We start from the raw sequence: 144,179 nt of genomic DNA on the forward strand, positions 1-144,179 counted from the left end.
GTGCCAGCTAGGGTGGATACCTGGGCAGAGAGAGAGAGAAAGGTCGGGCCAAGGGACCATTGGGCAAGGGTGAGGTAGGGGTGGGGATACAGGGTTTGGAAGACACAGTGGACAGAGGTAGCTCAGATAGTCTTTTGGGGGTACTCTGGAGAAACAGCCAGTGGCTAAGAGGGACCCACCCAGAAGTCAGGCTGGGGATTGCTGGCTTCTGAGCAGGATCGAGGCTCACTCCTTGGGTAGGCTGCCGTAGGGTCACTCGTGCTGGGTGAGGCATGAGAGGGCAGTGACCTGGGAGTGTCATTGTTCATCATGTGTAAGGTGGGGTGCCGCTGGAGCTGGAGCCTTGAGGTTTGACCCTTCACCCTTCTGCCTTTCGCCCACTGTAGACGCATTCACATCACCAAGGCCACACTCAACTACCTGAATGGGGATTATGAGGTGGAGCCAGGCTGTGGTGGCGAACGCAATGCCTACCTCAAGGAGCACAGCATCGAGACCTTCCTCATCCTGCGCTGTACCCAGAAGCGGGTTGGTGGGCAGGGCCTGTGGGGCAGGGTGTTGGGGGGCAGGGATGGAGGCGAGCATCTGAGGGATCTCTCCTCTGCCTTTCCCCAGGTTTGCCTTTTTTTGTCTCCCCTCCTCCCTTCCCCACTCCTTCTTTTATTCCCACTGGCTTCCTTGTTTTCCTCACTCCCTCTGATGGATGTATTTGTTGATACCTGCCGCGGCCTGCATCTATGTGTGTTTCATTTAAAAAAATATACACACACACACATTTATTTTCTGTGCATTGTATGTGCATATAGGTAGGCGGGAGAGTGTGCATGACGCAGCATGCATGTGGAGATCAGAGGACAACTTGCAAGAACCAGTTTCCCCCTTTCGCTCTGTAGCTCCCGGGGACTGAACTCCTGTTGGCACGCTTCGCAGCAAGCTCCTTTGCCAGCTGAGCCATCTTGCCGGCCCTTCCATCTTTGTTTCTTGAAGCTCTCTATCTACCTTTTCACGTTCTGGTTTCTTTATTCTTTCCTCTTTGCCTCAGCCCATATCTGCCAAAGCATAAAACCAAATTATTAGCAGGCCTCGGTGTTCTATTTTTAATAGTGTCATGTTCTGTTCTTCAGAGTTTTTTTTTAAAGCAAATGGGGCGTTTTCTGTTTCTCCCCGAATTAGAACACCTTGCTGTGTCCCCCCACTGATCTTATCTAGTGACCAGTGCCCTTTGGTAGAGAAAAGCTCCCTGTTGCTTAAGGAGTTAGTCTGAAAACAGAACAGGTGTATGCAAGCACAGTCCAGAGAGGCCTGGATGGAGGCAGGGCCAGAAAGGACAATGCCCATCCATCCAAAGACGGAGAGCAGGGCCACACCTTGTCCTTTGGGGCCGTCTCCTAACCATTTGCTTGTTCATGGCGAGAGCGTGAGTGAACTGAGAGCTTGTCAGGCCCGTCCATGTCCCCCCGCCAGTCCCTGCTGTGTAGGTGACTAGCCTCCATCCCAACTTCCTGCCTTGGGCCCTCTGGGTCTTGGTCCCTCCAGTTGACAGCTAGTACAGAAGGCATGACCTAGAGGCAGAACTAAGGGCGTGACAGCCCCATCCCTGGCAGTGTGAGCCGAAGAAGGCTAAGTGTCCCCCTAAACCCTACCTCTGGTGCCCCTTTGGGATGGCAGGCAGACAGAAGCTTAATGAGTGTTTTCCCATGGGTGGCTGGCTGAGTCTGTGTACCTAGAGCGTTGCTGTCCCTGACTTTCCTAACCTGGTGGCAAAGGTCTGAGAGCTGCTGTTAGAGCACCAGAGGTCTATTCTGCTGATAGGCCGTAGGAGAAGTAGAGTATAGAGTCCAAGGGTCCTTCTCCCTCTGTCAGTCTCTGGACACCTTCAGCTCAGGCTCTACCCCCCTGTGAAGCTCTAAGTAGAGCCCTAATAGGTGCTGAACCCCAGATTCCAGTGAGCATAACCTACCAGGGATGGAAGCCACCACTGTGCAAGGTGACCTGGATACCTGGGAGACTAGAAAGAAAGTTCAATCCTCCCATGGAGTTATCCATCGCGCCACCCACCCCATCACCCCCATCCCACCCCACCCCTGTTAGAGAGAGAGTAGGCTACATGATGGAGCCTGCAGTGTATCTGCTAAGATGACTTTGGGAGCTTAGTGTTCAAGGGCGCAGAAGACCGGGATATTGGGCTTGGGAAGTCCCAGGATAGACTCTTGTGCTCAGACTTGTAGGGAGCACTTCTTGCAAGCAACAGGTGTCCCCTATACCCCTTCCTCTCTCATGAGACCAGCTCTCATAATTATCTGTGCCAAGTGCCCCAGACTTTAGGGGATTAGGTTCCACTGCTGTGCAAAGGCTGCTGTTTCTCCTCCTGCCTGGCCGGGCTCCCATCCCTGTGCCCTCCCGTACCTCTGCCCACACACTGAGGCATCTCTGTTGCTCTTCAGAAAGAAGAGAAAGCCATGATCGCCAAGATGAACCGCCCGAGAACCAACTCCATCGGACACAATCCGCCCCCCTGGGGAGCCGAGCGCCCCTTCTACAACCACTTGGGTGGCAACCAGGTGTCGAAGGAGATGAAGAGGATGGTGAGATTTGGTAGCAGGGTGCTCCTGGGGGCTGGGGATGAAGGCTGGCACTGGGCCCTCGGCCAGAGGGGATCTAGAAGGGAGGCAAGCAGGGGTCACCCTGACTTTAGACCAGAATATGAAACACTCGGCCCTAGCCTGGTTCTGCTCCACAAGTCCAACTGTTTCATGGCTTGGGGACATAGCAGTGATGCCCTTCCCTTCATCCTGGCAGAGCTTGCTGATGCAGGATGGCCAGACTCAACACACCACTAGGGCCTCTAGCAGCCTCAGTACTGACTGGTGAGACCCCATGGAACTGGGTGACACTGGCCTGCCTGGCCCCATCCAGCCTTTAGTGCATTTCCCAGGCCATTGAAAACATTTTCCTTATTTCAGCCGCTCAGAAACCATCCCAAGTGCCTGGTGATGGCCCCCTTTGCTTCTGTGCCGAGAAATACCCTGACTCCGCTAACACCAGCCTTCTGGCAGGGGTGTCAGCCCATAGGTCGTATAGCCACTCAAGGCACCTTGTCCCCTTGGAGGACACACACCCTCAGCCAACCCCAAATATAATTTAGGATGCACTGCTGGTTCACAGATAAAGAAGAGGGATTACTGGAAGTGAGGTGGCAATGGTAGCACTTTTGCTTTCAGGCCAGACCTCAGCTCCCACCCCTGGGGACACTGCCTCAGGTCAAGGCCACCTGGTTGTCTACACGGGGGGGGGGGGGGGCCCACAGGGGCAGGGAGGTTAATGAAGCTCAAAGCTAAGGGCAGGGTTGTGGTCACTCTGCCGCGGGCAGTGTGACCCAGGTGTACAGATCAGAGTAGGTGTAGACAGACCCCATGGGACTAAAGCAGACAAGAGCCAGTGGCCTGAAGGAAGGGACAGCTTGGGGACCTAGTCACTCTACTCCTTGACAGCTAACAGGTAGCAGATGACACACGTGATGTACAGCTGGAAAAAATGAGAGTCCAGACCTCCATTTAAAACCCTCAGAGTAGAAAAACTACTGCTCTTACACTGTTATTACAAGAGAGGAGACAGGAGATGCCTGGCCTTACCTGAGGCTTTGAACCTGGATGTCCGCAGGCCTGATCCATGCTAGCATGACCCGCAGCACTCTGTCCTCCAAGGGCTCTCCACAAAGCAAAGACCAAGTGTTGGGTGTTTGGTTTGGTTTGGTTTGGTAGTTGGGGCGGGGGTGGGGGGTAGAGGGGGAGGCATGGGAGGGGAAGGGACAGGAGGCTAGAGGAGGGGTGGAGTGGAATCTGGAGTAGGAAGAGCTAACAAGACAAGAGACTCAGGGAGACACAGAGGAAGTAGCCTGGTGGGGAACCGCAGTCTGTGATGTCCAGGAGGTTATTTTTTTTTTTTTTCAGTGACATTTGTAATAACCTGCGCCCTCAGTTATGTCCTAGGCAGTCTGGGCTGCGAGCGCTGCCTTGGCGGGGCGGGGCGCGTTCATCACTGCCGGGACAAGGCGCTCTGCAGGAATTAGCTGTAGTGGCTGTGGCTGTGGAAGGGATGTCTCCAGGGGAGGCTGCGCTGCAGGGGAGGCTCCTGGGTGTTAATTGCTCCACACAGCAGGGGAGGAAGACTGTGCTGAACAAGGAGCCCACCCACGCAGACTGGGCACAGTGTTCCCTGAGGACAGTGGCATCAAAGCCTCCTTTCCCCAGCCCCACCTGTCCTGTGGGGAGTCTGGGCTGGTAGGTGGAGACAATTTCAGCAGCTGTCCTGCCAGCTGTCAGCTTTGGCCTTAAGCTTCCCAGAAGTCTTTGAGAAAGATGCAAAAAGAGCACTTTTGCCTGACTTCTGGTGCATGCATGAGTTTAAAAAAAAAAAAAAGCATCAAAAAATACACAGAACCCAAACTAGCCCACTGAACTGAAGATGGATGGTCTGGATTCCCTGAAGCAGTAACAGCAGGTGGAAAGGCACTAATCCGTGGTCAGCAGTTTTGCTCTTTGGAATCTTTTACTCAGCTTTCCAGGCTCTGTGCTGAGCTGGGCTCCTGTCCTTGAATGCACACCTTGTCAAGGCTCTAAGGTTGTGTGTTAATAAATGGCTGGCAGGGAGAAGTGTGTAGACTTCTCTGCAGTGTATAGAGCTTGTATGATTAAGCCGAGGGTGCTCCGCATGTCCTGCTGGGAGCAGTAGGCCGAGGAGGCTGAAGTGGTACTGTCTTAGCACTAGTGAGCACCCAGTTCCCTAGACTAAGGTTTAGGTGCGTGGATGGGTGGGCAGATGGGTGCATGTGCACAGTTGGGCGGATTGCACAGTTAGAGATGGGACCCATACGGGTCTGTGCTCCACCACTGAGCCACAGTCCAGCCCTGGCGTGTTCTTAATAGCTGTGTGAGTGGTTTATGGATAACAGTGTCTTCTACCCCCATCAACTTCCACCCCACCCCCCATCTCCCATCCTCCTCCACCCCACCCCTGTTGTCAAAGCACCAGCTCTAGTGGATCCTGTGCTGCCTGCACCAACATGGCTTTCCTCAGGTACTGAGATTCACTCCAGCTCTCTGCTCAGCACAGGAAAGAAAAGGTGTTCTCAACAGAGGCCAGGAGGAAGGCTCTTTAGGGCTATTTTTGATCTGTAGAGATGGGTTGGTCTATGGTTCCAGTTGTATCGTCGGCTTGTCGCTGGCTCATGGGATGAAACTCTGCAGTGTGGAGCCTCACGGTGGTACTTTGTAGAGAGCTTGTCTGTCCATCTCTGCTCTGTCTGTGCTGAACTCGTTGAGGAGTCGTGAGAGCACAGGCATGGGCCTGTCCCCAGACAGAACACTCTCCTGCGTGACACCCTCTTCTACAGCTAGGAGGATGACATGAGACAGGGTCCTGTAGTCTGATGAAAGGGCTAGGTGATTCTCAGAGGATGAGAAGGGTCTGTCTGCTCTGGGCATGCAGGATGATTGGCAGCCATCCTAGACACCTGGGCACAGCTCAGAGTGACAGCATGGGGCACCCCTAGAGACTGCTGAGGTCCTAGGAGCCTTCCATGGCACACGGATGCCATGTCTGTTCATCACCTCCCAGCCCTGGCTCATGAGGAAGTCCCTTTTGGGACATGCCAGGTCGGGTTTTCAGTAGGAATGAAGGGGGCAAGGGTCTGTCTGGACTTCTGGGTCACTCGGTAGTTGCCGAATGCCTGTTTGCTAAGGCTCCACACGAAGTATACCCCTGTGTCTGCCCTGACAGGCTGCTTTATCTACAGTTCTAGAGCTGCTTGTCACCTTCATCACATCCCACCACAGGGACACCCCCCCCCAAGTCCTACCATGGTGGTGATAGCATGTCTCTGTAGTGACTTTTGCAGGTCCCCTCTAACGAGGACTGTGTGGTTGACATATGTCTGTAAGGGTCTAACCTTCTCCCTGGGCTTGCTGACTTAAGCCACAGAAAGGTACTCAGACCCTACAGGTGACATATGGGCCCCTTTTCTCCTAAATCCAGTCCACACTAGCCTTGCAAGAACACATCAGTTCCCAGATACCACATACTTGGTGGTAGGTAACCGGAACTGAGCTGTATTGGGTGGGACGCTTCTGGTTTCCTGTAGGTTTTATGTGATAAGTGTGCACACGCATGGATGGTAAGTGCAGACACGTGTAATGTTTTGAGCAGATGAGCAATTTCTCTTCAAGCCAAGGCCCAAGAGGAAGGAAGGAGGGCCGTGAAATATAAGGAGTCACGGTGGGGAGTTGAAGGGTGCCAGTGGGTAACATAGGATCTCAGTGCACCTGGAGCCTAGCACAGAGCCTGTGCCATAGGAAGGACCCCGCTGTGGCCACCAAGTGAAGGAAGGAGGGAGCTGTAGTCCTCTGACTGTCAAAGGAGTCAACGGCAGAGAGTTGGTGGAATGTAGCCGCCTTGCTGGACTCCACGTGCTCCTTGCTTGCTGGCCTCACGTTCCTCTTTCCTTCTCTTTCAGGGCTTTGAAGACCCCAAAGACAAGTGAGTAATATACCGTTTCGCCGTTTTTCTCTTCTTTCTCCCTTGACTCATTCATGTGACAGCTGTTTAGCAGAGGCCAGAGCAGCCCAGGAGGCTGCTCCCCCCCTACCCTACCCCAAAAGCCCCTTCTGGGAGACACAGACCTTGCACACTGGAAACGTGCTCTGAGTGTGTCCAGTGTCCCAGTTCTTAAGACTGCCAGAAAATGTACTCAAAGATCAGGTTCCACCTTGAGAAATTCGGCTTTTGAACTCAGCACCATAAGCATGCTTCCCAAGAGGGTTCGGTTGGCGGGTGGAGCATAGTCTCTGTGGTAGGAGTCCCGCCCACCAGCCTTAGCCTTGGTTTGCTTGGTTAGCTAGAGTAAAGGAAGAGACTTAACCTGTTGGGATGTCAACAAGGACTCTTCAATAGTAACCCACATTGCCTGCAAGGTCCTCTGGGATTTGGACACTTCCCTCCCCAATACCCCCAACCCCCCACCCCCGTCATGTGCGGTTACTAAGAACGGCCTGGTCTCAAGTCCCTGCCCGCCGCCTCCTGGGTCAGAGTTCTCTGGGGATCTGTCAGGTGTCTCTGGCCAGTCCAGATGGCCATGCAGAGCTATCCCTGTGACAGTGTCCCCGGGGTGTCAGCCTGCATATGCCTGCCCTTTGCTTTCCAGGAACGCCCAGGAAAGTGCGAACCCTGAGGATGAAGTGGACGAGTTTCTGGGCCGGGCCATCGATGCCAGGAGCATTGACAGACTGCGGTCTGAGCACGTCCGCAAGTTCCTCTTGACGTTCAGGGAGCCCGACTTAGAGAAGAAGGTAAGGCACTGGGAGAGGGGGCTCTGGCAGAACCAAGACAGGACGCAGGGCGTGGCGGCGCACAGGGCAGCTTCCGCTGTCCTTCAGCACCAGTGCCCTTATCTGTGATGCCACACTAGGGCCTGAGGAGATGTGGGGCTCTAGGGAGATGTCATTGCTTGGAAGGAATACATCTCATCATTGCTGTGCCTCAGCTTCCTTATCTGGGGATATTTAGCATACCCACATCAGGACCAGAGTGAGGAGCAACTGAGTTCTGTGTGGTGTGTCTGCCACACAGAGGGTGTGTTGTAAATGTTGTGCTCACAGTAACTGCTATGACCATTGAGCCACCCGGTTTCCTGGAGCCCATCAGAACCCCCAGGTGCTGCTTTGGAAGAGCCACAGAAGCTCCTTGCCCCACCTTAAATTGTGATGGAAAAGCCCAATGGGCCACCCCGTGAAGTGGTGACAGAGCTACCAGGCACTTCCCTTTGTCCTGCGTGTCACTATGCCCCAGCACCTAATCAAAATGGCCTTGTCGGAGCCACTGCCAGCATTAAGCAAGGCAAGCTGGATTAGCAAAGCAAAACTTTGAAAATGGAAAGTGGATTCTTCTGGGGTGACCATGCCAGCATTTGTGTGGCTGGTTGGTGTCATGGAGGGGGTGAGACTGGGAGTTGGGACCTTGAATGAGTCATGGGAGCTCCCCAAATGAGAGTGATTGCTGCCCAGAAGTCTGGGGCCCATACGGGTGCCCTGTGAGGATGGGAGATGATTCACAGCTGTTATCATTATGAGTTACGCTGACCACGGCAGCCGGCAGCCGGGCGTAAATGTCTGGTTAGCAATCCCAAAGCTCTCGGTCAAACTCACAAAGGCTCGACCATATGGGCATTTACACTGGCTGCCCTCCATCGAAGCCCAGCTTGGGTCTCCGTGTGTCCTCCATCCTGGAGTAGGGTATCTTGGGCGCTGGGTGGCTGGAATTGTCTGGACTGTACAGACAGCGGGTGGGACCCCTGGAGCTCACTCACCAGGCACATATTTTCTCAGTACTCCAAGCAGGTAGACGACCGATTTGGTGCCTATGTGGCGTGTGCCTCGCTTGTTTTCCTCTTCATCTGCTTTGTCCAGATCACCATCATGCCCCAGTAAGTATTCCGGCCCACTCCGCTTCTAGAAGCAGGATCCCCAGAGTCGGGAGAACACAGGGCAGGAAGTCTGCTAACCTGCTCAAGCCGGGGAAGGGGGGAGGGAGGCGGTTTCCTAGTTTTTTCTGTGGATCTAGGAAGTCAGCAGTCCTACCTCTGGCCTGGGGAGGTGACTGTTCACACCTGGGTGAGAATTCACTGGGCCCTGGAGGTGTCGTCTCCTCCTCCTCCTCCTCCTCCTTTCTGTCACCTCTTCCTCTCACACAAAGCACCTGCCACTCTGGCTTCCATTGACTCCTGGGGGAAAAAAAAATATATATATATATATATATTCTTACACTTGGGAGAGAAGTGTGTTGCCCTATGTATGTGTGCACATATGTGTGTTGATGATGGATGTTTATATGTATACATTTTAATTCTTTACTATGAAATCACTCAAGCACATGGAAGTCATACAGTCCCCTTACCCAGAACAATTGCTAATATTTTCCAGTATCTGTTTCATTTATTTTTTTTAATGATTTTTAAATATAAATTTTCAGATATTTCTCCCCCATAAACAATAGACATCTATTTTAAGGACATTTCCTTACATATCAAATAACACTACTGGCATTTCCTCCCATCACCTGGTACCCAATCCATAGCAAATGTCCAGAGCTATTCCCAAATGCCTTCCTAGTTTGTACGTCAGGGCTTGTTTGGGATCCATGGTTTCATATGGTTCAGCCTTCTAACCTGATCTAAGATGTCTCCTACCCAAGCTTTATTTTTCTTTCTGAAATAGTTGTAGGTCCGCTGAGAAACTGTAGAAGTTGCTTGGTGAGCTTGCCCGTACCGTTGATGCATTTTCCCCTAGTGTTGACAGCCTCCTCCAGGGAGTCACAGCGGTCACAGCCAAAAGCTCACATGGTAACCATGCTCAGCCTGCTGACCCTTAGGCACAATTCTCATTGCCTCAGTTTCCCTCTTTTTCCAACCCTTTTCTGTTCCAGAAGCCACACTGCCCAGAATCCCACAATGCAGTTGGCTGTACCCGTCTCTTTCCTCTCCAGGAGTTGGAGATAATAATTCTGTAGTCTTGCTTGTCTTTAGTGACCTTACTGGCACTAATGAGACCCCTGCCAGGAGATCTGTAGAATGTTTCAATTCTGGTGTGTCTACGGGTCTCCTGGCTGGATTGAGGTTGCTTGTCCTTCCCAGCACATCTTACCCAGTAGAGGTACATGTTGTCCATTTGCCGCCTTTTAAAAGTTTAATGTGTGTATGTATGTGTGTGTGCATGTGTGTGATTGCGTGCATGTGGAGGTCAGAGGACAACTTTCAGGTGTTGTTTCTTTTCCTTCTACTATGTGGGTCCCAAGGATAGAACTCTGGTGGCCAGGCTTGGTGGACAGGCACCTTTGTTCCCTGAGCCATCTTGCTCGCCCTACCCCTGCCTTCTTAACACCTTTATATTTTCATGGCATTCATTGTGTAGAGATACCCCTTACACATGTGTCTGTTGATGTCAGAACACCTTAGAGGAAGACCAGACGCTGGCAGCTGGGCACACCTAGCTGGACAGCTCAGCCCATTCCCCTACATGGAGGCTGTTCGGAGCTCGTGGGACTGTGGGCCCTCGCTGTCACTCAGCCCCCCGCTCCCCGCCCCCGCTTTCTATGTTGACATGGTGTGGGTAATACCCTGTGTAGCAGCCAGTATCCTAGGCCTTTTTCCCATTGTAGTTGACAGTCCTTTAGCTCAGGTGCACAGTCCTGCCCCTTTGTCACTTTACTCTCAGGACAGCAAGGCTTAGGGGTGAGGCCGTGCCAGCTTCATTCCTGCCTGTGGCCACAGCTCCGATTGGCCAAGGTATTGACTCAGGTCATTCCGACTATGCCCTCTAGAGAAGCCTCACAGCCACTTTTAGGGTCTCTCTTACCCCCTGAAGAGTTCTCCCCCTTGTTCCCCTTGTTCACAGCCATTGACCACTGCTTCTGTGGAAGCCAGGAGCAGAGGCAGCGTCTGAGCCCTCCTGGGGAGGGGGCGGTATCTGCTCCCACTAGCCTACAACCAGTCAGCAATGCCTGGCATCTCCAGGCCACTCCCCCTTGCAGCCCTGTGGATGTGCTGCACTGGACAAGCTCTTGTCCCGGGAGGGCAGTAGCAGGTTCTGGAAGGAAGAACACTATCCGCTCCTTTGTCTGAGGCTTCCCTCCCTTGTGGCCTGCTCTCTTCTCTCAAGGAGACTGGGCCATTTTCCTTTGTTGAACTGCCTAAGAATCAGGGAGCAAAGGCTGAGCAGCAAAGGGAGGGGAGCCTGACAATGGACAGAGAGATGGGCTAAGTGTACACACCACACTGTCTCAAAGAAGAACAGTCTGGCTACTGGCATGGCAGCCATTCACCAGGTCCACTTTTGGCCCTGTTGTCAACCCGTGAGTGATGACAAGGATGGAGCTTATTTCAGAGCTGCCTGCCCTAAGAGCTATGAGGACATCCCTGGGACCTGGGCTCTGAATGCCAGGCAGGATCCTGGGACGTAGTGGAGCTCAGGCTTTCTACCAGGATGTGGTTCCTTCTCACTCTTTCATCTTCCCCCAGCTCCCTGTTCATGCTGAGTTTCTACCTGTCGTGTTTCCTGCTGCTGGCCTTGGTGGTGTTTGTGTCTGTGATCTACGCCTGCGTGAAGGTGAGTCTCCCTCGCATGCCACCCAGAGGGCTTCCTACTAGTGGCAGAGGCCATTGCTGAGACATGAGCATCACACCTGGCCCCGGGTGGTGGGCGTGTGGGTACACGGTATTGGTCCACAACTGGCACTGACAGCAAGTCCACCCAGAGACTAGGCTGTTCCTCTTGGCTGCCTCGTTAAGCCCTCATTAATCTTTGCGACAAGATTGTCATTGCTGCTTTAGTGTCAGGTGGGACCAGAGTGCCTCTAGGCAGAGCCTGACACAGAGAATTGGTCAGTGAGCACTCACTAGAGAATGTGTGTGGAATGCTCTAGACTCAGCCCTGGGTGGCCTCAGGAGCCCTAGAAGGGACATTCTCTGAGATCAGGGATGAGCCTCGCATGCTGGTGAAGAGTACAGCTCCAGAGAGGCACAGAGGTGTAGATGGGCCACACCACGAACACCAAGGAGCCCGGCTTCCTGTTCAGTGCTTTATATTAGATTTCTCTTGGGCATATCGAGTCCCCTGCCCAAGTTGTATCTCTAGGCAGTGCTGGCCACAGGCTTCTGTTTCCCTGGCCCGGCAAGTCTTTGTCTCATCTTATTTTCATCAGCAGGCAGACAAGGACTCTCCACCCTCCAAACAGGGCCCTGCACCAACCTGTTTGCTTAGTTGTGTCATAGTCGAAAGTCTTGACAGAGTGGCTGTCAGGTCCAGCAAGGACCTTAGGAATCATGTGTGGGTTAAAGGTGGATCTGTCTTTGTGAGAAGATGGTAGGTGCCTCACTATATTAAAGAGTGAGGGCTAGCTCTCCTTCCTTGAGGCTGCGACCCTCCTGCTCTGTGTTCAGTCACTTCCTGCTTTGGCCGTGTAGCTGTCAGGGTCTCTCTGCCTGTTCGGCCCAAGTAGACAGTTCACTCTCTCCATCCATGGATATAACACTAAGGCACCAGACTGTCACAATAACCAAAGGTGGAAGCGACTGTGTCCATCATCAGATGACAAGAGATGAAATATGGCGTGTAACTGTGATAGACTAGTGTTCGAGCCCATGGCAGCCTGATGTCCTGTCGCAGGCTGCAGGCTGGATGAGCCTTGGAGACACCGCTGAGTGAAAGAAGCCAAGTGGCCCCATTCACATACTGTATTAACTCAAATATGTCGTTATCTATGATAGACAGATTCGTAAGACAGAAGGTAAATTAGAGGTGACCCACAGTGACAGAATGGGGGGGGTTGTTGTTTAATGGGTAGTGTTTCCACATGGAGTGATGAAAAAAGTTTGGAAGTGGGTGGCAGTTACACAATGCTGTGACTATAATGAACGCCACATTATAATGGCTGACATGGCAGAATTTGTTGCATTTTTGCTACAATAAGAACATTACAATAGACTAAGGATTCTGGCATAAGTCTGTAATGGCCACTTGGAAGACTGAGGCAGGAGGATAGAATTCAAGGTTAATCTGAGCTGTATAGAGATAACTTGTCTTTTTTTTTTTTTAAGGCCACAATAATTCTTTAAAGTGCACCACAACTAAAATACTCTTAAAGTTATTTTTCTCTAAATCCCAAAGAGAATATATCCCTTAATGGGATGGGACTTGCCTTTTAAATTGGCATGCATATGCTCGTCATCACCCCCCCCCCCACACACACACACACAATGCATGTGACTGTAAATGCCTTCAGAGGCCAGAAGGGGGCAGTAGACTCCCCAGAACTGGAGTTACAAATAGTTGTGAGTTGCCTGATGTGAGCATTCGGGAGTCGAATTTAGTTCCTCGGCATCTGTGTTGAAAAAAACTCCACCTCTTGTCAAGTCCGTGATCACATGTTCGGTAGACAGGAGTCCTCACCCTTGGTCCTGCTGCCTGCTTCCCTCTCTTCCTCTGCTCGGCCATCTTGTCCCCTTATCCCTCCATCCTCCCCATCTTATGTTGCGCACTAAACACTGCTTGCACATTAAGATGTGTGTGTAAGAGGTAGCCAGGTGCGGTGGTGCGTTCCCGTAATCTCCGAATCAGAAGCGAGCCAGAAGTTCGAAGCCATTCTTGGTTACATAGTGAGTCTGAGGCTGTGTGAACTGTGTGAGGGGAGAGTGGGGACTATCAGCCGCCCTTCCCCCGAATGCAGACCATCTTATCACCGAGTCCATGCAAGGGTGGGTGGGGTTGGAGGGACTAGAACAGACACCATATCCCCCATAGTCTGGTACTGGCCGGAAGCTGACGGCATTGTAGCTCTCACTGTCATTCTGTTTCCCCTTGAGGAGTATTCTCCCCCATTCCTATCTCTCCACAGTTTTTGAGAGGTCCCCGTATTCACTTACGGCAATTCCTTGGTTACTCTGGGCGCAGGCTCCAGCGAGGGAAAGCCAGGCAGCTGTCTGCTCAGCTTCTTTATTTCATTTGCTTTTCCATCTCCCACAAACAGCTCAGGCTTCCTGGCTTCCTTCCTTCCTTCCTTTCCTTCTTTAAAGATTTAGTTATTATGTTTTGTTTGTTTTTGTTTTGTTTTGCCTGCATGTACTCCTGCAGGCCAGAAGAGCGCACCAGATCTCATTATAGGTGGTTATGAGCCACCATGTGCTTGCTGGGATTTGAACTCAGGACTCCTGGAAGAGCAGCCAGTGCTCTTAACCTCTGAGCCACCTCTCCAGCCCCCCTAGGCTTCCTTCTTTAAGTTGTTCATCCTTTGTCCTTTTCGTCTAAGGATGCACAAGGACTGGATGGAGTGATTGACCTGTGTGCAAGGATTTCCCCTCTCACTATGAAGGGCTCTGGCTGACCTTCTACCGCAGGCCGGTTTCTTCCTATCATCTCCCTGGCGCCATATACACACATCCAGATTTCCTGGGAAGGCTGATTGAGTTCTAGGCTCTTCATCCTGCCCCTAGTTCTGGTTTCACTTCTCAGTGCGTCAGCTGCTTTAATCACCCCACGGCCCTCAGTATACCTCAAGTCTGCCTTCTGCTGCCGCCATTGCAGGGGGCGAATCACCATGCCGCCCTCCTGCCCACCCTTGGGATTCCTGCTGTTCTTGAAGAACCGCACTAGGCCCCTGCTCCACTATCACACTCTATCCCAGACTCAGAGAATCTCAGTGGGGAGGGCCCCAAGTGGCGGCATCCCAGGCACCTTCCTGAGGTCCAAAATCTCTTCTCTGAACCCTACATGAGGTAAGGCAGCCAGATCTTGGTCACCTCCAGGGACAGCTCACTTAACTCGTGCATCTTGGGAGCAGCACTTTCCCTTCTGTGCTGGCCCTAGTCACTTCATCGGACTCTTTGCGGTAGCCATACTGTCTTAGGACTCAGCCTCCCAGTGCCTCCCAGCGCCTCCCAGTGAGAAAGGATGGCAGCTCCCTTCTCCCCACTCCAGCTGATCTCCTTTTATGTGGCGCTTCAGCACAGTTTCATGTAGAAGGTGGCATCGTCCAGCAGGATGCTGAGGCCAGGGGAACACTCAGTGTGCAGCTGAGGCCAGGGGAACACTCAGTGTGCAGCTGAGTCCTGTTTAGTAAATTTTTGTCAACATGTTACAAGTTAAGTATCTGGGGAAAGGAACAATCAAGAAGATACTTCCATCAGAATGGCCTCTAGGCCAGCTGGTGGAACATTTTTCTTAATGATCAAAGTGGGCAGTAGCCAGCCCACTATGGGCAGTACCAGCCCTGGGCAGCTTAGTCCTGGATGGTATGAGAAAGCAGGCTGAGGAAGTCACGAAGAGCGAGCCTGGAAGCAGTACCCCTAGGTGGCTTCTGCTTCCCTTTCTGCTTTCAGTGAGTCCCCACCCTCACTTCCCTTAGCGATGGGTAGGGTATCTACCTAGGGAGGATAGAAGCGAGGAACTGGGTAGGCCAAAGGGCAGCTCCTTAGAACCTTCATGGTGAAAATGCTCGCCCAATGCCTTCTTCAGCCCACCTGCCCTCCTTCCCTCCCTCCCTCCCTCCTGTTTCCATGCCCCTCTGCTCCTCTGGAGGGCCTCTCTGAACCCCCATCCCTTCCAAGAAGCGTCCCAGGAGGGTCTCGCCCCACAGTGGCTCCTCAACCCCCTACTGCTCCTCCCTGGTTGAACCCTAAGGTCCAGACTCCCACCACAGGTGACAGGCTTTTCTGCCGTTTCATACCCGTCAGGATAGCATCATTTCCTTCATCCTGCCTGTCACCTGTGGGCTGGGGTCCACGGACAAGGCGCGCGCGCACACGCGCACGCACACACACACACACACACCCACCCCTGAACTATATCCTGTGGCAGCCCCCAGGCCAACTGCAACTTCCCAGGAGTTCGAGAGATGGGGACAGAGGTGGGGGTGAGGATGGGAGCAGACGCAGACATTCCTGCCCTTCCCCACTCTGCCTCACAGCTCTGAAGCAACATTGTAGCCATAGCGGCACCTTCTCCCAGCCCCTCCCACCCCCATCTGCTGTTTGTAGTCTGAAGCAGCAAGCAGTGGTATGAGGCTGGAGCTATGCACCCTGGGGGGAGGGGCGGTTGGGGATGGTCTAGGGAGCCATGCCAGGGATGGGGTGTGCCTATCTGGAAGGGCCCCCTGACTGAATTCTGCTTTGTCTCTTTTCCCTTGCTGCCCCAGCTCTTCCCCACGCCCCTGCAGACACTCTCCAGGAAGATCGTTCGGTCCAAGATGAACAGCACCCTGGTCGGGGTGTTCACCATCACCCTGGTGTTCCTCTCAGCTTTTGTCAACATGGTGGGTATCTCCGTAGCCTCCCCGTGCCTCCCTAGCTCTGTGGGTTCAACCCAGTGGGGCCCACCTGGCTGATGAACATAGCTGGGGGAGCATTTCCCTGAAAGTTCATGTCCTACCTCAGGCTGGGGACTAATTCGACTTTCATTAGCATCCCACACAGGCCTTCAATTCCTTGTTTTCAAGCCAGAAGGAGCACGGGGCGGGGGTGCGGGGATGCGGGGGGGGGGGGGGGTAGGGATGTCTCCAACACAAATTAAAAGGGCCCCGCCTTTGGAAGGCACATGGGTGTATGGGTGTGCCATCTCTGTAGCCAGAGCAGTTTTCCCGTTAGGAACCATTTTTGTATGTACAGCACTGAGGCAAGGTGGTCTGGCACCACCCACCATCCTGTGGGATGTGACTCCCTAACCTGGACTGCAGCGGCTGACCAGCCTCTATACCCTCTTCTCACCCTAGTTTATGTGCAACTCTAAGAACCTGGTGGGCTGCCTGGCAGAGGAGCGCAACATCACAGCCAGCCAGGTCAACGCGTGTCATGTGGTGGAGTCGGCCTTCAACTACAGCCTGGGCGACGAGCAAGGCTTCTGTGGCAGCCCCGAGCCCAACTGCAACTTCCCAGAGGTTCGAGAGATGGGGGCGGGAGGGCAGCTGTTCTGACCTCCCCCCCCACCCCCCATCCCCACCTCCGCACTGCCCCACCGTTCTCCGCAGTCTAGAGCCATAAAAGCACCTTCTCCCAGCCCCTCCCACACCCAAGCAGCCTCCTTTATTACAAAGACCGTGTTCATAACATAGCTAAGGTTTTAATGCAGTGCTTAAACCAGGTACTGGCTGGATGCAAAGGGCCTTCCCTCTACAGGGCGGGTTAGCTGGGACTCTGATACCGTCTGGGCATGCTCTCCTGCCTGCTCCTCTCTCAGATACAATCGGTGACTTTAGGCTGCTCTGGAATCCATCTAGTCACCAGGGACCTCCCTTTACAGTACCTCATTGACTCTTCAAAACCAGGGGCTGCCTGCTGCTAGTCACTAATGTCTGGCCGCAGCCCACAGGCAGAGACATTGTAGAAACAGTAAGAGTGGAGAAAACTCAGAAGTAATGGGGGCCGGCTGTAAAGAACCAAAGAATAAATGCTAATGTCTGGAATTGTAGAGATGAAAGACAGAAGAGGGCCCCTGAGGTTAGCTGGTCAGGTCCCTCAGTAGACAAAGAACAGAGGCTCGGAGAGTCCAAGGTCATAGGACAGGGCCCGGGGTAGGCGGGGCGGGGGGGGGGGCCTGTAAAGGCAAGGGCAGAGCTGGGATCTGACCGGCAGCCGCCCTCCCCCCTCTCTGCAGTACTTCACCTACAGCGTGCTGCTCAGCCTGCTGGCCTGCTCCGTGTTCCTGCAGATCAGCTGCATCAGGAAGCTGGTGCTCATGTTGGCCATCGAGCTCATATACGTGTTCATCATCGAGGTGCCCGGCGTCACGCTCTTTGACAACGCTGACCTTCTGGTTACTGCCAATGCCATGTACGTAGAACCTCCTTCGCCCCTCCACTGGGTCTGGGGAGAGTCCACCGGTGGCAGAGATGGCAGGGGCCTGGGGCCTGGCAGCCCAGGGAACCTGCGAGGAAAGTGTCTCCCCATGTTGGCGATGTCTGGGGCCCACTGCCTTTCTGTCTCTACTTGGTTAGTCAGTGCTCACCTCAGGCTTGGGGGCTGAGGAAGGCGGGGGACTGGTCAAGTCATCTACTCAGCTGTTCATTTATTGGTAGCCTGGGATAAGTCGGTCCTGAGCCAGGCAGGGACAATCAGGGTAGAGCAGGTAAGCCAGCAGAAATGTCCTTGTCTTGTGGCAAGAGCAACACGTGAGAAAATTAAGGCTGGAAGTCAGACTCGTGTAAGAACTCCACAGTGGTGGTGTGGGCGGATGACAGGAAGGCACTGCCATCAAGAATAGGCACTTGAAGCTGGCTTTGAACTCCTAATCCTCCTGCCTCCACCTGCCTGGGAGCTACATCTTAGCTTCTTTTCCTCTCCCTCCGCCTCTGCTCTTCTCTCTACTGTTGATGGTGGAAGTAGACAGTGGAAGCCTTTGGTGTCAAGAGGTGTTGGTTTGACTCTAGCAGTGTGACACAGCCGTGTTTGTAATTTAGGGTTTTTTCCAGTAGCAAAAAAGGCAGCATGGTAGCTTTCTATTATGGTGCTGGAGATAGAACCGTGTTTGTACTAGACAGACTCCTACACATAGCAACAGCCCAGACCAAAGGTGCACTTAATTTGAATAACCATCGTGTATAGCTGCTATATCCAAAATATGATCTCCTTTTTGGTTTTTGGGTTTTTTGTTTGTTTGTTTGTCTGTTTGAGACAGGGTTTCTCTGTGTAGCCTTGGCTGTTCTAGACTTACTTTGTAGACCAGGCTGGCTTCGAACTCACAGCAATCTACCTGCGTCTGCCTTCTGAGTGCTAGGATTAAAGGCGTGCACCACCACCGCCCAGCCTCATACACTCGATTGTTAATTATTATTAAACTGTTTTACCTTTCCCCTAATATATTTGTGGTATATTTACATGCACAGCCTCCTTTAACTTGCTCTCCATTTATTTCAAGGCCTAGAGGCCACATGTGGCCAGCGGTTGCCATCCTCAATGGTGTAGATGCAGGGTTCCTCTCCACTCACTCTGATGGCAGCACAGGGCTGAGAGGGACAGGCAGACAGGTGGCTGTGGGAGGGGGCTGAGGTAAGAACTGAGCAGCCTTGGTCAGGGGGACCAGATGCTGGCTAAGGGGTGCTTTCTGCGAGCCTTACTGCTCAGAGTTGCCCATGGACAAGGTAAGCTGAGCAGGGCTGTGGCTAAGCAGTAGCTTTAGGGACATAACAGAGGCTGGGGGTCAGCCTGGAAGCTAAGCGGTCTCCCCAACTTTTCTTCACAGAGACTTCAGCAACAACGGGACCTCCCAGTGGTGAGTGGACCCCTCTGTGATGGGGCCCCATCCTCCCCTTGGCAAAGAAAATACATGAGTAGCCACCCTTCCCAGGTAGGATGGGCCCTGTGACAAGGTGAGCAGCGCAGGAGATGGCAGGAGCAGTCAAGGAGGCCCTCCCTCCAGGGGCAGCAAGGGCCACAGTAGGACAGTCCCTGGATTGTTTGGACTTCCATACTTTGGGGGTGATCCAAAGGCTCCAGGGCAGTGTCATCTGGCCTAAGATTATCCCCCCAAGGATTGCTTTAAAGCAGTCAGCCTCCACTTTTTTCCAAGCCCTGTGTTCAGTACTCTAGTCACGGAGCTAGAGATGGAGCCTGCTTCCCTCCAGGTAAAGACCAAGTGCAGGCGCTGAGGCTGGCCCTGCAGGAGGGTGGGGCAAGAGACCGTCCCAGCATTCAGAGTGCGGGCTTTATCTGTACGTGGAGCAGGTTTGGAATGAGAGTTTTCTATGAGCACAAGTCAGATCCACAGGGACACCATGGCCGTACAGTGACAGCCTCCCCTCGGGGAGGCCTGCTCTATGCCAGGTGCCTCATGAAGCATACTCTGCAGCATCTTTCTCCTTCCCAAAGTCTGGAAATGGGGGCATCATCCCATTTTTAGCGGTGCCCAGAGACATAGTCATCAGGCTGGCCTGGTTACCTTGACCCTGAGCTACAGCTGCTGCCACATAAGAGAGCCAAGTCCACTACTTAAGGTGACCAGAGGGGCTCATCCAATGCACCAGGGCAGGGAAAACTGTCGCCCCCGCTGCTAGAAGGCTTCCTGCAGGGAGTGACTCAAGCAGCCTGCACAAGAGGAGGATGGAGAGGGGAGATGTAGTGGGAGGAAGGAGCTGGTGGCAAGGGCGGTCCTCAGAGCCCACTGAAGTACCAGGGTGAGTTCAGGCCGCCTTATTACCTCCCACTGACAGCCCTGAGCATGCGACCAAGGTGGCGCTGAAGGTGGTGACACCGATCATCATCTCCGTCTTCGTACTGGCTCTGTATCTGCATGCCCAGCAGGTGGAGTCCACTGCTCGCCTTGACTTCCTCTGGAAACTGCAGGTGGGTGGCCCTGAGCTTCGTGGGGGAAAGCAGCAGGCCTCACAGCACTTACTGGGCCTCGAGTGTCCTGTCTGTTTTGGTCTTATCTCATCCAACCGCCGCCCAGTGCCAGGAGGTGGTGCCCAAAAAAACCCACTAGAGGAAGCTGGCCTCCAGGTGGCTGCTTAGACCTTTGATTTCAGCCCCTCCCCTGGGTGGGCTTAGCCCAAGTCCAGCCTCCTTGTCTCTCCTGGCTCCTCGCCTTTTTCCAGACCCGTGGCAGGCCACTTCTGCCTCAGCCGTTGTGATATCAAGATTCAAGGTTGCTGGCCAGGGCAGCAAGCCCTGCGTTTGGTTGGTGGATGCATGCAGGTGGCCATCTGGTTGTTCCTTCTGTAGGGTGTATTCCATGGGACCTGGCAGACGGGCCTAGGGTCCTTGGTGGAGGTGCCCGGAGGCTAGGAGACCCAGGAGCATCGCTCTCTGTTTTCCCTGGGGGAATGCCCCTCCTAAAGTCCTGGCTATCGGTGAGCTGAGGTGCCACCTGTCATCCTTCTGTGAGGAAGTCCCTGGAGTAGACCAGGCTCTGTGGGGCCTAGAGCCCACATCCTTTCCTCTCTGCTCACACTTCTGCCTCTGTCTTCCTCTGTGGGTCCCTGGCGCCTCTCCCAAGATGTACCTTGGCTGTGTCTAGAAGGGCTCCAAGAAGGGTTAGCCTGCTGCTAGCCTCTGCTGGGTGGCCTCAGCTCCAGCCAGCATGGAAGCCCTAGGGCCCAGAAAGGCTGAGAAGTAGTGTTCCTCTGAGAGCTGAGTCCACCCAGCTCCAGCAGGTTTGGCCTTCTCAGACTGAGTGGCAGTCCCTGTCCCTTCACTGTAGCAGGAAGAAGTGTTGGGGACAGGGTCGAGATTCTTGTCCCTTTGGCAGGAGACCCTGCATAAGCTCAAGCCATTTCAAGTTCCTCCTCCTCCCTTGTCACCACAGTGCCCTTCCACTAGCCACAAGAGCACCAGCTTATCCTTCCATTTGAAATCCTCATTGCCACACCCATAGTGCCCTTTCCATGTTTTTTGTTTTTGAGAAATATTAATTTAATTAAAAAAAAAAAGGGTGATTCTGGCTTGTAGTGATCCAGTATGCTTCTGAATTTTTGTTTTTTGTTTTCAAATACAAGGTCTCTCTGTGTGGCCTTGGCTGTCCTGGACTCACTTTGTAGACCAGGCTGGCCTCAAACTCACAGAGATCCACCTGCCTCAGCCTCCCGAGTACTGGGATTAAAGGCATGCGCCACCACGCCCGACCCGGATTTTTTTTTTAATTATATTTTAAAATAACTTTAGACTCAATAGAAAGTAACAAAAACAGTTCAGAGAATTCCTATAAAGCCACCTGATTTCCTCTGTTAGCATATTGCATAGAAATAATCATAGAAAAACATTTCATAGAATACAGTTGACTGACAGGCAGACTTTGGAAACTTTGCAGTATTCCACTTGTGCAGTTCTCTCTTCCAGAACCTGGCATCCCTTCGCTCTGAGCCGTCATGGCTCCTCCGCTCCGACGCCCATCTTCATCTTTCGCAGCCTTGCTACTGCTGCAGAGTCAGTGGTTCTTAAAATACCACCCAACTTTTGTTTGTTTGTTTGCTGTTTCTTCATAGTTATGTTGAGTTAAATAATTTCAGCTAGAGCATCACAGAAATGATACAGTTTCAGTGTATATCCTAGTACGATAAAGTGAACCTCAGCCAGTTGGTTTCAGCTGCTGTTTGTTTATTCAATTATTCATTAAAAAGTAACTCTTTTTTCTTGCTAACTAGTAAATATCTTGGGGGAAGATGCTTTGCTACTGACCGTTCTTTTGTTCCTTTTCAAATTATTACATATTAATTTTAACATTGTTTGGTGTTACCTGTCATAATTATTACCTTCCTGTCCTTTTTTTTTTCTTTGAATTTTCTTTTTTATTATTCTATCTCTTCCATGTTTTTAATCTCAGTTTTGCTTGTTTGCTTCCTTGGTGTGTGTGTTTGTTTTCATACATGTGGACAGCTGTGCGTGTGTGTAAGTGCATGACTGTCTGAGAGCATGAGGGCCAGCCAGCCCCACTTAGCTCCACCTCTTGAGTGCTAGGACTAACAGCTAATCCCACCATGCCTGGTTTTTAAAAACAACCAACCAGTCAACCAACAACAAAAACATGGGCTCTGAGGATCGAACTCAAGTCATTGTGGTTAGGAGGCACGCCCTTTAGAACTGAGCTCTCTCCCCAGCCCTGGGGCAGTTATAAAAATAATCTTCAGTTTGCAGGAGAGCTGCAAGAACTGTATGATGAGGTCCAGCGGTGCCATCCTTGAACTTTGGTTTTTGTGTCCCACCCCATGTTTACTTTCTGACACGCATCTATCAGCTTTGGATACCCCAGTATGTCTTTCCAGACAAGACCCTACATGGCTACTGACCCCCGCCCTATCAGAGCTCACCGCGGCATTCTGGCTACTTCAGGTTTTTCCAGCTGTCCTGATTCTGGCTCAGACCCTCTCTAGGAGAACTCTGAATACACCCATCAGGTCTGCCTTCGGTGAGACGTTACAACAGTCTTCTGATCTCCAGCAAATCCTCACAACAGCCTTTGCAGCCATTGATTCCTGCTTGTGTCTGCTTATATAGAGATGCCATTCAGTAGCTTGGCATGATGCCACATGCCTGTAATCCCAGTACTTAGGAGGCAGGGACAGCAGGTTTCTGCAGGTATGATGCCCGCATAGTCTATATAGCAAGTACCAAACCAGCCAGTCAGAGCTACAGAACAGGATGCCCCCACCTGCAAAAGCAAGATGTTCATTGTGATGCTCCATGTCTGTCCTTCCTCCTTTTTAGGTAGCATTACCTAAATGGTAGTGTAAGGAGGACTTCTTGGCCACTAATCTGTTTCATTTACTTGTCTTATGATCCACCCCTTGGTATTTATTTTCATGCTGGTGGCTGTCGTTGGACACATCTCCACCATTCTTTGAGAGCTCCAAGCTCAGCAGAATGTCTCAGCCTTGCAGGTACTTTCCTGGCTTTAGGCCAGGACTCTTGACTCCTTCAAGGATCTCTGGCTCTTCCTAGTGGGGAGTCGTGTTTAGAAGCCCAGCTCTGAGTACCTGGTGGCTCATCCGGTCCTCTGTGGACACAGCTGGGAAGTGGTCTCAGTGGAGATGCACATAGAGAACCTGGACATGCAAACATCCTGATGTGTCTGCACCACTTCAGTTGTTTAAAAAAATTTAAATTAGGAGTTCCTTCCAGAAACTTCTTCTTTGATCTAGTGCCTCTGGTCTGTGCTTGGCAGTATTACCCTGGCAGCAAGAAACCCACCTCCTCTTATCTTGCGTAGTGACCGATGAGTTTCGTAGCAACAGTCCCCCCTCCTCTCAAGCTCCCCTTCATCCTTCCCTCAGTCCCTCTGCTCCCTCGTAACCCGCCTCTCCCCTGCCCTCCATAGAGCGGTCACTTTGCTTCCTCAGCTTGTGAGGGCTATGCACTGGGTCGGAGGGCATTGACTCCAGTGTACCCTGCTTGTGTGAGTGGTTTGTTTCTGCCACAGGCCTATATTGACCAGCAGGCTTATGATGCCAGCAGGTCTTTCCATCTCCTGTTCTTCTGGGCTTTGGGGGAGCTGGTAGGACCACAGCCAGCAAAGACAATGGAAGCATGCAAGCAGGCCTTGCAAGGAAGAAGTGACTATCACTTCCCCAGCCTTGCACTACCCTTCGCCTTTGCATCCGTCTGCAGCTGAGAACTGACTCAGAGGGGAGAGATATGGCCACCAAAGTGCCCGTCTCACAGGAACATTAAGTCACCAGGCTAAAGGCGAGGCAGGAAATGGGTGCACACCATTGGACTTACCTGGCAGCTTAGGGTGGCAGGGGTGGAGGTAGGGGCACACACAGGTCCCCAGGTCTCAGTGTAACTTGAGTTCTCCCAGCCACAATTCCAGTGGTTCTAAACGTGCCCTAGCTATGGAGATCCTCTTCCCTGAAGTTGCCAGGCCTTCTGCCTTGGGACCCTCCGTCCCCTCTGGGTTCAGATCCTACAGCCTTGGGAAGGTGTGCTAGCTCCTTCCCATGGGAAGCTGTTGTTCACAGGAAAGACCGCACCCTGAGATACAGCTGTGGCCCTGCTGGAGAATCTAGTTGCACTGAAACATGTTTGTTTGTTTGTTTGTTTGTTTTGGAAAGCTCAGGGACAGTGGCTGGGTCTTTTAAATATCCCTGCTAGGCATACTTTCTCCCAGGAAGGGGACCATTTTGTCTGCCATCAAGGGTGGAAGATCCAGCTGACTCCACTCTAAAATCTATATATGGCACTCTGGTCAGAGGGCTCCTGGCCACAACTCCGCGCATAACTGCCTCTCTGCTTCAGCTTCGTGTGGGCCACCTTTACCTTCATGCAAGAACTCTGCTCTGGAGATGGGTGGCCACAAACTCCATCTGTGTAGACCCAGGACCCAAACTGGGGAGACCAAAGTCAGTGAGGTGATGTCCCCTCCTGACCCTGGCTAACATTATTCCCGCTGGCCTGCTGGCCTGCTGGCCTTGGCTGGCTCCGAAACAAGCCACCTCTAATGAGAAGCAGAGTCGGCAGGACCTGGGGCCTCACACCTAACTGAGGGGCCAGTCTGGTGGAGTTGTTCTTGCAAGCTGCTTTTCTGGTTGCATTTCCTAATCTTGAGAACATGCAGGCTTAGGGTATGGTGGAGGGCTGTTTGGGGGTGTGGATGTGCATCACAGGTCTTCCCAGCTACCAGTTCCAGTCTTGGGGAGAGAGACCTGTGCTCCCTCTTTGCTCCCATCCTCCATGCATGCTGCTTGCCCAGAGACAGTAGGATTATCAGCTCCTGTTTCAACCCATGGTCAGGCACACTGTTTGAAGAACATGCGGAAACAGAGACTGCTGCGAGGGGAGGCAGCGGGCACTCGCTGGCACCGAGTGTTGCAGGGCCATTTCAGTCTCCTCTCACTGGGTCTTCTGTCCCCAGGCCACAGAGGAGAAGGAGGAGATGGAGGAGCTGCAGGCCTACAACCGGCGCCTGCTGCACAACATTCTGCCCAAGGACGTGGCTGCCCACTTCCTGGCCCGAGAACGCCGTAATGATGAGCTGTACTACCAGTCCTGCGAGTGTGTGGCTGTCATGTTCGCCTCCATCGCCAACTTCTCCGAATTCTATGTGGAGCTGGAGGCCAACAACGAAGGCGTTGAGTGCCTACGGCTGCTCAATGAGATCATCGCAGACTTTGATGAGGTGCTCCTGGGGAGCCCCTACATGTCCCTGCTTTCCCCTTTCTCCATCTGGCAGAGGCTCTGATGGCAGGAGCCTGGCTAGGTCACAGGTGCCATCATGGCTTCCAGCACAAATTACAGTGAGACAACGGAGGACTCAACACCTTAAGTGTCCCACCTAAGGTCACTGGGCTGACGTGTGGTAGCTAGGGTTTCTGCCCAGCTTTTTGAACTTGAGCCATCATAGCCCCAAGGCAGAGATGGCCCAGTATTTGTCAAGGGCTTTGAGAGCAGGAGGAGCCTGGGCAAAGGAAGAAGGCAGGCAGGAAACAAGCCACTGTTTCATGTGTTCCTCAAACCCTTGCTGAGCAGCCAGTGTATGCAGGCCAACAGGGAGGGCTCATCACATCAGGAGTGGGGTATGATCCAGAGGGGTGACTGCAGTACTTGAAGGTCTGCTGTCCTTGGGCATCTAAATGATTAGAGTTGGGTGAAGGTGTCTGTGAGGCTTCCAGAAGCCCAAGGATATAGTGTGTCTGTGTGTGTGTTGGGGGGGGGTGACTTCCTAGATAAAACTGGGGAGATTTTCACGGGTGGGGGACTGAGACTCCCTTGTCAAGGGCATGAGGCCTGGTAGTGATCAGAGCTCTTGGTGTGGGGGATAGGTAGGTAGGCCATAGGTCCTGTCAAGCAGAGCAGTGTAGAGGAGAGCCCAGCTCTGCCACAGAGCCTTGAGCTCCTCACTCTGAATTGATAACCAGGCTGTGTGAAGAGGGGACTCACAACACCAGGGTTCCTGTGCCCCCTTCTGCCTTCCCACCCTTCCTGTGAACTTCAGTGCCCCAGCTTGGAAGGTGACCCAGGTCTGGACCCCCTTCTGTCTAGATCATCAGTGAGGATCGGTTCAGGCAGCTGGAAAAGATCAAGACCATAGGGAGCACCTACATGGCCGCCTCTGGCCTCAACGACTCCACCTACGACAAGGCAGGCAAGACCCACATCAAGGCTCTGGCAGACTTCGCCATGAAGCTGATGGACCAGATGAAGTACATCAACGAGCACTCCTTCAACAACTTCCAGATGAAGATCGGTGAGGGGGGTTGCGGGGAGAGGGCTTTGTGGGCCCCACACACCCAGTCCTATCTGCTGCCTCATGGCAGAAGGCATCCCAGGCTCACTCAGTGGAAATGGAAAGCAGTCAAACTAAACACTTGCTGCATTTTCGATACAAAATGTACATATTAGCATATTATTTGACAATGTATAAGCACACTGAGCAGATAGCACAATGAGTAAAGTGGAATACTTTATGACAATAACCAGGTAATACTGACAAACAGAAACTCTTGACAGTCCTCCTGCCTCAGTCTCCCAAGTGCTGGGATTATAGACCCGAGCCACCATCTCTGGCATGTTTCAGCTTTTTAAAGCAGAGTAATCTTTTGAAATGTTCCTTTTGTGTATGGTTTTGTCACATGTTTGTACATCGAGTGTATCCCTGGTGCCTGCCTGCAGACCTAAAAGGTGATGTTAGATCCCCGAGACTGGAGTTACAAATGGTGGTGAACCGCCAAGTGGCTGCTGGGAAGTGAACTCTGGTCCTCCGGAAGAGCAGCCAGTGCTATTTATGTCTCTATCCCCTAGAGCAGGGCACTCTTAGAGTAAGTTATTACTGAATTCTCGGTGTAAGCTCAAAGCAGCTACTCTGAAAGGTGGGTGGTCCACACACACTGGGGTAGGCGGTGGAGAGAGTGTGATGTGTCAAGCTTGCATATCTTCACTTGACTGCATCTCTGTTTCCACTGACAATTGAATCTAGGGCCTCACCTTTTTCAGACAAAGGCTCTACCACCTGAGTTATACCTCTGGGCCCTCCCTTGGCAAAGGGAGCTTATTTGCTTATTTGTGGATGTCAGAGGACAACTTTCAGCAGTCTGTTCTCCCCCCTCCCCCATGTAGGTCCTGGAGATGGGAGGACAGGTTGCCAGGCTTAGTGGCTAGCCCCCTTAACTGGCTAAGCCCCATCACCGATCTCAACCATTTTATTCGACAAAAGAGTAGAAGGAACCGTGCAGAGGATGCCCACATCCATCTTTACACTCTCACATCACCCCACCCCACCCTGGCACTACCCCATCCACAAAACTCATCTAGAACTGCAGCTCTGAGTGTGCTGATCCGGAGGGCACAGGGCTACCCTGCAGCGCATTTGCCTGCACCTCACAGCTGCCCAGTCACAGCAGCAGCGGTTCGTTCTGCAAAGGGAACTTAGTCGAGGGCAGTCCTCCCTTCTCTTGAGTCTTGTAGTGGTGGAAAATGTTTTCTAAAAGAGCAGACCTTTGGTCTGGTCGAAAGTTTCATGCATTATCAGCTCCCCGAGTATGTCTCAAGTCATAAATGATTCAGATGTCATTTTTTTAAAGTAACAGTAATTCACAAAAATACTGGCATTTCAATTCTCAAGATTAGCACATTAAATTGAAATATTACATCACTGAAAACCAATATTGTGATCATTAATGTCCCCAGGAGATGTTTTGTTCTGGCCCCAGTGTCGGGAACTAGGCCGTCCCTGAACAGGATGCTTATTTTGCGTCTCTGGGCACAGTGCTTTGTAGATCGGACCTAGCTGCCGGTGGCCAGGCATCTGCTGTAGCCAACATACAGCTTGCACCTGTGTCACCTCTGCCCTTAGTTTCAGGTGATGTTGCTCCACTCATCCTGCTATCATCCTTTAGAGCAAGTTTGCTGTGTCCTCTGAGTTGGTGCTGAAATACGTCATCAAGAGGGAAGATTAGGAACAGGCAGTTGAAGATGACTGAGATTGTCAGAGATAGCATTTCCAAAGAACCTGGGTTTGGTTCCCAGCACCCAAGTCCAATGAGTCATCCTTAACTCCAGCTCCAGGGTATCGCGGTGCCCTCGTCTAGCCTCTGCAGGCACCCTCACATGCATGTGCCACACACTCACACAGACACATGAAAAGGAAAGGAAGGTATTGGGCTATGCTGGACATCCCTGGTGACTTTGAAGGGGGCAGACATGGCGGTTGAGGTAAGGACCACAATACCAGTGAGTGTGTGCATAGATTCCCTGCTTTCTTGAACCAATGGGAATTGATAGTGCAGAGAAGTGCAAGACTCGGGGTTCAAGCTTGGCCTCAGGCCAGCAGGAACACCTGCTCTGTGCCAAGAGATGGATGCTAGCAAGCAAGCAAGGTATGTGTTGGTCCTAAGCTGATGAGTATGGTTGGTTTCTGTCCACACAGGGCTCAACATCGGACCCGTAGTAGCTGGGGTGATTGGGGCTCGCAAGCCTCAGTATGACATCTGGGGCAATACAGTAAATGTGGCCAGCCGTATGGACAGCACTGGGGTGCCTGACCGCATCCAGGTGAGTACAAACATAGCTACCACTGACAGCATCACACGAAGGGACCCAGCTACCCTGGTGCAGGCCACATACAGTTAAAGTTTCTATTCAGATTCAAGGGTGATTTGGCAGTCGGGGCAGACATCCCAGAGGTTTGGCAGACAGGGCTGGGTCAGACTGTCAGTACCTTGGACAGAGCTGCAGGCCTGTGCACAGCAGGAGTTGGTGGGGCAGGCTCACTAAGAGTGCTAATAAGAAGCCTGGGCCTCCGGACCCAGACAGCTGCAGGGGGCAGGTCTTACCCAGTGGGGCCTGCAGTTCTCTAGGCCTGGTGAGGCTGCTGGTGTCGACAGAGCATCAATATCCAAGGGGAATAGGGATTACTTTCCGCTTCTCCATCCTTTGCAAGCTAGTGCCCAGGATCCCTGGGCCTGCAGCTTCTCAGTCCCTTCCTTCACGTTGCTCAGACTTCCGATTCTTACTGTTCCAATCTGATACAAGATGTACTGCCACACCCCTGAAGGTCCTGGTGTGGCTATGGGAAGTCAATTCCGCTGGCCTGCCTTTACAAGTGCTAACTGTACCATTTCATAGGTATTCTCTGCTTGAATGTCCCCTCCTTTGTCTGCCCTGACCAGATAGACGCAGCCTACTGAACTGCGGGCGCTGTCCAAGGTACCAAGCCGTTCCCTGCCAAGGGACTAGGGGCTTGAGGAGAAAGGCTGAGTACTAGAGAGTATCTAACCTCCCCGCTGGGGCCCAGTGTGAGACTGTCAGCAGCCCACCTTAGTCTTGCTATGTGGGTTCACTCAGCAGTGCCCAGCAGCTGCATGGCTACACGGCCAGCTGCATGGCTACATGGCAACACTCAGGGGTAAAGGATGGTACAGTTTCCACCCCCCTCAGGGGAGTTGCCTGAGCTCTGGAGTGACATCCAGCTGTACATTTCCTGAGCCTTAGGCATGGGAATAATAGTTTCCTATAGAGATATAAAATGAGAACAGAGCCCTCTGGCCTGTCATGGAGCCATACTCTGGGCAAGACCCAGGTCCTACCCTCAGCTATTGGGCCTGGGTACTTGTCACAGTGTGCAGCACAGGAAGGTGCTGACCACCACAGCTGCCAGCATTCTTTTTTCTAAGTAGTTGTTTCATGGATGAGCCCCTCACTGTCCCCAAGACTCAGAGGAACATGTGCCCACGGCAGCTCATGGATAAGGTCACTGATAGCCTGTCTTCTTCCTTCTCATGCTGCCTCAGGTCACTACAGACATGTACCAGGTGCTGGCCGCCAACACATACCAGCTGGAGTGCCGAGGTGTGGTCAAGGTCAAGGGCAAGGGTGAGATGATGACCTACTTCCTCAATGGAGGGCCTCCCCTCAGTTAGCAGATGCCAGCCAGAGGTGCCAGCATCTTGGCCTCCAGAGGAATGGAACAGCTTCTTCGTGCACTGTGGGCAGATGGGGCCTGTGCTCCAGTCTCACAGCTGTGCTGGTAAAATTTCCACTTTGACTCAGAAGCAACTTCTGCCTTTGCTGGTGGGCCTGGGCCCAGGGTGCCAGCGTCCTGCAGGCACCAAGCTGACCAAAGATGTTTCCCTTGGCAGAAGATTCCGCTAGACTCGAGTTGAGCCTTGAGTTTTCTGACAGGTGCTGCTGCTGCGTGGTGGTGGTGCCACCAGAGCCTTCATTGGTGGTGCAGCATGGCACACAGTGGCTGAGGACAGGCCTTGGCCATGTTGGCTAGGTAGGCAGGCTCGAAGCTGGCCTAGAGGTGTCCAGGGACCTCAAGGGCCTGCCTTCCCATGGTGGTTGGGCCATGTCCCTTAGCAGTGCTTTGGGGACAGGAATGCAGGAATTGGAGAGGTGTGTCCTGTGTCATCCTCTCCCCTCACCTCCATGCACACAGACAATGCCCTGTAAGGGAAACAGAACTATTGACAAGGGGGAAGCAAGAGGACACCAAGCAAGGAGCGGTGGCTCTGAGCAAAAGAAAATATTTATTAAATAAAACAAAACAAGTTTTCTGTGCCCTTCTTTAGACTATGCTAGTTGTATGCGTGTTAAGAGACACACAAGCAAACGAGGATGCCACTGGGGTAGGGAGGTGGGAACTCCAACTTGTCTTTTTGTATTTTTTATTTTGTATTATTGAAACGTTGGAGATCTAACAAATATACCAAATTCTATATTTTGTAAATTCTCTATATTAGGAAACAGCTGTGCCCAGCAGGGGCATTTCTGCTCCTCTGTACTGTGCGTATGTCAGTGTGTGTGCTGGTGTAAGTGTGTTCATACTGTGGAGCTGATCCCTGAAGGGGTGTGTTCCCTTCATTTCAGACTTGGCAGTTTTTGGTTTTCCTAGGCACAGTCAGAGCAGGAGTGTGTGTTCTTTTGGAGTTACCACACATTCCAATTAAGTAGAAGACACAGGGACCACACTAGTCCCTCAATTTCTAACCCCCACCCACATACATCCTACTTCCTCACAAGTAAATAAATGCAAACAGAATAGGAAGCCACAGGCACTGCTTGCATCCCAGGTGGTGTCAAAAGCCTTCTCCACTTACTTGTGCTGCCTCTTCTGCTCCCAGAGATGTTGCATAGGGTGCCCCTCCCCTCACAGAGGCAGCTCCTACAGGTTCCTGGGCACTCAGCAATGGCTAACGCTGGAGGAAGACCAGGCTTTATAGCCTTTTCAGCTGGTCCAGGTACAGGGAGCTGTGGCCTGTTTTAGAAAGGGTCCCTGTGACCTGGAGGTGCAATGTGTAGGCCCCAGGTTTAGGGAAAAGCGTAGCCTTGCATTCCACTTGCAGACACAGAAATGGGTAAAGCCACAGGGAAAAATTAGCAGAAGTTTGTCTAGTTTTGGTGGGAGGGGACAGTTAAATGTACTGAGGCGAAACACTATTTTTATAATTTCTAAGAACACATTTGGAATATGACATTCTATCAGAGATAAGCTTGAACAGCATCCTTACTGTCTGTCCCCAAATCTTCTCAGGGCGCAATTATTCTCCCCTCTCACAGGAGAGTAATGGTGAGGCGGCAGCCCGATGTTACTTTGATGCCCACCTTCACCACCCCCTCTCCTGTTGGAACACAGCCCCAAGAAACAAAAGTGTGGACCCAGAACTACCGCCCCTGCATCTGTTCTGTGCTCTGCCCTCACCTCTGGCACAGGGGGCTGCTTCTCTCGCATTGTCCTCAAGTTCCCAGCCCTCCACATGTCCTGCCAATGCCAGTGGGTTTTTGTTTTGCTTCCAACCAGAGTACAGTGTGCGTGGTGAGTTTATACTGTGTTCTCCCTGTGGGTCAAGGCCTCATGGAGGCTCCTCCCCATTCCAGCAGTGACTGGTGACAGCGTGCAGTGCTAGCTCTTCGCTCCCTCTAAGGGGTGTGTGCACTCTTTTTATTCCTGCTCTTGCAAAAATGATACAATTATGATTTCCCATGGAAATTGAAAAGTTCTATTTAAATAATTTAACTATTAAAAACACTTTCACTGGTACCGCGTCCTGGTCTGATTTTCATCCTGGGTCAGGGTCCAGGAAAGGATGTGCTAGAAGGAGAACAAAGAATAGACAGGCCATGGAAGGACAGGGACGCAAACACATCTGGCCAGCACAGCTGGTGGCAGCTGTGTACCATACTGGGTTAGGCACCATACAAATGCCATCTCGCTAACTCCTCCTGGCCATCACATTTCACTGAGGGAGGAGCTGTGGCACAGAAAGCTTGTACTGTCTGCTTAAGGCCACACGGCTGTAGGAGGAGGTTCAGAGCACGTCTACCTGCTGTCAGAGACCACACAGGGGACCCTTCTCAGCAGATTCTATTTGCTGTACCCATCAAATCCAGGGTTAATGGGGTACAGGCAGGCAAACTAAATTGGACACAGGTAGCACAAAGGAACCTGTGCAAAATAGTTTATTGGCTTCATGGTGGCAGTGGCCACACAGTTCTAGGCATGGCAGACCTAGGCCTCATGAGGGTTTCAGATATGCATAAGATAGATGTATATTATAGAGCAGGGGCTTACCTCAGAAATTCCTAAGCTGGGGCATACCAATCCAAAAGAAAATGCAAGGATAAGGAAATTCAAACCAGCAGAGGCAGCCAGATCTCGGAGTTCAGTGCAAGCCAAACTACATAGACACCCTGTCTCCAAAAATAAAAAAAATAAAATAAAATAAAAATTCACTGCTAATATTGGTCAAAATGGGACCCTCAGCCCCCAAATAAATCCGACCTGTTGTGGCTGGGCCTTCAGGTAACCCCTTGAAACAACATGCACACACACACATGGGAGCAGCTCAAAAGCCCTCCCATGCCCATCATGATCACTGTGCAAATTGCAAATACCAGATGTTAGCTAACATAGTGAGTAATAGAGTGGAGCAGGAAATTAACAAGGAATTGGTGGTGGAAAGCCACAGGACTTCCTGTGTTGGAGAAGATGAAGCCAAGTCTGTCACGAAGCCATGCTACTCTAATACTTTCAAAGTTTCAGGTACACTTAGGGGCTTCCAAAAGCAAATGTCACCCAAGAGGCACAGAACGCTGAGGTTTTCCACAGTGAATTATGGGTATTGGGCACGAGATTTCAACAGTCATACAATAGTAACCAATGGACCCTGGGCTTCCCAGAACTGACAGCAGTGCCGAACCCACTCACCTGCGCAGGAAGCACTGAAGACACTTGGAGGTGGAATGCTGGGAAGCAGTGCCAAGGAGCCTAACTGCTCCTGAGCTAGAGAATGGTAACAGCAGCGACAACTCCAGAAAACCACAGCTTCTTGTGTCACTGCTAAGAATGACTGCATACCTCGGAGGGCGTGTGCTTTCTCTCCTGGGGCTGGCAGCAGGCCAGGAGAGCACTGATGCCCCTGAGGCTGCTGGGATGCTCACAAGCAGCTTGCCACTTGCCCAGGATGCCCGTCCACAGCTAAGGTCTGCAGGAAGAGGCCTGTCACTCAACGCCAATGGTTAGTGGGTGGGGTCCTGAGATGGCTCAGCAGGTGAAGGCTCTTGCCACCAAGCTTAGTGACCTGAGTTCAATCACTGGGACTAACATGGGCATCTAGAACCTATTCCCACAAGTTGTTCTCCGACCTCCATATGCACATATGGCAGGAGGATGCACAAATATGTATGCATAATTTTTTTTAAAGTTGGTAATGTGTGATCCTTCTATATTTTCTAAGAACCCTCAGGGTTCTGCTTCTACTTCAGGGTTGGGTGGCAGGACAAACATACACAACCTTTTTGCTATCCCACCTATTCTTACTTCCTACCTGCAGGGTTTCTATCTCACACAAGAACACAGCAGCCTGGCAGGCCCACAAGGTCCCCCCGCCCCCGGCATTCTATCTGTGCAGCTTTTTACCCGCTTTCTATGTGCCAGACCACACATATAACACCAACAACTAAATTACGATTACAACTTTAGAGCTACAGGCAGGGACCCGTGAGGTAAAAAGCATCGTGCCACAGGAATTGTAGTATGACTACAGCAAACCAAAGTCAGAAAAGCCCCATGCCTTGTCCTTGACAGCAGGCGTACCCTGAACCATGGGAACTCTGAACCATGGGCTGGAGACGTCACAGAGCAGGTGGGTCTTGAGAAAAGGGAAAAAGGACAGCAGAGGTTACAAAGGAAGCCTCCCAGCCTTCCACCTCAGCTGGTCCCTGGGACCTCTTTCCTGCTTTTCAAGACAGAGATCTCACTGGAATCCATTAGTGGACCTTATTACTTACTGTTTCCATATGGGCCACCTTCTAATTTGGGCCTGGATGGCTGTACATCTTGTCAGCATCTCTGCTTAGCCTTATTTTCCCTAGTTTTCCAGTTTTGCAAAATTTGCTTTCCCACTTTGTCACTTAGCCACAATGGCACTCCCTATCGGCTCTCAGTTTTCAGACAAGTATGTCTTAATCTTTTTATAGCCATGCTATATTTGTGCTTTTCAAGAATGCTTTTCAGCTGACAGAACTGTAGGTTGCAGGCTGCTGGCTGCCCACCCCCTACCTCTCACCTTCCTGTCAATGCAGATTCACATGGGGCACTAGGATGGTACCATCCAAGACTGTCAGGTAGACAGGTATATTCAAAGCAAAGCCTGTTGAGGCCCAGATTCTAGTGCCACACTGGATAGGACAAGCCCCCCCCCCCCCCCCGCCAGCACCCTCGTGCCTGGGGACTAGGAGGGAGGGGACTGAGCTTACCTCTTTCAGGGTGACACTGCATCCCTTCTCCAGGACATTGAGGTGTGTAACAAATACTTCCTGCACAAAGAGAGCACTTGACACACACAGCAGGTTATTAGGCAAGTGTGGGTCCCTCGATTCCCTTCCCTTCTTGAATGTGTGCTCTGCCCAGGGCACCACTGCATGCTAAACATTTCAACAAGATCCTCCCCAAAGGGATGGCTTCTACAGAGCCTTGTGCAAGGATTTAGCACATTTTTGAGCATGTGGCCACAGCTTTCTGCCTGCTGCTGGTCCCAGGGTTTCACCTACATCCATTTACTTGACAATTACAACAGCCCTGCTGCCTGTAGATAGTCAGAAACTGGGACAGAGAGGTTTCAGAGATATTCAAGGCCACAGTATGAATAGGAGAGAACCAGGGAATCTAGACCCAAACGGTCTAAACATCAGAAAGCTGCTCTCTCTCTGTTTCCTGTTTCCAGACCTAGGGACTCATAGCACAATTCCCATGAGATCATGCCACACCAAAGAGTGGCAGCATCCTAGGAAAGTAAAAGTTTATAACACATGACTCACCAGTAACACTTATAAATACTAAAGTCTGGGTGCTTTAATCCATGCTCTTGTACCACCTGGCCTGTTACCATTCGAACTGCAGGGATTGGGCTGGAGAGATGGTTCAAAGGTTAAGAGCACTGGCTGTTATTCCAAAGGTTCTGAGTTCAATTCCCAGCCACAAAGTGGCTTACAACCATCTATAATGAGATCTGGTGTCCTTTTCTTGTGTGCAGGTGTACAGACAGACAGACAGAACACTGTATACATAATAAATCTTGAAAAAAAAATGCAGGGATCTTAGCCCACTATTTTATTTCCCTTAGGATGTATGTACTACAGGAGTTGGCATTGACTTTGTCTAGTACTTAAAAAGTACATTTCCTGCATACATATGTAGTTACACAGGCATTCATATACTATGGTTTGAAATTACATGGGAGCTAAGAGAATGAGTTCCTAGTAAGATCAATTTGGGTTAAAATCCTGGTGCCACTACAAGAATTACACTGACTGTGGTCAACCTGTGTGACATGTTCAGGGCTTGGGGAGCTCATCTGTAGGTGAGAACGCCTTCAGGGTTGACTGTGCCCATGTTGCAGAGCACAAAATTCTATTTTCCCTCTGTCTGCTTCATCTGTTTTCATTACGGCTATAATGCTGTTATAAACGCACAAGAATTTGCTTTCTGAGACACAATGTAGCATAGACAGATGTTTGCCAAGTTCTAAATAAAAATCCAAATCCCAGTGGCAACTGTATACCACCAGTGATTGGCATGATACCATCCAAAGACATTCTTGACCCAAGTCTTACTTCTCTCAAGTGGAAATGAGGTAGTGTCTCCTGTTCCCAGGCTGCCTTAAGGTACACCATACAGAAGTACAAAAGGCACCAGTAAGCGTTATTGGGGCTCCAAGTACAAAGGCAACATATTGTTTGTTCACCTTTAGGCAAGGTTGTTTGTAACCCAGCCTTGACACAAAACACTGGCACAAAAGTTGAGTGGCTAAGACAGAGCTAGGGATGGACACCTGGGCCCTCTTGGGGATGGAAGGCACAGTCCTGACTCCTGATCCCAGATGGAGCCTAACTGAGCTCTGTGGACTTGGGGGATGCCTGCATTGCTGTGCTGTGGAATGCAGGGGGAAAAAGACAAATGTGAAGCAGGGGTGATGCTGGGCTGAAAATACTATTTGTTGCCAAGGAAACACTGGGAAGATTTGTGGTGCTATGGTGCTGATTTTAGTAGCTCCTTTCTCTGAGTTTCCCACTGTCCTCGGGTGTGCAGAGGTAACTGTTTACACATCAGCACTTGTGAGGCACAGGGCACTGGGTACCCATGTGTCAATGACAGTCACCATTAACTGGCAGGATGCAAACAAACCACATGGCTTCCAGGCACACAGAGTGTCAACATTTACTGAATGTCATCTGCCTATGATCTATTTGAAAGCTTGGCCATTCAAGAAAGATGCCTCAAGAATCAGCCACAGGGCTACTTTTCTTTGGAACAGTGCTTAAGCAGGAGGCTGCTATCTGCTAGCAGTCCCAGAGCATGAGTGAGCATGCCCAGATGCCTCTCACCACGTGGCAGATAGAGACATTTGCTACACTCCTGCCTATTTGGTCCTCATCAACCTATTTAGAACCCTTAGGGTTGTAGGAGATTCTCTTGCTGATCTTTAGTGAGGATATTATTAAATTCAACTTAAACAGTTCTGTTCACCACAATACTTCTAGGGTGAAAGATTTCACTTGCTCAAGGATAAAAGTGCAGCAAGGACTAAGAAGCTCTGACCATGACATAAGACTGCAGCCCTCAAGAGTGACCTGTGATTTGTGGTCAGGCTAAGTGATCACTTTGGTCTGAGTGCTGGATGCTTTGGAAAGGATTCATGTGTTCTTTAAGCCCACACTCCATGGCAGCTCTAACAAAGTGCATCCAGCTTGTTAAATACTAACAAGAGTGACGAGCACACTCCACTATGCCCACTGTAAACCCAGCAGCTTACAGTGTCCTCAGGTCACTCACACCTTCTGGGGGAACGAGGCCAAATAAGGATCCACTTGGAGGTCAGCTAACTTTCAGAGTACACAGGAGTCACCCTGAGTCTTCCACAGAGGGAAAGTCTCAGGCCAGCATCCTGGCCTCTGTGAAGCCTTGGCAAAGCCACAGCTGAGTGACACTCCTGACATGGCCTAACTGAAATGTACTTTTCCAGACTCAAGTCTGCTGTAAAAAAATGCTACACTGCAAAATAATTGTGTTAAACCAGGAATAGCACATTTGCTTTGTAAATTACAAAACTGGGTAAAGGTTCTCCATGACCTATTTGTCTCAAATGGATTTTCAAGCTTTAACAGGTACTTGTTCTTAGCTCAGAACAAACATTCTTATTTATAGGAACAAAATAAAATCCTACACACACACACACACACACACACACACACACACACACACACACACACACAAATGGAAGCCTGTGACAAACAGATACTCTACGCAATATGCAGACACATTGTCTAATTAAGAATTCTGCTCATTTTAGCACTTCCCAGGAGCCAAGTGAGAACATTTTTACCAAATTCATCAAGACAGAGGCCTTATCTGGCATGCTTTTTATCTTTGACAGAGCAATGTCTAACTTGTTCCCTTCTGACCTTAGCTTCAGGCGCCGAGCCACACCCTCCGTACCACAGTGACAGTTCTAGCCCTTCTTTATATTTCACTGCTCTGGTCTATCCCCTTTTCTGTTCAGATTTTGTTAACACCATATTTTATGGCTTTTCTTGGCATGTTGTTTTTTCAGGGAAGAGATTCAGTATAAATATATTTGAAACCCAGACCAATAAAGCAAGCAAATACTTTTAGATTATGACAGAGAGTGTCTGCTTTTGGCACAGTCAATAGGCAGCATTTCAGAACTGGCTAAATTAAGATAAACTACATCTATTAAAACACCAGGAAAGACTGTTGTCACAAACAGATATAGTCCCTTCATTAGTCCCACACTAGTAAAGAGAGCCTGGTGTAAGATTAGAGTGCATATGTTTAGCGATGTGACATGCAAGTTGGGGATCTGATTACTCCATCTTTTACCATAAAATAAACACAGCCACACACACAGCTCCCAAGAACCCTGAAGGAGTGAACACTTAGGCGTAAAGGTGTGCTTCAAACGTAAGCTATCAGTGTTACAGCTCAGACGCTAAAGAGGTCCCTTCTAGGACAATGACAGCCTAGAGGTTCTCATAACACATCATGACAGTCAGGGCAGCTATGTATCCCCGAAGGGATGCACATCCCAAATAATGGAAGATGGCAGTGGTAATACAGAAAAGATTATTTATAGCAGCTTCATCCTGTACATTAAGATGTAAACATCCTCTTACCCAAAACAGCTAGTGAGAACAAAAAAACAGAAAAACAAGCTTTAGAAATAACTGATTTTTTCAATGCTCTTGCTGAATGGATCCAAATACTAAATGCTGTGACTCAACTTGGTGATGACGAGGTAGCTCTTGAACCAAACTGGTAATAGAGCTGTCAAATACCCAGATGCAGTAAAGCCATGATTAATCAGAAAGCCTGGGCTTTCTGGTTAATTCACTATTACAATTAATCTCTTCTGCTCCACCCACTAGCTTAGAAACCCTGAGTTGAACCACTTTACTTACAAGGCTCAGTAAGTATGAGATGACTTGGGGCATCCATGTCTCAGAAGGTCCATGACAACTGTGAGCTCCATACGGCAGCACCCTAGACAGACTTGGAGTTTGTGTTAAATAAACCATGGACATCATAACTCCACTTAGCTGCCTCCCTTCTATCTTATTTTTCTAAGACAGAGGGGCACTGAAAGTTCCAGGTATGAAGATCTTCCAGTTCTGCAAGTGTCCACACAATGGGTTAGGCAGCCAAAGGAGTTCAGTGGCCTGACTCTCTAGACCGCCCCCACCCTGGAATTACATATCAAGGTCTATTGTTTTGAAGGATGACATATCAGGATCCTATGTATTCTTTATTTGGAATTTTTTCTTGAATAACAAAGGCAAATTACTCATGATAGCTCCAAACTAGGTGCCTTATAGACTTTTTGCAAATGAAATCAAGCAGTACTCCCATATTATGAATTCAAAGTGGCTTGAATCATCTTTCTAAGGGTGTAAGAGTGTTATTTTTTCTGGATACTTGCTAGCATGAAGTAATGGAAGCTGTGAGGGGAAGTCCTTATTCTGACTCTCACTGCTGTGTCACTGTGAAACTATCATTCCCTTTGCAATTTCCCATTACTCTTTGAATATTCCACAGAGGGACTCTCACTTCAGTGCCAAGTCAACACCTCTCATTACTCACAAGTACCACTCAGGGTTAGAGCCATGGCAGGTATCAGTGTCTTGTAAGAACCCATTTCATTGTGTAGTGGCAAAGAGATACTGATTTTCTACTTGGAAAAGGGGTTCTTTGTTAAAAACTTAAAAAATTTAAAGGTTAGAAATTAGGCAAATCCAGATGATAAAGTTTGGGAGACACAATAGTCAAATGAATCTTGTATTTTTAGTGATTTCAAAAGCAATGACAAACATGGTCTAGAAAGAAAACATGTCAACGGGTTGGCAGGATTCGTGATATTCTAGAGCTGTGACCACAGCCTTCTTCCACACCAGGTGATTTCCAGAGTTGGAAGGTGGCAGAAACAGAAAAGCAAAGGAACCAATTTCATGCCATTCTGGACTTCATAAACTCTTGGTGCTATAATTGTGCAAATTATCTGAAACTTAGTAGTCGTTGCTTTAGACCATAACTTTCCAATTCAGGTAGCATCTTCTTAACTGGTCTATACTAATGCCTTACAAAGGCAAACTCAAGTTGTAGAATTCCTGCTTGGTCCTCGGAGCACGTTCCATGACTAAGTTTTGGTTAACTCTCTAGTGAGGATTCAGTGCTATCTGTCAGATCCTCAGATAGTGCGAGGTTTCTTCTACTGTGATGAGCCTGACATTCCACTGCAGGGTTCCTTGGGAGTTTTCCTTTCAGGTCTTGCATGCTCATAGGCATGCCAGGCTGATTTGTAAGAACAAAAAGGGAAGATGAGAAGAGAAAGAAAGCAGAGCTTCTCAAGTGTAGAGACTGGTTTCTTCATCACAGTGGCAGTTAAGATATGTCCTCTCCTTCCCCTGAAGGCAAAGGCAATACGTCCAAAGGGAGATGTCAGACATCATGGTCAGGAGCCTTGCCTTGGGCTTGCCTCAGCCAGATCTGAAGTGTAACAAATGCTCCCACCGTCACATGGAAGAAAAGCTGCCAGAGGTTGCGCAGTTCATAGAGATACATGTTGCACAGACAGATTAAGCCAAAAGTCAGAAATGATTTGACATTCCGCCAGCTGGTGTAGTACACAAGTAAATAACACTGTTTGAAAAATAAAAATGAAAGTTGGTTAGGTTCCAGGAAAAGAATCAAATATGTAACAGATCATAGTAAAACATGAGAAGAAAACAAAAGAATATGCTAATGTAAGCTATTGAAGTTACTCAGTCATGGAAAGTTCATAGCTGGAAGGGAAAGATTTTCCCCCTATTATATCTTCCATTTTCGGGGGTTGGGGGAGGCGTTTTGCATCATATGTTAAATGAAAATACAACCAGGTGACTCTTTTGTAAGACAGACTGGAGAAATTCTCTAAGGTGATAGGGAACCAAGATAAAAACACTGTTGTGCTCTCAGCCTCTGGGCTCTCAGCATGTGCCATCCATACCCAGGAAAGCACAGAAAACTCAACAAACTACAGAGGAAAATTGACTTTCCCCAGAACTTGAGTCTGAGGACTAAAGAAAGCAATAAGTCTCTCTGGTGTTACAAACAGTGAGGTGTAATGGGGAGCTGCAGGAGTTGGACCTTCTTCCTCAGCTGTGACAGAAACAAATAAAGCCATTGTCTTCACTGGGCCTACACTGGAGGAACTAAGTGTTATTAGCATGTTTTCATCATTTAACTTAAAGCAGTTATATCTTGGAAAGATAAACCATAAAGCAGAAAAGGGGACAAAGAATGACAGTGAGTGCTATATTGACAAGTATCCCCCACCCCCTCCAGCCCTAGAATTGTCCCCTTTGTCCTTTCTTTCTCCCCACAACGTGTTAAAAACATGCTTCCTTTGCTTGTCATCCATAGCTCTGAAAGGCAGTGATTTAACTGTCTTGTCCATTCATTTATCTTCAGGGTCCAAAACAGTGTCAAATACATAATAAAGCACTAAACAAAATTCAATGATGGGATAAGTCCTTTTCTAGAACGTGTCTAAAACCTATCATCTAGGAAGTATGAAAATTGTATGTGCTCATGAGGTCTTTAGAAAGAAGCAGGGGTTTCTGTGAACTGCACCCAGGCCTCAGAATGGGAGGATGTAACGATGTTCTTGTCAAACAGTTCTTACATGAGTGAAGATTATTCCACACTTAAAACCAAAGAATGCACACCAGAGTGATGCTTTTAATCCCAGCACTTGAGAGGCAGAGCAGGAGAATCTCTGTGAGTTCAAGGTTAGCATGGTCTAGAAAGTTTCAGGCAAGCCAGAACTACACAGGAAGACCCTACCTGGCTTAAAAACAAACAAACAAACTTTGCTATCTATGTGAAATGAATAAAAGCATTTATCTTATTTGAGTAATTTTTCACTAAGGAATAAAAGTTTAAAGACATTTTTTTCCTTTGAACAAACTTTTGACTTGGAAGAGTTTTGAAATAGCAGAACTGTATTGTTTCCACAGTATCACTGCTATACCACCACAGAACAGTCATCACACTAGGACATGATCACAGTGACTACTGTTAACTGATTTGTCCTGTGTCCCATTAGGGACCTTTTCCCCACCCAGGTTCTGTACTGCACTTAGCTGTCAAGTCTCCTCCATCTGTAATAGCTTCTCAGTCATGACCTTGATAGGCCTGCTAAATATTCATCAGTTATGCAGGACTATATTTCTCAATTTGGATGTGTCCAGTGTTCCAAGATTGAGTTAAGCATATGTAATTTTGCCAAGAACAACACAGAGGTGCCAGACCGTATGTTTTATCAGTGCTGTCAATTTGGACCCCTTGATTGGAATGTATGCCATCCACTGATGACTCTGCCTGCATCAGTTATTATCATGGTGTTTGCTTAACAGTGATTTAATAGTGCCTTTTTAGCTCCATCATTCTTTCTACGCTAATTAATTGGAATTCTACTGTAAAGAAAAGCTTTTCTTGCAATAAAAATAATTGATGATTCTTAAGTTTTTCAAAAGTAATGCAGAAAAAAGATATTTTGTAATGCAGAGATGTTGATACTATCTCGATCAAACTTTCTATAAAAATTTTCTCTAAACTGAAAACAATAAAAAAGAAAAACCTTGAAATAGTGAGAGAGAGAAAAACAAAACCAACATGGTAAGCAGCACTGTAAGTACGATAGGTGGTCTTTTCCTTTTGAACTTGTTTCACAGTTGAAGCAAAATGTATTGTAACAGTCTCTGATGTATTCTGGGATATATGTGGAAGAAATAAACAAAAGTATTATAGAGGAGGAAGATAAAACATCTAGGGAAACAAGATGTCTACATATCACTAAACATAAAGTGATGACAACAGAAGAAAATGACAAATATCTATTTGTTATCTACAGTAACCATTTTAAAATTCTTAAGATATTTTTAAATACTATAAATAAAACTGAAATGGAGTTCTTTTGTTTATTTATTTTGTTTTTCGAGACAAGGTTTCTCTGTGTAATAGCCCTAGCTGTCTTAGAACTTTCTTTGTAGACCAGGCTGGCCTCAAACTCAGAGATCCATCTGCCTCTGCCTCCTCAGTGCTGGGATTAAAGGCGTTGCCCCCACACCTGGCTGAATTATAATTCTTAAAATTTCAAATACTCTATAGAAAGAGAAATATTTTAATAAAAAACAACAAAACATAAGGCCTAATATATCTACAATTATACTAAATGTAAATGGCTTACATACCGCAAACAGAAGAGACTGGCAAAGTGGACTAAAAAAATTTTTTTTGCTGTCTATTAGAAAATTGCATCAAATGAGAGAGGCAAATTAAAAGTAAAAAGATGGAAAAGGATAAGTTATGCACCTTAATCAAAAAAGGAGGAGTACTTATAATAGTATAAATATCAAAACATTTTAATGTTGGAGGATGGCCTGGTGTGTTTTGATGCTAACTAATAAAAAGCCACACACCTGGGCAGGGCAAATTGAGATAGGCATGGCTAAGGTTCCCAGGCTGAGAGGGACAAAGAAAATTCTGGGAAGAAGGAGGGATACTGGAGAAGAAATAGGAGAGGAAGGTCGCCATGGCTTAGATGAAAGAGAATCACGTGGCCGGCATAGATGGAGACTTGGCCCAGATGATGATAATTAGCAGGTATTTGGAATTATGGATGGCAGATAGCTTGATAGAAGTTATTAGAAACAGATGGCATTGGATTGAGGCACGAATCCCATGCCTGTCCCACTATGGGAAGTAGTTTAGAGGATTAATGTCTGTCCTGCCCCAGGTTAACTAAGGCTATTTTAAAATATAAGCGATGTTGGTGTCTTGATTGATTGCTAGCAGGTTTACTGAAGTAATAATAATTATAGGCCCGATAATAAACAATTATTAGGTCATACAGATAATTTATAAACAACCTTTTTGAGGCTAAGAAGACGATGATGAATGAGTCAAACTGCCAAGACACCAAAGCAACCCTAAATTTGTATGAACAAAAACACATAGCTTCAAAACATACGAGACAAACCAGAACTGAAATGAAACTAGAAAAGTTCACAATTTGACTCCTAACCAAGAGCAGAAATCAACAAATTGAAAACATAAAAGGGAGGAAAAACACTGATAGAATGAATAGCTGGTTCAACCAGTGAACCAGAAACTGACAAGACCAACAGTGACAATATAAATTACCAACATTAGAAAAGAAACAATATCATCATAAAAATTGCAGATATAAAAAAGATTAAGAGATATAATTACCAAATCTACACATATAAATTAGATAAAATGGACCACTTCCACAAACCTGCCAAACCAACATAATTTCATCCATTGAAATAGAAAATATGAATCATTCTCTAACTATTAAGATGGCATATAGCTAGGATAATAAAGACCAGATGATTGTGGTAGAAGGATGGTAGATCCAAAGAACACAATTCAGAAGCCAGAAAGAGTCTCACAAGAAAAAAAAAGAAAGAAATGCAAAAGCAATTCAGTGGAAGAAAACAGTCTGATAAAGAAATGGTGCTGGAGCACTTAGTCATGTATAAACAACTAGAAAGAAACCTCTCAACTTTAGTCTCATATCATATATAAAATGTAAAACAAAAATAGCCTGAACTTACATATAAATCATAAAGCTACAAAATTTAGGAAACAAAAGAAAACAGCAATCTTCAGGGCCTGCTTAGCCATCTCTCTGTCCCTGAAGCTGGTTCATAAATATTTTTATGTATACTGTATATTTAGCCATATATACAGAGATTATGGAAGTGTTATAAAATGTTAACTGATCAATTTAATAAAAATTTAAACTTATTCTGCAAAAGAACCTAGGATAGACAAATTATTTACCAAAAAAAGGATGTCATAAGATACATATGTGACAAAGGCTACTGTGTAAAACATATTATTTAAAACAAAAACAACAACAAAAAACTCTTTTAAGAAAGTGCCCAAAAAAGTTTTTAAAAAATTCAATCAGAAAAAAGGCAAGAGATACAAACAGCTATTTCACTTAAGAGGATACACAGATAAGACATAAGCACATTAATCATCAAGGGACTCCAAAGTAAAAATCATGATGAATACTACTGTAACTATTAATACCTAAAGCACAGTGACAACCCCAAATGCTAGTGAAGCTACAGAGAAAGGGTGGGAATATACAGCATGATTAAAGAAAGTTTTCTATTGAAGCTAAGCATGAAGTGTCCACATGACCCAATAGTTGTACTTTTGAGTATGTAACACAGAGTGATAAAGACATAGCCCCACAAAGGCCTATATATGAGCCAAACATGGTGACACATTCCTGTAACCCTAGCATGATGCTAAGACAGGAGAATAGGGCTTGAGCTTGAGCTATTCAGTAAAGCCCTGTCTCAAAACAAAACAAAACAGAAAGCACTATGTAACACCTTGCATGAATCTCCAGAGAATTATGCTGAGTAAGAAAAGGCCACTCACACAAGGTTATGGTTAAACTGAGTATCCACATCATTCCCTTCCCAAATATGTACACTGAAGACCAACCGCCCGTGTGGGAATATTAGCAAGTAAGCCTTTAGGAAGTTGCTAGATCTAGATGGTATATAACTCCTATACTGGATTAATGGACTTAAAAAGAAGAGAGACTAGCACTTTCTCTGCCGTGTAAAGACATAGTCAGCAGGCAGCCTTCTCTAGGACAGGAAGAAGTGTATCTACCAATATCTTGACCTTGGACATCCTAGACTCTGGAACTACAAGAAATAAACAGCTATTGTTCAAGCCTCCTCCTAGTATATGTTAGTTTGGTAGAGCTGCCTGAACTGGCGTCTATGTACTGTGTAGTTCCATTTACATAACACAGAAGGCATTAGGAGGGATCCTTTTGGTGACAAGAATATTCTTTATCTTGTTTGTATCAGTATCAACACACTACTTGTGATATTGTATTATGTTTTTCAGGCAGGTACCTCAGGGAAAGCCAGGTAAACAGAATGTATAGGATTTCTCCTATTATTCCATGTGTGGCCACAATTTTCATAAAAGGCTTTAGCAAGAAAGACAAATGTATATATATGTTTATATATGTTTATCTGAAGCTTGTGTGTGTGTGTGTGCACATGCACGCTGCATGGAAGATATCTGTGAGTATAGGTGGGTACACATGTGCCAAGGCATGTGTGTGATGGTCAGAGTACAACTTTTGGAGTCAATTCTTTCCTTCCACCTTTATTTCTTTGCATATAGATGTTTATGTGTATGCGTGTGAACAACCACATATGGGGGTCAGAGGACAATGCTTCGGGAGTTAGTTCTCTTCTCCTAACTTGTTTTGAGGCAGGGTTTTTCTCTTTATTTATTCTCTTATTTCAGCAGCTTCTGTTTAAATTTTATGATTGTTTTAGCAGTGTGGGTCCCACAACATACACATGCCACAGAGTATGTATGCTCATCAGAGGACACATTTGTCTAATTGTTTCTCTCCTACTTTTACACAGAATCAGAGATCAGACTCAGGCTTTGACCTACTTAATCGCCTCTCTGGCTCCTAGGCTTACTTCATAGACATCTCTATACATACTGTATGTCCATCCATATAAAGAGATGTTACTAACAGATGATTCTGGGTACACAAGTCTTTCCATTGTTCTGTAGGTTTGGCAGCTTTGAAAGGAAAACACTTAAGTTTAGAAGTGAAATAGTCTCTAGTCTCCACTGACCCTCTTTGTTTGAAACACAGAATCAGAAGCAGTGCCCCCGGCTGAGCTCTGGGGTCCATCAGCTCTGGCGTCCTCAGGAAAGGGCAACCAGGCCTGTAGTGGTAGACTTAAGAGATCTGACCGAACTCACTTAAACATATCCGGACAACTAGAAACACAACAATAAAAATAGTGAAATGTAACTGCAAAAAATTAGTCATCACTCTGCTCAGTAATTTTGGAAAGCAGGAACCTTAATGCCCATCTATGTGACGGAAACTGGTTTGCTTCTCCTTTTTAACTGTTTAAAATTTATTATTTTTAAAAACTTGTAAATAAAATATATATCATATACCAATATTAACCAAACTCAAAGTCTATCATCTCAATGAACTTCTACATAGTTAGAATAGCCACTGTGAAGCTGTGGAGCCTCACATTGGGTTTTACATTTTTTTCTTAAAACAAGAATTTATTTACTTCTCGAGTGATACCTGAGTGACAGCACTCTACCATCAAGCAGCTCTTCCAACTGCTGTAGGCTGTTCTGGGTGATGTAAAGTGTGCCTGGCAATCAAGAGCATTGTTGTGGAGTAACACAGGTAAAGGTGCATATCACTAACTAGCTGAAAGAACGGTCTAGACCTCAGTGAACAACATAGTGCGGATAAAAGATTAGTGTGGGGCTCTCTGTGCTGCCTTAATGGTACAATGGATGTATAAGGCTTAGTGAAACACAAACAGTCAATAACTCTCCACTATGACTAGGCACCAAACTACCTTTGTAAAGCAAAACAACCAAAGCTTTACCTTTACAAGAGCTACCAGTCATGAAACTATGAAAGCCAACACCTCACATTAGAATCATGAGATAGCAGTTATAAAACTGTACCTTTATAGCATCATAAAAATTATACAAATTAGGGCTGGTGACTTACTCAGGCACAGAGGTAGTTGACATAAGAGAATGAAGCTGGGCTCTAATGCTAAGCTTTAGCTTTGACTCCTCCCCTTTCCTGGTTATGCTGTTTCGGGACAGTACTGGGAGTGCTTCTATTCTGTTTTTGGGTTTTGTTTTTTTTTTTTAAACAAATGAGGCAATATCATGTATGATGGGTGTAGGATTAAAGTGGGAAACCCACAAAAGAACGCTGTCTAAACTTAAGCACTATGTTCCACTAACAAACACATGGCTTCTCATTACCTGTACAAAATGTCACTTGCCCTAATGGAACCTGTCAAATTTAATAAGACTCTTAAAGATAACATTAAGAAAATTTAAAGATTTTAAAAAGTGAAACCTCTAAAAGTAAAATTCATAATATATGTTTATGTAAAGCTCAAATATCCATCAAAGAATTTTGCCAAGGAGTTGTACAGAATTTTGGATAGTCTTAGGTGCACACAGAGCTTTACATCTTCCTACCTTTTCTTTCTTTTCCTTTATAAGCCAAAGGAATAAGCCACTTATGAACGTTAGGTTAAGGGGCCCTGCTAGCTTCTTATGTTCTAACAAACTCATTCCTGAGTTTGGGTCACTGTCACATGGTCATTCCTCCCATTCCTTCTGTGACCAGTCTCCGTACCAGCCAGGCATAGAACGTGCCCTCCTTTAAGTGCTGGCTAGTCTTCCGTCTCAGCAGGGATATGTCACTACCTTGCTGTTATTGCCATAGCTTAGGGTCCCTTTATTTTCCATCTGAATTACTACAATCCTCTCCCAACTAGTCTCCTAACTGCCAGTCTCTCTGCTCTTACAATGCATCTTACTCACCTCTTCTAAAAAATCAGCGCTACTTAAAACTTCTAAAATGTAGTTTTGGAGTGTCGCTCCCTGTCCAACAGTTTCTCCAGGGCACCAAACCCTCTGGCTCTGACTAGAAGATCTAGAAGCAGCCTTTCTGCCACAGGCACATGGCAAGGCACTTCTGATATTACATCACAGAGGAAAGGCTAAAAGTAAGTCCACTGGGAACTTCTGTCCACAACTCAAGACTGGAGTATACGTTACAAAGATAACAGAGGCTCAAATTAAAAGAGAGGCGAAGAACTCAGACACCATTTTTATGTATTTTAAATACATGGGCAATAATAAGACAACACCTGAAACAAGCAGTAATGGAAAAGTGTTTGTTACAAATGAGAGGAAACCTACCTGGTAAAGGCAGGCTGCTGTTCCAAGGAAAAACGCAATGATGTAATTAAGATCCTCACCGTCACTCTATAAAAAACAAATAAACATTACCTTTTTGCTGGTACCATCTAGTTAAAAGAAAAAAAAACACCTAGCAGGATAGGATATGAAAATGTTTGTGCACACTCATTATAGAGTGGTACAGGGGTTCAATCATTAGCACCACATGATGACTCAAAGCTGTACCTCCAGTTCTAAGGATCCAATGCCTCCTGACCTTCATGTACACCAGGCACACATAGACATACATGCAGACCACGATAAAGTTAAATTTAAAAGACAGAGGAATGGGAAATTGAGGAGACTGCAAGCATTCTCTATGTGTTGGCCTCACTTATCAATGGCATTTCACTCCAGTGAAGATGAGAAACACCAGGGAAAAGTTCTCTCCTTCATAATACAGAAAGTCTCTTCTTCCTCATAAAGCCACATAAAAATGACCAAGTTCCTCCTGTTCATTAAGGGTCACCACTTAAATACAAACTGACAAATTTTACTACCCAGAAGCACATAAATGAATTGTTCAATAAAGTAACTTGACATGATAAATAAACTGGGGTGACTGAGACGCTACTGTCCACTAGAGTGTGCTAAATCCCAACGAGAAAGATCAGGGCTGGCTATAAAGCATCTGAGCTGGAAAACGGAAAGAAGAACAGCTAGAGTTGAACAGACAACCACTCCTGCTATCCTTGGTTCCTGCACAGTATCAGCATTCAACGTTCCCTACTGTATGTATGGCACAACAAAAAGTCCAGGCAGGAGGAGTAAGGGGATGTCTTCCATGCAGGAACATTCTACTATGCCCCTTTTCTGATTTTAGAAAAAATAAATTTCTTTTTCCTAAGGGTCTCATTATATAGCCCAGGCTGGCCTCAAATGCTCAATGCCCTTTTTTCAGCTTCCTAAATGCTGTGATTACAAGACTGTGCCACCAAACCCATGGGAGTGGAGGGATCATTATGTAACAGAAATAAGAGCAAATTGCTTTAGTGCAGCTGATTGGGTACAGAACAGTCCACAAGGCAGCGGCTTATCCTAAGTGAGATCTTGAACAGAAACCATTAATTTTCCTGGGATGTTCAGGCCAGCAGGGAGAAAGGAGAACTAACATGAAGCTTTTCCATTTTTATAATTCAAAGACTCTGCTTACATTTTTAGTCCTTTTTCCTAATTATAAAACTTTTGTTTAAGTAGGGCAGTAGTGGCACACACCTTTAATCCAGCACTCGGGAGGCAGAGACAGGCCTGAAGCCAGGCTGGTCCACAGAATGAGTTAGTTCCAGGACAGCCAGAGCTATAGAAAGCCTGTCTCGAAAAACAAAACACACACACACACACACACACACACACACACACACACACACAAATTATATCCACTGTAGAAAATTATGGGGGACACAGATTATAAAAGAAACGCACATATTTAAAATCTTACATAAAGGAAAACTGTTAACTGTTCATGTGTTTCTGGTTTTTTCTCTACCTCTCCCTACCCTCCATCTCCACCATCTCCATACTTTGCATGCTGCTCTTTGGTACTTTGGTTGTATCATAAACACTTTTCAAACACAGTAAATATTCCTCAACCACAGAATATGTGAAAGAATATACAGCCTTTCAGTGTATAACAGGACCTAATTACTATCTTATAGCATAATGTTTTTTCTCTAAACTTAGACTAGCCTGTGCTTAAATCTTTATTCACAAGCTGTATTGCTTAACTCATTTGTTCATTTGAAAAACAGAAGTAGATCATTTCTGTTGTAACTATTCCAAACAATTGTACAGTCTGAGAACCTTAGGACCCTGGTGCTTCATAGTCTGCGGGCTTGTGGGATCTAAGCCTCCATCCTGCCCTCAGGGAAGATGAGGCCCAATGCAACCAACCTATCTGAAGTCACTGAGCTAGTTGCTGGCAAGAGGTCACAGTCTCCTGATTTCCAGGGCAGCATTTCTACTGCTGTCACAGGATTCATTTTCTAATTCTCCATATGAAAATTACTTCTGGTTTGACATCAGTCTAATTATCATTGTTTCAAAATGATCTTTGGAAGAACTCATGCAGTATAAACACAGTGGTAAAAGCTTATGCACTGCTGTGGTGTCAACTCACAACAACCTTATTAACAACTCTAAACTCAGAACAAAGCTAGGAAGCAAGTGCAAATAATCTAATTTACACATTACTATAAACATGAAATCAAATTTACCAACTTAAAATATATATACTCACACAACAAAGAAAAATTTTGGTGCCAAACATTTTAATAAATCCCTATCACTCTAAGAAGTAGTTAGTAATCTAGAATAAACAAGTTTATGTCATGTCTTATTTCTTCATTTTCTACACTTTATTTGTATGTGTGTATGAACACACATATAGGCATGCACATACACATGCCACAGCACACATATGGAGGTCAGAGGAAAACTTCTAAAAGTCAGTTCTTTTCCTTCTACCCTGGTGGTCCAGGAATCTAACTCAGAAATTAGACTTGGCATCAAGAGGCATCTCACGAGCCCATCTATCTGGACTCTTTTAATGACAATGACAATACATGGGAATGTTTATTCATTTGAGTCTTCGGATTTAAATATGCCACAAGCACAAAGTAGCATACTACAAGATAAACGTTGCAACCATTTTTAGTATTCAGAGTGTTTATAAATCAAGGTTATAAAACTGCAAACTTTTAATTAGTACCTATATATACGATTCACAATCAGGAAATGAATATTATTCACTAGATTTAAAATTATAATTTTCAAATAAATTCTTAACTTTCTTTCTTTCTTTCTTTTTTAGGTTTTTCAAGACAGGGTTTCTCTGTGTAAACAGTCCTGGCTGTCCTAGACTTGCTTTTGTAGACCAGACTGGCCTCGAACTCACAGCGATCCACCTGCCTCTGCTTCCCAAGTGCAGGGATTAAAGGCGTGCACCACCACACCCGGCAATTTTCTTTCTTTTTTAACAACAGGGTTTAACTACATAGTCCTGAATGGTCTGAAACTCACTATGTAGATCAGGCTTGCCTGGAACTCAAAGATCCTGAAGGCATGTGCCATCAGACGCAGCAAATAAATCCTTTACTCATAAGTCAAGTTTTATAGAAATATGGAGGCTGTTGACTCTTGAACTGCCTTCCTCTTTCACCAGCAAGATCTGAATAGCTCCACTTAGATAATTCTTAATATTTTTACAAAATTCTACAGAGAAGACAGCTTCAGGAAGATCTATTTAACTTGTGATTTAAAGAGATTGTTCCTAACAGAAAATGCACTGATAAACCAGAGAGGAGACTAGAGCCAAGTCTAATGGCTTTAGTGAAGAAAAAATTGACTTTTCATCCCATATAAGCTGTGAACAATAAGAAGTCTGAGGGAAATAAAAGTGACCAACATCAGGTCATTGTCCCACAAAAGTTTTACCTGTATCTGGATTTTTGGTACTTGAAAATCTACCCATTAAACTAGAGTAACAAGATGTTATTTTTAAGTTTTTTCTTCTGTCTACCGCAGAGTAAGTGTTTGCATTGCTGAGGATTAAACACAGGGTTCTCTTACAACTAGGCAAGTGCTCTATCATTCAGTTATACGCCTAGCCAAACACTTGTTTTGATGAGCAATTTTTACTTGGTTCAAAGTAAAAACAACCGATGAAGAGGCACTTAGTGAAGCCTTGCTGCCACTCCGTTACCAGTTCCCACCATGTTTATTACTTGCCTATCTTTCCAGAGCTTATTTATGCAAATTAAAGCATGCCATTATTCAACCAGACAATTCTTGGGGGTATGTGGTTGGGGATGGGGGGGGACAGTTAGCCAGGGCTAGTAGGTACAAGGTCAATAGATCTGGCTAGTATTTCACTGGCTTTCTCAAAATTGCTCTGAGAGGGCACAAAAGGACCTTAAGACACAGATCAGTGTCCTGAGCCCTGCTCAATTCTAATTGCGGCATTAATGCCCTCACTTGGCTTATGCAGGGGGGAAGGCTCAGGCCCCCACAGGCAAAAAGGAGCCCAATCCATGCTTCAAAGAGCAAGCTGGGCTCAACAGGTTGAACTTTTAACTGCTGCCAAATAGAGTTGCACCTCACTGAAGAACTTCAAAGCATTAAAGCTCAAGATAAGTACATGTCTCCCTTTCTAGTTTTCCTTGGACTTATCATCAAAGAGAAAGTCTTTGTTTTACTCTTGGCTTTTAAAATATGTGTGTGTGTGTGTGTGTGTGTGTGTGTGTGTGTGTGTATTGGAGACATGGTCTCAGTATGTCATCCTGACTGGTCTGAAACTCAAGAAAAATTCACCTGCCTCTGCCACCCAAGTGCTATATTAAAGGAATATGCCACAAGCCCAACTAAAATAGATTTTATAGATTAGCCTTAGGCATACAGAAAACTGAATAGAGAGTCTTTATATATCCCCCTAATTCCCTGCTCAGTTTCTACCAACAACTAGAATTGGTGTGGCGCACTGATCACAAATGCTGAGCCAGTACTGACTCATTGTTACTGACTAAATTCCACTCTCCCTGTTGCAGGTTCTGTGGTTTGGGCAAATGCACAATGGCAAGCACCTAACATTACAGCCACACAGCACCATTTCACAGCTCTCAGGCTGTGCACACTCACCTCTTTTCCCACCCTGGCAACCACAGACTTGCTGTCTATAGGTCTGCCTCTTGCACAAAGTGTCCAGGTTGTTGTTTTTCACACTGACTGCTCTCATCAAGCAAAATACTCTTCAGAGGCCTCCATGTCTTTTTGTGATAGACAGCCATTTCTTCTATTACTGAGTGGTAGTCTACTGTGTGGATTACTACCATTTACCACTCATCTTCCATAGTTACTTCCTTGATATTATGCTTAAGTTGACATAAACATCCACATGTTGGAAGTGCTCTACCTACTTGGTGAGAGACCTTTAAGAGCACTATTGCTAGATGACAGAGTAAAGCTATGTTTAGCTCTGTGAGAAGCAGCCCAACTGTTTCGCACTCCCACTTAGGAGCAAATCAGAGTTCTTTTGTTCCATATCTTCATCAGCATCAGAAGCATCAGCTGGCAGGACTGGAGGCATGTTTTAAGAGGTGTTTAGTGGCATCACCTTTTAAATTTGCAGTTCTTTAATGACATGTGATGTCCAGCATCTTTTCACATGCCTGACTGTCATCCTCAGTATCTTCTGTGGTGAGGTTTTCTACTGATCTTTTGGCCACTATTAATAGGTTGGTTTGCATTCTTAGTTTTGAGTTTTAAGAGTTCTTTATGTATTTTAGAATTACCCTCCCACCTCCTTAAAGATGTCTTTCTATTTATGTGTGCATAGATATGAATTATGAGTGCTCAGGTGCTCCTGGAGGCCAGAGGAATCTGTCAGATTCCCTGGAGTTGGAGTTACAGACAGTTGTGAGCCACTCAAGATGGGTCCTGGGAACTGAACTTGGGTCCTCCAGAATAGTAATAGTAATAAGCACTCTTACATGAAGAGCCATCTCTCCAGCTCTGTAGAGTCAAGTCCCTTTATCATATAGGTTTCTCAAGTATCTTTTCCTAGGCTGTGGCTTTTTAAAATTCTCTTAACAGTGTTTTTTCACATAAAAGACTTTGCTAGGTTTAGTGATGTTTAACAGCATGTTTCTTTCACAACACTAGGGGTGCTGTACCTAAAAACTCATTTACAGATTCTAGAAAAACACACTTGTTTCTTATGCTACTTTTTTCTTTTTTAATTTATAAATTTTAAGCTTTGTTCTTTACGTTTGGGTCTATGTCCCACTCTGAATTCCTGTTTAATCAACTGTATTTATTATCTATAGATTTATTCCTTAGCATGGGTTTCCAGTTGTCCCATCGTTAAAATGACTGTCCATTCTCCACTGACTTGCTTTGGCTCTTTTATCAAAGATCAGGTAGCTATATAGATGTAAATTAATGTAAGTTTATCTCTAAGCTCTTGATTCTGTCATGATGATTTACTGTTTATTCTTTTGCCAATACCACACTGTCTTAATTACTATAGCTCTACAGTAAGTCTTAATGCTGGACAATGTGGGCCCCCACTTTTGTTCATCAACACCGTATAGGCCATCTGGGTATGAAACAGTAATAGTCTGTCCCTCACTCAGGGCTTCTAAAACCCTTGTAAATAAAGATGATGGAAAAAAATAATTTGTTCCTTTTAGTGCTGTCACAGAACCCCCAAGACTTAGGAAATTTAGTTTCTTGAATTATAGAAGGATTTGACACAGAATTCCCATATCTCTTGGAAATTCCTATGTAAGGAGGATGGCTTTTGTTCTGAAGCAACTCCTGACAGACTCCCAGGTCCGTACTGGGTACCAGAAAAGACCATGGTTAGATGCAGCCTAACCAGTCTTCCAGGAGGAGAGAACAACTAAGCTGATAACCAAGCATATCTCCTCACAACTCTCTACCACAAGGAGTGTGGAGAACTTCTAGGCTGGTGGACATCTACCTTCAAGGAAGGCGACAGACACATCCAGCTCCACCAGGACAGAAACCCATGTCAAGAGCCTTCCCAACCTCTCCCATGTACCTCTTCACCCATCTGTATCCTTTGAAATATCCTTTATAATTAACAGCCAAATGTGTTTCTGAGTCCAGAAACCATTCCAACAAATGACTGCACCAAGAGAGAGAAAGTGCCCAGACCTCTGACTTACATCTGATGCCCTTCGTACAATCTGTCCATAGGGCTGACATCTCAAGTAAGTGTAGGCTCATGAGGCTCAGCTCCAAGCATGTGCATTCTGTCCTAACTCTGAAAAGACAGTTATTAAAACTGAATTAAATTGTAAGACACCTAGCTGGCACTGGGAGTTGCTTGGTATGAAAAACTTCCCATGCATCTGGTGGTAGAAGTGAAATTTTGAGTTCAGTTTGTGATTTTTTTTTTTTTAATATATACTGAGTCTTTTGTTTTTCCATATAAAACTTTGCAATCACTTTATTGAACTCACAAAGTAACTTGCTTAGATTTTTTTTTTTTTTTCCCCCGAGACAGGGTCTTCTCTGTGTTAGCCCTGGCTGTCCTGTACTCACTGTGTAGACCAGGCTGGCCTCGAACTCACAGCGATCCGCCTGCCTCTGCCTCCGCTGAGATTACAGGCGTGTCCCACTATGTTCATCTCAAGTGGAGGTATCCTTACCTTGTTTCTGTCTTAGGGGAAAACTATCTAGTTTCTTGCCATTAAAGATGTTAGTTGCTTGAGATTTTTGATGGATTTTCCTTATTGAGGTGAGGAAATTTCTCTCTGCTCCTGGTTTGCTTTAAGTTTGTTTTTTTTTTTTTTTTTTTAATCATGGGTGAAGAGTTTTTAGATTTTGTCAAATTCCTTTCTGCATCTGCTGATTATTATTTCTCCTTTAGACTGGTGAAGTAATAGTAGTAATTGATTTCAAATATTAAATCAGCATTGTACACCTGGGATAAATTCCACTTAGTTGTTGTATAATTATTTTTATTCAATACTAGATTTGATTTATTAATTAATGTATTGCTAAAGATCTCTGCATCTGTATCCAAGAGAGATAAATGGCCTATAAAGCTGTCTTTTAAAAATATAAACAAGCTGGGCTGGAGAGATGGCTTAGAAGTTAAGAGCACTGGTTGTTCTTCCAAAGGTCCTGAGTTCAATTCCCAGCAACCACATGGTGGCTCATAACCATCTATAATGAGATCTGGTGCCCTCTTCTGGCCTGCTTGTGTACATGCAGGCGGAACACTGTATACATAATAAATAAATTTAAAAAATATATAAACAAGCTGAGAAATCTCAGAACAAAGACTCAATTACATCTAAGTAGTAAATAGTTTGATATGATTCTTCTTCTGAAATCTGAAACTGTCACCTCAGTCAGACAAATGGATTATCAATTAGAGGGAGAACACAGAACAATTAACAAAGAAGAGAAGTCAGGTCCAGCATTTCAAAAGCATGAAAGGCTGTAGTATATAAAGACTTCCTTCAATTTTCTGTTGTGAACCAAAAGAGGAGGAAGGAAAGAACAGCCACAGAAGAGGAAGGACAATTAACTGAGTGCATGAAGGAAATCCAAGTACTTTAAGGGGCTATAAGTGCAGCCTGGCCTACACATCTTCAGTCAGGATGTACACAAGGCTTTGTGACAGTAAAGCTTTTCTTACCGAGGGCTACTCAATCTAGAAAGTTAACTCTACACACCTACCCCACTGTTTTTTCTTTCTATTACATCAATAAAAATGTTTTAAAGACTGCTTTATTAACTTTATTACCCAGCAGTTTCCAAACTGCCCATTTCTTGATGGCAGCTTGTCTAGCTGGCTAAGAACTGAACTTCTGCTGGAATAAACCCAGCCTAGCAGGCGGATGGGACAGGAAGGCAGAGTAATGACAGCCAGCATCCTATGCCTTAAAGGGGGCAGGAGCTTTACCTGTGAGGGACTGTTTAGAAGAGGAATTGTCAATGGGAAGCCCCTGCACTCCTTTAAGAATAATGTGTCAGGACCAATGATGTCATCTACTTTCTGTTGGCTTTGGTGGCTGTACATAGACAACATGTAGGGTATTATGAACCTAGCAATGGTGAGTAGGGATTTTGTTTGTTTGTTTTTGTTTTTTTAAAGATTTATTTATTATGAATAGTGTTTTGCCCGCATGTGTGCCTGCACACCAGAAGAGGGCACCAGATCTCATTATAGGCGGTTGTGAGCCACCGTGTGGTTGCTGAGAGTTGAACTCAGGACCTCTGGAAGAACAACCGGCTCTCTTAACCTCTGAGCCATCTCTCCAACCCCAGTGATCAGTTATTTACAAGTCAGTATCTGGAACTTGGTGCTGGAGAGACAGAGAGACATACACACACAACAGAGATCTGATTTACAATGTGATAGCGTCAAGAACTCTTGAGAGAAGTGAATGGAGACAAAGGAAAGCACAACTGTGCAACCTCAAACATGCTGGACTTTTAAGAAAGGAGATTTTAGAAAATATAGGAAGAGAAAGGTTAGACGGTCTGGTAATTAAAGGCTTTGGAAGAAACTCCCCTGGGAAATGAAATATCTGAAGAAACTGGTGACCTTCCCCCTAAATAGGCAGCTCAGGTTTTAGAAGGCCACTGACCAAAAGGAAAAACAGCAGCACTTCCTAAGGAACACTCAGAAGCAGTGTGTACGCGGACTATCTTCCTGCTCCCACTGTTATGTGCTTTCTAGTTCCTTCCAGGACCAGCTCACCCTCTCTCTCCTCACCTCTCCTGAATGACAATGACCTTTCCTCTTCCTGGCTCTAGTTATTGGCTCTTAGTTATTATTCCTAGATGCTTTTGCCTATCAAATTCAACTTTAAGCTGTAAGAATGCAGGGCCCATGCTGCATAGCTTGATGCTCTCACAGTGCCAGTCCATGACTGCCTCCAAAAGAGGGGTGATAACGGAGTCTTGTGGTTTTTGTTTTTGTTTTGAGACAGGGTCTCATATACCCGAAGCTGGCTTGGGACTCCTGGAACTCACTGTCTGCTTCCAGCTGACCTCAGATCTGCAGCCCTCCTGCTTCAGCCTCTGAGCGGACAAGATTACAGGCATGCCTACCCGGCCTGCCGTGCCTACCCGGCCTGCCATGCCTACCCGGCCTGCCTCTGCAATCACGCTTTTGAAGGAAAGCAGAGAAGGACAGGTATAAGAACACACATTTGGAACTTGCATTATAAATTATACTAAGACTTAATCCAATTCAGATCAATTATGTAACAAGTAGGATGAATAGACTCAGTCACCGGAAACTGCAAAAATAACACATACCTGCAGGAGGCTTTCTATGGCATGAAAGCCTCGAATTAAATTCAGAGCTCCACATAAAAGACTAAGGATAAACGCCACAATCCCTGACAGAGTTGCTGGTTCCAGTCGCTGATGGGCTATAAAAGAAAAGAAATGGTTAGAAATGAATCCAGGGTCTCTTATCAGTTAAGTCTATGTGGACAGAAACTCATTGCTCAACTTAGATGAATCAATGTGATTAACTTTGAACACTGTATCTTAGGAATTAAATATCCCCAACCCCATTCCGGGTAGGGGTAGCCCTGGCTGTTCTGAAACTTGCTCTGTAGACCAGGCTAGCCTCAACTTGGATATCTACCTTCAAGTGCAGGGATTAAAGGTGTGTGCCACCATAATAAGCTTAAATATCTTTTTAAAATGCAAAATGTTGCCAACATAAAAAGTACCATTCTAAAGTCAAATGGAACTAACGCTGCACGGCTTTGGTATATTTTATGTATTTTTGGGTTTTGGTAGGGGTTTTTTTTTTGTTTTGTTTTTTGTTTTTTTGAGACAGGGTTTCTCTGTGTAGCCTTGACTGTCCTGGACTCGCTATGTAGACCAGGCTGGCTTCGAACTCACAGAGATCCGCCTACCTCTGCTTCCCAGGTGCTGGGATTAAAGGTATGCGCCACCACACCCGGCCCGCTTTTGTATATTTTAATAGACACCTCTAATTTCTACTTGAGGTAAAAAGTGCTATGGAACGAGTACTCACATCTGTCAATAAATCACTGAGAGGAAAAACCTGCTGAAATGTGTGCACAATATACAATTTGGTACAAGTATGCAAAAAAAAAAAAAAAAAGATTTTTGCTTAGAGAATAAATGTAAAACTCTGGTGTTTTCTGAAAATGTTTGGAAACCATTTTTAAGGATAGCCATAGCTTGCTTTTAGGCAAAGCCCACTTATTTGGGACTGAAGCTATAAATACCACTGGCTGTACGTAAAAGCCCATATTTAATTACCAACCCAAGCTCTTCAGTAGAATGCAGTCTTACAGCTGCGAAGACTGGTCCTTGGTCTCTTAAAGAAAAATGATTAAAACAAAACAAAACAAAAAATTCACCAGCTGAATATGTAACCATTTCATCTTTACAAAAGCACTGCCTTAATTTTCAGGCTTCAACAGAGTGAAATATTCTGCTATACAATGACTTCCCCTCGTGACCACTTTATAGATATTAGGATTTACAATTGTGCCTAAATGAAAACAAACTACACACATAATCAGTAGACTTTAACAGGGATACTGGCAAAGAGAGGACAACAGAACCACATTTTTATTACTTTATTTAAGCCACTGAAGTGTAAAAGCCCAACAATGAAGTTAATGAGGCAGAATGTTAATAAAGGAATAGCTCTGATCTTTGCAAATTATATTCAGCCATCACAGCAGAAAAGATTCCCCAAAGAGTTAATAAAAACCCCCAAAACTCACATCTCATGAAGTATTCTTCAGGTTCAGCAGAAACTACTAATCTAGAATAACATTTCATAATTTCTTCTGTGCCCATGTCTGGCTTTTCAATAAATTCCCTTCAACTCTAATATGAAAATAGAAAACCAAATGTCTCTGTATTGTACTGATACCATGGTCTTTCAGCCGTGAAAAAAAGTCACAATTAGTCATATTTTAGAGGATCTCTCTGTCCTTGGTACACCCTCTCTCAGTAAGAGAGGGAGCTGGTCTCGCATAAAAAGCAAGTAGGCTTTAGGAATAAAACCAACTGGCAACTGAATAATTATCAAATCACACTTCCATATGAAACAAGTTACCTCACAAACAAACAAAACCCAAACAGTGAAAATTCTAGCTTTACACGGTCAAGGTAAGGTATATTCCAAGGAAAACGGCTACCATTTTCATGTGTTGATAGCAATGTATTTAAGAAATGAACAAGCCAATATAAATTATTAAGTTTCAAACACTTGCCTTGGAACATGTAGAGAAAAGAGGATATGAGGCAGACTTTAGCAGAGACTCCGAGTAACAGGGGCCATAGAGACTGAAGAGGATACCCTCTAACTAGAAAAGTCTCCTAGTAGAGGGAGGGGAACACCAGCTCACCCACAAAAACTTTTGGTCCAAAATTCACCCTGCCTACAAAACGTGCAGGGATTGAGGGAATGTCCAATCAATAATGCCTGGCCCAACCCAAGACCCACCTCATGGGAGAGAGTCAATCCCCGACACTATCAGTAATCCTCTGCTATGCTTGAAGACAGGGAACAAGCAGAGTTGTCCTGAGAGGCTTTACCCAGCAGCGCCTTGAAACAGATGCTGAGACTCAGCCAAACACCGGGCAATAGATAGGGAGTCTTGTGGAAAAGTGGGAGGAGGAATTAAAGACTTGGAGGTCACAGGAGCCTCACAAGAACAACAGAGCCAATTAGCCAGAGCCTAGAGGCCTGCTGAGACTGAAGCAACAACCAAAGACCATGCATGGACTGGACCTAGGTCCCCTAAACAGATGTAGCCGATGGGCAGCTCAGGCTTCATGTGGGTCCTCTAGCAAAGGGAGTGAGGGCTGTCTCTGACACTCTGACATGGACTCTCTTACCAGCTTTTCAATTACTTCCCCCTGGTGGGACTACCATGCCAGGGCACAAGGAAAGAGGACACATTCAGTCCTGATACAACTGGGGTAGATGGGAAGAGGAGGCTCCCCTTTTCTGAGGATTAGGGGAGGGGGAAGAGGGAGAGAGGGTGTGACTGGGACATGAGGAGGGATGGGGCTATGACCAGGATGTAAGGTGAATAAATAAATAAAATTTAAAAACAACATGTGATTTATAATAATGGTATATCATTTATGAATTCATCATTTCAAAATGAATGAAGCTATTTTTAAAGGGTAAAAGCAAGTGCTAAGCCTCCTTTAATGAAGAAAGCCAAGTGCTGTGTACAAGGGCAGGCTGGCACTGTGCTAATTTCTGTGGGCAAGAAATCTTAATGTGTTTGATTTCCCTGCATCACCCTCACACCTTTCCCGGGACCTGTGGCTTGTTTTCTAAGAAGAGTTATCAAGCAAACTCCATTCTGTAAACACAAGAGGTTGGCGACACAAAAGGGCACTTCCCCAGTTTGATAAGCAAACAAGATATTTAACCACATGGTAATGTGTTATTCTGTGTGCTGTTTGTTACTTCGGTAAAATGCATTCTAGATAGGCTGCAGCACATTTCAGTTGGGCACCACACCAGGCACTAGTAGATATAGAATATATCTACACCATAACAAATGAGGGGCTATGCAGAAATAACATCGGCTTTGTTTTGTTTCCTGAAGCCAGGAAGCATTGCCTGAACAGGTTTTGGTTTTTTTTTTTTTTTTTTGTGTGTGTGTGTGTGTGTGTGTGTGTGTGTGTGTGTGTGTGTGTTTCCCTCATTTTGCTCCTGTCAGGAATTGAGGAAGACAGATGTGGGAGAATAAGATGTGCAGATAACCAAAGATACATACAAGGGAAGGAAGGGCCAGCTTCCAGAAAGAATGTGTGGCTAACAGTACCTACAGATGAGAACATATCTAGATGTAAAAATCAAACCAGTATCCAATCTGTTGTCCAAGAGATGTTCGTTGATATTATAAGGCAGTTTCAGGAGGGAAGGTGAAGGCAGTAAGTAACTGTGATGTTGGGGCAAAAGCATGGGTGTGTGTTTTTGCAGTTAAAGTAGACAGACAAAAGAGTAACACAAAACAAGATTGAGAGAGCCATTCTTCTCACACAAACTATATAAGGAAAGGAAGACTTAAGTATAGTGAGATAGTTCAAGGAGGCTGATTGAAACAGAAAACAGAAAGGAAAACCAGTGCAGCCATTATTAGTCCACAAAGGTGGACTAAACCATAGCACCTCTTCCCCACAGCAGAGTACACAAGGCATGTTCATTGAGGAAACCGAACACAGAGATAAGGACATAAGATAAGGTCATTTCAGGCAAGCTCCCTTTAAGTGAACATAATTTCTAGTTTTAGTTACTCTTTCTTAAAACAATTCCAGTTTTTTCCTACTTTCCCCTAGGATCTAGTGTTTAATGAGTCAACAAGCAATGTTGTCTGGAGTTCAGAGAGAACTTCTAGAGATCAGTAGAACAAAGAATTTCTTTCTTTTTTTAAAAAAAAAATATATTTTTATGTGCATTGGTGTGTAGCTGCATGTACGTCTCTGTGAGAGTACCAGATCCACTGGAACTGGAATTACAGACAGTTATGAACTCCCATGTAGGTGCTGGGAATTGAACCTGGGTCCTCTGGAAGAGCAGCCTGTTACAGTTAATTGTATCTGTTTGGCCTAGGATGCCAATAACTGACACAATAAGACTAAATTGTATTTTTAAAGCAGAAAGCACTACACTGGGCAGAACCTAAACTGATACTAATCTACTCATAAACTAAAACAAACTACTCTAATCCTATGTCCTCATAACCTACATATATCCCAATCACTTGCCAATCTGGTCCTCCTCAGACAGCTTCTCTCCCCCAACTCCAACCATCAACTCTCAACTGTCAACTCCTCCAGGCTCCTCCCACCTCCCGTGGAAGTCCCACCTTCCACTTCCTGTCCTTCTGCCCAGCTGATTGGCTAAACAGTGCTTTCTTAACAACTGCTACATCCATTCAAGTCATTATTCCACAGCAACCAGTGCTTTTGATGGCTGAGCCATCTCTCCAGGCCCAGTACAAAGAATGTCTAACAGTCTACCTTTTGGTAGGTCAAGTTGGAAGCCCACCTCAAATTTAGACTATTACCCTAAATCCTGAATATATATATTAAAGGACAGATATCCTAAACTACAGCTACTGTCGTTTAGGACCCATGGAGTTAAAATTATCAGAAAAGAGCAGGCCAATGGAAGGACAACATGGAACTTCTCCACCCAAACCCCATTAAGACACTAATGCACTGAGATAACTGCAATGATCCGTGTTGCCATCTAAGGATTAAAACTCATGGTGGTGATCGATAAGCCAAATTCAGAACACTCATCTTTTTACATAGTGTCTATGACTACTATTTTTATGCATTACACCAGCAGAGTTACATCAGAGCCTAGATAGCCTTTAGAAATCTAAAATGTGTAGCATCTGGACCTTTATAGAATAAGTTTACTGGCCCTTGGCTTACAGAGATCTAGTATATTGATACACTACAGAACATTATTTTGGTATACATTATTAATCTCATGTTAACAGTACTTGAAAGACAGTCGTATACGCCTCAGGTTAGATGCCTTAAGACACACATGTGCTACAGAATGGAAAATAACTCCAATTACAGGAGCACATCATCTCAGTCAGTTGCTGGTGGCCAAAGATTTAGAATATGTTGGTAGTAAGACTCAAATTCATGTGCCTGGCAGCTGATACCACTAGGAAAAGACATACTGATTACTATGCCCTTTTTAGATTTCTGCACATTTATTGAATCACTGCTTCCTGAACAGCAATAGATGAGGGCACAGAGATACAGAGGACCTAGAGTACATTACATGGATTCAATGCACTGCTGTACAAAATAACTCTGGGAGGCAGAAATGATGTTCAGACAAAATACCAATAAAAGAAAACCCTAATTATAAAGCAATGACATAGTCTTTTGGCAAGGAACTGTTTCCACTTTGAAGACTGGGTCTTAGCCTGTTAGCCATGGTGGAATTAACCACCCTACAGTGAACTTATAGTTATATGCTATAAGGCCAAAAGTAATCACAAAACAAATTAAAGAGATAAGGATAAGAAGCCATCAAAGAACAAAAAATGAATTTCAAAAATGATGGCAGCTAGGGACCACAATGACAAAACTAGACATGACGAAAAGGAAAGCGGCAAGATGACTCAACTAGCACCCCCTGCTGCCTGCAGAGGGCCCACTTGCAGCTCCAGCATCCACACTGAGCAGTTCTTACACCCTCTTCTGGACTCTGTAGGCACTACACACATATGAATATATATTCAGGGATACATAATTAAAAAGAAAGTAAAAAGAAAATAGCCAAAAAATGATAGATTAAAATTCAGTGATTTCAATAATAACATTAGTTGTAAATGGCCTGAATATCTAATTTTTTAAAAGCCAAGATTATAAACTTGGATTTTTTTTTAAAGGACGCAACCAAATGGCAACTATAAAACATCACTTTATTTCCTCACCACATAGGAGAAAACCTAGTTTGTTTGATTAAACAAAAATAAAATAAGGTACATGGAACAATTTTAAAGTTAAAAGAAACTTGCTGCTTCCCCAAGCCTTTTCTACAGCCACAGCAACACATTCAAAAGCCTATTACGTTTCGGATGCCTCAACACTGCCTCTTCACCTGCTCACTGCCTGTCATGCCTGCACTAGTAACATTTAAGGTTTTAAAGGTGAAAGCCCAAAATGGCGGAGGGGGGCTTGCAAAAACAAAACAGAACATTCTGCCTCGAAGTTTGAGGGAAATTTCCCTACCCAGCCATTGATAAGCTCTGAAATGCCACAGCAATTCCAGAAATGGCAGGGGCAGCCAGAATCCCAAGTAGGCTTGCGGTGAGGGCTCTGGTGCCAGGGGAGGCATGCTTGGTGGTACCGTCCTTCAATTAGCTTGCCATGAGAAAATAGTAATAGAGATTTAACTTAGTCATTCTAACACCAGGCAACATGTCTCTATGAATTCTACCCAGATCTGTACTCACAGACAGACAGACAGACAGACAAACAAAAAGACAGAAAGGAAGGAAGGAAGAAAGGAAGAGACTCAACTAATTCACGTGTTCTATACTTATTTAAAAACTAAAGCCTTTTTTTAATTTTTAATTTTGGCTAACTAGGCATGAGAACTAATTGATAGTATTAAACAAGATCCATTAAGACAAACCTAAGAACCCTCCTACCTACATGTAGCATGCTAGTTTACCTCTAAAGGAGGACAATTAATTATACAGATTGCTAAAAGTGTGAGGAACCATTGCAGAGTGGTTATTTAAAGAAAATAAATATGTTGCAGCCACAAGCAATAACATTCAGCCAGTCTTCTCTGAGATAGCCTTAAGATATGACCTGAGCTTGTAAGTTAGTACAATCATTAGACGAGGCCTGAGATCATGCATATATAGAAAAACAGAACCATTACTGGTTAAATGATCAAAAACAGTTCACCATACTGGCTTGTTAACCCATAAGACCAGTATTAAAAATAGACATTATTGAGGTATTTCTTCACTGTGGCATTAGTAAACCCACTCCCAGTTACTCCAGGGGCCTCCAGGAGGCTCTCATCCAGGTAGAATAAAAGGCTACTGGGGAAGTACAGGGGGAAAAGAAGGCCAACAGAATAGCATTTCCTGATAATGTTTCTCAGATTTATCAAGTTTGTCAAAATTTTGCCTTTGGAAGGAAGAACAAATCAAAACAAAAAGCAATGAACATGTCATCAGTCACTGTGGAAAGAGATGGCTGTACCATGGTGACGGATATCCTGCTGAGTACAGACAGCTTCAAATACAAACATGAAGTCAGAGACTCTAATGCCCTTCAAATAGCTCCTCACTAAACCTTTAGGGTTCCCCTAAAAGGGCATTCAAACATCACTTAAACTTAAGGACATGAAGAGAAAAAGAGATAATAGATCAAATACTAATATTAATTTTAATGTAATATCTATATTTTAAAGGTAATTTAGTGTAATAGTTATATTATAAAGATTTCTAAGTTATTTATATTAAGTTATATTCCTAAGTACAAAGAACTCCAAAATGATGAAGGACCCAATGTATCAAGAGAGCAAATCACAAGCTTTAACATACATAACACAGTGGGCTGGAGCAACAGCTCAGTGATTAAGAGCACTTGTTGCTCCTCCTAAGGATCCAGGTTCAGTTTCCAGCACCCACATGGAGGTTCACAACTGTCCCTAACTCCAGTCTACGGGATCCAATACTCTTCTCTGTAGGCAACAAATATACACATGGTACACAGACATACATGCAGACAAAACATTCATACACATAATATAAAAATATAAATCCTTTTTTAAAAGATGTTTATTTTATGTATATAAGCACACTGCCTTCATGCACACCAGAAGAGGGCACCAGATTTCATCATAGATGGTTATGAGCCACCATGTGGCTGCAGGGAATTGAACTCAGGACTTCTGGAAAAGCAGCCAGTGCTCTTAACCTCTGAGCCATCTCTCCAGCCCCAGAAATAAATCTTTTTAAAAAATACATAATATGGAAACTGATCACCCTAAAATAAGAAAGATATAAATTCCGAATTGCAGCAATTGCAACACCTGTTTCTCTAAGAATGGTTGAAGCACATAGCAAATCACAAAAGACACAACAGATTTCAACAATATGAGCCATCTTGATCTAAGTAACACTTATGGCACACAGCACTAACCAGAGGAAAGAGTACACACTTTAACATAAGCAGAAAAGAATTATTAAGACAGGTTATTTTCTTGGGAATAAATCAAATCTCCATAAATTTAAAAATATTCATGTCAAATAAAATTAAAAAATCAATAGACAGCTGGGTGCAGTGGTATACACCTATCATAATTCTAGCACTCGGGAGGCAGAGGCAGGCAGATCTCTGTGAGTTTGAGGCCAGCCTGGTCTACAAAGTGAATCCAGAACAGGCAGGGCTACACAGAAAAACCCTGTCTGGAAAAACAAAACAAAGCAAACAAACAACAACAACAAAAAGGAAATCAATAGACACCTGATAGTGCCTAAATAAAATTACATAATACATCTCTAAATGACGCAGGAATCAAAAGAGAAGTCAAAAGGAAAATTTTAAAGTATTTAAAGCAAAATGAAAATAAGACTGCAGTATGTTAAAAATCTATGGAGTGCAGTGAACTTGCTACTGAGAATGAAATATGTAGTAGCAAGTGCTTGTATTAGAAAGATCTCAAATAAATTGCTCCAAATCTAAAAAAAAAAAAACCAAGAACACAGAAATTGACGGTAAGCAGAAAATGGGAAGTGATAAGCAAAATGTATCAATAAAATAGAAAATAAAATAAATATCAATCAAAGTAAAACGCTGGTTCTTAAAAAAACCAATAAGTGATCAGCTTTTATGTATTATGAGAAAAAAGTTATCCATATCAGATTGAGAAAGAGCCATAATTGTGATTCTATGGAAAATAAAGGGATAAAGACACATGAATTATACACCAAAATCCTGGGGGGGAAAATGAGCAGATTCCACTTCAAAAGCAGCAAAGGCTCTCTAAGAAGAAACATACAAGCTGAGTGGCCCTGGCCCTAGTAAAGAACTGATTTAAATTTTACCCAGACAAAAGTATTTGAGGTTTTATTGCTATGTCCTACCTAACATTTTCCAAAAACAGAAATAACGAGGGAATACCTTCCACTGTATTTTCTCAGGTCAGCTTTGCCCAAATAGTGAAACCAAATATGACCATTATGAAAAAGGGAAACCAGAAATCAATTCATTAAGACACTTTTAAAATACTGGCAAAACTTTAGCAAATTGGACCTGACAGCATATAAAAGCATAACACATCATGATCATGTATAATTTATCATAGAAATGAAAGATTTGTTTAACAATTGAAAAGTAATCAATTGTAATCTACCAGAAAACAAATGTGAAAGTCACATGAACAATGCAGTCAAAGCATCTGACACAGTCTTGGACAGTCTTGTTCTCGTCAGATTCTGTATAGGGTCTGTATCTTAGGCTGTGCTGTTGTCTTTTAGATTAAGTCTGCTGGAGCCCTTTGAATGTATATTAAACAAATACACTTTGATTTAATTTAAATGGAATTTATGCATATGGGTGTTTTGCCTCCATGTTTGTCTGTGTGCCATTTACATCCCTGGTGCCCAAGGTCGTCAGAAAAGGGCATAGGATCCACTGGATACTAGAGTTACAGATGGTGTGAGCCACCATGTGGTTGTTGGGAATCAAATCCAGGCTTCTGGCTTCTTCTTCCTCAGGAAAACACCAAATGGCGGACTATGTTGGTGCAGCAGGAAGGCCCGGGGCCCAGGATCAGGAGATTGCAGCAGCTTCCACAGAGGATTCAGCAGAGGTCTTAGGGGCTGAGGCGGAGGCTGTGGTTGAAGGCCCGCCCAGCTAAAGCCAAAGGAGTGAATCCCTGGCACCAGGCTGGGCCACCTGGTTAAGGGCATGAAGATAAAGTCCTCAGAGGAGATTTATCTGTTCTCCCTGCCCATTAAGGAATCCAAGATTATTGTCTTTTTCCCGGGCACACCCCTAAAGGATGAGGTTCTAAAGATCATGCCAGTGCAGAAGGAGACACGGGCTGGCCAGCGGACCAGGTTCAAGGCTTTTGCCACTATTGGGAACTACAATGGACACGTTGGTCTTGGTGTTAAGTGCTCCAAGGAGGTAGCCACTGCTATCCGAGGGGCTACCATCTTAGCCAAGCTTTCCATTGTCCCTGTGCAGAGAGGTTACTGGGGGAACAAGATTGGCAAGCCACACACTGTACCGTGCAAGGTGACAGGCCACTGTGGCTCTGTTTTGGTTCGTCTCATCCCTGCCTCCAGAGGCACTGGCATTGTCAATGCTCCTGTGCCCAAGAAGCTACTGATGATGCCGGTATTGATGACTGCTACACATCAGCCAAGGGCTGCACTGCCACCCTGGCAACTTTGCCAAGGCCACTTTTTTTTTGTTGTTTGTTTGTTTGTTTCTTTAGTTTTGTTTTGTTTTGTTTTTTCCAGACAGGGTTTCTCTGTGTTGCCGGCTTGAAGACCTAAAGCTACCTGACACCCAATCTCTGAAAAGAAACTGTTCACCAAGTCTCCTTATCAGGATCATCTTGTGAAAACCCACACCAGAGTCCCTGTTTAGAGGACCCAGGCTCCAGCTGTGGCTACCACATAAGGGTTTTTATACAAGAAAAATAAAGTGAATTAACTCTGTTTAAAAAAAAAAAAAAAAGAACCCAGGTCTTCTGAAGTGCAAGCAGTGGTCTTAAATGTGGAACATCTCTCCAGCCCCATTGTGCCTGGCTTTGTACTAATTAATTAATTAAAAAATTAACCTATTCAAATCTTCTCTCTGCTCATATATTAGATTGCTTCCTTATTGTTGAATTACAAGTTACTTAAATATTTTGGATATCAATCTCTAATACAATCATGATTTGTAATTTTTTTCTCCCATTCTATGGGTTATCTTTTCAGTCTGTGTTCGTGAAGAGTAAGTTTTAAATTTTGATTAATTCCATCTTGCATATTTTGTCTTTTTAAAATGTGATTTTTAAAATCAAATCTAAAAGCCTAATACAAGAGCACAGCGAGTCACACTATGTTTTGTGCTGAGAGTTTACTGCTGATAAAGTGCGGGCTTAGCCCTGAGGTAAGTCTGTGCTTGTGGCTGTGTGGCTGTCTAACTTCTTTCTTCTGTCCATGGCCACCTCGCTGCCCTGACACTGCATGATCTTCCCTCTGTCCTAGCATCACTGTCAAGAGTGAGTTGGCCACACTGAAAGGGTTTATTTCCCAATTCTACTACCCTGACCTAAATGCTTATCTTAGAGCAGACCCACTCCCTACTGATTACTGTAACTTGGCAGTACGTTTGGAGGTTTGAGTCTTTCAGCTTTTTCAAGATTATTTTGCATATGTATGCATATATACTTCTTGTATTTCTATATGAATTTTACAACCAACTTGTCAGTTTCTATTTTTAAAAAAACACAACTGAAAATGTCCTGAGTCTCTATCTACTTGGGAATACAGTCATCTTAAGATTGTCTGCTAACTCATAAATGTGGATCTGCTTTCCATTAATTTTTGTCTTCCTTAACTTTTTTCAAAAATTATTTTATTAGTTTTCAATACATGGTATTTCTATTTCATCTTAAGATTGCTTATTGCTAGTGTACAGCGTAGAGTTCTTAGACACTGACACTGTGTCATGTGGCCTCTCTGAATCCACGCACTCATTCTAATACTTGTCTAGAGGTAGCCTTAGGATGTTTTACAGAAAAAGCAACAGACAATGGAATGATCTATTCTTTCATTCGTAATTCAAATACTATTTTATTTCTTAGCCTTATTCACTTGTTTAGTGGCTGAATTATTATTTTAAGATTTATTTATTTATTATTTATACAGTGTTCTGACCACATGTGTGCCTACATGCCAGAAGAGGAGAAGAGGGCACCAGATCTCATTATCAATGGTTGTGAGACACCATGTGGGTGCTGGGAATTGAACTCAGGACCTTTGGAAGAACAGGCAGTGCTCTTAACCTCTGAGCCATCTCTCTAGTCCTGACTGAAATATAAGTAAAATATTTTCTTCTTCTTTCATATATGTATAATGAAACTAAATGTGAACTATCATGATCAGTCCACATTTGAAGAATACTAACAAACTAAAGCATGTATAGGGATGGGGAGGATGTCAAAATGACAGAAGAGTATTAGGAAATTAAAGATGCTTTACATGAAAAATTAGGCTAGAAGCATAGAAAGAATGTAACTGCTATTGTGTTTCAGCTGAGGGAGGTGACAGAACCGAAGACACACCAGTAGGTATTATATGGAAGCAGACATAAGCCACAAGGAAAAAAAATTTTAAGAAGTAGTCCAACAATACTATACTTCCATGAACAGTGAGGTTTCCATTTTAGGAAAAGTTTTACCCTGTCCCAACTGTTAAGCCTTGTGTACTTTCTTGGGGAGGGGAGCTCTGAGTAGGCAACCACTACAATCTTTACAGTTTCTGTTACAGTCAAGACTCCTATTCTAAATATAGCCATTTGATATAATGGAAAGTACTCCTCATGTCTACAAACGTTTCTAGAAAAATATTTACAAAGAAATAGAATGTTTTCTTAGCAAAGAAATCTTCTGAAATTGTCATTTGAAAGTACTTTCCAGAAGTCATGTGTTCAGTAGTCTATAACAACTAAGAAAATGGGTTGCTTTGAACTTCCACATTATCTCATGTAGTTGATTTAAAACATTAGAAAAAATAATTCATTTTCAAGAGTTCCTGTTAGCTTTAAAAATTAATAAAAATAATTGAGATCCAGAACTCACCGGAAGAAATCTTACCAGCACCTTTATAGTCAACAGAAAATGCAGATGTGACTCCATTGGCTGATCCCAGCTCACACATCGGGATTTGGTAAGGGGGCCTCAGCTTGATTTCCATCTGCATGTCAGACAAATTTATTTTTGTTGAAAGAGACCTGGGATTATTATAGCGCTGCTTGGTCCTCTGAATGAAGTTATCTATGTAAGATAAAAATAAATTTCCTTGCAGTCATTTGTTTTAATTAAATCATTTGAGAGTGTGATGTGTAAATTTTATAAAGTTTGTTATTCAAAACTATTCGGTTTATCATGGGATTTCCAATATTACCCATGTTTAATGGGTTGCTGTATAGTGGAGTCATCAGTTTTACACTCTACATACTGAACTCTAGGATGGAGTTGCTATAACCAGAGGCTACCTAAGTACAGGCTTCAAGGAATTACAAAAACAAACAAAAAGAAAACAGCTTTAATTGTCAACCAATGCCTTAATTTTTATATCCTTATCTCATAAAATATTCAATCTGTTATTAGCTGTAATTATATACAAATTATACCATAAGCAATGTGTTTTTATAATTGTTTTCTTATTTCTTATACCATTAGATAATATGTTCTGAAGAATAAGTTTAATAGAATCAATAAAAAGAGATTTCCTAAATGTTTTCTAAGCAGAATTCTATTTTTACTATTTCCCCTCCTTCTATATAAAGAAATCCATAACTTTGACCAGATTTTTCTGGTTGAGCAAACTACTATCCATAGGCCAAATATAAACTGCTGTTTTGTAAATAAAGTTTTATTAGACAATAACTATGCTCATTCATTTATATATTGCTTGTGGCTGCTTCCAAGCTGCAATATCAGAGCTGAGTAGTGTGGCAGTGACTTGAAGGCTCTTAAAATCTGAAATATGTACTCTCTGATTTTTTCCAGCAAGTGTTTGCCAACCCCTGTTCTACATTAAGCAGGCCATAAAAGATTAGAACATAAACACAAAGTGGAGTCTGTGGCTAGTAAATTTCTCATTGAGAATCTGTCCTCTGGGATTCATTCTTTGGACAAATAATCACAATCTCCTTCCCAGCTCAAACACATTTTTTTCCCCCTAATACTCATCTAAGTTAGGAACTATAGATCTTTTGCCAATTATTCTTTAAAAATTAAGGTTGCAGAAGTTTCTCATCTACTCCCTAATATTAGATGGAAAAAAAAATGTTTGACTGGAGACAGGATAATAAAGAAGTACAAAAAAGAATAAAACGAACAAAACAACAACAACAACAACAACAAAGGCCCTTACCAAATTCAATGAAACAGTATGGTCTGACAGCAGTGTTTGTCTTCATCGTGTTATAAGCAGTAATGAACTCCTTCTGAAGCTCATCCAGGAAAGAGAAGGCGAGAACATTTGGATAATTTTCAGTGCACAACATCATGTAGCTCACTCCCAGAGAGCTAATAAAACTACAGTGTAAAAAACATTGATTTTAAAATTTCAAATTAAATCAAGGTAATTCGTTGCTTCACAAGACTGATTCTATACACCATAAACTGATGCTACACTAGCAATGAAGATACTAACATTTATTATATATTCCAGCAACAACTTTAAAGGAACCAATATCTAATACTATCTAAAGCTGTGGGTATGTGAAAAGGGGAGATACACTACACTTCTAGAATTTCAGCTACTCATCATAGAGTAAGGGGAAAGCACACATATATGTAAGCATCCAAGCAGCTTAAATTAAAGGCCAGCCCTCCACAAAAGCAGGTGGAAATTATACACTCAAGTCAAGAACTGTTCAGAAAAATCTGGTCAGAGTTATGGACACTAACCCTGGAAAGATACACAAAACTTAGCATAGAACGTCAAAGGTGGTTACCAATTTCTTGAAGTCATCAATGACCCAGGAATCGAATATTTTACATTATAACATTGATGGGGAAAGAAATAAATTATATGTATCATTGGGGTGAAAGGAAGAAATTTTTTTTCATTCATAACAATGACAAACACAAAAGAGAAAGGAGCAGGCCGGGCATGGTGGCGCACACCTTTAATCCCAGCACTCGGGAGGCAGAAGCAGGAGGATCGCTGTGAGTTCGAGGCCAGCCTGGTCTACAAAGCGAGTCTAGGCCAGCCAAGATTACACAGAGAAACCCTGTCTCAAAAAACAAACAAACAAACACAGAGAGAGAGAGAGAGAGAGAGAGAGAGAGAGAGAGAGAGAGAGAGAAAGGAGCACAGCTTATAGCAAAATGTTAAATACTGCCTAGTTGGAGGAGTGCTGGAATTGGGAGAAAAAAAAACGCATTCTAGAGCCAACATAATAAAAACTGGATCAGACAAAAAAAAATGATCATGAATATTGAATCCAAGAGGAAAATCTGAGGCATTCCAATATATTTGCAAGACTTTAAGATGTTTTCCAATAGACTCTTTATTAGTTGCAAAAGGAAATTATATAACAGAAGTGAGAGAACACGTTGACCAACTATTCTAATATCAGTAATGAGGAACAGGTAAACACCATGCATCTCCACATGTGACAGCATAAGAAAAGACATCACTTGTCTGTATTCCCACTGGCATGCATAACCTGAATCTAAGAATAAACATCAAAATCGCCAATACTCCACTTTTAGATAGGGAGATGTATTCTTTTAAAAGAAATCATCAATGCTGTGAAAAATAAAGATTATAGAAAGGTTCCCAATCAAGAAGTCTAAAGAACCATGCCAACTGACTGCATAATACCTAACCCTAGGTCTGGATCCCACGACTGAGGACTGAGATGCTATAAAGCATATGTCTAGTGTTAAATGACAAAAGCAGAAAGCAGGCAGTACATTACAGTAGCAATATTAAACTTACTATAGCTGATTATGGCATGCAGTTAGGTAAAAACCTATCTTCAATCTTAGAAAATATATTTTGGAATAGTTAAGAAGGCCCAAGCTTGGTACTTGCCTAACATGAACAAGCCTTGGATTTGCTCTCAAGTATGCAGGCAGCTGGGCTCGGGGGGGGGGGGGGGGGGGGGGGGGGGGGGGAGGGGAGTAGCGAGGGACAGTTCATATAGGTAGAAAATGTCAACAAAGCCAAATATGGAAACATATATTATTAGGACTTCTTATTCATACAATTTTGTAAGCTTGAAATTGTTTTTAAATACTATGCTAAATGTGCTTTAAAACTTCTACTTTAAGCATGGAAACATTTTTTTAAAGCATGGAAATATTTAATTTAAACATGTTGCACTGAAATAAAACTTTCTAAAATATAGCATATGCCTTCCTTCCATAATAAATAAGTGGTGAGTGTAACCCAAATTAACCGTTTAATGAGTCACCCACGTGTCCTTTTCTTGTAGTGACCACACAGCTGGTCTAGCCCAGAAGCAGGAAACCAACACAACATCCAGGCTATGGCTCCTATTTGTCTGCAACTACTACTAATCATAGCAATCCATATTGCCAGGCTGATCCATACTAGTGCACTTTTTTTTCTAATAATGTAGATAGAGTATTTACAATTATGTGTGGGTGGGGGTGGGTGCATGCTCAGAGCCCAGAAGGTGTCAATGACTCCTCTATCACTTTCCATCTATTCCTTTGAGACAGAGTCTTTCCTGAACCTAGGGACTGTATTTCTCCTGTAGGTCAGAAGTCAGCCAGCCCTAGCAACCCTCTTATCTCCACTCTTCTTGGATCTAGGACTCTACAGGCCTGGGTAGGACACCTGGTTGTGAGGTTGCTATGATCCAAATGCTGGTCATGGTTGTGTAGCAACAAGCACTCTTAACCGGTAAGCCATCGGCCCAGCACCCACAACTTCTTTTAATTTAACTTTTGGAGTAAATATGCTCACATGGTTCAATTTTAAAGAAAAAGAAAAAGAGCAGAACTGTGCACTGTTCTTCTTTTATTGCCTTCTCTGTCCATAGGTACTCAATTCCCTCCCCTTTAGGCAAGTCATGTTAATAATTCCCTCTGTATCTTGTATAGTGTGGGACACACTTGTAGTAAAAGTAGACCTCATGTATTCCAGGAACATGAAACTCCTGACATTTCACTTAGTAAATAGTCATCTTTGCAAAATTCTAAGGCTGTAACTCATTAGTAGGACATGAGATTAATGTTATCAATATTTTGTTTAAAAAAAAGACAAAGAGAAGAGCAGAAAAATCTGGTATACTGCTTTATAAACATTTGTTTACGCTTTCTACACTATTTTTACAAAGTCAATTATCTCTCCTCAAGAATCATTAATTTAAAAAAAGTTTAGCTATAGCATATGAAATTTTTCTAAAACTTAGAATTTTAATCAAATGTCTTTTTTTTTTTTTTTTTTTTTTTGGTTGTTTTTGTCCTTTTGCAAGCGTGGGCATTCAAACAGGATCACTATTGTCCAAACTAGTCTTGTACTAGTCTTGAATTTATTAGCTCTGGGTGGCCTCAGACTTCTGATCTTCCTGTCTCAGATTCCCAAGAGCTGGGATTACAATTATGTGCCACCAAGAACAGTCTAAAATATATTTTCTCAAGTAATTCTCTTGTCTCAAAATATATTCTGCCATTCTTTGCCTAGTCATTAGCATTTGGATATACTCCACAAGAGTTTGAGTAACTGGGACATAATTAGTAATTGGCTTCCATCCATTGAGAACTCCCAACCAGTGACACACAAATTCTTTTATTATTGTCTAATAATGCGGTTGAAATTTTCTTGGACCACACTTTTTGTACTACATCAGGGTTTTGCTACACTTCTCTCTTCCTAAATAGCTCAGTAAGCCACAGATGCCTACTTCATAGTTCATGACAAATTTTGTTTCTGCTAAATTTAACTGAAGATTGAGTGAGAAATACAGAAAACTCGATTTTTGTTTTTAAGATTATATGCTGGCACTTTCAAGAAGTCATCTACTTGTATGATATTCTGTGAAAAGGCTATAAAGCATTATACATTTGACTTTCATAGCAATTTTAGCCTTATAATTCTTTCTCTGAAATGAAAAACAGCTTCCTAACAGTACATGCCAGCTCTTTTAATTTACATTTGTAGTAAGATTAACTGCTTCTTCAATTATTGTTGGGCCAGACAGAGATTCTTACCATCTCACTACAGACTACTTTTGAAGCAGTTAAACATCACTACAAGCATGCTGTCTGCCCCATCAACCTCACCTAGTTCATGTTCTATATATATAGGCACTATGCTTTAAGGAGGAGGGAACTAGGCAGAAGCTAAGAGTAGGGAACTAGGGACAAGGAAGAAGCAACAGGTACAACAGCACGTACATTTACTAACCACTCTGTGGAGCTGGGGCCTCTGCTGAATGTTTTGCAAAAGTCTTTTAATTCATCCTCACAGTAAAAGGCTACTACTAAATGCATTCTGCAAATGAAGAGCCTCAGGGAGGTCAAGTAGCTTATCCAAGGCCACTATTAAGAAGCAGAAACGGCGCAGCTGGGGATATAGCTCAACTGGTAGGGTACTTGTCCAGCATGTGTACAGCCTGCGTTTGAACCCCAGCACAACAAACCAAGAGCTGGGATAAACAGCTCATTCCAGAGCCTAGAATCTTTCCACAACATATCAACTTCCATTATAGATAGCAATTTTTTTTCACTTTTTCTCAGTCCCAGATTAATCTGAGGCTTTTGATTGATTTATTGATTTTTCCCCCCACTTACATGAAGAGCAATGAGAGCAATGAGACTTAAGGACTTTAGAGGATACGTATATCCTCATGCCAGGAAGCCCTTCCAATTTTTCTACCTCATCTTCTGCACGCTCTTCCCTCTTTGCATTGCAGCCACAGAGGCCTGTTTCAGAGCCTCAAAGATGCCAACCTACTCCCAGCTCCATCACTCACATACTGAGATTCCAGAACACAGTCCGCTCCACTCCCCATGTGCTCCAGTTCTGACGTGGCTAAAGCCTGCACACCCTTTGCAGAGTGCATGATCTAGAGCAGTGGCTCTCATCCTGCGGGTCACGACCCCTTTAGGGTTTGTGTATCTGATATCCCACATATCAGATATTTACATTATAATTCAAAACAGCAAAATTATAGTTATATAGTAACAAAGAAATTATTTTATGGTTGAGGTCATGAGATCCCCGTGATGTATGAGGTCACCCAACACGTGGAACTGTATTGAGGCCACAGCACTGGGAAGGCTGAGAAACACTGGTCTAAAGTGATCTCACCCTTCTAGTTATAGCACAGCAGCTGTTATTAACCATCTACCATCTCAAGCTATAAGTGTTCATTTATGTATTTGCATTCTGCAATGTCTCTCTCACTAATAACTGTAGTCTACAAGAGCAGGGATAGTTTCTGGATTGTTTACCACTGTATTCTTAGCTCCTGGAGTATTGGGTCTAGTACATAAGTGCTCAATGAACAAATAGAGGATTGCTAAATAGGCATCATTCCTTTGTTCACAGCCCAGTAGTATCTACACAAAACAAAATATCAATGAGTCATTGACTAAAACAGAAAATACTATTTTACCTATTCTTCCAGTCTCTGTTCTATTTCAGGTCAATTTATCTTCAACATATCCATGTTCTCAGAGGTCATCGAAGGTATGGTTGACTGCCATGAGTACCACACAAATTTGCAGCCATGTCTCTGATCCCTTCATCAATGTTATTATATATGCACTGCCAATGGGCATACTCTCTTTTCTCTAGCTTAAGCATAATGGTTTTGGTTTTTGGTTTTTTTAGACTGATTCTCTGGTATCCCAGGTTGTCGTTAAACTCTTATGCAGTGGAGAATAGCTTTGAACTTCTGATCTTCCGGCCCCACCTCCTTGAGTACCTGGTATATATTGTGCTGAGAATCAAACCTAGAGCTTCAGATACACCCTCAGTCCATGGAGTATAATTCAAAAGTCTTATTTATTCATGTATGTGTCTATGTACACATGTTCAGATGTGCATGCCTATGCACAAATAGGCCAGAAAAGGGAGTCATTTCACTTGAACTGGAGTTACAGGTATTTGAGGGATTCCTGGCTTATGTCAGTGGTAGGACCTAAACTCTGGTCCTCATGACTGTGCAGCAACTGCCATCTCTCTAGCCCCCGCTGAGGATAACTTTTTAATTTACCATTTTCCTCCCTATTTTATTCAATCTCTCTTTCTCTCTCTCTTTCTCTCTCTCTCTCTCTCTCTCTCTCTCTCTCTCTCTCTCTCTCCCTTTTTCTCCCTGCCTCCCTTATCTCTTTCTCTTCTCTCCCCTCTTTCTTCCTCCCCAATCCCTACCCCTCAGGCCTGGCTGTCCTAGAACTCACTATGTAGAGCTAGCTAGCCTCAAACTCACAGAGATCTACCTGCCACTGCCTCTTCCCACCCCACCCCACTCTACCCTGGGATTAAAAGGCATGTGCCACCACACTCTTTTTGAGACAGAACCTTGAGTTCTTTTGTAGCCCAAGTTGGTCACATACTCAAGACCTTCTGGCCTTAGCTTGCTGATTCTGGAATAGCAAGTATATGCCATCATGCCTTGACAAAAAATATATATATATTTAACACTTGTGAGTGTTTTGTATACATGTAGGTATATACATCATATGTGTGTCTGGTTACCACAAAGGTTAGAAAAAGGCATTGGATCACCTGGAGCTGGAGTTATGGGTGATTGTAAGCCACTATGTGGGTGCTCTTAACCGTTAAGCCACTTTTCCAGCTCCCTCCAATTTTCTTTTTTAAAGTTTTAATTCCTCTCTGTTTCTGAGCTTTAGTTCCAGTAGAGTTGCCATTTCTGGACATTGCCTTTCTTCTGGCCAAGAAACTTATCCAAATGTCAATACATCCTTGGTCTTTGCCCTGGTACAGACATTAGGAACTTAGTCCTTTGAGGAGCAAGTGTGTCTGGAGTAAGTGACACTGAAAGACATCTAACTTATGGACAAGGGCTCTACTCTTTCTAACCACTTTGTTAAAAAGTTAATTCTAGCAGATGTCGCGCGCCATAAGTGACTTCTAAATTAATGGTTTTGGACATAACCACTTTTCCTGACATCTAATTTAAGAAAGTTTGCATATAACCAATTAAATACTGACAATAAAACAGTTCTGGCCTGTTACACTAAATGAATACACAGGAAAAGCAACAGCAGATAACACCTGTGGTCTAGTATGTCACTATATAAGGCTTAATATCAAAAACAAGGCCTTTGCAAGAGCCTGCAGTACAGTTACCCAAGATTTACTTGAAACAATGGTTTAATACACACATGCGTGCGCGCGCACACACACACACACACACACACACACACAGAGCACAGCAAGCTAAAGGACAAAATATATAGCAAACAATTTTAAATGGCATATACTATTTTCATTCTTTAATTATGCCATCACACAAAGAGAGTCTGCTTATCCTTTGTGACCACATGCCCTATTAAATAGATTTCCTATGTGCAAAACATCTCTCCAGTAGCATAAACTCTCTGTTAAAGTCGCTAAGTATTAGGAAAACAGTACTTTTGACATAGGAACCTTCACAAAAACTTTACTAAAATAAAGTGTATAATCTTCTAAATATTAAAAGATTTGATGCACGCCTTTAATCCCAGCACTTGGGAGGCAGAGGCAGGTGGATCACTGTGAGTTCAAGGCCAGCCTGGTCTACAAAGGGAGTCCAGGATAGCCAAGGCTACAGAGAGACCCTGTCTCGAAAAACCAAAAAAAAAAAAAAAAAAAAAAAGATTTGATGATATAAAAGCAAGCATGCCTTATGTTCACTGCTGGTATGTTTAGTAGGACCTATTATCCTATAAATATGTCTAATACAAAATAAATTAAAAACAAAAGACTGTCATCAGTGGGACAGAATGGACAGAGAGCTTGTTGAGGGTCTGCTACATACAGCACTGTACCAAGAACTTCCTATTTCTTCACTTATTCTTTTCTCACACAGCGAACTTTCAATTACTCACTAATAAGCAAGAGCCAAGTCATGAATTAAATCAGCCCATAAATAAAAGACCTATTTTAGCCTTTAATTTTAGTCTCATCTAACATAAAAATGTTTATTCACATGCAGCATACCTGGCAATGTCAACTTAGACAGGGGAGTCTTTAAGAGTTTTAAGGAGCCAAGAACGATTGATCACATTATCAGAGCCATGAATATTATTTTCCCACAGAAACTGTAATGGAAGAGTAGTGTGTTTCAACATACGTAATGCTGAACACTACATGCCTGCCATAATATAGAGCAGAAAAGCAATGTCATGCTAGCAATAAGACAAACAGGGAAGCTATGCCCTCTCAATTGGCTTGGTAGCTGTTACAGTCCCCTGCCAACTACTCCCTACTACACTCATAATCCTTAAATTTGGTGGGACATCATTGTGGGACAAATTTAGGCTTCACACATACTCTTTATTCTCAACAATAAAGAAACAAAGCGTAGTGCTTCATTTACTGTTTTTTACCTGGTTAATTTCTCTCTCCGTAAAAAATTACAAGAATTAGAGAAATCAGGAACATGTGTTACAAAAGGGAATAAGGAAAAGGGCATAAATCTTATCAGAGATAATGTGGATCGTGAAGGCAAAGGCAAGGCTGTGGTCCCAGTCCACTGTTCATTAGCTTTTGACTCAATGGGAATTATTTCCATAAAAGGTCTCACTCATCGCGTTAACCCAAAAGCAGAAAGACTGTGTATACTCACTTATATCTGGACACCAGCCCAAGGGGCACGTCCCATGAAAGTCTTTACTTATCATGGGAGTGGGATAGAGGGGAGGACATCCTATTGGGGCTCTCGGTGAGAGAAGTACGGGAAAACAGAAGGATCCAGAGGGTCCTATAAACCTACAAGAACATTAGGGCGGATTTGGGCCCAGGGGTTCAGCTGAAACTATGGCACCAGCCAAGGACAATATGTGCAGTAAACTTCGAACCGCTACCCAGATCTAGCCAATGGATAGGACATTCTCCACAGTTGAGTGGAGAGTGGAGACTGACTTTCATACGAACTTCGGTGCACCATATTTGACCACATCCCCTTGATGGGGAGACCTGGTGGCCCTCAAAGAAAGGATAACAGGCTACCAAGAAGAGACTTGATACCCTATGAGCATATACAAGGGGAGGAGGGTCCACCCCCCCACCAGTCACAGTCATAGGGGAGGGGAGTAAGGGGTAAACGGGAGGGAGGAAGGAATGGGAGGATACAAGGGATGTGATAACCATTGAGATGTAATATGAATGAATGAATTAAAAAAAAAAAGTCTCACTTGTCACACTGGTAAAGTGATAGCACTGCTATGGCTGTCTACCAGCATCCTTTCTTCCCTCCCATGAAGGGAAGGTCTCCATCTTACCATGTATTATATACAGTGTGTGACAAAGTGAGTGTGACCAGGCCAACTGTGAGTGTCGCTCCTTCCTAGCCACAGTGAGTAGTCCAGTCAAAGTCCTGCTCCTGACAGGAACAGGTGCTCAGTTCCCCTACAGCTTGCAGCTCCTGCTAAGTGTTTCCCAATCTGCAAAAGCCAAGAGACTGTACAGAAGAAAGATTCCTAACAGAGCATCTGACAAGCCAGCTTTCAGGATAATTCTGCTTTTTTGTTTAAACTAATGTGAGTTATGATCCTGCCTGAACCCACAATGGAGAAGCACTCCACTTACCAGGCATTCACAGGGCCAATGCAAAATTTAATGATAATGGTAGATAAAATGCCTGCTAATTGAAGGTGAAAATACGCTATTGTTCAAGCTACAACTCCTGTAGTAAGAAAATATCTCCAAAGAGTGGAAGGAAAGCCCTGCTACTGACTGAAACTAACAGACCGGAGGCTCAAAAATAGCACTTTCAGCTGAAAGTAGTTTAAGGACAAATACAAAGAAACTGCATCCTCAAGCAAAGAGAGAACCTAGGAGGCCCACAGACTTTGCTGACTTCAAATGACTCCCCAGAGAAAGAACCAAGTAATCACAATGTTCCATTAAAACTCACAGTGGGGTACCACTGGTCCCCAAAGGATATTTGTCTTTTCATAAGATCAATGTCTCAAAATTAAAAGAGATCTCAAATACACAATCTGATTTTTTAACTCTAAAGCCAACCAGAGTTTTAAGGCCTCAGAGGACACAATTTAATTTTCATGATTGCTTTAGTCATTTTCAAAGTATAAGTTTATTCATAGATACTTGTTACAGCATGAGGAAAGTATATCGTTTATTTATGAAACATTAGTTCCTTAAAATTACTATAATACTGCCAGATGTGGTGCCGCATACCTTTGATCCCAGCCCTCTGGAGGCAGAGGCAGGCAGATCTCTGGGAGTTTGAGGCAGCCTGGTCTGCAAAACAAGTCCAGGATAGCCAAGGCTACACAGAGAAACCCTGTGTCGAATAACAAAAAACCAAAAACCAAATTATTACAATAACACTGTGGACTGCAAAATCAGATAAGTCTCACACTCTTCCCTGCTTCCTCTGCCCAATCAACAAGATCAACCAAGAAGGTTTCTCCAAAGCTAAACAACCCTTTAGGAGAAAACAAACTTATTTCCATGGCTAGGAACATTGCAAAATTCCTAAAATAGCTGTCATAGTGTCAGCTGTCACCTTGCCTCTGCCTCCCAAGTGCTGGGATTAAAGGTGTGTGCCACCATTCCTTCTGGTTGTTGATTCTACTCCTGCTGGAGTTTCCCCAACCATGGACTGTGATCAGAAATGGCAAATAAAACCCTTTCCTCCCCGTGTTGTTTCTGACCATGGTGTTTATCACGGCAACAGAAAGCAAACTAGGACATATCTCTCTCTCTCTCACTTAGCTGCTACTATCATGTGCAAGGCACTGCACTAATGCAAGCCACACTCGGGGGAATGTGCTTTACCAGCCCAATCAGAGAAAACCCATGATTTCCCCCATATAGAGAGGAGAAAATTAAAAGAGCTGTCTTTATGCTAAATATTACTATTCTTACACTTCCCCTCTCGACACTCTAGTCTTCTCTGCCAGGACAACTAGGCGTCAATGGAAGGTATGAAGTGACTTAGCCTGCAGAGGTGGCTCATTACTGCTTAAAACACCAACCCCCATGAATCTGGGCCCCTCTTCAGCACTCCTAGGGTATCTGTGCTCACATGTGCACAAATCCACATGTAAACAGTCCCCACCCTCACACAGACACACACACACACATACACATACACACAGACACACACACACACTCATATTCAATTAAAATGGGTTAGGCAGTGGTGAGTCAATTTCATCAATGAGTTACATACAACCCAATTACAGAGAGCAAATTAGAGAATTTTAATATTTAAAGAACTTTAATAAGTGGTGAAAAAGAGCAGCTGAACAAGTTCTACATACAACCTGTGAAGACAGTGAGATCATTAGGAAAGTGAAATACTAGTAATAGGAAAGATGGTGACTCAAAACATTCAGGCTATACTCTGGCCTGTGAAAGAAGGAGAGATACTCAGCATGGTGAGGACAAAGAAGGGCAGTCTGGTTGCAGCTTCAGGCTGTGCACCCTGATGTTGCTACTACAAAGCCCTTATATTTTTATCTGAGTCATGACAGGAAAAAAGAGTTCATGAAAAAGATGTAAAGTCAAGTAATACAAATAAATTGCTAATTTATATCAGGCTAAGTTTGCTGGCACATACTGTGCACACCCCTAAAAGACTCGAAAGCAGGCAGTAGGATCTCTTATTAATGAGGGAAAATATATGAAATTGGGATCTTGTCGGGAACTACAGCTAATATTTCTGTTCTCCAACCTTTTCTTAAATGCTTGACTACAAAAACAACATGCAGGGATTTTTTTTTTTTTAATGGCTGATTATAAGTTATGTAATCTATGCATTTGCCCACATTTGGGCCGTATTCTTGGATCAGGCCAGACTGGACTCCTATCAACTTATCCCATTCATAACCTCTGACATAAGACATTGTATATTGCCTGTAATTCTAGCACTCAGGAGAGGAGGCAGAGGATCATCACAAATTCAAAGCCAGTTAAGGCGCACAGTAAGATGCTGTCTTAAAAAAACAAAAATTGTGGGGGCTGGAGAGATGGCTCAGAGGTTAAGAGCACTGTGACTGCTCTTCCAGAGGTCCTGAGTTCAATTCCCAGCAACCACATGGAGGCTCACAACCATCTATCGTGTGATCTGATGTCCTTTTCTGGCACTGCAGGAGTGTTTGCAGGCAGAACACTGTATACGTGATAATAAATAAATATTAAAAAAAAAAAAAAAATTGTGTGCTGGCGAGATGGCTCAGCAGGTAAAGGGACTCACCTCCAAGCCTGACCAGCTGAATTAGAGTTCTGAAACCAATGGTGGAAGGAGAGAGCCAATTCCCAACAGTTGTACTCTCATTTCTACATGAGGTATGTGCCATGGTGTGCAGCAGTGTGTACACCATGTATGTGCGCACACATACACAAACTAAATGTAAGAGCAAATTTAAAGCCAATCAATTAACCAATCTAAAACAATTTCGTTATCATGCCATTTGCTTATATCAAGGAGTATGAGGAAAATCACAAAAGCTCACTACAATGGCTACTGGAGGAATGCTAGCCATATTTGCCCCAATTATGGTTATTTGTTCTCAGGAACAGGAAAACTGAACCTGTGACTGAATCTATGGCTTGCGTTTGACGCAGGGGAATTTGGACCAGTACTTGCAGGTCTGTTCTAACAAATGCACAGGCCACACCTCTAGAAAGTGTTACCTCCGGTTTTTATTCTCCTAAAACTACTTTTATCTGATCCTATCATTTGTCCTCTTGAATTATTGTATCTGAAAATTGCCTCAAATCCTTTGTATAGAATAAGATAGAGTTAAAATAAATGATATAAAATCTAAAATTCATAGTTAAATAGAATTGGGACATAGTAAAAATCTGGTGCATTTATACTGCTTTTAGGAAAATACAGAAAAAAAAATCAAAAGATTTGTTTTTTTAATGCCAGGCAGTTACCAATATTAACATATACTTCAAGCCAATCTCTAGTATTCCACCTCAGCAGGCTTGACCATTTCTTCTTTTTGAACTACCTTTCTGTTTGGCACTTTCTTTCTCACTTGTACATTTATTTTCTACTTCACACTCTCGTAGTGAGTTGACCTCTCTGCCTTATCTCTCTTAAAACCTGTTTTACTCTCTGTTCTATAGTCTTGGGTTTGGTGTAATTTGGCTCTTTGTTTTTTGAGACAGAGTCTCACTGTATAGTTCTGCCTGGCCTCGAACTTACAGACTTGCCTACCTCTTGCTTCCTGAGTGCTGGGAAAGAAGACATGCACCACCCTTCACCCCCTTTGTTTGTTTTTTAATCAAGTGACTTTCTTCAAACCTGTAGCAGTTACCTGCAACCTACTTCATCATAATAGCTTCCCTCAATTTGAATTTTCAGGGTAATCCAGGATCTGGACCCACACTAGTTATCAAACTTGTCTCATAGACACTTGCAAATCTTCATCCACCTAGCACCAAGTCAAACAAGCTAACACACCTGCCATGCAGCATCACCTACACGGCTTCTTCTGCCTCCATTCCCTATCCCTGGATAAGATGCCTTGTCCTGCCTGAGTGTCTTAGCTTAACAATAAAGCTTGCTTATATAACCCACATGACTTCCTTCTGTGTTCATAATTAGCATTATGGACCCCCAAGCTAACTGTTCTAATTGTTTCACATAGATGCTATCCAAAGCGGTCTCATTTGTTTCCACAGTAATCATAAGTCATAAACGGATTTCTAAATCTAAATCCCACACTTGTCACCTTTGCTAAGCTTCAGGCTCACACATGCAGCTGGTCGCGCCCCTTGGACGTCCAATAGGCATGTCAGATTTAACATGTCCAAACAGAACTTGCCAGTGAAATGCAAGTAACTAATCTTTCTCCTTTTAACCCCATTATGCATGCAGGTTTTTTTGTTTTTGTTTTTTGTTGTTGTTGTTGTTGTTGTTGTTTTTGGTTTTTCAAGGCAGGCTTTCTCTGTGTAGCCTTGGCTGTCCTGGACTCACTTTGTAGACCAAGCTGGCCTCGAACTCACAGAGATTCGCCTGCCTCTGCCTCCCAAGTGCTGGGATTAAAGGCGGGCGCCACCACGCCTGGCATGCATGCAGTTTCTAAGGCCAAAAATCTACACATGATTCTTTTTCCTTCCCATTCCTAAAGCTTATCAGGGCCATTTATGGTTGTTAGGACCAAAATGCAGCCTAATTCCAACTACTCTTCATTATCACCCCATTCAAGTAGCAGGCACGGTCTCTAGCAGTGTCTCCTAGCCATCGCTCTGCTTCCACGCAGTCTCTCTTACTGCTCTGCAGAGTGGCTAGTTCGATCTACTTAGAGCCAAAACCAGATCATACAATTCTCTGGCTTAAAGCTCCCCAATAGCTTCCTACTGTGTTAGGATTAATCAATTAATGACTTATCATGGCCTACAAGACCCAAAATAGCATGCCCCATTCCTATATTTCTGACCAAGTCCTGCTACTTGACTAATTCCCACAATGCTTCAGCACCACTGGCTTTACTTCCATCCATTCGGATATACCAAAGGGCTTCTCCATAGCTGTTGCTCCACCTTCCTACTTACCCACAAGATCCCTCAGATAGCTGTCTTCTTTTTCTTTTAACGTTTCTGCTCAAATATCATTCTTCCTGAAGGACTCAGTTACCACAGATTAAAGTCACACTTCATCCTATCACTCAGTCTTATAGGATAGACAGATGGATAATTGTCTCTCCCAGTAGAATAAAACTTTACTTCTTAGCATTTTCCATTACAATTTGCCTGCTACAATCTTGAGGATGTAAAAACTCTAATAAATATTTATCAAGCAATTTATAGGAAGCATTATCTGCAAAAATAATATAAAGTCTTCTAAAGCCAGAATCAAATCCAGAGATTCTGCAAAAAAGAGGTTCATAACATCATAACTACTACTATTTCATGTAAGTTCAGAACATGATTGTTGACTCAAGTCTTCCTGAGTTAAACAACCATGTATTTCTATTACAACCACTTAAATTTCATTAAAATGACAACCTCTAGGCAAGTGACTCTAATGAGACAAGTAGAGGTCTTACTTAATGTTATAATGTCCAGTTTTCAGTGTACATCTATCAGGAAGCTGAGCAAGTTTCCTCGAAAGCATTTTAAAGTACTTTCTGCACTCCTGCATTCCTGTGTTCTGCTCATAATCAGTAGATGCAGACAGCGGCAGTCCATCTCTGACACGAATGACAGAGGCAGATAAAATCATAGACATTTCAACCCACAGAAGACCTAAAACAAAATGAGAAATTTTAATTAAATAAAAGCAAAGCCAAACCTGGTAACCATTTATAAAACTTTCAAAATCAGTAGTAATCAGAGTATTAATTAAAATAATGACACAATGTATTTCAAGAACCTCTCACTTAACAAGCTTTTTAATAATATACTTTTATTTTATGTATATGGCTGTTTGCCTACATGTATGTATGTGTATGTCTGGTGCCCTTGGAGATCAGAGAGCATTGGATATGTTGGAACTGGAGTTACAGATAGCTGTGTGCAGCTATGTGAGTACCAGGATCTTTTTCGAGAGCAACAAGCTCTCTTAGCCACTAAGCAACTCTCCAGCCACCAAACAAGCTTTTAAAAATGACATTTACAGCTGAGCACAGTGGCGCACTAATGTAATCCCAGCTTTCTGGTAGGTAGAGGCAGGCGGATCTATGTGAGTTCAGGGCCAGCCTGGCCTACATAGCAAGTCCAGGAAAACCAAGGCTACACAAAGAAACCTTGTCTCAGAACCAAAACAAAACAAAAAAATTTAAATAAAGTAGTTTAAAGATGACATTTGCGCCTGGCAGTAGTGGCACATGCCTTTAATCGCAGAACTCAGGAAGCAGAGGCAGGTGGATCACTGTGAGTTCAAGGCCAGCCTGGTCTACAAAGCAAGTCTAGGACAGCCAAGGCTACACAGAGAAACCCTGTCTCCAAAAAACAAAACAAAAAACAACAACAAAAAAAGAAGACACTTGCAAGCTGAGGAGATGGCTCAATAGCTAACACCTGCAGGGCAAGCCGTCTGATGACATGAGATTGGCTTTCCAGAACACATGAAAAATCCAGACATGGTTATATGAGTCAATACCTATCATCCCTGAGGGCTCCTACAGGTAGGTGGGAATTGGAGACAGAAGAATCCCCAGAAGCTCTGAGGCCAGCTATCTCAACCCTATCTCAAACAAGGTGGGGATCCAAGAATCAATACCTTAGGTTGTCCTTTGACCTCCACACATCTTCTGTAGTACATACATGTTCCACTCCTACTGGCCTGTGTTCATAGGATTAGATGATATACAAGCTACTAGAGAGAAAAGTAACCATCCATTTTACCCAGCTATGAACCCTGCAAGTGCTAATAATGACCTGCCTACAAGTTATGCCCAGAGGTGCAATAGTGGCAGAATATTATGTGAATAACCAGTCCTTTTTTTTTTTTTTTAATTTAAGGTCCACTCCATGAGATGGAGCCCATAACTGACAGTGTTAATGAGGGCAAGAACCTGAGACTGGCTAAGTCATGGAGCCTAGGTGAGAACTTAGTAGTATTATTCTGTTAAATAGATACTGAGATAAAGCAATCTCTATACCCAGAGATCAGTGCATCCCTCAACCCTCATCGGAAAAGTTGTTTCTTGGAATAGATAGACACCCACAACAGGACACTGTGCAGAAAGTGAGAGACTTCGGTACACTCAGCCCTGTATGGGATGTCTTTATCATACCTGTCCCTTCAAGGCTCAGGGATCTATGTAGAGGAGGATGGGGGTGGGAGGGTGGGAGGGTGTGAGAGCCAGAGGTGGAGGATGACTTCAAGGAAAATACAGGGCAGATACAACAGGGCAGAAGTACATATAGAACTCACAGGGACTATGACAACATATACAAGACTTGTACCAACTCAAGTGAGACAAAACCTAGCCAAGAAGCTACTAGCTATCAATAGTTGTTGGTAGAAGGACAATTAGTTCAGTTTTCTTCAATGGGGGTGATACTGAGCATAATTATCAAACACTCCAGGCAAGCCCCATGCTTGGGAACACAAAAGGGACTCCTTAATTTTTGTTGCAGTTGTATTGATTTCGGTGTGTGTTTGTTGTTTGGGTTTTGTTTGTTTGTTTTGTTTTTTATTTTGTTTTGTTTTGTTTTCAAGACAGGGTTTCTCTGTGTATCCTGGCTGTCCTGGACTCACTTTGTAGACTAGGCTGGCCTTGAACTCACAGTGATCTGCCTGCCTCTGCCTCCCAAGTGCTGGGATTAAAAGTGTGGGTCACCACCACCGGTTTTGTTGTTGTTGTTTTGTTGTTGTTGTTTTGTTTTAAGAGAAAGAGAGACGCTCAGGGTGGTGGTACATGCCATTAATCCCAGCACTGGGAAGGCAGAGGTAGGCAGATCTCTGAGTTTGAGGCCAGCCTAGTCTATGGAATGATTTCTAGGATAGGCAGGGTGCCACAGAGAAACTCTTCTCTGAGAGGGGGCGGAGTACACAGGAGAAGAACATGAAGTTGGGTGGATTAAGGAGGTGGGGAGGATTTGGGAGAGAGCAGGGGAAGAATATGGTCAAAATATACTGCATGAATCCCAGCACTCGGGAGGCAGAGGCAGGCGGATTGCTGTGAGGTCGAGGCCAGCCTGGTCTACAAAGTAAGCCCCGGACAGCCAAGGTTACACAGAGAGACTCTGTCTCATAAAACCAAAATAAATAAATAATAAATACATTTGAGAATTAAAAAATAAAAGCATTAATAGCAATTATTGGTGACTGACTTAGAGACATTGCCCTGCTATATAGCACTGGCTAGCCTGACATTCACTATGTATCCCAGGCTGGCCTAAACTCACATTAGACCACCTAACTCAGCCTCCTGGGTACTGAGCTTACAGGTATGTACCATCATGCTCAGCAATAAATTTAAACATGTAATCTTATGCCGGGGGGGGGGGGGGGGGGGACATAAATCCAGATGAAAATTTAATTATTTACTCTTACAATCAAATAATTTTAAATGATCTAAAAATCCAATATAGAAGACAATTAAGTAAATAAAATATAGTATACCCATATGACAGAATACAATGTAGCAACTAAAAGCTTTCTAAAAATAAAAAGTTTACTAATGTGGCAAAATCCTGTAATGATAAGTTCTAAAAGAAACATTTTGCCACTGGGCGTGGTGTGCCTTTAATCACAGCACTTGGGAGGCAGAGGCAGGCGGATCAATTTGCGGCCAGCCTGGTCTACAAAGAGAGTCTAGGACAGCCAAGGCTACACAGAGAAACCCTGTCTCAAAAAAAATTTTTTTAAAGCAAGATTAAAAACTGCATATTTTACAAAGTAAAGTGGCATATAACTGTAATCTTAACACTGAGGAGGGCAGAAGAAAGAGGATCATGAGGTGGAAGCAAGCCTGGGCTACATTACAAGGCCTAGTCTCAAAAGAAATGTTTAGATAAACAAAAATTCAGAGATTCCTAATATATACTTCAAGCCAGTAAACAGAAGCAGGACACAGTTGCCAAGGCCATAAAAGGTTGTCAGAGGAGTGTTTCTATTTATCAGTAGATAAATTTTTTTCTTTGGAGAAAAAGTTACCCCTACCCAGAGTATTTTTGATTTAACATCAAACCAATTAAGGGGAAAAGAAGAAGAGGGGGAGGAGGAGGAAGAAGAGGAAGAAGGGAGGACGAGGAGGAGGGAGGAGGAAGGAGCAAACAACTAGGATCTAGGATAAATATCCAAAGAACAATGAAGCTCTAATAATTTACACAAAGACTCTAGTAACCTTAGGATAAACAGTCTCTTTCAACTCAAAAGTCACACCACCCTTTTGAAAAGCTTTACTAGACTCTCAGAGAATATACCGAAACAAGCAAACAATAAACCAGGCATGTGCCTGTGCGGAGGCCAAGCTAGGGTTAGAGCACCTAAGAGCTAGTCAGTGTGGAAGCTGAGGAAATCAAGGGAGGGCAATGGAACTAAGGAAAGCAAGAGGGTGCAACAGTTGCCTTGGAAGCTTTGGGAAGGATATCAGCCTTTTCCTATCAGAGCCATGGATGAATCTTTCAGCCCTTGCTTCACTTTTCTTCACTTTTAACACAAAGAAAACATTATAACTGTCTTTAGATAACAGAAACCACACAGGAAGTGTGAAGAGTGCTCAGCATTTCCTTCCAACAGCAATTGTAGAGGACAGAGTCCAAATTGGAATCTAGGGAAAGCTGCAAAGACTAAGGAAAGTCAAGCCCCAAAACATCAATTAACTGGATGCTTATCAGCCTCTCAGGCGGGCCCCTCTCCCTCAGAAGCCTGTAGGGTCAAAGTGTCAGGAAAGCATTTCTCAAAATCCAAGTATGATAGTTCTCGGACACACCATCTAGCCAAATGCCCCTACCACCTCGTTAAAGAGAAAGATGTTTTATGCTTGGGTCACTCATCTTTTATTTCAGTTCATCATGTCCCAAGCTTTGGCACTCAAGTACCACTTTCAGAACTCTTAACTTATCTGCATTGCACCTGTACAATTGTTTACTTACCAAATACCAATCTCTCAACTGACTTCTGCCCTGTATTTTAACAATAATATCTACAAAATGAGTTTTGAGACATTAGGGTTTTTCTTCCTAAATATAAGTTAAAATAGGAAAAAAAAGTGTGTTTTATTTGTATGTGCAAGAAATATTTTGGATGCTTGTTTTTTGTTGTTGTTGTTGTTTTGGTTTGGTTTGGTTTTGGTTTTGGTTTTTTTTTGAGACAGGGTCTCTCTGTGTAGCCTTGGCTGTCCTGAACTCACTTTGTAGACCAGGCTGGGCTCAACCTCACAGCGATCCGCCTGCCTCTGCCTCCCAAGTGCTGGGATTAAAGGCGTGCACCACTACACCTGGCAGATGCTTGCTTTTTAAATGTTCTGCTTACCAAATCATCCTACATAAACAATGACACCTAAACTTGGGAAACTAACTTGTTATCTATCATTTTGTTAAAGTAACTGCTAAATCTGTGAGAGTTAGAAGGGAGTAATTTGAGAATTGGGTGCATAATTGTGATGCAAAGGGTGGAGTGAGATTGATTGAACTTAATTGACCATATTAATTGCAAAGCTCAGTCTGGGAGAAGAATAAATGAAAATAAAGGAAAACGGTACCAAGGGCTACGAGAATTTACTGTGAAGTTTTGCCAGTACTGTCTACCTCATTAGCAGCCCTTGCTGCTTGCTTCTACTGTGGGCACCTGCACCACACACTGTGTAAAACCTCAAGACCCACAACAGAATATACCCACAATTAGAGAAAGGGGCCCTAAATACGTCAATGCCATACAGTTCAGATAGGTAGGTATAACTTCTATTTCACAGATGAGAAAACTGACACTTGTTCAAGTTTACTTCTAGTTATAGCAGAACTAATATTTAAGCCTAAATATCTTATATCTCAACAACGCTGGGTTACAACAGGGTCCCCAAACCAGGAAAGCAACAAGCATTAAAAAAAAAAAAGCATTCGCTTTATGTGGGTTTTTTGGTTTTGTTTTTTCAATTTAGACCATTTCACTAAGCCTCTGCCTGGTTGGCAGGCTTGCATCTTAACACCTGGCATAGCTGGTCATTTTAAAGTAATAATATAAACAGCACCACAATATGGTAGTTAAAAAGTCAAATTCAAGCTGGGGAGATGGCTCAGTGGCTAAAGCATTTACTATGTGGTCATGTGGACTAATGTAACAGATCCCTAGAACTCAAGTAAAGACTAGGCAAGACAGGTAAAAGAGATGGGATCTCCCAGGCAGGTCAGCTATCTGGACTGGCTGGAACTGACAGCTAGGTTAAAAAAAGACCCCATCTCAATTAAGAGGATGACAACCAGGGAAGAGTCTGGATGGAAGTCAACACCCAACCTTCATACACACCTGCACACATAAGTGTGCCAACATACACTTGGATACACACATACGCATGCACGCCACACACAATAAATGTAAAGTTAAAAAATAATAAATGAATTTTTAAAAAGCCAGATTCCCAGATTGCCTAGATTTAAACCCATGCTTTACTGCATACTTGTCTCATCACTTTAAGCCTTGCTTTTCAAAACTTCAATTTCCTCACCTCTAGGCCATGGCTACTAATAGTACCTACCCTACAAATTTCTTTTTAAGATACTAGTAGCCTCTACCACTACGCTCATAAAAAGCACTTGGCATTGCCTGTAATCTACTACAAGTTTTACTTTAAGTATTTTGGTATGCTTGATACTAACAAGCTATCTACTCTTACAGACCAAGCACTTCAATATACCTCATTTGAGCCTTCCAGGAACCTGTGAGGTTGAGTATCAGTTTCATTTTGCTTTGCACGAAACATAAGTCCCAAATATTTAAGTCATTTGTTCAACCCCAGACTACTAAGTAGAGGGTCTAATTCTAACAACTCTATGAAACATTGTCTCTCAACATACCCAAGCTTAACTACATGGTGAGGAAGTCACTCGCATCTCCCTGACAGGAGTTTCTTTTCATACACCAACCTAAAACATAAACTTTAAGCAGCCTCTAAAAATAAAGTACTAAACTAACGTGATATCTTAAGTGGGAAATGCCCGATGCCTCAATAACTTTGGACATGATCGCGGGTGTCAGGTTTACATCTGAATCTTCCTTTACACACCACAAGTTCTAAGTGCTGCTTGAGACACCGCCTAACTTCTCACAAGGCTGGCAAATGAATGGGTACCAGTAACATGGAATGTGAGTCCGGTTTCTAAAATGGTTGTTCCACCGATCAGCTTGGGTTCTATGACGTCTATCAGGGCGGACACGCAGGCTCTGCCCTGAGTTAAGTCCAGGAGGGGAGGGTTCTGAAGAGTTCCACCTGCTTCAGGTAAGGGTGATCCCGGAAGCTAAGCAGCAGGAGACCAACTCTAAAGCTGCTCTGACTGGCAGAGTGACTCAAACCAGCTACAGATTGGCCTTCTCCGGAGATTCCCCACTTGTGGAGCCAATTTCTCGGGGCTCTCTTCTACCACATAGAGTCGCAAAGTACCTTAAACAGGGCCTCGCGGGGTTTCCCAGAGCCAACGCGGGAGATCTCCAACTGCAACGCCCATTCAGCCTCCACAAATCGCAGGGTGCAAGCTTCCCCGCCCAAAAGAAACTAGGAATGCCACCTCAAGCTCTCTCGGGCCACCTACCAGCCCGGGTGACTCGGTGTGCTTCTGACATCTGGGGCCAGGAAGTCTGCGGCTCGCTGGACCGTCCCTCCCCGTCAGCAGCCCCTACTCCGGCCGTCCATCCCGGGACAGGCCTGCCAAACAGCAACCGCCGCCCGCGCGGCTCGCAGCCCTAGGTCGCAGGGACCCGGACCCCGCAAGCCCTCCCTCCTAAGCTCTGCGGCCACCGCCACCCAGCTCCGGCTCGGGCACTACCGGTCAGGCCGAGGTGGAACACCGAGAGCGGCGCGAGCGGCCGGCCAGGGATCCACAGAGACCTTGAGGAGGCTGAGAAGGGGGGCCGGGTCGTACCTGTGCTCCCGGACCCAAGGCTCGGAGTGACGCGCCACGCAGTGCATTCTGGGGCCGGGAGTGGCCTTCCAGCGGGGTTGCCCGCGTCCAACGTGGCTGGCGTAGGAGGAGCTCGCACGGACCAATCACACTCCGTGGGAAGCACCCAAGGACACGCCCCGTTCCGAGGCCCGCCCTGTCCCCGCCCCCTCCAGCGGATATTGGCAGGTTCTCACGCACCTGCGCCCGGAGATTGCCTTCACTACGGAGGAGAGAATTATGCTGTCCGCCAAAAATGAGGCTAATCTCCTTCACCTGCTGCTTTGTGTCTGGAAGCAATTTGTCTCTCATGCGCCACTCAGAACAGAGGAAAAGCTCTCTCTGGTGAACAGGGAAAGGATCATCTCCCATTAGCTGCTACACAAAGAAACTTACCAAGAGAGAGAAATGCCAGATGCAGGGAGGGAGAGGGCGGGCAGGCGGCGGGGGGCGGGGGGGACCTGAGGGGGGGCGCGGGGGGGGCGGAGTAGCTCCTCCCAGCCTTCACAAAGTTATGTATTTTTTAAACAAGAGTATGCTGAATGTCTGTTAATTGGTAACCAGCATATTAAGCATGTTTTTACAGGAAAGTACACAGCACTCCTTTTAAGGTGTAATAGAAGTAAGAGGCATTAGAGCAAAAGTGTTACAGAAATATACAATGTTATTGGTACTGTGAAGAAAAATTAATAGGTACAGGAAGAACTCCCTGAATAAGTGCATTTAAAAGTCAAAGCATATTAAGGGACCTTTAAGAATGGCCTGGGCCCTAGAAACATGATTTACGAGAATTTAAATTATACTAGGAACGTGTGCTGGTTGGTTTCTGTGAACTGGATACAAACCTTAACATAGCTAGAAGAGGGAATCTTAATGGAGAAAAATGCCTCCGTAAAATTGGCCTGTGGGCAAGTCTGTGGGATATTGCTGTGATTGGTGATTGATTTAGCAGAGCCCAGAGCTTGGTGGGTGGTGTCACCCCAGGGCAGGTAGTCCTGGCTTGTACAAGAAAGCAGGCTGAGCAAACCATGGGGAGCAAGCCAGTAAGCAGCACCCCTTCGTGACGTCTGCTTGAGTAACTGCCTCCAGATTCCTGCCTTGTGTTTCTATTCATGAGATTAAACATGGCGACCAAAAGCTGGTTAATCTCGTGAATAGAAATTCTAATACAGAGAGTATGTAGGAGCAAGTTCAGGCTGAGATGAGGCACGAGCTAAACTCTCTTTGGCTACTTTATACAGATCGAACTATCAGCAGCTGTGTACCCTGAGATAAACGAGGAGCTAATAAAGACTCTTAAGTAGGACCTGATTTACATATTTTAAGGCTCACTCTGCTGTTGATGGCGCATGGATTGGTAGAGGGCAAGAAGGTTACTGATGGGCCAGTTTGGAGGCAGATATATTGGTCAAGGCTTAAACTAAGATAATGGCAGTGGAGGCAAAAAGAGGTGTATAATTTCTACATATGAATAAATAATAGGTGGAATTCATGGGACTTAATCTACTGATTTTCTGGAGTGGGTCAAAAAAAAAAAAAAAGAAAAGAGGACTATTAAAGATGGCTCCTTAGGTAACTAGATGGGTTAAGGAGACATTTAGATTCACAGAGTGTAGCAAATGTGTGGGGCTATTTAAATTTGAGAGACGTATAAGTGGGACTGTCAAGAAGCAGTTTTGGACAAGTATGCCTAGGGCTCAGAGGGAGGATGTGAACTAATTATGCAGTTAGCAGTTCTTAGTATGAATTAACAAAGCATTCCACCCTGGTATAGGGTTTCAACGGAAATGCACCCATATGTATTTAAAATGTCTACCAAATAAATTACATGGTAAGGAAAAAGAACATACAACTACATACAAATCACTACAAGACTGAAATAAGCCATACACAAAAGCACACGTGACATGACTTTACATATATAATACTCAAAAGCCACTATATAGTTACTGAAGGTGGGACGTTGATTACCTTTGTGTTGTTTTAATACTTGAGATGGAAAATTAATGTCGTTTTTTATCTGGACACTGGATATTCTGTGTGACCAATTAACAAAACTTCCTTAGGCTGTGTGCTTGTGATTTGTGCGAATCGTCAGTGTACAAAGCTTATGTCTTTAAAGTGTTGAGGGTGGGAGCTGGAGAGATGGCTCAGAGGTTAAGAGCACTGGTTGCTCTTCCAAAGGTCCTGAGTTCAGTTCCCAGCAGCCACATGGTGTCTCCCAACCATCTGTAGTGAGATCTGGTGCCCTGTTCTGGAGTGCAGGTGTTACATGCAAGGCAGAACACTGTATACATAATAAAGAAATAAATCTTTAAAAAAAATAAGTGTTGAGGGCAATTCAGACACACATATGTCACTATTTCAGATTAAGTCTCCTAGTGTGATCAAAAGGAAACAAAAGCAAGTGTGAGAAACGCGTGCTTGCAGGTATTTTCAATTCTGGCAGAGTCACATTGTATTCATAGAAAGAAAAAGCCACAGTGTCTTTATCCATTCTTCGGTTGAGGGGCATCTGGGTTGTTTCCAGTTTCTGTATATCACGAACAGTGCCACTATGAACACAGTTGGGCAAATGTCCTTGTGATGTGGTGGAGCATCTTTTGTGAATATGCCCAGGAGTGATGCTGCTGGGTCTTGAGGTAGAGCTGTTCCCAGTTTTCTGAGAAAGCACCGAATTGATTTCCAAAGTGGTACAGCTACACAATGGAATACGACTCAGCTATCAAAAACAAGGACATCATGAAGTTTGCAGGCAAATGGATGTGCTGGAAAAAATCATCCTGGTTGAGGTAACCCAGGCCCAGAAGGACATGCATGGTATATACTCACTTATAAGCAGATATGAGCCATATAATACAAGATAACCATGTTATAATCCACAGACCTAAAGAAGCTAAGTAACAAGGAGGACCCTAGGGAGGATGTTTAATTCTCATTCAGAAGGGCAAATAGAATAGACACAGGAAGCTGTTGAAGAGAGGGAACAGGAAGGGAGCCCACCATAGATGCCCTTTGAAAGACTCCACCTAACGGGATTGAAGCAGAAGCTGAGGCTCACAGCCGAACTTAGGGCAGAGAGCAGGGAGTCTTATGGAAAAGTGAGGGAGGGGAAGATAAAAGGACCCAGAGGGGACAGGAGCTCCACCAGAAGAACAACAGAGCCAACAAATCTGGGTCCAGGGGGCCTGTCAGATACTGATGCACCAAACAAGGGCCATGCATCAAGAGGACCTAGGCCCCCTGCTCAGATGTAGCTGATAGGCAGCTCAGTCTCCATAGGGGTTCCCTAGGAAGGGAAGCAGGGGCTGTCTCAGATATGGACTCTGTGGCCTGCTTTTCAATCACTTCCCCTTGGCAGGGCAGCCTTACCAGGCCACAGAGGAAGAGGATGCAGGCAGTCCTGATGAGACTTGGTAAGCTGGGGTCAGTTGACAGATGAGAAGGGCTCCTCCTCTCTGAGGACTAGGGGAGGGGCATGGGGGGGGAAGAAGGAGGGAGGGTAGGATCAGGAGGAGACAAGGGAGGAGGCTATGATTGGGTTGTAAAATGAATGAGTTTTTATTTTAAGCAAAAAGAAAGAAGCCAAAACAGCGAACCCAAACTTCATGATGTCCTTGTTTTTGATAGCTGAGTAGAATTCCATTGTGTAGAGGTACCACTTTGGAAATCAATTTGATGCTTTCTCAGAAAACCAGAAACAGCTCTACTTTAAGACCCAGCAATATCATATTGCTTTCTGAGGTTAATTGTGGAAGCGCAGGCTAGAAGGAAACCAAACAGAGTTAGAGCTCCGTGGTAAGCAGGAGATAAAAATTAGAATCAAAAGAGCTTTAATTTGAGAGCAGAACACTAGAGAACAAGCTCCAGAAGTACACACGAAGCCTCCCTTGGACCTTTGCATGGCCTTAAGGAGCCACCCTGAGACTGGCAAATAGCAGCTACTGGGAAATTTAAACTGAAACAACTACTCGAGTTTCAAGGGAGTCTGGAAACATTCAAGTTCTGACTAATTAGTCCAGGGGGATGAAAACAAAAAACAAAAAACAAAAAAAACTCAGAAGCCTAGAGAATTTGGTAGACTCCCAGACATACAATACTTTGGAAACAAGTCTACATTACCACAAACAATATTAAAATCTGCTCTCCAAGTAATTTAAGTACTTGACTACAGAAGTTTTAAGTCTTAAGTCTTAAAAGAAAGAAAAGGACTGGAGAAGTGACCCAGTGGTTAAAAGCACTTTGCTCTGTGCAGAGGACCTGGGATTTGGTTCCCAGCATCCACATGGTGGTTCACAACCATCTATGACTCCAGTTCCAGAGGATCCAATGCCCTTTTCTGGCCTCCCTGGTGCACAGACATATATGCAGGCAAAACTCCGCACACTTAAAAATAAAAATAAATCTTCCTTCAGAGAAGAAAATTCAGGCCTCTTGGCAGTGGGCAAAGAGACACTTTGTTAGTGGTGTTCTTGTGTCAGTCAGGGGCAGAGCAGATGGCAGTCCCTTGTTCATCCTGGCTTGATAGCTAAAGATGTCTTACGACCACGTGGATATCCAGGGGCTATACATAGCCGGCCCCACCTGTGCTCTGGAGAGTTGGCCCATCTCTCACCACTGGCAGGGCTCAGGCGAGTAGGCCCTGTTTCTTTTCCAGGCAACACAGAGCTAGCCTTGTGGTTGGGGCATGAGTGAGCCAGTTCCGAGGATATGAGAGCAGGAGAGCTAACCCAGCCTTCTGCTGATGATGGTGGCATTGGGTGTCCTAGCCAGACCAGTGCTGGGGAGCTCACCCTGGTGATACAACTAAGGGAAATCTGGGGTGCAGACCAGCTCAGCTACCTCCCAGGCCCAGATCCAGGGCACTGAGTTGGCCCACCACAAAAGCTATGCCATGGTGAACTGTCAGGGCATATAAAAGGGTCAGTCCTACTGATGCAGGGATGTAGGATCTCCTTGGCTTGGGGCAGCAAAGGGATGACATGGAGGAGTTCCAGTGAGGCTCTAATATTGATGATGTCACAGAAGCCACAAATCTCAAGCCAGACTGACGTCTCAGTGCAATGAGCATTTGCAAGGGAAGATGTGTGGGCAGAGGGATGTGCCATGGGACACATGGTGACATACTACAGCTTCCACAATGAGATGTTTTCTATGGTGTGTGTGTGTGTGTGTGTGTGTGTGTGTGTGTGTGTTATTTTGGGGGAGGAGAGGCAGCAAGGCAAACAATGGATATGAGGGTACCTGGAGATGAGAAACTCACAAGGAATCAATAAAGAGTAAAAAAGAAAAAAATGTTTCATAGGTGAAGTAGTAGACTGCGTCTCATGTGATCTTCAGATACTTGTTTCTCCCAGTTCTATACATCTTAATCAGAATGAAACTTTGGTTCTTGCAAAAGAGACCAGAAATTAGCATTGTTAGGAAGCCTTGGAACAGAATTCAAATTTAGATTCGTTTTTCGGTTGGTTGCATCTATAAAATCCCTAAGTCAGTGCTTCATGAATTTGAATGTTCACGGAAGTTATTTGAGGATATTTATTTATTTATTTATTTATTTATTTATTTATTTATTTATTATGTATACAGTGTTCTGCCTACATGTAGGCCTGCAGGCCAGAAGAGGGCACCAGATCTCATTACAGGTGGTTGTGAGCCACCATGTGGTTGCTGGGAATTGAACTCAGGACCTTTGGAAGAGCAGCCAGTGCTCTTAACCTGTGAGTCATCTCTCCAGCTGGAGGATCTTAAAATTATGATGTGGTAGACTTGAGAGATTTATGTGTCTAATAACCCCTAGAAGAAAAAGAAAGAAAATTCAGAAATCCAACTCACAGTGTCTACTACCGACTAAAAATCACAGTACATGGGAAGAAGAAAAGTGCTAAAGTATAAACAGGAGAAAAATCTGTTAAAACAAACTAGATCCAAACATGATACAGATGATAGGGGCTTTAAAGCATTTAATGACTTGAAAGCTGTGGCTAGAAACGGGGCCAAGAATTTAAAGGGACATAAATATAACGAGAGAAGAAGGTAAGAAACAAAATTAAACTATTATAGGAGCCAAGAAATGCAACATCCGAAATGAAAGCTTTGCTTTTAAGCAGTTTAGACATTGGAAAAAAGTCAGGGGGAAAACAACACACTTCAAAAAATTATCTCTATTATCGCACAGAGAAGTCTTAGGCAGTGTAGGCTCTTGCTGTGACAGCTTGATGACAAGCGTTGGCTCCTTGGAACCCAGGTGAAAACGGGAGGAAGAGAACTGACTCCACAGGCTGTCCTCTGACCTACACACACAGTGGCACATGTGCAACACACACACACACACACACACACACACACACACACACACACACATCATGCATAAATGCACATAACAAACATGCATACATGCATGCATACATACATACATACATACATACATACATACTTACATATGTATGTAAGCTGGGCCCTTTAATCCTAACACTTGGGAGGCAGAGGTAGGCAGGTTTTTGTGACTTTCAGAGCCTGATCTAAATAGTGAATTTCAGACCAGCCAGGGCTACATAGGGAAACCTTGTCTCAAACAAATAGCACTAGAAACTACCAAAGAAGCATGGCCACATTGCTAACTGAGTCTTCAGATGTCATGCTTCACATGAGAAAGAAGGGAAGCCAAACATAACAGAACAAGGTCTGAAGTTCTGACAAATACTGCCAACCTCAAATTTGTGATCTGACGTAATTTTCTCAAACAATGAATAGGAAATAATGACATCTTCTGACGAACAAACATTGAGAGAATTTGTTCTTACAACACCCGAAGTGCAATGAATGTTAACAGTTTGCAGACTAGACATGGCACGCACTTGTAATCACAGTGCATGAAAGGTGGAGGCAGGAATACTGGGAATTCAAGGCAAGCATCAACTACATAACTACCTTTTTTAAAAAGAAAGAAGAGGGGCTGGAGAGATAGTTCAGTGGTTAAGAGCACTGGCTGCTCTTCCAGAGGTCCTGAGTTCAATTCCCAGCAACCACAGTAATGGAATCTGATTCCCTCTTCTGGTGTACATGAAAACAGAGCACTTGTATACATTAAATAAATAAATAAATAAATCACGAGAGAAAGAGAGAGAAAGATAGAGAGATAGAGAGAGAGAGAGAGAGAGAGAGAGAGAGAAGACTGAGACGTTTTCAAATTAAATAAAAATAATTCTAAATGGAAATTCAAAAGGAGCCCAAAACAGGGCTGGGAGATGGCTCAGCCACTATGAGAACTTGTTCTTCTAGGGGATCTGGGTTGAATTCTCAGTAAAATCCAGTTCCAAGGAACCCAATGCCCTCTTTTTTTTTTTTTTTTTTAAAGACAAGATTTCTATGTGCATCCTTGGCTGTCCAGGACTCATTTTGTTGACCAGGCTGGCCTTGAACTCACAGAGATCCACCTGCCTCTGCCTCCCAGGAGTGCTGAGATTACAGGCGTGCACCACCGAGACCAGCCTTCCAATGTACTTTTTAGGCCTCCGCAGGCGCCAGGTATAAACATGGTGCACAGACATACATGTAAACAAAGTGCTTATACACATAAACCAAAATAAATATAACCAAAAATAATCATGTTAAACAACAATTATTATGCAAATTCATATAACGATTTCATATTTAAATTTTTTCCCTAATATTATTGACCATTTAAAATAAAACATGCCAATATCATTGTAAAGAGGTGGGTAAGATGCCTGCATTTGTAGCTCAGCATCGGAAGAGACAGGTTCCAGGACCCACCAGGTCTTTGTAACCCAAAGACCCTCAAGTCCTTTGTAGAAAAATGTGCACAGCCTCTTTACACTTTAAATCACCTCTAGTTTACTTATAGTAACATATACAGGAAGGTCACATAACTACTAAATCCTATTGTTTAGAGAATAAAATCTCTACATAAAAAAAAAGAAAGAAAAAGAAATTCTCATCGCCAGGCATGGTGGTGTATGCCTTTAATCCCAGCACTCGGGAGGCAGAGACAGGTGGATCACTGTGAGTTCAAGGCTAGCCTGGACTACAAAGCAAGTCCAGGACAGCCAAGGCTACACAGAGAAATCCTGTCTCAACCCCCCCCCAAAAAAAAGAAAAAGAAAAGAGAGAGGGGGGAAGAAAAGAAAAAAGAAAGAAAAATCCTCTACGTGCTTGGTATGATGAAATTCCCCCAAATATCTTAAGTCTGCAGTTGGTTGAATCCATGAGTACAGGGCCCACAACTATGGATATCTGGTTGTATTAAAATTCTTATACAAAGTGACATAATATTTTTCGAATTTGGGATATAATGCAAGGAATAGAAATACCCAAAAGTTTATTAGTTGCTGAAAATATAGTACCAGGGGCTAGATGGCTTAGAGGTTAAAACCACTCACTGCTCTTGCATAGGACCCGGTTCAGTTCCCAGCAATGACATGGCAGCTAGCAAACATCTGTAATTCCAATTCCAGAGGCTCTGATGCCCTTTTCTGGCCTCCTGGGACAGAGCATGAATACGGCACACAAACATACAGAGACAAAACACCCATACGCAGAAAAGAAAAATAAATCTGTTTTCATTAAATACCATAAATAGCTCAAAAGAAGACAAGACTGTTGGCCATGATGGTGCATGTTTGTAATCCAAGCACTTGGAAGGTTGAACAGGAAGGCTGTCAAAAGTTCAAGACCAGCCTGGGCTATAAAGTAAGTTCTAGGCCACCCTAAGTTGCACAGTGTAACCCTGTTCCTTTCCTCCAAAAAAAATGAAATAAAGAAAACTGGAATAAAACCAGGTTTGGATGGACATCAATATGGTATACTCAATCTCAACCAATTTTATTTTTGAAATGTAAATGCTCTCAACACATCAAGTAAAAGGCTAATATTATGTTGGATTTATTTTAAAGGCACAGCCCAACCTATGCTCTCTACAAGAAGTCTGCTTTAACAATGAATACATAGCTATGTTAACAATGAAAAGAGTTTTCAACTAAACAAAATAAAATGAAAATATCCATGTTAATATCAAAGTGAACATGAGAACTAAGAATATCATCCAGGTTGAAGGACTATGTTTTGTTAACATCTAAATAAAAGTGCATAGAACAGACACTGATGAACTGAAAGGAGAAACAGATACACCCACAACAATCAGTGGAGATTTCAGCATACTTGCTTCTCTAGTGATGAAGGAAGTCAATGGCAGGTCATAGAAAATGAGCAGCTTGGAGGCTGGAGAGATGGCTCAATGGTTAAGAGCACTGCCTGCTCTTCCAAAGGACCTGGGTTCAATTCCCAGCACCCACATGGCAGCTCACAACTGTCTGTAACTCTAAGATCTGACACCCTCACACCAATGCACATAAATTTAAAAAGTTAAATAAAAAAGTATTTAAAAAAAAATGAGCTGCTTACCAAGGTGGCATTCACAGAGCACTTCACTAAACAACAAGAGAACTTACATTCTTTTCAAGTGCACACAAAATTTTCACCAAGCCAGAGCACCTTCTGGACCACAGAAATAATTATAAGAAACGTGTGAAAGGCACATTATTTGACAGGGGTTTAGGATGACACTAATATATGCATTTCAATTGTTGTGAGTTTGCATACATAACTGCGTGTGTGTGCGTGTGCATGTGAGCATGTGTGCGTGCATGCGGAAAGCTTACAGGAGTTGGTTTTCTCCTTCCACTGTGTGGGCCCTTGGAATTGAACTCAGTCATCAGTGTTTACCCACTGAGCTATCTCACCAGCCTGTAACGCAGAGGTTTTCTTTACAGTTCATTGTTTTTTGAAATTTTACATCAAAAGGTAATACCTCAGAGGAAATAAAGATGTTTTTAAATGTTTACATTTTAAAATGTAAACTGATGTTACATTGAGGGAGCTGATGTTAAATATGACAAGAAATGCCAATATGTCAATAAAAGAATATGGAGCGCTCCCACTGCCAAGAGACAAGGGTCCTGAAAGGACCATTTACAGAGGAATGCTAAGTGGCCAACAATACTTGATGAGAATTAAACAAAAATTAAATTGTCTTCCCTTCCAGTGGAAGTTGTGTTTAGGAATGAACAAGTCTTCCCAGGTGAGATGTGGCAGCTTCACTTAGCAGAACAATGTATACGCAATAGAAGGAAATGCAGAAAAATCGTCACTTCTGAGCCCGAATGAAAACATTGCTTTAGATAGAAATGAACTATTTATTATTGGTGGAACTGGGACACTAACCCAGCCACAAAACCTTCTAGCCACAGCCTGCCCTGCCTGCCAAGTTTGCTGGGGCAGTGGTGACTCAGGCATGTAGGAGGAGTCAACCAATGACTAGCATAACTTGAGGTTCACACCAGGAGAGGCAGCCCATGCTTGATGCTGCCTGGATAGCCAGGAACAGGAAGTTGGGGGCCCCAGAGACCTAGGGTAGAACCAAGCACGATGGTCAAAATCAAGCGATGGGTGGATGAATGCGAAAATACAAAGGTTAAGGCCAATGAAATGATTCCTAATGATATTCTGCTATGGTCATAGGTCAGTGCCTCATCCAATTGTCATCAGAGTGGCTTCCTCCAGCAGCCCATGGGAGCAGATGCAGAGACCCACAGCCAACATTAGGCAGAGCTCAGGGAACCCCAAAAAGGAAGGGAGAAAGGATTGTAGGATTGAGAGGGGTTGAGGACACCATGAAAACATGGCCCACAGAATTAACTGAGCGGGGCTCACAGGAACTCACAGGGAATGAAGTGGCCATCACAGAGCTTGCATGGGTGTTTGCTAGGTCCTCTGCATATATGCTGTGGTGGGTTAGCATGAGTTGTTTTATTTTTTATTTTTTGTGGGACTCTAACAGTGAAGGGGCGGTGGGACTGAGAGGAGTGGAGGGAAGAGAAGCTGCAATCTATTGTATGAGAAAAGAATAAAAACAAAATGAATGCTTGCTTGCAGAGGACCTGAGTTTGTTTCTCAGCACTGACATGGGAGTGAGTCACAATTCATGTAACTCCAGCTCAGGGGCTCTGACACCCTCTTCTGGTCTTTTCAAGTACCCCAACACAAATGTACATATTCACATATAGGCACACATACATACAATTTAAAAACTTTTTAAATTATATCCTTAAAAAAGCAAAAACAATAAAGGAAGGTTGCTGGCAAGTGTACTTGAAGAATTCAGCATATAGAAATAAACCAATTATAGATCTGGGGTTGGTGGTGTATGCCTTTAATCCCAGTACTCAAAGGCAGAGGAAGGCAGATTGCTGTGAGTATGAGGCCAACCTGGTCTACAAATTGAGTCCAGGACAGCCAAGGCTAACACAGAGAAACCCTGTCTTGAAAAAACAAACAAGCAAACAAACAAACAAACAAAAATTGTAGGTACTTTTAAAAATATTTACTTACTTTTATTTTATGTATACGAGTGTTTTGCTTACATGTCTGTGCTCCACATGTGTGTGGTGCCCTCGCAGGCCAGAAGAAGACATTGGACTCTCTGGAGCTGGAGTCATAGAACAGCATTAGCTTCCGTGTGGGTTCTGGGAACCTATCCTGGGTCTTCTGGAAGACCAGCCAGTTCTCTTAACCACAGCGCCATCTCTTCAGCCACTCCCTCATGGTTACCTCTTGGTAGTAAAATAACAGGTGGTTTTCATTTTCTTTTGTATTTGCTGTAAACCAGTTCTCATAAATGTCATTATCTAATAAATCCTACTAATAATTAGTACTGATATGAGACAGAGTTGCAGGGCCCTAAGTAAACTCTGGAACACACAGACCTAAGAACGTGCAGACCCAGGAGTGCACACATGCTGGTCACAATCCTCGGCCCAGGCTGCTGTTAACTATTAACTGAAACTCCATGGGTAGTCATCTGATCTCTGTGCCCTAATTTCTTTTTATGCACAAAGAACGTCATGATTCCTCCAAACAGGTTTGGTTTGAGCATCATTGTTGAGAAAATATCTTGTGTATTATATGGATGTAGCACCTCTCAATAATAAATCTGATGACCTCTAACTTAGACAGGAAATGGGAGATGGAACATCCAGGAAGCAGAAAGAGTTCTGGGAGAGAGCTGGGCATGTGTGAGATTTAGCCAGCAGACTCTGAGGGGGATGCACACATGGTGCCGGTGCAGAGGTGACCAGCCATGAGTCAAAATGTAGATTGGTATAACGGGTTATTTTTAGTGGTGGATTAGTTGGGGTGGGAGCTTAACTATATGGCCTAGGTATTTGTAAGTAATTATCTTGAGTCTCATGAGTCATTATCCTGGGAGCTTAAAGACAGGAGGAAAAACTACCTGCTACAACACATCAATTTAGGCTGTGAGAGTTTGGAACACAATATCTGGCAAAGAGCAACTCTTCATTCAGGCTACCAAACTGATGCCATAAGAGCAGTGGGATTAAGACTAGGAGCAGGTGGGAAATGGTGACGCACACCTTTAATCCCAGCACTCGGGAGGCAGAGGCAGGTGGATCTCTGTGAGTTCAAGGCCAGCCTGGTCTACAGAGTGAGTTCCAGGACAGCCATGGCTACATAGGAGGCCCTGTCTCAAAAGGTACCAGAAGCAGTAGAAATAAAGGATCCTCAGAGTAAGACAGGCTGTGCACTGCTCTTCCCAGCCCACACTATTGTGGCAAGGCCACGGGTCTGCAAGTGGGTCAATTGTAAGTGAGCAGAGTAGGGAGGACACCTTCCAGACCACAGGATTTTTGCAGGAGATGTTGGATGAAGCATTCCTTTAGTTTCTGAAGAGTTTATTTAGTGTGTGTGTGTGTGTGTGTGTGTGTGTGTGTGTGTGTGTGTGTGTGTGCCCTATCTGCATGTACACCTGCATGCCAGAAAAGGGGATCAGATCCCATTATAGATGATTGTGAGCCACCAATGGTTGCTGGGAGTTGAACTCAGGACCTCTGTGAGAGCAGACAGTGCTCTTAATCACTGAGCTATCTCTCCAACCCTAGTTTCTGAAGAGTTTTTAATTCCCAGTTATGGTTATGATTATTTCTTTCTCTGAGCTCTGTGGAGGCCAATGGGTAAATAATTTCTTCCCATTTTACTGCTATTTATACTGTTGTTTCTTTTGCTTTATCTTTCTTTTTAAAATCACACACACACACACACACACACACACACACACACACACACACACAGAGAGAGAGAGAGAGAGAGAGAGAGAGAGAGAGAGAGAGAGAGAGAGAGAATTAGCTAGGTGTTTGGGTGTTTGTTTGTTTGTTTTGAGACAGGGTCTCTCTATGTCATTCTGGGTATCATGGAACTCACTATGTAGACAAGACTGGCATAGAACTCAGAGATTTCCTTGCCTCTGACTCTGAGTGCTGGGATCAAAGACATGCATCACCACATTATTGAATTTACCTTTGGTTCAAAAATTATAGACAAAGCTGGCCACCATTGTGCACGCCTGTAATCCTAGTACTCAGAGAGGCAGAGGCAGGAGGATCTCTGTGAGTTTGAGGCCAGCCTGGTCTACAAAGCAAGTCCAGGAAAGCCAAGGCTACACAGAGAAAGCCTGTCAAACAAACAAACAAACAAACAAACAAAAATTACAGGCAAGCTACAAAATAAATGACCTTGATGGAATTACTTAAAATTTATCACTATCAAGTCTGTCGTATTAGAACCATCAAACACTCTACAGTTTTATGGAGCTCTTATACAACTAGAGAAAAATTAGGCTAGATTACTGTTCTTTTTAAAAAAGATTTATTTATTTATTATGTATATAGTGTTGTGTCTGTATGTACACCTGCACGCCAGAAGAGGGCACCAGATCTCATTATAGATGGTTATGAGCCACCATGTGGTTGCTGGGAATTGAACCCAGTACCTCTGGAAGAGCAGTCAGTGCTCTTAACCTCTGAGCCATCTCTCCAGCCCCCAATTATTGTTCTTTTTTAAAACTTAACCTTTATTTGTATTTTATGTGTATGGATGTTTTGCCTGAGTATATGCCTCTACAAGTGTTATGCCCAACAATTTGAGAGACTCCCTGAACAGACCACCCAAGAGCCAAGTCCAAATGCAATGGCAAAGAAGTCTTTATTGTAGGTTTGAACCCGGGCCACCCTTCCCATGCACTTGCACAGCAGATGCAGGGAAGTGGCCTCAAGTCCCAATTGAGTGGGGTTTTTATAGGTTTTCGACACAGAAATGGGTTTTACGGTATATGATTGGATGGCATTTGGGCAGAAAAGCTGCAAGCAGGGAGTTACAAGCCTTGGCATTTCATGGGTGGGTAATAGGTGTAGGGGCAAGTTGGCCTATAGAAAAGATTGGTTGAAGCAGTCACGGGGTCATTAGGAACTTTGGCCTAGCTTCTCCTAATTAGTTGTTGCTATGTGCCAGACCACCCGCTGGTCAGCTTGACCAGCAGAGAGCATATCTGGACTTTCCCAAGGTGAGCTGATTGTGTTGCTAGGGAGTATTTTTCTGTTTAGACTACTTTGTGGTTTTTCTGGAATCTGGGTTCAGGCCTTGGCTGGGTTTAACACAAAATGGAATTTCTTTTTCAAGTGGAGTTTGTCTGGTCCTTACACAAGCAGTGTGCAAGCAATGTCTATGGAAGCCAGAAACATTGGATCCTCTGGGACTAGAGTTATTGACAGTCGTGAGCTGCCATGTGGGTGCTGGGAATCGAGCCAGGCCCTCTGGAAAGACAGCCAGTGTTCTTAAGTGTGGAGCCATCTCTCCAGCCCTCCCATTCGCTTTTAAGTCTATGTTTTCTGTTAAGATCGAACTGGAAGTCAAGATGATTTCTTTAAATGGTTTGCACTTTGTGCCTATCAACCAATGGTCACATGTTCCCGAGGGAAACTCCCTCCCACGCACACAGCAGGTTAAGGAACATTTGCAGCAGCACTGTTGTTCCTAGCGAAAATACTCAGGCGCAAAGAAAACAAGCCGTAGGAGAAACTGAGTGAACCGGAATCACACAGGTCAATAAGAAAACACTTTCAAATTTTCACATTAAAAAGTAGCTGAAAGCAGGTGCCCATTTATATAAAGCCCTGAAATTTCCGGAACACGGTAGTCATTTTTGTTGCACACGTGAGCAGAAAAAACACAGGGGCTGACGTGAGAATGAGAAACATGGAAGCCAGGAGAACGGTAGCTTGAGAGGTGGAGGACGGAAGGGGACAAAGTCAGAGCGGCACCTTCAGAGAGACACACTGATGCACTGGTGCCTTTTCAAACCCTATTTCGCATTTCAGAAGTTATTCTCAAGGAAAAACTTTAGAAGCATATGCTTTGCTGTACCATTCTCTTCAGTCTTCTTAAACCTCTTTAAGCAATAAAGTAGCATATTTTAATGTAAATTTTACATGCACACCTCTCCCCCCGCCCCCGCCCTCTCTCTCATCCCTGTATTTTATTACCAAAATGAACGGAAGGGAAGCTGGAATAAAGTGTGATATTATTTCAAAAGTAGTGAACCGAGGCTTCCTCTTCCGAGAGCCAGAACTCAAAATGAATTAGGTTTGGTTCAGTCTGGAGTATTAATTGGATTTAATTATTTATGAGCTCAGTATCAGAAGGGGCCGTGATCCTTAAAAGAACTAATCACATTTCAAAGGGCACAGGCAACCATATAAATGCAATAAAGTCTCATAGTCTATTCATCAGCACATTCTCCTGTGGTCCTAGGGAAGGGGTGGTCTAGATAACACCCCAGACAGCAGCCCGGGCTTTTGCATCAGACGTTGTACAATGCCACTCAACGCCTACAGAGAAACAGCAAAGACTCCACCCATACCACACCCCAATGCATGCTTATAGAGATACGTGCATATTAGCTTGAAAACCACGAGTGAATCGACACAAAGTGGCGCAAAGCAAGAGGCAGCTTTCCATGCACCAATAATGACAGTCGGCTAGGAACTAAGAAATACGATTGGCTCTCGGCACTCAAGCGTTAGGATTTCCCCCAAGGTGACTTGGTCTTGTGACTTTCAGGTCAAAGTTCCCTTCTTCCCAGAGGACCGGGACATTGGGTGATCTGTGTCACGTCCTACAGCCGTTAAGGAGGATTGCAAAAACAGAGCTAGACCCGCAGTAGTAAGTAACACGTCATCTATAGTAAGATATGGTTTTTCTCTTCTTCCCGGACTGCTTTCCTGCATGATTCGTCTCCTTAGTTGTTGCCCACAGACCTCTGGAAAGTCGTAGAAATACGCAGGCACAGGCTCAGAGCCCAGTGTCATTTCCAATGTTGTGGGAAGGGCCTATATGTCATGGAGGCAGTGCCCTGTGCTTCTCTGTGACACCAGGACCGAGCCTGAGTTGATCACCTCCCAGGTTACTCGGCTTACTCCCATGTTGAAAGTAATAAAATAATAATAATAATATTTTTTTGGAGACAAGGTCTCTTTAGATAAATCCTAGCTGAACTGGAACTTTATATATAGTCCAAGGCTGGCCTTGAACTCACAGAGATCAGTCTACCCCCGAGTCCTGAGTGCTGGCCCTCAGGCAGACACAACTACACCAGCTCATAAACCTTGACATCACATTCCTTCTCCGTATTGGATGCACCAGGAATATAAAACAAGGTTCTCTACTTTCCCCCAGATCTACAACCTCTGTAGAATCAAAGGAAAACACTTTACCCTCAAACTTTACAACACGAGCCACCAGTACTATCCAGAAGCACGGAGACTATGCCAAGAACAGCGTCTCATGCTTTAGTCCCAGTGCCTGGAGGCAGATGTGGGCAGATCTCTGTGAGTTTGAGGCCAGTGTGGTTTACAGAACAAGTTCCAGGCTGGCCAGGACTATGTAGCAAGACTGTGTTTCCAAAAAAATTAAAAAATATATATATTCTTTAAAAATCAGGATCATGAAAAACAAGAAAAGGTTAAAAACAATGTCACAAATAGAAGGAAAACAAGCACATGTTATAACTGGATGCAATTTGGAATCCTGGGTTAAATCCCTAGATGGTGTTAGTAGAATAGCAAATAAAATGTTTAAGTTTGCATTGTTCCTGGCCATTGTTCCAAAGATAACATCCAAGCGATGATCACTGAAGAGCGGTTACATGAAACAGTACTAGGGGGAGCTGATGAAGATTATACTTTCGGTGCTATTTTTGTGACCCTGAGTCTATAATTACTTTAAAATAAAAGATATTTTAAAATCTGGGCCTGATGCCCTTTTAAGCAAGCCATTAGCGATCACTTGCTCATTTACTGTGCTCTGATTGGCTGTCTAGGCTTTCTATCCAGTCTCTGGGCAGTTCTTATATTTTCAGAATTCAGTGAATGCTCATCTTTATTATTCTCCACTAAAGCCATGAACTCAGCAGCAATTACAGTTACACCAGCCCTTTCATAATTAAAGTGACGCATCTGTGCTCTCTCCTCCTCTGTCTGCCCCTTTGGTGAGGACTGACAGAGCTTTGTCTTGTCGAAGGAGTCTGTTTTGGCTTGGGCACTCAATTCACTATTGGTTTTCTACTGTTTGCCAAGCACTAATTTTACTTTCATTTTCTCTTCTTTCTCACTGAGTCTGTTTTATTACCTTTTCTCAGTTTTTAGACTGAATTCTTTGCCGTCCTTTTTGATGTACCATTGTGGGTAGTCATAAGGATACAGTTATTTTGTTTAGTTCCATTTGAAGGCATGGAGCAAGCTTTAGTGTGTAGAATTATCATTATGCAATTTCAAGGTCGATTACTTTTTGCCATAGTCTAACCTTTTGACCTACGGATTATTACATTTCCCCTTTTATTTATAAATGCATGATGCTTTCTCTCATTCTATTATAATTGATATGAATTCTATCATGTAAAAACATGGACCCTCTTGTGGTCTACATAGTGACTTTGTCATTTGCCACAAGGTTCACAATACAGTTTTAGCAAATACTGCCCATTTCCTCTTCCCTCTCTCCCCAAAAGAGTTATTGGTTGCCTGAAATAAGACCCCCAAACAGGCTGGCCTGAGTGACTGGAGGTTGCACTCTTGAGTCACCTGCAGTCACCAGAGCTTTCCAACAACTTCCTAGACCAATGAAGAGTGCCGAAGTTCACCCTGAGCCTGATTTGTGATTCCATTCGCCACCTTCAGAGAAATTACAGCCAATAAAAGTTTTCAAATTAGCATCTCCTCTCCTGCAGGTACCAGTGACATTTGTGTGCAGACAGAGGTTACGGAGATTTGTGATTTGTGGGTGAATACAGGTCCAGAAACAGTACTTATTATGGCTGGTGTAAAGTGTGACGAGTGAGCTCCTGGCTAATTTATACACTCCCACCTCCTGAAACACCGAGCTAAGCTGGAATCTGAAGACAAGGTCAGGAAGGCCGTTCTACAATGGAACCTAATGAGACTTAATACACAAGGGAAGAGAGGTTTTTATGGCTTGTTCTTTTACTTTGTGGTGCTGGGTGTTCTCTGGGAGACTGTGTTGTTAGAAGCCATGGCCCTGACTCATGCAAACTAAAACACAAAACAAAAAAAGCCTAAGTGGTAGTAGGTAACCATTCATTAATCACTAACTGCGTGGTCAAGGTTCTCCAAAGAAACGGACGGACGGGGGGTCGGGGGGGGGGGCGGGCTGGAGAGATGGCTCAGCAGTTGAGAGCACCGGCTGCTCTTCCAGAGGATCCAGGCTTGGTTCCCAGCATCCACATGGCAGCTCACAACTGTCTGTAATTCCTGTTCCAGGGGATCTGATGCTTTTACACAGACATACACGGGGCAAAACAGCAGTGCACATAGAACAAATAAACCTTAAAAAGGAAAAGGGACAAAAAAAAATAGTACTGTGATTGAACGTGCCCTTTCTCTCTCTCTGTCTCTCCTCTCACACACATAGAGACAGAGACAGACAGACAGACAGACAGACACACACACACACACACACACACACACACACACACAGAGAGAGAGAGAGAGAGAGAGAGAGAGAGAGAGAGAGAGAGAGAGAGAGAGAGAGAGAGAGACCCAAGGGATGCTGCAAACCAAGCCTGTAGGCCATCTACTGGCAGAAATCCTTCTTGCCTGAGATCAGATTTTATTCAATTCAAGCCTAGGAAGCTTTTCTCAAATCTACCAACTTACATATTATTCTCATTCAAAAACACCTTCCCAGGTAAAGACAGCACAATGTTTGACCACCTCGCTGGGCATGGTGGCTCAGCCAAGTTAATACACACATTTAGTTATCACAAGGCCATGGGTGAGAAGAGGCTGAAGTGAGTGGCTGCTGGTGTGTTAGTCCCTTGGCAAGCTGAGTGCCAGAGAGGAAAGGTGGCCTGACGCTGGCTTCTATCCGTGACTTCCCTAATTTTGTGGCAGTTTGGTAAACACTTGATTCCTTCTTAAACTAAATAAAGGAATTTGAGAATTAGATGATATAATTCAAATGTAAGAATGCCTTTGTAGATACTGAGTAATTGTTTTCTTCCGTTTCCAGACACAGGGGTCTGGAAGATTCTGTTTTATTTGAATCAAGCTTTCCTGTGAGATGATACAACTCTTGGCTCATAAAGTGACATTCAGCTTACAAATTCCATTACCCACATATGAGACATAAGAATCTTCGAGCCAGGCATGGTGGCGAATGCCTTTAACCCCAGCACCCAAGGAGGGAGAGGCAGGTGGATAACTATGAGTTCTGGGTCAGCCTGGACTATTAACTGAGCCCAGGACAACCAAGGCTGCACTGAGAAATTCTGTCTTGGAAAATAAAACAAAACAAAAAAACAAAAAAAAAGAACCCTCATTGGAAAGAATCCATTCATTGTTCACGAATGTCATTGCATCCTTGTACATAAATCAGGGTCTGAGTTAGAAGTCGTTAATAAAAAAGAAACAAGCAATCCCCAAAAGAGAGTTTGCTATCAGAATTGGAAGTCGGGGTGGGGGAATCTCAGAAAGACCTAATTGTGGGGAACCACTTGCCTGCACTGGAAACCACAAAGTGAGTTCGCTGTCTCTGAAACTCCGTGGGAAATCATAATCTCACCCCCTCTCCTGACCCTCATTTGCTGAGTTCTAAATCGTCCATCTCTTCCAATTTGGGCCATTTTACAGCATTGTACAGATTCTGTGGCCTACCCTACAGTTCCACAAGCATGCTACCTTACTAACTGTTTTTCTATTTATTTGGTCAAATGTTTTTGGCTCGCTTTTAAAATTGTGTGTGTGTGTCTGTGTGTGTGTGTCTGTGTGCATGTCTGTGTGCGTGTCTGTGTGTGTCTCCGTGTGTGTGTGTGTGTGTGTGTGTGTGCGTGTCTGTGTGTGTGTCCGTGTGTGTGTGTCTGTGTGCGTGTCTGTGTGCATGTCTGTGTGCGTGTCTGTGTGTGTGTCTGTGTGCGTGTGTCTGTATGTGTGTGTCTGTGCGCGTGCGTGTGTGTGTCTGTGTGTGTGTGTCTGTGCGTGTGTCTGTGTACGTGCGTGTGTGTGTGTGTCTGTGTGCATGTCTGTGTGCGTGTCTGTGTGTCTGTGTGCGTGTGTCTGTGCGTGTGTCTGTGTGTCTGTGTGCGCGCGTGTGTGTGTGTCTGTGCGTGTGTCTGTGTGTGTGTGTCTGTGCGTGTGTCTGTGTGCGCGCGTGTGTGTGTCTGTGTGCGTGTCTGTGTGTGTGTCTGTGTGCGTGTGTCTGTGTGTGTGTCTGTGCGCACGTGTGTGTGTGTCTGTGTGCATGTGCGTGTGCGTGTGTACTTGAGGGAGCCAGAAGAGGGCATCAGATTCCCCTGGAGCTGGACTTATGGATGAATATGTGAAGCAGCTAAGATGGGTGCTAAGTTCTAAATCAGGTCTTAACTGGTAAGCTAGTGGTCAGCCTGTGGGTCGTGACCCCCTCTGGGTGGCATGTCAGATCTCCTGCATGTCAGACATTTACAGTACAGTTTATAACAGTAGCAAAATTATAGTTCTGAAGTAGCAGTGAAAGAATTTTATGGTTGGGCAGTCACAGCGTTAGGAAGATTGAGAATCACTTTACTAAACCATTTCTCCAACCCCATCTCTTCTAAAATCTTAAAACCATACTTTATTGTATGTATAGAAATACAGTTTATGTGTTAAATGCATGTTAAATAATCTGATAGAATGATTCATTCTTTGAAACAGTGTCACTATATAGCCCTGGATGGCCCAAAACTCAGTAGTAAGACAGGTTGGCTTTGAGCTTGCTGTCATCCTCCTGCCTCTGGGTAGTGACGAGAGTAGCATGAACTACCACACATGGTTTCTTAGGCCAAATTCTGAAGAGATCCTGAATGGTTGTTGGTCAGCTCCTCCGACCAGGTGGTCCAGTCAGCTGTGGCTAAGCAGAAATGGAGCACATCTTCAATGGCCTGGTCCCTGAAGGGATGTATAGGCAAAGTAGGAAAAGCATGCTAAGTAATCTATAGGTTAGTTTCTAGTATGGTTGCTTGGCTGGGTCAATCACTGTACCCCAGAGAGATGTCCAGTCTCTGTTCCTGTAATCCCTGTAGAATGCTAACTAATAAAGCCACAGTTGCCTTCAACCTCTCTCACTTCCAAAACAACAGACAGAGAGACTAAGATTTATTTTACAAGCTTCAAGGCACTGGAGCTGGGCAGATAGCAGCCCTCTGAGCTAGTTAGCAATCCCTCAGCTATACAACCCAACTTACGTTCTGAGCTGGATCTGCTCCATCAGGCCATGGCCTCTTTATCCATCCTCTCTCCTTCTCTCCTCTGCTCTCCCTGCCTTGTTGTCTCCGGACCCCCAACTCTGGGAATGTAAACTCTACCTCCTTCTCTTCTGCCAAGACACAGGCTTCAGCATTAACCAATCAACTTTAAATTAGGTCGAGCAAGGTTTACATAATAAAGACAGGTGGACATGAGAAGGCACTCCTTTGGGTAGCAGCGAGACCTTAGCATTAGAACACACGGCACCAGGCCCCAACCCCCAACAAATCCTCCACCACAGAATCCCAAAGTTGCTTCTGATGTCACAGGAAATCTTCAGATACACAAAAGTGGCTCATCAAAAAGAGGGAAGCCACCACAAATTTAGTTGTTTCTCTACTTCTTCAGGGTTCTAGGTTGTCATTTGGTTGGTCACTGAAGACCTGTGTGGTTTCTGGAATGGTCTGGACATCTCTTATGGTCTTGTTTTTTGTATCCACTGCCTCTCCATGCCTGTGTCTCTCTTGGATTTGACTCCCTAACCTTCCACAAAAATGCATCTGTACTCACATTTCCCCCCAGTATTACCTCTCCCTCTGGCACACTCCTGCTCCATAATATTCTATTCCTGCATGAACCAATTCAGAACATTGGCTTTGAACTTGTAAAGCTGAAAAAGCAGACACAGAAATAGCTAAGTCCCTAAGCTGTGAGGTCCCCTGTGGAGACACATCTAAAACAACTGGTCTACCTTCACCCTCATAGCCACACTCACCCTCTCTAACTGCAGCTTTCACACCCACAAACCCAGTCACCTGGAAATTAGACATTGTGTCTATGCTAAACATAGACAGGCTTTTTCCCTGCCATCATTTCCTTCAGAGTATATGCAACATCTACTTAACCTAGGGTTGGTGTAACAGGTGACTCAGTTGGCGTGTCTTCAGGGGCCTTTAGGGGGCCCTAAGAACCTCTGACGTCATCACCTGCCACTGCTAGGTGCGTACCTGATAAGAGGACCTGCCTGTCACCCCACATTCTCTTACTCTCCTTTATCTTACACTCTCAGTTTCTCTCTGTCTGTCTGTCTGTCTGTCTGTCTGTCAGTCATGGGAACCCCCCTTCTCTCTCTCTCCTCCCACCTCCTCTTTCCCACAATAAACCTCCTTTATACCAGCTATGTTGCATGACACATTATTCATTATTATAAGACCTAACATTTACATTATTTTGACTGTTACACATACTCTGGAGAGGATTTTTAATAAACCTGAGAATTTCCAGTGGGTTAAATAAAAACATGCTACAAGGGACTTGAGCATCTTCATATTTTGATACACAGGAACATTCTGGAACTGATTCATCATAGACACACACTGAAGGGTGACTGCATTGGAAAGTTACACCGTGAGAAAGTGTGAGAGCTTTCAGGGCTGGGTTTGAATTCCAGCTCTTTCATTTGCTTGCTGTGGGAACCAAATTTTCTGAGGCTTAGTTCTATATGGTAAAATAATAATTATACTTAAGGCACGGAATTGCTAAAAAAAAAAAAAACTAAACAAGTGCAAAAGCAATTAGTGCTAGGGCTAATGCTGAATTTTAAAGATAATTTTTAGCAGTGTTAATGATAATATTTTCTAACCCATAGGAAATGGTGGAAAAGGAGGTTTGGGTGTGCCAGGCAATCAGCTCATCCTTTCTAAGAAAGAGGCTTTTTGTCTCCACTCCATCCGTCCTCCAAGGTCACTGCCACATGGGGGCGGTGAAGAAATGATGGCTATATTTATAGTAGCTAAGGAAAGCATACTTGGATCTGGAGAACCTCCCCCACCTCAAACCCTCTCCTGTAATAAAAGTTTAAAGTCTTTTCCTGAAGCCTGCCTTATTTTTTCTTAAACTACAGCAGCAATGTCATACTGCGGTTTTTTCTCTCTCTCTGCACAAATGCCACTGTATTAAAATATATTTCTCACTGAATTCTGGTTGAAGGGAATATTATTTCTAGGTCATTTTTCCTCTGGCCAAGAAGTATACAATAATTAGAGCCTTGTTTGTAAACAGGAACAAGAAATAACTTATACCCAAAGTACAATCAGTTCACTCTTTCATGAACTTACATATTTATGCGTTTGAATAAAACCTATGAATACTAACTGGCTCTTTATTTCAGTAAATGACGCTGTGGTGGGGAGTGAGCTGCAAGAGGGAAGTACAGGACACATAATTGAAAAATAAGATGGAGCCATAGACTTTAGATTCGTGTCTACTGCTGGGTCATTTTGTGACTGTAACTAAGCACACAGCTTCGTGCTCTGATTCCTCACCTGGAAAATTATGACAATAAGGTCATCTGGGAAGTATGGCGTGGGCATCTATTTTTAAAACAGAAGAGAACATCAACTTGTCTTTGGGACTTTTGAATCTAAATAGGTAAATATTCGAAACAGTAGTCTAAGAAAGTAGAAAATATCTATTTTATCCTTTATTAACAGAACTTGGAATATCTGAAGATGTGTGAGAAAGAGAGAGGGGTTGGGAGAGAGAGAGAGAGAGAGAGAGAGAGAGAGAGAGAGAGAGAGAGAGAGAGAGAGAGAGAGAGAGAGAAAGTCAGACAGACAGAGAGACAGGAAGACAGACAGACAGACAGACAGACAGACAGACAGACAGACAGAGAAAACAGCTTGGAAAATTACTCATTTCTGGCTCTTCTGGGCATGCCTTGAACACATGATTCTCCTGCCTCATCTTCCCAAGTAGATGGAATTGCAAACGTGTATCAGCAGGCTCAGCCTAAAGAAGCCATTTTAAATCTAGGGTTTCTTTAGATCATCAGTATTGACTGTTAACTTGGCAAAACAGAATCACCTGGGAAATGAGCATCTCAGCCTGACTTTGGGGGACTATCTTGATTTTGGTAATGAAGGTAGGGAGAGCCACCCACGCGTGTGTGCGGTGGCACCATTTCAAGGAAGAGGTCCTGGATTCAACGAAAAAGCAGGAGGGAGCCGAGTCCGAGGGTACCACTCTCTTCGGGCCGCAGCTGTTAGTGAACGGTTCCTCTAGAGCTGAAGCCATGAGCAGTGAGTGTGAGCGGAAGAAACCCTTTCCCCCTAGCTGCCTTTGTCAGAATACTTCAGAAACAGGAGAAGGAGCACAGACAACATTCTTAGAGCACCGAGGCAAAGGGATGGGGCAATAGGTAAGATAAAATGGGAAACCTATCTGTCCAATAGACACACTTTAAAATTACCAACCTCATTAATCACGCAGAAACCACAACTGGATCAAACCCAGGGCCTAACCTTTGTCCAGCAAGTGCTCTAATTGGTTAGGTGGGGGACTGAAAGCTGGATGACACTCATCTGAGTTGGTGAGAGTCGGGAAATGAGTACAGCACAGTGACCGTACAAGTCAGCATAGAAGGTTTTAGAGCAATTGGTGTGGTTTGCAATTTTAACTCTACCTACCCTGAGTGCGGCGGTTCTCAGCCTTCCTAATGCTGCCGTGACCCTTTAATGCAGCTCCTCATGCTGTGGTGACCCCCAACCGTAACATTATTTTCGTTGCTACCTTATAACTGTAATTTTGCTGCTGTTACAAATCATAACGTGGGATATTTCTGTTTTCTGATGGTCTTAGTTGACCCTTGTGAAAGGATCATTCAACCCTCCAGAAGGATTGCGACCCAGAGGTTGAGGACAACTGCAGGGGATCTGCCCCATCTAAATACCTTGAGCAGAGAGTACGTGCGACGTTTAGTGGCATGAGGAAGAACCTAAACATATATCAATAGGAATAACTTGTGGATCGTCTGTTATTCCCATCTGCCACGGTTAAGAAGAGTGAAATAGAGCCGGGTGTGGTGGCGCACACCTTTAATCCCAGCATTCGGGAGGCAGAGGCAGGCGGGTCACTGTGAGTTCGAGGCCAGCCTGGCCTACAAAGTGAGTCCAGGATGGCCAAGGCTACACAGAAAAACCCTGTCTCAAAAAAAAAAAAAAAACAAAACAAAACAAAAAAAAAACAAAAAAAGAAGAGTGAAATAGACCCCACACTGACAGATGGGGTAGGAAAAAATATTGTTCAGTCATTGAAAGAAGTTGTAGGATAATAGATGGAATTCGATCTCAGTTAAAAAAAGAAAAGAAAAAAAGGGCTGTGTATGGAAAAATATGCACCACACCAGTAAAAGGGAAATGGCAAGAGCCGAGGGATGACTTTTCAGTTTTGACTTTATATGCGTCTACATTATAATTTTATAGCAATTCTAAATGACTACCGTTGTTAACACAGCATGTGAATTTTATAGACAGGCTTTCACAAGACCATCTTCTTCAGCCCATCCCCCACACTGCAGTCAGCCACCCTTTTCCCTTTAGGTTCTCTGTCCTTATCTGGGGACGGTTTTTGTTTTGTTTGTTTGATTTTTAGGTTTTTTTGAGACAGGGTTTCTCTGTGTATCTTTGGCTATCATGGAGTCACTCTGTAGACCAGGCTGGCCTTGAACTCACAGTGATCTGCCTGCCTCTGCCTCCCAAGTGCTGGGATTAAAGGCGTGCACCATCATACCCATTGTTTTTTGTTTTGTGTGTGTGTGTGTGCGCATGTTTTCCTTTGCATGTGTCTGCACATGCCAGGTGTATGAGTAGGTCTACGGGCTCTGGTCAATATTCCTGTCATTCTCCACCTTTCTTTCTTCTTCTTCTTTTTTTGTTGTTTTGGTTTGGTTTTTTTGTTTTTGTTTTGTTTGGTTTGGTTTTTCCAGACAGGGTTTCTCTGTGTAGCCTTGGCTGTCCTGGACTCACTTTGTAGACCAGGCTGGCCTCGAACTCACAGTGATCCACCCACCTCTGCCTCCCGAGTGCTGGGATTAAAGGCATGCGCCACCACTGCCTGGCCTCCACCTTATTTCTTGACATAGGGTTTCTCACTGAGCGTGGATCTCGTTCACTCAGCTAGCCTTATATGTTAGCAACGACCCACCATCTCTGCTCTACAAGTGTTGGTGTTTCAGAGTACCCTGCTTTTATGTGGGTGTTTCTGAGGATTCTGGGAGAGTACAAATAGCAGAGTCCGGAGAGAGGAAAGGGCTTCGAGGAGACAGACAGAGGAGGAAGAAGGCTGCTTGTCCGTCTGTCCTGCTGCATATGCCATTTGCTGTTGCTAGACTGCTAGATATCCTGATGACTGAGATGGTATTTTCCCAAGGAACCCAACAACTCTGACCAGCCAGAACTAAGTCTAAAGAGGTCTACGTCCCCTACTCCTTCTAACATTAAGGAACCCCAAATAAAGTAGAGTTTAAAAAGTAGCTCTCACAGGTGTCAGAGTAGGAAACTCAGGCCCTTATGTCTGTGTGGCACCTAATTTACCAAGCCATCTCCCGTAGGAGATGGAGCCATTTTTATATTGAAACCTTTCCTGCTAATAATAAAAGATTATTTGTTATCAAATATTTGCAAAATATGGGGGGTGGGAATCAATGAAAATTAAAACATGAATCACTCTCTAGAAGCAAACTGGCACATACTTCGCCTTATTTCCCTCATTTGTTTCTTTTAAAATTTAGAATATTGGGAAAGGGCTCCAGAGTGCTGACCGTTTAAAACACCAGTTCTCAACCTTCTGAAGGCCCTGACCCTTTAATACAATTCGACATGCTGTGGTGAGCCCCACCATAAAAATTATTTTTGTTGCTATTTTTTGGGAGTAGGGGAGGGTTCGAGACAGAGTTTCTCTTGTAGTCCTGGCTGTCCTGGACTTGCTTTGTAGGATTAAAGGCATGCGCCACCACGCCTGGCTTTCATTATTTCATAACTGCAATTTTGCTACTGTTATAAGTTAGTAATGTAAATATCTGATATGCAGGCTATCTGATTAAAAAAAAACCTTTATGAAGGGTCTTTCCACCCCAAAGGGGTCGTGACCCACAGATTGAGAATCACTGCTTTGAAGGGGCTCATTTACATAGCATCTGCCAGTTCTAGCTTTTGGAAGCCCCCCCCCCCCCCCCCATCCATCACAGAACTGGTGGCGATAGGTTTTATTCTTTCTGCCAATGAAGCCTGCCTCCTGAGAGCCTGCTGGGGGAATCGAGGGCTATTTAAAGCTTTGGTGAGTAGGTAGAGGCTTTCAGGGTGAGTGTACATCATTGGCTAAGGTTAAGATGTTGGAATGCCTCATTTGCTGTACATGACTTTATAAGGAGAGGGTAAGTTTAACCTGTAACCTGTCCACTGGGCTACCTGACCACCTCAAGGGTGGAAGAGGTGGGGGCCAAAAGACTACACACATGCACCGGGATATGCAGGCCTAGGACAAAGTAAGGAGTGGGCCTCACCTCCTACCACTCTTGAGATGTGATTTCTGGGGTTGGTAACAGCTCCACCCTACTCCTGCTATGGACCAGTTTCTCCCAGTTCCACAGTACCCAGGTCCCACACTGCCATAATAATTCCCTTAGTGACTGTACAAGCTTGCACTCCCACCCCCAATGGAGGCTTGCTCCCTTTGCTCCACATCTTCAATAGCAAAGGCTGTCACTTGTGTTATTGATCTTAGACACCCTGAGAGGTGTAAGATGGAATCTCAGAGTCATTTTGATTTGCATTCCCCTGATGGCTAAGGATGGTGAACATTTCTTTAAGTGTTTCTCAGGCATTTTGAGGTTCTTCTATTAAGAAATCTCTGTTGAGATCTGTAACCCATGTTTTAGATGGATAGTTTCGTTTGGTGATGTCTAGTTTCTTGAATTTTTTATATATTTTGGATACTAGCCCTCTGTTAGATGTAGAGTTAGTGAAAAAATTTTCCCCATTCTGTAGGTTTGATGTTTTGTCCTCTTGACTGTGTCCTTTGCCTTACAGAAGCTTTTCAGTTTCATGAGGTGCCGTTTACTAAATGTCGATCTTAGTGCCTGCACTGTGGGTGTTTTCTTTAGGAAGTTGTCTCCTATTTCCTATTTCTCTTCTTTCAGGTTCAGTGCATCCAGTTTTATGTTGAGGCCTTTGATCTACTTAGACTTGAGGTGTTTTGTTTTGTTTTGTTTTAAGGATGATAGATATGGATCTATTTGCATTCTTCTAAATTCAGACATCCAGTTAGACCAGCATCATTTGTTGAAGATTCTTTCTTTTTTCCATTGTTTATTTCTGACTTCTTTATCAAAAATCAGGTGTCCATAGATGTGTGAATTTATGTTTGGGTCTTTGGTTTGATTCCATTGATCAACGATGTGTTTGTTTTTATACCATTTTCTTACTATAGTTCTGTTGCTTCAGACCTTTAGTAGGCCCCCAGACCTTAGCACAACTGACTCTGTGATGGATATGCCATTCAGCCTATAAAACTCAGCCTTGTAGACATCATCACCAGCCAAAAACCAAACAAAGACCTAATCAGTCAAAGTCCGTGTACTTCTGTGGAAGTCTCAAAATGTACTAACCTTGCTTTTTAGTCCCTGTTCTGCTTCTGGCTAGCTGTTCTTGTTAATTGAAGTATATCAACCCAGAACACAGTTTTTGTGCTTAAAACTCACCCTGCGAAAGGCTCAGTACTACACTAGGATCCAAAACATCCAGCGTAGTTGCTTGCCAGCTAATAAACACTTTCTGTTGGCTTAAAGCCATGTCCAAGCTGTCTTCTCTGGTTCCACAAAAGTGCAGCTTGACATCAGGGACAGTGATACCTCTGGAAGTTCTTTTATCGTTCAGGACTGTTTTAACTTTCCTGTTTTTTGTTGGGAATTATTATTTCAAGGTCTTTTTAAAAATTGGCTTGGCATTCTGATGGGCGTTGTGTTGAACCTGTAGGTGGCTTTTGGTAGGATGGCCATCTTTACTATGTTAATCCTACTGACTGATGAGCATGGGAAAGCTGGCCTCTTCTGATATCTCCTTCAACTTTTCTTCAAAGACTTGAAGTTTTTGCCATACACGCCTTTAACTTATTTTGTTAGGGTTATTCCAAGGTATTTATTGTTTGTGGCTATTATGAAGGGTGTTATCCCCCTGATTTCTTTCTCAGTCCATTTGCCATTTGTATATAGATGGGGTATTAATTTTTTTTTTTTTTTTTTAGTTAATCTTGTATCCAGACACTTTGCTGAAGGTGTTTAATCAACTGTAGGAGTACCCTGTAGAATATTTTTGGTTGCTTATGTATACTAACATATAATCTACAAATAATGATCCTTCGGCTTTTTTCTTTACTATTTGTGTCCATTCCCTTGATGTCCTTCAGCTGTCTTATCTTGTTCCTCATTTTAGTGGAATTGCTTTGAATTTCTTTCAATTTAATTTGTTGTTGGCTATAGGCTTGCTGTAAGTTGTCTTTATTGTGTTTAGGCACTTCCCTTGTATCCCTAATCTCACCAAGACTTGCAGCAAGCATTCTTAACATTTAGCCATCTGGCCAGCAGGCTGCTGTTTGCTTATTGGGTTGGAATCGTCTTACACATCATGGCTGAGCTGGTACTCACTATGTAGCCCATGCTGCTGTGGACCCCCATCGATACTCTTTCCTCAGTCTCCCATGAGTCCAGATTTATAAAGGTGCATCTAACACCTAGCCACTCCTTCGCCTTAGTTTTCTTACAGTTGAGTCAAAATACAGATGTCATTTTAAAATGAACTGCTGTAGTGAAATGGAATTCACAGGCTGTATAAGTCACCATTTAAAACACACACAAATTCTGTGATTTAAAAAAAAATACCACCACAGAATTATATAACCATCACTGTAATCAAGTTTTAGAATACCGTCTTGGCCAGTGATAAAGCATGTGTTCAGTATGCATAAGACACTGACTGGGTTCAAGTCAGGCATAGTGGTGCACACCTTTAAATCCCAGTGCTTGGAGGGTGGGGGGTAGAGCAGGTAGAGAGCTACGAGTTCAAGGCCACCCTGGTTTACATAGTGAGTTCCAGGATGGCCAGAACTACATAGAAAACAAGCAAGCAAACAGCATCAGGTTCAATCCTGGGTCCTGCCCACAAAAGCAAAGCAAAGTAAAACAAAACAAAAAAACCACCCAAATAATATTAGGTTAGTTTTTCTATTCTCCCCGGCTCCCAACAGCCTCATGACCATACCTTACCCTCTGACTTCTGGCTGTAGGTAAACCCACCCATGTTCTGTCTCTGTAGACTTTCATGTTCTAAACATCTCACATAGACAAATCATACCACATGTGGCATTTGTGACCAGTTTCATAAACTCAGCATGCTCTTCATCCACAGGTAGCATGTATGAAGACTCCGTTCTGCCCAGTATTCCCTTAGACTGGATAGACAGAACATTGTGTCAGCCATTTTATAAAAAAGATTTTTAAAAGATTTATTATGTATACAGCATTCTGCCTGCAGGCTAGAAGAGGGCACCAGATTTTTTTTTTTTTTTTTTTTTTTTTGTTATAGATGGTTGTGAGCCACCATATGGTTGCTGGGAATTGAACTCATGACCTTTAGAAGAGCAGTCAGACTCTGGTGCCTCACATTTGACCATGTCCCCTGAAGGGGGAGACCTGGTGGCACTCAGAGGAAGGACAGCAAGTAGCCAAGAAGAGACTTGATACCCTATGAGAATATATAGGGGGATGTAATCCCCCTCAGGAACAGTCATAGGGGAGGGGAATAATGGGAAAATGGGGGGGGGGGGAGGAATGGGAGGATACAAGGGATGGGATAAACATTGAGATGTAACAAGAATAAATTAATAAAAATAAAAAATAAAAAATAAAAAAAAAGAAGAGCAGTCAGTACTCTTAACCTCTGAGCCATCTCTCCAGCCCATGTCAGCCATTCTTAAGTTGGTGGATACTGGGGTGGTTTTCTGCTTTGGGTGGAGCATGTAAAGATGCTGTGACCATTTGTGTGTACATTTTTGTGTGCACATATGTTTCATTCTCTCAGCAGTGCATGCTGACTCACATCGTAATTGTATGCTTAGCTTTTTGAAGGGAAGTTCCAGATTGTTTTCCAACGCGGCCACACTGTGATGACACTCATACCAGCAATGTGGGAGGGTCCTGACTTCTCTCCTCTGTCCTGGTAACTCTAGCTGATGTCTGCCATTTGATTATTGCCATCCTGGGGGAGGAAGTGCTGCTCCACTGTGCTTCTGTTCTGCACTTTGCTGTAGTTCATGGGATTCTCAGCCATCTGTGTATCTTGGAGAAAAGGTTTAAACATGCCTGTTTTAAACACTGGTTTGTGTGTGGAGCTGCACACCTTTAACCTCAGCACTGTGGAAGCAGAGCAAGGAGAAGCTCTATGGTTTCCAGATTGGTCTACATGAGGAGTTCTGGGCCAGTCAACGCTACACATAATGAGACCTTGACTCAAAAACAAAACAAAACAAGACAACAACACACTGAACCAACCAATCAAACAACAAAACCCAGCACCCAATAAACAAATGATAGACAAATAAGTACAACTGAGCTGTCCTGTTATTGCTGAGTTGTAAGAGTGTATGTGTGTGTGTATTGTGGATACAAGTCAGTAGTTGACTTCCGGTGACAAGTATTTTCACCCATTCTGTGGGTGGTCTTTTAATTTTCTTCCTGGTTTCCTTTGAAGCATAAAAGGTTTGAATTTTGCTCCAGTCCAGGGCACCATGCTTTTGTCATTGACTCTTGTGCTTTTAGACTCACGCCTCAGAAGACCAAGCCTTATTCTCAACACATCAGAATCACACAAGATAAAGCAACTAGTATTTCAGTTTGTTTTTGTTGTTGTTGTTGTTGGGGTTTTTGTTTGTTTGTTTGTTTTGTTTTTTCACACCATAGTTCATCAGGGACATTTTTCCTAAACATTTCCTCCCAATTTTTACTTTAAATGATGTGGCTTTATCAAGGCTTAGGAGACTTAGCAAGGTCACACCAGAAGGCAGAAAACACTGCCTAAAAAAACCTTCAAGATGGAGCTGTGGAGCTGGCTCAGCTGCTCTTTTAGAGGATCCGGGGTTGGTTCCCAGCACCTATTTAGAGGCTCAGGCCATCTGTACCTACCACTCCAGAGCATCCACTCCCCTTTCCTGACTTCTGTGGGTGCCAGGCACACATGTGCACAGACATACATGCAGGAGTTTTTTGTTGTTGTTGTTTTAATTTGCAGCTATTTTTTTAAAAAAACTAAACTAAAACTAAACCCCCAAAAATATAAAGAAACATTCTGTCCCCAAGTTGATTGCATTTCCATTTTAAAAGCAAAATAGTTACACAACAAAAATGTAGACAGTAGAGAAAAGTGACAAAGCAGCCGTGCTCATTACCCTACATGCCATTATTATATTTTTCATGGATTTTTCTTTTGGTACTTTAAAAAAAAGTTTGTCTTTGAAGAATTGCAATCATAGGTATGGTAATATTTTTGTTTCCGTTCTTGGGGCTGGAGAGGTCTCTCAGTGGTGGAGAGCACTGGCTGCTCTTTCAGAAGACCAGGGTTCAGTTCTCAGCACCGACACGATGGCTTACAACTGTCTGTAACTCCAGGCCCGCGGATCTGACACCATCTTCTGGCCTCTGAGGACACCAGGCACACACATGGTGCACAGACATATATGCAAGGCAAAACACTCACAAACTTAAAATGAAAACATTAAAAAAAATACATTGTTACAGTTTTATCCACTGTAAGCCATTCCATGTTTCCCTTCTGTATAAACTACTATTTATACCAACTGCAGAACTTACTAAATGAATGTATTGTAACTTGCATACTTTTACTAGATAGGTGGATATTTTTCAGGGTCTTTTTGCTTTCTTTTTCTATTATGAGTAATGCATGGGTAAATATTTTTCTTGCTTGTAGTTGTTTCCATGTTTGATAACATTTCTTTCCTGCATTGCTAAATTGTAATTATAAACACTTTTGTGCCTCCTAATCCATGCTGTTGCACATGACTGATGATGATCCCCCCAAGGGGAGAGAACGGATGCTGTCCCCCACTACCACAGAGCATGTGGTCTAGGTTTCCTCCTTTGGGAAAACTGTAGGGGTCAGCACAACCCCCCGTGCAATGGCTGAGCCTTGTCCTGGGAAAGCCATCTTCCTGACCATGGTGTCTTCCATGCCAGAAGTATGATGGAAATATTTTGTTTATCTTCATTTAAAAAATACCTTGCTGGGGCTGGAGAGACAGCTCAGAGGTCAAGGGCACTGACTGCTCTTCCAAAGGTTCTGAGTTCAATTCCCAGCACCCACATGGTGGCTCACAACCATCTATAATGAGATCTGGTTCCCTCTTCTGATGTGCAGGCACACATGCAGGCAGAGGACTGTATACATAATAAATAAATAAATAACTCTTAAAAAATAAATAAAAAATACCTTGCTGACTTAATTGAGGAGAAGAGGGCTTCTTATTGTTTTAATCCGTTTTTCATTTTATTACCACCTAGGTCATACTTAAGGCATCACTTCTTAGATGGACTTTGTAGCTTTATTTCCTTTTAACTATTATTAATGTGAGAATCACTCAGACTTGTCATACATTAAATATGTAGCTACCTAGATCTAAACATTAATATTTCAGGGGATCCATTTCTTCAAAGTTTTATTTCAATGGGGAATTTATGTTTGTAACTTTGTCACAGAGATACAACTCCAATAAATTTTATTTTCTACCTGCTAAATCAAGGTCTATAAGTCAGGGAGAATTTCTTCTGCTGTAGACAAAAGAAGGGCATGTGAGGTGAAAAGAAAGATTAGCAAAAAGGCATGTTCAAAAGACAAGGTACTATTATGCCTTGATATTGTTCATGTTAAAATTTTATAGCCAAGTTCCCATCATTTTATATTCATCTTTTAGTATGTAATTATTTTAAATATAGACTATTATTCTAATTATCTCTAATTAAAAGCACTTTCATATATCAATGTATAGTCTAACAAAAAGGAGCTTTGGATTCATTCCATTTCATAATACAGTCTCCAGTTCTCTGAAGTAATTTTATATGTAGGCAGTAACTCTTGGGGTGTTCCTTTAGATAAGCTATGAATTTTAAAACTAACTCACATTTTATTTTATTGTCCTACAAAAATAAACGCTAGAGGACTTTTCACTAAGTGTTCTGGGCCTTCATTAAGTACTTTTCTTTTATCTGATTATGTGCATGCTGTTTTCAATGAATACTAACTACTCCTATTTGGCATTCTATTTCATAGTGAGGAGGTAGATTCACCACAGCCTAATTATCATTATTATTCCATTAGCCAGGTAGTCCTCTGAGACCACAAGAATGTGTCCTGTTATTTTCAGTTATGGTCAATCATCAGTGCATGGACTTAGTGCACAATTAAGTCAAGTCAGGAATATCCTTAGTCAGATGGGTCATTTGAGAAACCTAGAATTAAGAAAGCATTTAGGGCAATTTCAGAATATAGATTTTCTTCATTCCTTTTGAGAAGAACACAACAGAAATTCACACAACAATATCTGTTACCTTCTACCTGAGTGTGATCCCCTCCCCCGACATTCTCATTAAAGTATTATCCTAACACTTACAGGGCTGTGACGGTGGCCACCTATTTGGATAAAGACAAGGGTGAGTCCATCTTACTTTCTCAGCCTCACATCTCCTCCATTATTACATCCTTCCTGCCCCGTGGTTGGTCTCTTTCTTTCTTTCTTTCTTTCTTTCTTTCTTTCTTTCTTTCTTTCTTTCTTTCTTTCTTTCTTTCCTGATTACCACCTTAGTCACATCAAGGTCCCTGTTTGGGTTTCAATATGCAATGTTCCCCAGTGCTCATACACTGGGTTGTGAACCTTAACACAAAAGAGCCACCTCATTTCCTGCCCTTTCTCTCTGCTTCCCCACTGCAGATGCAATGTAACCAGGGCCTCATTACCCTACTGCATTCTTTTCCCACCCTGATGGACTGTAAGCCTACATAAGCCCTTACTTCATCAAATTGGTTCTTGTCAGGTATTTGGACATAGGAACAAGTAAAGTAACTACAGTAGTTTATTCCTCCTCTTGGTTACCCTTCTGTCTTCTTGTGCCCCATTTGAATACTGCCAACTATACAGCTCCATTCTTGGTGCAACAGAACCTTCTTTTTCTTTTCTTTTTTTTTTTTATTGTAACATTTTTTATTTTTATTTTCCTGCATTATCAAAGTAATTTATGTCCTTTATAAAATCTACAAAAACAGAAGGAAGAAAGAGAAAGTAATGGGACTAATTGTTATTTTGACTTCCAGAGGGAACTATCAAATTATTGTTCTATCTCCTTTATGTCTTGACATAAAAAAGCCAAACACCTGGCATGATAGTGCGTGTTGGTTCTCCTGTCACTCCAACAGTACAGACAGAAGAACAATAAATTTAAAAATCACTCAAAGCAACACACACACACACACACACACACACACACACACACACACACACACACCCAAACAGGAACAAATCAGGCTCACAGTAGATATGTTTTATATCTAATTGTTTCCGTTCACATTCACCATAAGCATTTTGGCTATAATTTGTGCAAAATTTTAAATATTCTATTGAAAAGACATTGGAGTATTGAGAAAATTAGAATGAAGTTTGTAGCCTTTTTGGCTACTTTATTGGGTTGTTATGTCTCCCACGCTTCTCCACCCCAATCCCTTCCAACCCCCAACACTAGGTAGGTGAGAAAGAAGGTTAGAGAGGAGAGGGGGCGTAATTTTCTTTAGATTATTTCCTGCTGATTAGGGGCATGGAGTTCCTTAGGGCAAGTCCAGTCCTCATCATCATAACATCTCCAAACAAAAACCAACAACCCAGCAATCCAGCAACCAACAACCCAGCAATCCAGCAACCCAGCAATCCAACAACAGCAAAAGCGGCAGCAGGAACCAACATCAACAGGGACCACCAACAGCAGGGGCAGCCACAGGGGGAGCAGCAGCTGCCACAGGCTCTCTTGCATTTACACCCTCTCAAGAGTCCCCAGAATTCCAAACGTACACCATCTGCAGCTGGCAAATATCACACCCCTCCTAGAGCATGACACGAATCACAGTTAGAAGCTATGGACGATCTGAAGCAGCCCCATATCTCACGCCAGGGATTCAAACAAAACCAAACCAAAAACTTAGTCACATGACAGAAGTGGGTTTCTAAAGAAACCAACATTCTCACTACAGAAGTCACTTACTGTTTTGTCATCTCAGCATAATCACTTTTGAAAGTTTTGATTGATTTCTGGCCCTCCCCTCCCTTCTCTTTCAAGCGCTCCAACGCTGAGCCATACTCTCTGCCATGACTATGGCTTTTTAAAAGAACACGCAGTAGGGCTGCTGAGATGGCTCAGTGTACAAAGGCGCTTGCCATCAAGCTTGGAAACCTGACTTAGTCTCTGAAATTCACACGGCAGAAGGAAGAGAAATGACTCTTGTGACCCAACAGGTATGTCACGGTATGTGGGCACACATGTGCACACACTCACGCATGCACATGCATGCAGACACAAATAGGTTTTATTTTTAAAGAGAGAAATAAAACCCCACAAGAAGCAGTAGATCAAATGTACACATATTTTGTAAAATAACATTCCCTGAGTATAGTAAGTCTTCTCTGTCTTTATGCTCCACATCCCTAAACTCAAGCAATCAAAAATTCAAACTATTTAAAAATTTGTTGCTGGGCGTGGTGGCTCATGCCTTTAATCCCAGCACTCAGAGGGCAAAGGCAGGCAGATCCCTATGAGTTCAAGGACAGCCTGGTCTACAAAGTGAGTCTAGGACAGCCAAGGTGACATAGAGAAACCCTGTCTTGAAAAAAACACAAACAAACAAACAAACACAAATTGTGCCTTAGACTCACAAGAAGACCATCAAGGCTGGTGGATCTGGACCCAGGGGGTCCTGCACAAACTGTTGTACCAGCCAAGTGCAATGCATGTAGTAAACCTAGACACTCTGTTCAGATGTAGCCAATGGACAGCTCATTCTCCACAGTTGTGGGGAGAGAGGGGACTGCCTCTGACATGGACTCTGGTGTCCCCTATTTGATCACTTTCCCTTGGTGGGGAGGTTTGGTGGCGGGGCACACAGAGGAAGGAGACCTGATAGGCTGTGGTCATATGGTGGGGGAGGAGGTGTCAGAGGTCTAGGGGAGGGGAACAGGGCTAAAGAGGGAGGGAGGGAGGGAACGGGAAGATACAAGGGAGGGGATAACAATTGGGATATAATTTGAATAAATTATAAGAAAAAGAAAAAAAAATTGTGCCTGTAGTGAACATGTATAAACTTTATTGGCATTGTCTCTTCAACAATAAATACAGCATTTACACCGCTTTAGGTGTTATAAGCAGTCTGGAGGTGACTTAAAGTGCATACAGGCTAAATGCAAATACTATGCCCCTTCATGTGGGTGATTTGAGCTTCTGAAGACTTAGGCATTCACTGTGGGTTGGAATGGCTGTTGAAATCAATTGTCTACCCATATTGATGGAGGAATATACTTGCCACATTCTGAGTTTGGGGGCAAAACAACAAACTGGACAGAAGAGGCCTTTGCCCGCTAGATCCTATAGTTTAGTGGGGAGAAAGACAAAAAGCAAACCAATAGGATAGCTAGATATGGCTACCATGCACACTGGAGAACCGCTGGGGTGTAATAGGAAACTGGGAGAGGAATGGAGACTGGCAGAGTCCTGGCTCACAGGTGTAGAGAGGTAGGGGTAGGGGTAAGGGTAGGGGTAGGGGTAGGGGTAAGGGTAGGGGTAGGGGTAGGGTTAGGGGTAGGGGTAGGGTCAGGTAGAAAAATAATTCTAAACAAAAACACTGCATGATTTTTTCCCTGGAATTTGTGGTATATTTCAGCTTCCTGTTTAACATACAAGTTTTTTTTTTCATTCTAAATTCATATCTTTAAAGATTTATTTATTTATTATGCATAGTGTTCTGCTTGCATGTACACCTATACACCAGAAGAGGGCACCAGATCTCATTATAGATGGTTGTGAGCCACCATGTGGTTGCTGGGAATTGAACTCAGGACCTTTGGAAGAGCAGGCAGTGCTCTTAACCTCTGAGCCATCTCCCCAGTCCCCTAAACCCATATCTTATATTTACTGTTATTCCTAATTCCTTGTTACTTTTCCTTCTCCCTCTCCACCTCTTCCTTGTTTTCCTGCTCTTTCTTTTCTTCCTCTTTGTGGAGACAGTCTTATTCTGTAGCTCTCCCTGGCTTGGTACTTGCTATATAGGCCAGGGTGGCTTTGAACTTAACACAGTCTTCTTGCCTTCACCTCCTGAGCACTGGGACTACAAGAATACACCACCATGCCTGGCTTGTTACTTTTCTTTAAAGGATTCCTAAATTATGTTGCTGCAGGCCTCAGGGGTCACTACCTACTGGTAGGCTGTAAGTGGGACTAAGAAATGAAACTCCCCAAAGAAGAAGGGAACTGAGTGGTGGTCCTCGGTTAGTCACTGGCTCTGCTAACCAGACATCTAATCTGGCCCACATACTTCAGAGCACTAGGCACCTTTAGGAACTGGAGGACCTAGGTACATGTAAAATCGGGAACGGAAGTGGGGGATGGGCTGAATATGCACATAATAAAATTTTATATATATATATATATATATATATATATATATATATATATATATATATATATATATATATATATCAGATCTGATGTCATCAGAGTGTGGCCTGAACCCTGCCCTGCCCCTCCCTACCCTTGTGGCTTGGTTTGCCGAGACCCATTCTGGGAGCTATCATCATCAGTAATTTCCCTTCTTCTGACACCTATTTCATTTTCCAACAAGTCAGAGACTTTGGAAAATGAAACTGTCTGCTTGCATTCAGATAAGCCCCGGTCTGTGTCCACACATTAGTTTATTTCTAACTTAAAGACTTTTGAAACCAGACCAATTTCTGCAGAAAGGGGATGATGGGAGATGACAGGAATTAAAGTCTGGGTCCTGCTGAGCCCTTAACATTCTTTTAGGGGAAGCGTTTTGCTTGGCAGACTCCCAGCCTGGATGCCGTGCTGAATACCCAAGGATGTGATAGCACTTGAAACGCTACACTGGATGTTCACTCGCTGGTCCAGAAAAATAGAGTGATGGCATCACTTGTTTTGCTACTTTTGAGTCTTATGGCTGAGATCTTTGGGGCTGCATGGATCCTGTCCTGTGCTGATAACCTGAATGGCTTTATATAACATCCTACTGAATGCACTTTGAAAACAGTTTTCAGGAGAATTAAAAACGGCAATAGATCATACACAAGGTAATTGCTTCATCGTCGTAACAAAGAATTTCTAGTGTTTTAGAGAATTATGCTCTAAATTTAGAGAAAATGTCTCCCTCTTGATTTTTTTCTAAGTATTTTTCTAGCTTTACAGATTTAATGTGTTTAGAAAAAATAAGAAACTTCACATACTGAGGATATAAATTTTCTAAAGAAAAACTCACAAGGTGATTACAGACCTTACAAATAAGGTTAAATCCAGAAAGCTGCTTCTGAAAATGGGTAAAGCAACACAGGTAGGAATGTCCTTCCCAGTATTATGCACTTCTGAAAACAAAAACAAAAACAAAACAAAAGAAAATAACCTAGGGGCTGGAGAGATGGCTCAGCAGTTGGGAGTACCAGCTGTTCTTCCAGAGGACATGGGTTCAATTCCCAGCAACCACATGGCAGTTCACACTCTATAGGTCCAAGATCTGACACCCTCACACTAATGTCTAGGCAGGCAAAACACCAAAAAAACAAAACAAAACAAAACAAAAAACCCAAATGTAACATAGGACCAGTAACATGAATTTCCAAGTAAATATTTACACAAGGAGAGGCAACTTGCAGCCAGGGATGCCATTAAAAATCTTATAATGAATAGAAAATCCTTAATAGCAAAGTGTCATCTGACTACAGCAAAACTATATTCAATAGCTATTGATGAGCATCTGGGCTATGCATGATTTAAAATTTTATTATGCTTTTCTGTACTTGTCAAGGTTTCTTATAATACACATTTTATCTTGAAAACTCAGTTAAGAAATATAGTTCATGAAAATGAACCATGAAGGATTGATCTGTTCTGTAAACAGTGCTAAAAGGTTTTGATGGATTTTGTTGACAGGGAGCCCACAGTCTTGTGTGGGATTAACTGAGATATAATATCTAGAATGAATGAGTCATGGTTCTATCTCTCTGTGGGGGTCAGGTCCCACGTGGGCTCTTATGTCCAGGGCCCTGTGTTTAACCAGGAAGAGGAATAACATACAGTAAGTTATGCATTGGGTGTATGCTGTAAGATCTCCAGTGAAGACCAGATATAGAGCCATATATATATGCTATGAATACCTGATAAGGAACCTTATATATTTATTTTTCTACACGTATATATCTTAGTGTGTTAGTCAGGGTTCTTTGGAGTAACAGAACTTTAGAACGAACCTCTCTATATAAAGGGCAGATATTAGAATGACTTACAGGCTGTGGTCCAGCTAACTCAACAGTGGCTGCCTACGAACAGAAGGTCCAAGATTCTAGTAGTTGTTCAGTGCACCGAGCTGTGTGTCTTCAATATATGCCAGAATCCTGAAGAAGTAGGGCTCTAATCCCAGTGAAGGAACAGACTTTCTAGTCAGCACCAGAGCAAGCAAGCAAAGAGCAAACACTCTCCTCCTCCACGACCCTTATAGTAGGCTGCCACAGAAGTCCACACTAAAGATGGACCTTCCCACCTCAGAAGATGCAGATTCAAAGATCCGGACTAGAAGTGGCTCTCTCCATTTCAACTGATTCAATTAAGGGAAGCCAAACCAAACCAACCAAACAACAAAAAACCAAACAAACCAACCCTCAAAGGTATGCCCAGTAATTTGGGTTTTAGTACATTCCAGACATAGTCAAGATGATGACCAAGAATAGCCATCAAAGTTGGGGAAGTTTAATTTGCAAGTTAGGTATAATGGGGGAATTAATCATAGCTAATAATAAAGCGATCATAATGATAAACTGTAAGTTATTTGAACGCCCATCTTTCACTCTCAATACACATTGTACTTACCCTTCTTGTGATAGGAGATGATGACAACGCCTGACTGATGAGATTAAGAGAAGCTTGATGCAGGCATTGTAATGGAATACCAGGCGCATGTGTTTCTTGGTCACAGCATGCAGCACTCCAGTGGCTAATCTGGTCAGGTGGGGCTGTTGACTGCTACTCTTCCCTCACAGGAGGAGGTGGTGGAGAGGGCCACCTGCTCCCTCTTGCACTCTTCTGCCAGCCATATATACACTTCTACATAATTTCCATGGTGTCATGGTCCAGAGAAGAGCTCAATTATATAGTATAGGCAAAGTTAACGGAGACCCAGGGAGAGGGCTATGTAACGGAAGTTTTGGTTTCTTTGTAAATTCAGTTATGTTATACAAATATGTTCTTGTTTACATCCCAAGTGTGGGATTTTAGTTTGGGCTTTAGTTTGTCCACTGCTGATAAATGTCTCATATGGGGCATGGTTATGCAGCTGGTAATGGCCTGCAGCATGGAGAGGGGCGTGGTCTAGGACTCTGAGGGAGATAAAATAAAAGAGCCTGGAGAGAGCAAGTGTGGTGTGCAGTGTTGGCATGAGGCGTGGCGTGGCATGAGATGTATAGCAGTTTGTAGAAACCAGAGAGAGGCGGTGTGGTAGCTTGGAGAAAGACAGAGAGCAATATTTTAATGAGGCTTGGAGGATACTGCTGGCCGTGTTGCTGTTGACAGAGATTAATAAAGAACCCAATTGACCCTAAAGAGCCAAGAGAAGTAAAGGGGTCTCCACCCCTCCCCCCTCTACTAACCTACCTTCTCTCATATCCAGGGTTAAGGGGTTGGTTGGTGGAAGGGAAGTAGAGGCTTCAATACCCCCAATAAAATACAGTTTAAAAGCAAGCATCATCAGGACTACATCTATGCAGCTAGGGGACACCATCATCCATGTTGGAGACTTTCTAAGTGATGTGGCTGCCTTGGAGTCACTGTGCTCCTATAAGTGTTCACCTAGCTCCGTAGCTAGCCCAACAAACTTACTGGCTCCCAAGGTCGGACTTTGGTAGGACAGTATTTTGGTTTGTCACTGGTACCCTTTAAGGTGGTGGTGGTGGGGGAATGGCACGACAGACATTTGTTTACATCTCTCTGGGAGGAGAGTTCCCACAACAATCTCTTAGTAGGAAGATGGTTTAACTAACTGTGTGTCATTCCACACCATGGAATGCTGCTTGTCAATTAAACAAAGACCAAGCTGCTTACACAACTTTGGTAGAACTCAAGGACACTAGGACACTATGCACACCGATAAAGGGAAATCTTGCTTATTACATACTATATGACTTCATTTGGGTCATATTCCCCCAAGTGATAGCATTACAGAGACGTAAAACAGGCTAGTGGCTGCCATAGTTTCGGAGGGAGAAGAGGTAGCAGAGAGATTTTTCAGCATAGGACAAGTTCATATCTTGCTAGCAGTGGGTTACGTAAATCCACACACATGATATATGGGAACAGACACAGAGTTCCAAGGTAGCCCCAACAACCAAAACCATCTTAGGAAGAGTAAAGTTGGAGGCCTTGCACACTCTGATTTCAAAAGTTACAAAACTACAGCGAGACAGGGTGGTACTGGCATAGAGATAACATACAGATAGCATATGGAAAGAATGCCCACATATACAACCAAGTGTCAATACCATCTGAAGAGTACAATATTTTCAACAAAAGGTTCTGAAAAAGCTGCATACCCACATCAAAATGACGAAGCAGGACACTTTGAGCGCATGCAAAAAATAAAATAAAATAAAATCAACTAATGATGAACAAACCCCTCTAAAAATGAAAACTATAGGACCCACGTATATGGGGGGGAAAGAGACTAAGTCTGACAATGCTTTTTTTTTTTTTTTTTAATAGACAACACCAAAAGCACTAGCAGCAAAGGAAAAAAAAAAAAAAATAGCAAAAGTAGTGTGTTTGTTCTCATTCAGAACGTCCCCCCAACAGTGCTTTGCGGTCATCCCTCTGTTCCACTCTCTAATGACTGATGGGGCTGGTACCCCATGTCCTCTCCACCCTCCGGGGCCTCTTGGGCTAGGGCTACAGGTGGTGCTCGAATGGACCCCACCCCTCAGAGACGATGTGAAGGATAGAGAACGTGAGTCTCCATCTCACATGATCTTGTGACAAAAATGAACACTACCCCTGAATAAATGGATTAATTTTATTTCAAAATTGTACAAAAGGCCATACGTGGCTATAAAAAACTTTGTCTTCAGAACACATGGATATTCAGAAAGAACAAAATAGGCATTGTTCACAGTGTAGAGGAAGGGCTCTCTTGGAGGGGGCGGGACTACAGCTCCTCCCTCCTTTTCTCTAGTCTCTTGAGGTCTCCCTCCCGGAGGGTTCGGAAGAAATTGGTAAATCCCAATTCCTGCAGGGCATGGGAGAAAGAGAAAGAAAAGAAGGAACTTAAACTCCCTGAGCAGATGTGCATCCTCCAGTCCCCCAGTTCCTGGGCAGACCCACGGGGAGACACTGTTGGCTGTGACATATCTTCCCAGGCTCCCAGCAGGGTGAAGATGGAGAGTCCCAGCTGACTGCTGAGGCTCCTGTCTGTCCTCTGCAATGGCTGCCCCTGGGCCCGCTCCACTCACCGTGCGATCACTTTCATACTTTTCTACAAGTTTTCCATAATGGTAGTAGTGGAACGTGGGGTAGGCCTTCACCGCCTCCTGCTGACACAGGTCCTGGTTCTTGTCCTTGACACAATCCACAGCAGCACAGGCAATCTGGGGGGACGGGTGTGTGTGTGAGGTGGGGAGGGTCAGCGGAGATGTCATCAGTCACCACATCTGCCAGGGGCAGTGCTGGACTGAGGAGGAAAGAGAAAGCGCTGCGCTCCAGTTTCCTTAAGGGAAAATTCTTCTGGCCGGCATGTTAAGACTCATGGGAAAATAACCGGACATTTGGTGCCTCGATTTCCTCAGAAAATGATCAAACCAACGTTATCAGGGCATTATGAAGACTAAGAGGCTTCGAATGAGACCTGTCAGCATGTAACTGGTGGTTAGCAAGTGTTGGCTGCTGTGACACTCATTCCTTTGGATCCCATATTCAGACACTGAGCCTGCTAGGAATCTAGCACATGTGCAGGGCACTGGATAAAGACCGTTCTTAACCTTGTGTGATCTGAGATGTCATGAGGGGTGGGCCCCAGGGGGCCAGTATTCTGCACCATTCACCGTCCAAGCCAGGTCCTAAGGATGGAGAACGCCAGGGGAGTGCATCCCAGGAACCGGTACGGAGCCCAGTCTCACTAAGGTGATCAGGTTTTGGTAAGAAAGCTCTTCAGGTGGACTTTAGCCTCCTCTAGTCCAGCATACAAACTGCATTCGCCAGGCAGCTTCTTTGGTTTTCTTTCAAAGTAAGAGGGTATAAAGTAGAAGTCGGTGGGCGTGCGGGATGGGAATATGGGGGCAGGGGGGGGGGTGGGGTGGGGCTTTTATTTTGCTGAAGGCCACACACTGGGGAAGGAGGAGACAGAGTCAGCTGGAGGCACTACACAGAGAAGCGGGAATGGCAGGCCCAGATGGGAGGCAAGTCTTCCTGTTATGTGCCAGGCCTGTTCCAGTTGCCGGGGGACACCCAGGTGATGTTGACAAAGTCCAGCCAACAAGCACTTGCTATGTAACAAATGAGATCACTTGAGAGCCTGGCGAAGGCTCTGCCGACATCTGGGACAATTCAAGATTGCTGAATAAGCATGACTCATAGTTCTGCCTGCTGACTCATCACACTAGGCAGGGGACCCTTTCTAGGGAAACCAACTCTGCAGGCCACAGCAGTCATAGGTACTGGTCACTTACTATGTCCCGAGGTGAGCGGCCACTGTCTTATGAGTTGTAAGACTGACAGCTAAAGCAAGCAAGGGGGTACAGGCTCCCCAACCTGCCACCAGAGCACCACCGCTGTGCTCGCTCACCCCAGGCGTCCCTTTTGCATCTTCAGCCCGATTGTTTTTACACAACAAGACTTTTGGAGCAAAGTTTGCAAACTCACTGAACATAATCCATAGCTGGCTCTCGGGCCCGTTCTATTTGGCGCACATAGAACTTAAAAGGAAAATAAATTTGAATTAGCTGCCAATGTGGAAGGAGCCAGAAGATTTAATATAAAAATTTGGCTCCGAGCTTCTCTATAAACATCAGAAGATTGGATGGTACTTGCCCTGCGTTCCCACAGGCAGTGACTGGCTGAGCAGACGGGCATCTGTCTCCTTCCGGGAGGTTAACCCCAACCCCTTCACCCACACCCCGCGATGGGCTCAATGTGCTTAGGCTGGCAGCTGGCTGCAGTGGGGCCCTGAGAACCCTGGCTCATATTCTAAATTGTGTTCTGAATTATTTAGAAACATGAGGCAGATGCTCCCGTGGCCGTCCAAGTGTAGGGTTTTCTTTTTCAGGACAGCACTTCCGACTCCACACAGCCAGCAGCACAGAATCCACTGAGGCTGGCCCTGGGCTAGGGGCCACTCCTCCTCTGCTCGGGGTTTGATGAACACTGCTCCGGGCATCCAACTTTAAATTATGAATTCAATTTGTACACATGCCCTGGAGCTGTTGGAAATGTAGTGTATGAGTTTTAAAAATCTCCTAAATTAAAAATGTATACTTGTGAGCCCCTCACACTAGCTGTCATGTCAGCCATGCCCACGGAATGTGGTTTCTAGCTGCAAAGAGTAAATGCATGCTCAGTTTCTATAGGAGACAAGTGTGGCCAACATTCTTCAGGAAGAATCTGTTCTCTCGCCTGCCTGAACTCCTGTCCCATTGAGACCTAATTGTGGTCTTCACTGGCCACCTGCCTTCAACACCCCTTTAAGCCCTACACAACTCTAGCCTTGTTCTCCTGGAGATGGCATGGAGTCCTGGACTCTGAGTCTGTGTCCTGAAGGGTCCTCAGCCAAGGACTTGCTCTGGTACCTACAGTCTTGACTCGAGAGCTTCACCGAGCCCTCAAGTTGCAGAACGAAAGCTAAGGATGGGTAAAGGGTCAAGGACAAATGGGTAAAGAGTCAAAGACAAGTACGCGGTTTCCAGGACCTTTGAGTGGGACACCTCTGTGGCCCATGTCCTTGGAGGTCTCCCAAGGGACAGAGCCTAAGCAATCCAAAGCCACCTGCCCCTGTCATTCCTCCTTCAGCTTCTCCCCCACTTCCCCCCCCTTTGTCGTACTTTCTCAACCTCCTGATATCGCCTCCCAACTACACCCCCTCACAGGAGTCTCAGCTAGGTCAGGGCCTGCTTCGGGCAAATGCAAATTGGCAATGCTTGTGTTCAGATTTGTGCTAGGCTCCTTTCCAGCAAGGGGACTTGTTTGGGGGGTGGAGGGGCTGTCATTTAACCCCTCTTGGGCTCTAGATTCCACACCAGCAAAACGAGGACCATAATAACACCCGATCCATCGAGCTATTGCGAGGACCACATGACTTAAATAAATAATAAAAGCCCCCAGCACTCTCATTTTCATTCTGGCAGTTACGCACCATCCGTGGGGGGGGGGGGGTCTAAAACATCAAGATGTTTGGGAGCTCAAGGGCAAATGAGGCTCCCGTGTTAAGAAGTTTTCACTCCTGATGGACAGGAGTCTCACACACGATCTTTACTGCTTGTGCAGATTAGAGTGCTGATGGGGGTCAGCCATGGAGTGGGGCACCTGCAGCCTTGGGACCTCCCTTGGAAGGACCTTCACACTTCCACTGGCCCCACCCCCTAGCCCAAGTTGGACATACCGTAAAGTGCAGTGATAAGTGAGGCCCCTCCTTGCTAGTCCAGCGTACCCTAGCCCCTGCTCCGGCCCACTTGTCTTCCACCATGAGGCCCCCCATCCTCCAGGCCACCAGATAACACCATCTATTCCAACACTTTGTAGCCTTTCTCCACCAGCGAGCGTGTCAACCGATAAAGTCCCCGACTAAGCTCCTGGGAGGGGATTTAGGCTCCCTGGCTAAAACATGAGCTGCCTCACACAGCTTTATTGATTCAGTAAAATAAATCTCTGCAGGAGCTAATATTGACTTTGGCTATGAAAATGGAAGCGAGAAACCAACTGCATATTGATTGGGGAAGGAACCGAGACTGGCTGTTGGGTGGGAAACAGACTACAAGTCCACCTGAGAGGTGGCAGCTAGGGTGTGAGGAAGAAGAGGGAGCCAGGAAGGAGACCAAGTTCTGGCTACTGGTGACCCATGGGGCATCCTTGGACAAAAGACATAGCTCCTCTCTAGGCTGCTGTCCCTCCAAAGTAAAAGTGAATGGGGTGAGCCAATGGTCCCCAAACACCAGTGTAAGGGCCAGCTCATACAAGTCACCAATTTCTGGAAGCATCCTCTGGAGAAGCCTCCCTGAGCAGCCTTAGAGCAAGCAGGGAGGCCACCACCTTTACTTCCTGGAGCACTTAGTATCCCAGCTCAGGGGTGATGCGTAAAGAATGGGAGTGACAACTACTCAGCGGTGAGTTCCCAGTGCGGAAGCAACCACCAGGCAGGTGGCAGGAAAAAAAAAAAGTTTATGATCTTTCCTTCATCCTGGAAGACTGAGGGGGACCTTAAGGACTTAGCCAGGGCTTATGAGAAACAGTCATACTCTCTGAGTGCACTGCAGGGTCCCAGGGACCTTTGTTCTATGGGTTCTCACTCCCTATATATGTGTCTGCTCCCTGCCTGGCTTCCTGAACCCATATGCTCTCACTATCCTATCTCTGCCGCTCTCAAGGTGCAGCAAGGTGTCTCGGCACCTATATCTCTCTGCTTCTGTCATCCTGGAGGTACCTGCAGGCCTACCTTCCATTTTCCTCTGTCAAACCCTCACCATGCCCAGGACAGTGAGCTGTCCCTGTCCTTACGTGCTGCCTCACCTGCTTTAGTAGAGCTCGTTTTGATGACACGGTCTACTCAGTGTGGGAGCTCTGCTTAGCTTGTGCCTGAACAAGCCAAAGGGTCTCACATGAGAAAACAGGGAGACGTAACAGCAAGCCCATGTGACTCTGGGTCCAGTGTGTGTGTGTAAGTCCCCATGTAAACCCTGGTATGTGACAGATCCCCATATAAACCCTGGTATGTGACAGATTCCTACGA

General features: G+C 44.1%; 3 protein-coding genes, 1 non-coding gene and 1 pseudogene across 5 annotated transcripts in view; 2 read left to right on the top strand and 3 right to left on the bottom strand.

The window, feature by feature from the left end:
• Positions 1 to 30,530, top strand: part of Adcy5 (adenylate cyclase 5) — a 148,667-nt gene extending 118,137 nt beyond the window's left edge. Inside the window, exons 7-21 of the mRNA XM_051149862.1 lie at positions 387 to 528; positions 2,445 to 2,585; positions 6,512 to 6,534; positions 7,199 to 7,343; positions 8,379 to 8,476; positions 11,066 to 11,153; positions 15,736 to 15,852; positions 16,309 to 16,473; positions 17,190 to 17,365; positions 18,774 to 18,803; positions 19,741 to 19,873; positions 24,876 to 25,139; positions 26,003 to 26,207; positions 28,386 to 28,510; positions 29,749 to 30,530. Coding sequence (XP_051005819.1) covers positions 387 to 528; positions 2,445 to 2,585; positions 6,512 to 6,534; positions 7,199 to 7,343; positions 8,379 to 8,476; positions 11,066 to 11,153; positions 15,736 to 15,852; positions 16,309 to 16,473; positions 17,190 to 17,365; positions 18,774 to 18,803; positions 19,741 to 19,873; positions 24,876 to 25,139; positions 26,003 to 26,207; positions 28,386 to 28,510; positions 29,749 to 29,877 — 1,981 coding nt within the window. The 3' untranslated portion in view covers positions 29,878 to 30,530. The remainder of the gene's footprint in view (positions 1 to 386; positions 529 to 2,444; positions 2,586 to 6,511; positions 6,535 to 7,198; positions 7,344 to 8,378; positions 8,477 to 11,065; positions 11,154 to 15,735; positions 15,853 to 16,308; positions 16,474 to 17,189; positions 17,366 to 18,773; positions 18,804 to 19,740; positions 19,874 to 24,875; positions 25,140 to 26,002; positions 26,208 to 28,385; positions 28,511 to 29,748) is intronic.
• An 8,799-nt stretch (positions 30,531 to 39,329) lies between these two features.
• Positions 39,330 to 95,482, bottom strand: Sec22a (SEC22 homolog A, vesicle trafficking protein). Of its 2 annotated transcripts, XM_051149856.1 has the most exons (7): positions 95,387 to 95,482; positions 87,907 to 88,105; positions 73,088 to 73,251; positions 71,788 to 71,982; positions 58,716 to 58,831; positions 48,876 to 48,941; positions 39,332 to 40,673 (listed from the first exon to the last, which is right to left on the bottom strand). In XM_051149856.1, exons 2-7 carry the CDS (start codon positions 88,086 to 88,088, stop codon positions 40,473 to 40,475), a joined length of 924 nt encoding a protein of 307 aa, XP_051005813.1. In that variant the 5' UTR covers positions 88,089 to 88,105; positions 95,387 to 95,482; the 3' UTR covers positions 39,332 to 40,472. The 2 variants fall into 2 exon arrangements, with proteins under 2 accessions (XP_051005814.1, XP_051005813.1); XM_051149857.1 differs by lacking the exons at positions 48,876 to 48,941; positions 95,387 to 95,482 and having other exon boundaries at positions 39,330 to 40,673.
• On the top strand, positions 68,713 to 69,617 carry LOC127192646 (40S ribosomal protein S2-like; annotated as a pseudogene).
• A 33,488-nt stretch (positions 95,483 to 128,970) lies between the features above and the next one.
• On the bottom strand, positions 128,971 to 129,133 carry LOC127193458 (U1 spliceosomal RNA). Its single transcript, XR_007831113.1, has one exon. It is a non-coding gene; the product is annotated as a U1 spliceosomal RNA (small nuclear RNA).
• A 10,114-nt stretch (positions 129,134 to 139,247) lies between these two features.
• The window catches only part of Pdia5 (protein disulfide isomerase family A member 5), a 96,617-nt gene continuing 91,685 nt past the window's right edge, over positions 139,248 to 144,179 (bottom strand). The window contains exons 16-17 of the mRNA XM_051149863.1: positions 139,699 to 139,833; positions 139,248 to 139,475 (exon numbers count right to left, since the gene is read on the bottom strand). Of these exons, the coding sequence (XP_051005820.1) occupies positions 139,395 to 139,475; positions 139,699 to 139,833 (216 nt within the window). The 3' untranslated portion in view covers positions 139,248 to 139,394. The remainder of the gene's footprint in view (positions 139,476 to 139,698; positions 139,834 to 144,179) is intronic.

This window comes from Acomys russatus, chromosome 8 (genome assembly GCF_903995435.1).
Source record: "Acomys russatus chromosome 8, mAcoRus1.1, whole genome shotgun sequence".
Taxonomy (NCBI): domain Eukaryota; kingdom Metazoa; phylum Chordata; class Mammalia; order Rodentia; family Muridae; genus Acomys; species Acomys russatus.

What these genes read in the sequence shown, in the direction of transcription:
- Sec22a (XM_051149856.1), bottom strand. Translation starts at nt 88,088, where the DNA reads ATGTCTATGATTTTATCTGCCTCTGTCATTCGTGTCAGAGATGGACTG. An exon ending in ACTGGACATTATAACATTAA is followed by an intron (nt 73,252 to 87,906) that starts GTAAGACCTCTA and finishes TTTACACTGTAG; the next exon opens with TTTTATTAGCTCTCTGGGAG. An exon ending in ATACTGTTTCATTGAATTTG is followed by an intron (nt 71,983 to 73,087) that starts GTAAGGGCCTTT and finishes TATCTTACATAG; the next exon opens with ATAACTTCATTCAGAGGACC.